Source organism: Papio anubis, chromosome 3, assembly GCF_008728515.1.
Source record: "Papio anubis isolate 15944 chromosome 3, Panubis1.0, whole genome shotgun sequence".
Classification (NCBI taxonomy): Eukaryota; Metazoa; Chordata; class Mammalia; order Primates; family Cercopithecidae; genus Papio; species Papio anubis.
In genome coordinates this window covers 167,502,297-167,646,475 of record NC_044978.1, presented here as the reverse complement: position 1 = coordinate 167,646,475, position 144,179 = coordinate 167,502,297, and positions in this window count along the sequence as shown.

Here is a 144,179-nt window from a genome sequence, read left to right as displayed (position 1 = left end):
GTATATTTAGTATATGCTATGTTATGTGTTTCTGTATATAAACATTTATTTCTTATATGTAATACATATAAATCTTATTTTTATGTATAGATACATTACATTATATAACATTTTATAGTATCTTATTTTTTAGCCCACATTTGATACTTCTGCTAAATGAAATTGGTATGTTTGTAGAAAGGAGAATAACTAATTTAAAATCTGAGTGTCTAGATTGTGGTTATATATACGTTAGCTGCCTGAGAACTGATGTTTTGATATTACCTAGTTTTGAGAGGAATTCTTTAATTGGCTTTTTAGGAGACTATTTCATTTGGGTCAAAATATTATTTTCTGAGAAGTATATTCTGGCTTTCTGATTCAGCGTGAAGGTGGAAACCATCAAAAATCAGAGTTTAACATAAGATAGGTGGGGATGATGTTGAAAGATTTAATTTTATAATTTGCTTGGCTCATATTATCAATGTGAGTTTGCAGTTCGGTTTTTGGTTAGTTGATTTAAATTCAGGTCTTCTCAGAAATAAACTGATGAAAAATCATGTGAGTTATTGATCGTCTTCAGTGATATATACAACAAAGCAGTCCGAGGAATCTTTAGATGTGTCCAGATGCAGTCAGTTCTGATTAGGTACATGCTTTGTCCAAATTATAAATCAAAGTGTCATCTGCATGTAGTAGAAATGGGAGAGGGGTTGGAATCAGAGCTAGATTTGTTCTTGCTAAAGACTGAGTCACCCTCTGGCCCCAATTCATATGGTGAAATCCTAACCCCTAATGTGATGGTATTAGGAGGTGAAGCATTTGGGGGGAGATTGTTCACAAGTGCTCATATATGGGATTAGTGCTCTTATAAAAGAGACCCCAAGAACACTCCCTTGCCCTTTCTACCATGTGAGAACACAGCAGCAAGACATGACCTATGAACTAGGAAGGAAGCCCTCAGCAAATATCAATTCTGCAGCCTTTTTGATCTCGGACTTTCTAGCCTCTAGAACAATAAGAAATAAATTTCTGTTGTTTATAAGCTACCCAGTCTGTGGTATTTTTGTTATAGTGACCAGAATGAGCTAAGGCAATTCTTAACTTCACCATTTGCTGGCTGGTGACTCCAAAGTTTTAGATTTCTGAATTTCCTTGTTTATACTTAGTGACCTTAGTATTATCTCTCTAAACCTCACTTTCTATATGGGGATAATTATACATCCTTGCTGTTGAGTATTCAATGAAATACTGCCTGAGAAATTAGTCAAATAGCCAACTTAAAATTTTGTATAGTGATTTCATATTTTCAGTGATAATAGATTCTATCACTAATACAGTATCAATTAAAATTATCAAAACACAACCCAAGTTTGGATGAGGTAAAAGCAGCATAGGTTTTGGAGGTAAGATTAAGTGAGGCTGAATTTTAGGCTTTATTTATTAGTCCGATAATCCAGAGCAAGTTAATAGATATTAGATTCTTAGTTTCCTTATTGGCAAAATAGAATATACTGAGCCTGAAGATTTACTAAGCTATCTAGATGGTGTTCAATATATATTGCTTTTCTCATTTTTTATTAAATATAAGTTTGTTGTTTTTATTAAAGTGTAAGTTTGCTCTTTTACTTTTTTGCTGAAAACAAAATAAAACGGAGCCCTAAGTAACTGATTTATGTGGCAACACAGTTTAGTGTTTTTTGCCTCTTTTTCTTCTGCCTAGAATATTCTTCTTCTCTTTCTTCTATATCTAGTAAACCTTTAGTTTTTATTGAAAGCCCTTCTCCTTCTGAAATATTACCCCATATCTCTTATGATAATGAAGAACTAAGATTTTTAAGAATATATTTTATCGGACATTATTTTATCTATACGCATGAGTTTTTGTGTTTAATCTTCACACCACGCCGTATTTTGACTATCTCCATGAGATCAAAGAAGTAAATTGATGGATTTAAGATCACACCACTCATACATGATGAAGAAGTAGTGGATCTGGAATTCTAACCTACATTTATATATCCCTAAAGTCCCAAGCAAATTGGACTTTTTTCTCCTGTCTTCCTCTGCTCCCAGAAGACTAGTACTTATCTTTCTTTTAACATTTATGCAGTTTGGTGGGATCATTTTCACATACTGTCTTTTCTATTAAACTATGAATATCTCAGTGTCAGCAGCCATAGTTTGTTCATCATTGCACTCAATCCTGCAGCACTCTCTGGCAGATATTAGATATTCGGTTAGTGCTTGGGTTAACATGTGCACCAAACATTGACATCCTGTTTCCAAACAATCAACTTATCATACAATAGTTATTAATAAAATGATGCTTGCCAGGGTGCAATCCTTCCTCTGCTATTCAGAAGATTCTATAGGGCAAAGAAGTGCTTTAGGAGAAACACATAATTATGAATATTAATTATTAGCAAGCAGTAGGCATAAAAACATGTTTTGTTTCAAGTAATACCTTTACTGTTGTTGTCTGTAAATTTCTAAGTCATCTTGTGATAGTTATATTTCTTGACAGCCGTCAGTATCTACAATCTTAGTCTGGACTATGCAGACTTGTACACATTATATATGTGTTTCCCTGCCACAGTATTTGTAGTGAGATTAACAAAAAGATCGTTTGTAGGATTTACATTAGATAACCTGAAGTTAAAAAGATTCTACATATTCTAGTATCCTGGTATTCACAGAAAATTAATTAAGTCAAATTAAAAAGGGAGCCAGATATTTCTCATTAAAGTCAGCAATTTAAAACTTTAAAAATAACATCGTTTTCAACCATATATAGGAGAAACAAAATTTACTGACCTCATTTGATTGGTTATCTATTTTTGTAAGTCCCTGAAGTAGCAAACAATTACTCTTGTCAGTTTTTGTTACAGTCTTGGAAAGATCTAGGGCAACCCTTTTTCATTTTTTTTTTTCTTTCTTCAACATGTTTAAATGCAGACAACAAGGACACTTCATAGGCTTATGTCAAAGACATCAATCGTTTTTTAATGAGGCCATAACCCTGAGTAGGTCATGGAATATTAAAAATAAATGAACATATTGCTGTCATTGGGGATTGTCATTGGGGCTGAAGGGTATCGATGAGGAAACACAATACCAGGACACAATACACTGAACTGTCTACTTTTCAAAAGGCAGTTAATTAGAAAATGCTATATGAATGACCCTTGCCCATGTCCTTGATGCACTCAAGTTATGTCTGGGTGAGGAAGAGAACCATGCTCTTCTTTTCTCCATAGTGGACTAGTTGGCTGAGACACATGACCAGGCATTATCTACACAGTCAATTGGGAGAATTAAAAGGTCATTCATTCAATAGGAAAGATTTCCCTTTTAGTGACCCTGTCTAGCAGGGAGATTATCATCATGAATGAGCAAGAAGGAGAACAATAGCTTGTGAGGACCTAGATCCAATCAATGAGAATACTGAGGAAAAGAAATTGAAAGATAAGATAGGGTGTTACTATAACGGCATTTAAACTCTTCATCTTCAGCTTCTCATCTGCTCCTCTAGTCCCATCTTTCACTGCTCATTATGACACAATTAGTGCAGAAGCAAGATAGAACTCACTTATTTTCCTGTTTACACCTGCTCTGTTTCAGCTGCAGGCCATTGCGCATATTGTTCACTTAAGCTGGGACATCCTCTTGCTTATCCTCCTGGAAAATGTCTATGTATTATTCAAGCCTGTTCATGTGCTACCACTGCTATAAAGCTGTTCTGACTCTTTCAGCTGGGCAGTGCTGTCCCATTGTGGAGATCTGTGGCAAAAATGATTATGACTGTCTACCAAATTTCCACAGCAAGGTGTTTTCTCTGGGAAGCAGCTTCTTAAGGAGCAACTGCAATTTTCAGATTCCCTGTAATCTAAGTGGAATCCTTTAATTAGCCTTTGCCATAGCCTGTGAGCAGAAATCATATGCATTACTTTTTGCTTAAGATGTTTAGGAAGTGGCTGTAAACTTTTCCCGCATCTTCAATCTGAATATAGAGACGGAAGAGCACAGGAGATGCCTGAGGAAGAAGATGAGTGAATAATACATAGAGGAAAACCACCTTTCTGCTATCTGGGAACACCTGCATCCAAGCTATTAAAATATAGAATTCATTAGTTTTACCATCTAGGATTTCCCCTAATAAGGTAATACACAAGACTTAGGTTAATACACATATGCCATAGAACCAGCATTTTAAAACTAATTAGTTCTTTGCACACCTTCTTTCTTAGTAGACTTAGGAAACTTGCCTTGTTACATTTGTAGCTCAACTGCCTAGCAAACTAGTCACACTGTACAGGGATACAATAACATAGGATGAATTAATGATGAACTCGTAACTACTCTTTAATGAGAACCTTTACTGCACAGTAGCATATGACATTTATCTCCTTTAAATCTGCAACGTCTGTGCAGTGAGCACTAAAATCTATGTTTTCCAGAAGGCCATAATTGTTTATTCATTCGAGTATACATTGATTCCTGAGGCTGCAGCATACAATTTCCAAGGACCAAAGGCACACCTATGAAAAGAGAGGTGGTTTTTGTTGTTTCAAAGTCTATAGTTAATATAGTTCATTCATTTACAAATTTTGTCTTCAATGTTGCTGGGGATGCTTTTTAAATCATAGATCTTCACTGCTCTGTAAGTTCAGAGTCACATAGTCATACAACGTATTCTCCAAAGCCAGTACTGTTTCTGAAGTAAAGAATTATCAGGTTTTCTTATGTTCTGTGAAAAACGTTGAGAGTGAGGTCAGTCGATGGGGCATTTTAGTTATCACAATTTGTTTTCAAAATTATTTTTTGTTGCAAAAGTATACGAAGTCATTGCTATATACTGATACAGTGAGGAGAGTTCCCAGTGTATTAGTCTCGGCGTTGAAAGAACCAATTTATTATGTAAAATACAATTGCATTCTTTTCTTGTAAATAAATGTTTACAGGTGACCTTCATGTCTACAAAATTAACAAATGATATAGTACCTAATTTCTTCTTTGCCCAGGTCTATGCAAGCTCATAATGCTCTTCTTGCACCCATGTAATAAACTTCTTTTTGCTTGGAGTCTGAAATTCAATTGCTTAACAGTTAAAATTCACAGTACAAGGTCAATCATTACAGATGATACTAGTTTGAAGCTAAGCTTTCTCCTTCTCTTTGTTTGGTATCAGCTGAATTTCTCCGTGGCTGTAAATCTTATCAATACCCATCCAAAGAAACTAGCTTGACGAATAATTGAGAGTGCATTTGGGCAATGACCACACAGAGCTTTTTGTACCTTGAATAAATTTCTAAGACTGAATAGAAAATATCTCATTTCAATAGGTAAGTGCAAGCATTTATATGGTAGAGTAGACTGCAGATATAGGCTCTTTCATCAAAAGCCAGGGAAGATGGTTCTGGTAACAGCAATTCCCCAGGAAAATAAATATAACATAGTCGTTATGAGTACAGGTAGCTCAGTGGCTTCTGTCATTATGCAACTGATGAAATTCAAATTATAAAAATCATCATACAAGACTTAAACATGATGATGGATGTGTAGTTCTTACCTACAGTGACTGGTGCATATTGAGTTCTCAGTAAATGTTAACTTTAAATATTATCTTATAATACATTGTAAAAATGTAACTTTCTAACATATTAGAAATATATTAGATAAGATTGAGCAATATTTGAGGACTCCTGCTATTGAATACAAACATTCAAAATTTCCCACCTTCTATAGGTGGAGTGTTCCGGATCTGAAATGCTTGGGACCAGATGTGTTTTCAGATTTCAGATGTTTTCAGATGTTGGAATATTTACATAGACATAATGAGATGTCTTAGGAATGAGCCCCAAGTACAAACACGAAATTCATTTATGTTTCATATATACCTCATCCACATAGCAAAAAGGTAATTTCATACAATATTTTAAATAACATTGTGCATGAAAAAAAGTTTTGACCGCATTTTCACTGTGACCCATTATATGAAGTCAGGTGTGAAATTTTCCATTTATGGGTTCATGTTAGTGTTAAAAAGGTTTCAAATTTCGGATCACCACAGATTTCAAATTTTTGAATTTGAGATGCTCAACTTATATTATCAGGGTTCCTGAGTCTTACTTGATTCATATGCTGCTACCATGAACAGAAGTCTCTCTGAGGAGCATTATGACTGGGTAATGCCTGAGCATCTGCTGCGTAGCAAAGCAGGGGAGATGAGCTTCTCTGCAGATTCTGTAACAATGTCATCGTTAATTATTTTCATCCATTTGGAAGAAAGGTTATTTGACATATTTAATCTTCACTCATTATTATTATTATTATTATTATTATTGCTTTAACAGCCATATATACCTTATTTCTTGAAAAGGAAAAACATTTCTGTTAATCAAATTATTCACAGACCTGCTCAGTACTATCTATAACATCTTAAAAGTGTCTCAGTAAAGGTATTTCTGGTTTTTATTCTAAGAAATAGTTTCCATTAACTCAAATTAATAATACTAAGAAAGAAAAAAAGAAAGAGAAGAAGGAAAACGCGGAGCAAGGCAGAGGAGAAAGAGAAGAAAAGGAAAACGCAAATACAGTAACAACAAAAAGGAGAGGAGAAGTGAGGAAGATAAGTCAATGAAAGTATTTTTTGGAAAGTCTAAGTAAAACCATATTTGAATTACTTTTTCTATTGCCTGAAGTTTTTATTTTGTTAAAGTCAGATCATCATTTTTCTCAGAAAACAAGAGGCTACAACCTAAAAAAAAAAAAAAAAAAAAATGGATATAGGTAGAAAATGTTCAACTAAATTAACTTATATGATAATTAATGAACCTTTATATATTCAATTCCCTGTGAAATATAAACAACGGTGTAAAATTTCTCAAAGAAAATAGAGTGGATTTTGAGTCACATTTAGGTTCAAATCCTAGCACCTACTTACATGACTTTCCCTTGAGAAAGTGACTTTAACTGATTCTTTTTCCATCTAACGGGAGTAAATTTGCCTATTTTATAGATTCATTTTAGAGAAAAACCAAAGAGTGCATAAAAAATACTGAGCAGAAGGCCACACACATAGCAGATTTGTCAGATATTTTAGTTTTTTTTCTGCACACCTTCAAGAAACTTTACTTTTCATTGAGACAATGTGACATGAACATATTTGCTTAACCATCGATCAGGCTGTCTGGGATTACAGAGCAATGTAAGCTACTCAAATAGGAAGTTACTCAGAGAACTCATGAGAAGGACGATGCTGGGGCCTTATGCAAAAGCAGGGATTGGGGTTGGTCGCTAAAAGGAAAAGTGGGAAAGCCTTTGCTAAAAGAGACATTGGTGTTTTAAGGAGTGGCAATGGAATTGGAGGTGACTGAGGAAAGAGGAAGAAGGAGCTAACATTTTTTAATTGCTATTGTTGAAGAGTTTCATATACAGTTTCTCTGTCAGGATGTTTGACTCAGCTGGTGACAAGAAGAATGTCCTCCCACAGAATACAGTAAAATCCCCATATAGGGACCAAGGAGAGGAGAAGGATTCTGAAGACCTTGGTTCCTGGAGAAGTCTGCCTTCTTGAGGCCAGATTATCACACTCTATAATTGGGAGAATCTGGACATAGGACAAAGGGAGCTATATCTATATTCCTTTGAAGACAATGGTCAGGATTTATAACCATTTATGGTTTCTATTTTCAGTCGTGATGCTGAGTACCTCATAGTATTTACCATTAATCCTCACCACACACTACAGGGTAGGTATTTTTAATCAATTGGTAATTAAAGATAGAAAATTGAGGATATAAAATTTAATAACTGAATAACTTGATCAAGTTTCCAAAGTTGTAATTGACAAAGTCAATGACTTGAGATTTCCCCCAACCCAGGATTATTAAAGTTTCATTTTTTTGGGTGGATGGTAAGATGGCCAAATCAGAACAGCTTCAGTCCACAGCTCCCAGCAAGATCAATGCAGAAGGCAGGTGAGTTCTGCATTTCCAACTGAGGTACCCGGCTCATCTCATTGGGACTGGTTAGACAGTAGGTTCATTTTAGTTTGGCAGCCCATGGAGGACAAGCCAAAGCAAGGTGGGGCACTGCCTAACCCGGAAAGCACAAGGAGTCAGGGAACTCCCTCCTGTAGCCAAGGGAAGCTATGAGGGACTGTGCCATGAGGAATAACACATTCCACCCCAAATAGTATGCTTTTCCTACATTCTTCATAACCTGATGACCAGCAGATTCCCTTGGGTGCCTACCACTACTAGGGCCCTGGGTTTCAAGCACAAAACTAGGTAGCCATTTGGGCAGATAGTGAGCTAGCTGCAGGAGTTTAATTTCATACCCCAGTGGTGCCTGGAATGCCAGTAAGAGAGAACTGTTCACTCCCCTGGAAAGGGGGCTGAAGCCAGGGAGCCAGGCCAGAGGCCTGAAGATAATATCTTCAGGATATTATCCAGGAGAACTTCCAACTTCCCCAGCCTAGCAAGACAGGCCGACATTCAAATTCAGAAGCTAGGATCCTCAGCGGATCTCAGCCCCACAGAGCCCCGCAAGCTAAGATCCACTGGCTTGAAATTCTCACTGCCAACACAGCAGTCTGAAGTTGACCTGGGACACTCGAGCTTGGTGGGTGGAGAGGTGTCAGCCATTAGTGAGACTTGAATAGGCAATTTTCCCCTCACAGCGTAAACATAGCCTTCAGGAAGTTTGAACTGGGCGGAGCCCACTGCAGCTCGGCAAAGCCCCTGAAGTCAGACTACCTCTCTAGATGACTCCTCTTGGGGCAGGACATCTCTGAAAGAAAGGCAGCAGCCCCAGTCAGGGGCTGATAGATAAAACTCCAATCTCCCTGGAACAAGGCACCTCGGGGAAGGGGTGGCTGTGGGTGCAGCTTCAACAGACTTAAAAGTTCCTGCCTACCAGCACTGAAGAGAGCAGTGGATCTCCCAGCACAGTGCTCAAGCTCTGCTAAAGGACCGACTGCCTCCTCAAGTGGGTCCCTGACCCCTGGCCTCCTGACTGGGAGGCACCTCCCAGCAGAGGTTGACAGACATCTCATATAGGAGAGCTCTGGCTGGCCTCTGGTAGGTGCCCCTCTAGGATGAAGCTTCCAGAGGAAAGGAACAGGCAGCAATCTTTGCTGTTCTGCAGCCTCTGCTGGTGATACCTAGGCAAACAGGTTCTAGAGTGGACCTCCAGCAAACTCCAGCAGACCTGCAGCAGAGGGGCCTGAATGTTAGAAGGAAAACTAGCAAACAGAAAGGAATAGCATCAATGTCAACAAAAAGGACGTCTACTCAGAAACCGTATCAGAAGGTCACCGACATCAAAGATCAAAGGTAGATAGATCTGTGAGGATGAGGAAAAACCAGCACAAAAAGGCTGAAAATTCCAAAAACCAGAACTCTTCTCCTCCAAAGGATCACAACTCGTTGCCAGCAAGGGAACAAAACTGGATGGAGAATGAGTTTGATGAATTCACAGAAGTAGGCTTCAGAAGTTGGGTAATAACAAACTCTTTCGAGCTAAAGGATCATCTTCTAACCCAATGCAAAGAAGCTAAGAACCTTAAAAAAAGGTTAGAGGAATTGCTAACTGGAATAACCAGTTTAGAGAAGAATGTAAATGACCTAATGGAGCTTAAAAACACAGCACAAGAATTTCGTGAAGCATACACAAGTATCAATAGTTGAATCAATCAAGTAGAAGAAAGATATCAGAGATTGAAGATTAACTTAATGGAATAAAGAGTGAAGACAAGATTAGAGAAAAAAGAATGAAAAGGAATGAACATACTTCCAAGAAATATGGTACTGTGTGAAAAGATCAAACATACATTTGATTGCTATATCTGAAAGTGATGGGGAAAATGGAACCAAGTTGGAAAACACTCTTCAGGATATTATCCAGAACTTCCAACTTCCCCAGCCTAGCAAGACAGGCCGACATTCAACTTCAGAAAATACAGAAAACACCACTAAGATACTCCTTGAGAAGAGCAACCCCAAGACACATAATCATCAGATCTACCAAGGTTGAAATGAAGGAAAAAATGTTAAGGGAAGCCAGAGAATAAGGTCAAGTTACCTACAAAGAGAAGCCCATCAGAATAACAATGGATCTCTCTGCAGAAACTCTATAAGACAGAAGAGAGTGGGGGCCAATATTTAATATTCTTAAGGAAAATAATTTTCAATCTAGAATTTCATATCCAGCCAAACTAAGCTTCATAAGCAAAGGAGAAATAAAATCCTTTAAGAAAAGCAAATGCTGGGAGATTTTGTCACCACCAGGCCTGCTTTACAAGAGCTCCTGAAGGAAGCACAAAATATGGAAAGGAAAAACTGGTACCAGCCACTGGAAAAACATACCGAATTGTAAAGACCGTAGACACTATGTAGAAACTGCATCAACTAACAGGCAAAATAACCAGCTAGCATCATAATGACAGGATCAAATTCACACATAACAATACGAAACTTAAATGTAAATGGGCTAAATGCCCCAATTGAAAGACACAGACTGGCAAATTGGATAAAGAATCAAGACCCATCGGTGTGCTTTATTCAGGAGGCTGAACTCATGTCCAAAGACACACATAGGCTCAAAATAAAGGGATGGAGGAATAGTTACCAAACAAATGGAAAGCAAAAAAAAAACACACAAAAAAAACAAAAAACAAAAAAGCAGGGATTGCAATCCTAGTCTCTGATAAAACAGACTTTAAACCAACAAAGGTCAAAAAACACAAAGAAGGGTGTTACATAATTGTAATGCAATAAAAAAAAACTATTCTCAATATGTATGCACCCAATACAGGAGCACCCAGATTCATAAAGCAAGTTCTTAGAGACCTACAAAGAGACTTAGACTCCTACACAATAATAGTGAGAGACTTTAACACCTCACTGTCAATATTAGATAGATCAACAAGTCAGAAAATTAACAAGGATATACAGGACTTGCACTCAGCTCTGGACCAGGCGAACCCTATAGACACCTACAGAACTTTCCACCCCAAATCAACAGAATATATATATTTTCTCAGTACCACATCACACTTATTCTAAAATTGACCACATAATTAGAAGTAAAACACTCCTCAGCAAATGCAAAAGAAAGGGAATCATAACAAACAGTCTCTCAGACCACAGTGCAATCAAATTAGAACTCAGGATTAAGAAAATCACTCAAAACCACACAACTATATGGATACTGAACAACCTGCCCCTGAATGACTACTGGGTAAATAATGAAATTAAGACAGAAATAAAGAAGTTCTTTGAAACCAATGAGAATAAAGACACAGTGTACCAGAATCTCTGTGACACAGCTAAAGCAGTGTTTAGAGGGAAATTTATAGCACTAAATGCCCAAAGGAGAAAGTGCGAAAGATCTAAAATCAGCACCCTAACATCACAATTTAAAGAACTAAAGAAGCAAGAGCAAACAAATTCAAAAGCTAGCAGAAGACAAGAAATAACTAAGATCAGAGCAGAACTGAAGGAGATAGAGACATGAAAACCCCTTCAAAAAAATCAATGAATCCAGGAGTTGGTTTTTTGAAAAGATTAACAAAATAGATAGACTGCTAGCCAGACTAATAGAGAAGAAAAAAGAAGAATCAAATAGACACAATAAAAAATGATAAAGGAGATATCATCACTGATCCACAAAAATACAAACTACCATAAGATAATACTATAAACACCTCTACACAAATAAATTAGAAAATCTAGAAGAAATGGATTAATTCCTGCACACATACACCCTCCCAAGACTAAGCCTGGAAGAAGTCAAATTCTTGAATAGACCAATAACGTGTTCAGAAATTGAGGTAGTAATTAATAGCCAACCAAAAACAGCCCAGGACCAGACAGATTCATAGCCGAATTCTACCAGAGGTACAAAGAGGAGCTGGCATCATTCCTTCTGAAACTATTCCAAACAATAGAAAAAGAGGGACGCTTCTCTTGCCAGGTCTGTCTCACAGACCCTGGCCAAGCAACAGCTAAAAGGAGTACTCAGACACAGGTATGTTGTCAAAGAGCAGCTAGGGGACTGCCAACTCTAGGGACTGAAGAGAGTTCGCGGTCCCGATAAGCCAGAGCCACTTGTATTTATTCAGTACTGGTATAATGTCAAAGGTCTGTAGCCAACACAATATGTGGGTAATTAACATGGTCGTCCTCCCTTGCAGGGAGCAGTCTTGTACGTGGATGATCAAACGTCAGTCTCCAGATGCCATTAAGTAAATAAACTTATCTAGATATATTTCTTTACACTCCCTTGTTACCTACTCCTCGCCCTTAGCCTCAGGGTAAGAGAATTATCTGCCTTCAGCTTTATTCTCTCCCAAAGATTTTGCAAGACCTTCTGACCTTTCAAGGTTTGTGTATTTCCTTATAGCTTCTCCCACCACCCTGACTGATCTCCTACACTCCCTAACTGATTTTATGAGGCCATCATCATCCTTATTCCAAAATCTGGCAGAGACACAACAAAAGAAGAAAATTTCAGGCCAAGATCCCTGATAAGCATCAATGTGAAAATACTCAACAAACTACTGGCAAGCCAAATCCAGCAGCACATCAAAAAGCTTATCCAACACAATCAAGTTAACTTCATCTCTGGGGTGCAAAGCTGGTTCAACATACACAAATCAATAAAAGTAATCCATCACATAAACAGAACCAATGACAAAACCACATGATTATCTCAATAGATGCATAAAAAGCCTTAGATAAAATTCAACACCCCTTCATGCTAAAAACTCTCAATAAGCTAGTTATTGATGGAACATATCTCAAAATAATAAGAGCTATTCATGACAAACCCACAGCCAATATCATACTGAATGGGCAAAAGTTGGAAGCATTCCCCATGAAAACTGTCACAAGACAAGGATGCCTTCTTTCACCACTCCTATTCAACATAGTGTTGGAAGTTCTGGCCAGGGCAATCAGGCAGGAGAAAGAAATAAAGGGTATTCAATTAGGAAAAGAGGAAGTCAAATTGTCCCTGATTGCAGATGACATGATTGTATATCTTGAAAACCCCATCGTCTCAGCCCCAAATCTCCTTAAGCTGATAAGTAACTTCAGCAAAGTCTCAGGATACAAAATCAATGTGCAAAAATCACAAGCATTCCTATACACCAATAAGAGACAAACAGAGAGCTAAATCATGAGTGAACACCCATTCACAATTTCTATAAAGATAATAAAATACCTAGGAATACAACTTACAAGGGATGTGAAGAACCACTTCAAGGAGAACTACAAACCACTGCTCAAGACAATAAGAGAGAACACAAACAAATGGCAAAACATTCCATGTTCATGGATAGGAAGAATCAATATCATGAAAATGACCATATTGCCCAAGGTAATTTATAGATTCAGTGCCATCCCTATCAAGCTACCAATGACTTTCTTCACAGAATTGGAAAAAACTAGTTTAAAGTTCATATGGAACCAAAAATGGACCCACATTGCCAAGACAATCCTAAGTAAAAATAACATGCTTTTTGCTAGAGGCATCATGCTACCTGACTTTAAACTATACTACAAGTCTACAGTAACCAAAACAACATGGTACTGGTACAAAAACAGATATATAGACTAATTGGACAGAACAGAGGCTTCCGAAATAATGCCACATATCTACAACTAACTGATCTTTGATAAACCTGACAAAAAGAAGCAATGGGGAAAGGATTCTCTATTTAATAAATGGTGCTGGGAAAACTGGCTAGCCATATGCAGAAAACAGAAACTGGACCCCTTCCTTACACCTTATACAAAAATTAACTCAAGATGGACTAAAGACTTAAATGTAAGACCTAAAATCATAAAAACACTAGAAGGAAACGTAGGCAATACCATTCAAGACATAGGCATCAGCAAAGACCTCATGCCAAAACACCAAAAGCAATGGCAACAAAAGCCAAAATTGACAAATGGGACCTAATTAAACTAAAGAGCTTCTGCACAGCAAAATAAACTATCATTAGAATGAACAGGTAACCTACAGAAATGGAGAAAATTTTTGCAATCTATCCATCTGACAAAGGGCTAATATCCAGAATTTGCAAGGAACGTAAACAAATTTGCAAGAAAATCAAGCAACTCCATCAAAAAGTGGGTGAAGGATATGAACAGACACTTCTGAAAAGAAGACATTTATGTGGCCAAGAAATATACAAAAAAAAGCTCATCATCACTGGTCATTAGAGAAATACAAATCAAAACCACAATGAGATAGCATCTCATGCCACTTAGGATGGCAATCATTAAAAAGTCAGAAAACAACAGACCCTAGAGAGGATGTTGAGAAATGGGAACCCTTTAACATTGTTGGTAGGAGTGTAAATTAGTTCAACCATTGTGGAAGACAGTGTGGTGATTCCTCATGGATCCATAGCCAGAAATACCATTTGACCCAGCAATCCCATTACTGGGTATATACTCAAAGATTATAAATCATTCTACTATAAAGATACATGCACACGTATGTTTATTACAACACTGCTCACAATAGCAAGGATTTGGAACCAACCCAAATGCCCATCAATGATAGACTGGATAAAGAAAATGTGGCACATATACATCATGGAATACTATGCAGCCATGAAACAGGATGAGTTCACGTCCTTTGCAGGGACATGGATGAAGCTGGAAACCATCATTATCAGCAAACTAACACAGGAACAGAAAACCAAACACTGCATGTTCTCACTCATAAGTGGGAGTTGAACAATGAGAATACATGGACACAGGGAGGGAGAGGAACATCACATGTAGAGGTCTGTCGGGGGTGGAGCGTTGGGAAGGAATAGCATTAGGAGAAATACTTAATGTAGATGATGGGTTGATGAGTGCAACAAACCACATGTCACGTGTATACCTATGTAACAAACCTGTACATTCTGCACATGTATCCCAGAACTTAAAGTATAATAAAAAATTATTTTTAATTGTCATATAGTAAAATGAGTCTTTTTATTTTTATAAATTAACGATAAATTTTAAAACATGTATAGATTTGTGTAACAGTTCTATAGTTAGTGTTCAGGACAGTTCCATCACCTCCAAGAATTCACTTGTGCTATTCATTATGATCATCTTGTAAGCTCTGGCACAAAATCACACAAATATACAACTGTTTAAGATTGACTAGCTTCTTTCATTAAGCATAATGCCTTTGAAGCTCATCCAAGTTATTGTATATATCAACAGTTTGTCTCGTTTTATTGCTGAATAATATTCTATGGCATCAAAATGCCCCCACATACTATTTATCTATTCACTCACTGAAGGCTGTGAATCTAGATTCATTTAATATTTCCTATCACCAAGCTAAGGAGAGTTTTCCATAGCCTTTAAGAAATTTGTGTATCTCACTAATAATTTAGAATGTTGATTTTTTTTTCTCTGTCCTACATTTTTCTTTTCTAATATGTTATCTCTTCTTTATCTTCTTATGTAAATAAATAAGTAATGTGATATATTGGTTAGGAGTACAGCTTCTGGAGCCAGATTTCATAGGTTTGAATTTCCACTCTACAACTTGCTCATTGTACAACATTTGCATGTTACTTAATTTTTATGGACTTCAGCTTTTCCATCTGTAAAATAAAGATAATAATTTCTACCTGTTAATTTTCTTAAGATTAAAAGAAGTAGTACATGCAAACTTTTTGAAAACTGCTAGACACATAATTTTACTTAAAAATATTTTGCAATCTACTCATCAGACAAAGGGCTAATATCCAGAACCTACAAAGAACTCAAACAAATTTACAAGAAAAAAACAAACAACACCATCAAAAAGTGGGCAAAGGATATGAACAGACACTTCTCAAAAGAAGACATTCATACAGCCAACAGACACATGAAAAAATGCTCATCATCACTGGCCATCAGAGAAATGCAAATCAAAACCACAATAAGATACCATCTCACACCAGTTAGAATGGCAATCATTAAAAAGTCAGGAAACAACAGGTGCTGGAGAAGATGTGGAGAAATAGGAACACTTTTACACTGTTGGTGGGATTGTAAACTAGTTCACCATTATGGAAAACAGTATGGCGATTCCTCAAGGATCTAGAACTAGAAGTACCATATGACCCAGCCATCCCATTACTGGGTATATACCCAAAGGATTATAAATCATGCTGCTATAAAGACACATGCACATGTATGTTTATTGCGGCACTATTCACAATAGCAAAGACTTGGAATCAACCCAAATGTCCATCAGTGACAGACTGGATTAAGAAAATGTGGCACATATACACCATGGAATACTATGCAGCCATAAAAAAGGATGAGTTTGTGTCCTTTGTAGGGACACGGATGCAGCTGGAAACCATCATTCTCAGCAAACTATCACAAGAACAGAAAACCAAACACCGCATGTTCTCACTCATGGGTGGGAACTAAACAATGAGATCAGTTGGACTCGGGAAGGGGAACATCACACACGGGGGCCTATTATGGGGAGGGGGGAGGGGGGAGGGGGAAGGGATTGCATTGAGAGTTATACCTGATGTAAATGACGAGTTAATGGGTGCTGACGAGTTGATGGGTACAGCACACCAACATGGCACAAGTATACATATGTAACAAACCTGCACGTTATGCACATGTACCCTAGAACTTAAAATATAATAAAAAAAAATATTAAGTATCCCCATACTTCTATAATTGGGCATAATTAAAATAATATACCAACAAATTTCAAACCATAATTTTACATATGTATACATATAGGTACTTAGTAGGTTTTAGTTGAGCTTCCAATGATAATACCACCCATAAGGCCCAAATTTAGGTATGTGACAGGTATAATGCTTGCAGGGTAGATAGATCATAGGAAAATTCATCAACGCCACTTGGAAAACTGCTGTGAGAACTAATGATAAGGAGTGAATTGAGTTTTAAATGTTATATATGGAATTATGTTAACTACAGTTGAATTTTCAGCAGCAAAATATATGTGCTGATTTTTGTTGCTGTTTGACAAAAATGACCCAACTCCAATTCCAGTTTATATATTCCCATGACCCTTCCTTTTTCAGAGGAGAAAAGAAAGAATATATGATTATAAAAACCAAAAACCCTCCATTTCTTCTAATTATTGTTAAAAAATACTGTTTTTATTTGTTTTTTGGACACTGATATTTTAGAAATATTTATATTTGCTTTTTCTCCTTATTCAGAAGGGCAAGGGTAGGCTCAGGGTTTTGTGCAGAGATAATATTAAGTGTTTGATATTTAACCAAAGCTTATACAAATCTATTTGGATCACTAATATGTTGTGATTACAGTGAAAATCTGTTAAGATACAGATTTTCCTTGAATGTCCAAGTGCCTCTGGCTTATAAATAAAGCCACAACATTTAATCTGAGCACTTTTGGAATAAGATGGAAAATGACAAATTTACCTTCCTCCTGAAAACAAACAAAAGTAAAACTTCTTCTCTCATCTCCTCAAAGAAAAAAAGCAAATACAGACAGAAATAAAAAAACACTGACACACATATATAACACAAAAGTCATAATCCACGGTGACTCTTCTTCATAAAGACAAAAGGACTTACATTCCTTTATCCCTGTCCTCTTTTTTTCTGGCACAATTTACTTAGGATTTGTTATACACTTTCACAAATTTTTCAGTTCTAATAGAATGCCATTTATCTGACTTGGACTATAGAACCCTTGACATACTCTGTATGCGTATCTGTGTAAGCTATGACCATATTCTCCAATTTATATGACTTTTTGGCATTTCGCATTGTCATTTATCTCCTCTGACATTTTCTTTGACTTATACATTTTCTTTCTTTTTTTTTTTTTGCTATTCCTTCTGCAACCACTCTTAAGAAAACCAGAAAAACATTACAATTGGATTTGAATGTCTTGCACTGATATTTCTGTTTTTAATTTCTCCCTTTTCCCTATCCTATTCATTTGTACCAAATATATTTCTAAGTCACTTCTTTCTCACATCTCTGCTCAAAAGTCTATTCCTTCCGCATATCTGTTTGTATTAGTCTGTTCTCATGCTGCTGTAAAGACAAACTGGAGACCGGGTAATTTATAAAGAAAAAGAGGTTTAATGGAATCACAGTTCCACGTGGCTAAGGAGGCCTCACAATCATGGTGGAAGGTGAAAGCCACGTCTTACATGGCAGCAGACAAGAGAGAGAATGAGAACCAAGCGAAAGGGGTTTCTCCTTATAAAACCATCAGATCTCGTGGAATTTATTCACTACAAGGAGAACAGTATGGAGGAAACCACCTTCATGATTCAATACTCTGTCACCAGGTCCCTCCCACAACACATGGGAATTATGGGAGCTACAATTCAAGATGAGATTTGGGTGAGGACACAGACAAACCATATTACTGTTCCATGTATAGTCTGCCAATAACTTATTTGATAGCAAGTCCTATCTCTATTGTTTCAATAAAACATTTGTAGTCATTCTTAATTCTTACTTTGTCTTTATATCTACTTTCTCACAAATCAATCAGATAATAATTTTTTCTCTTAATTGATAATATTGAGAAGGCAAATTATTCTGACTTCTTAGCTGCTACCTCCTTGTGGATTAACCACAGCAGTTCAAGGATTAACCACAGCAGTTCATTTATGTATAACTGCATAGATTGTTCCAAATTATTCTAAAACTGTGTGACTGAAAGCAATATATTTTATTTTTCTGCATTATTCTTTGGATTGAATGGTTCTCACTAAGACCTTTCAGGCAGTCAGTTGGTGCATGAGTTCAAATGTCCAAGATGGCTTACTCCCTTGGCTAGCAGTTGGTGCTGGCTATTGAAAGAAGCTCAGCTGGGCCTGTCCACTGGACTGTTTACATATGGACTTTCCATGAAGCTTGGTTTTCTAACAGCCTGGGGGCTAGTTTCTAAGCTGGAGCTTCCCAAGAAGGAGTTTCAAGAGTCTTAGTTCAAAGTTGCAGGACTTCTTGTGAAGTCCTTCTTCAACTTCCATTTCATCTTATTGTCAACCCCAGATTTAAAGGTAGAGGAATGAGACTCCACCTCTTAATAGTGAAGACCAGCATGTGCATGACACAGGGTAGGAAGTAATTGATGAAGATCACTTTGAGGACTCTTGGCCGTAACATCTCACTTTTCTCTTTGTTTCTATCTTTGCCCTCTTTCACTCTATTGTTGAGTCCTCAAGAGTAGGCCTTTCTACACACCCCAGATTCTGTTAGTTCTTCGTTCAAAACTCTGCAATGGCTCCTCATTTCATCTAAAGGCCAAAGTCCTCATAATGACCTAGGATACCATTCACACTTTGGTTCCCTGTTACCTCTCTAAACTTCTTTTCTATGATCATTCTGCGTTAGCCACACTGGCTTCCTTATAGTTTTTCTTAAACAATTCAGACATTCTTCTGAACAAGGACATTTTCATTGACTATTTCCATTGTCTGAAATGATCTTCATTCAGCTAACTACATGATTACATTCCTCATCTGTTGCAAGCCTTTGTTTAAATGTCAGGTTCTCAAGGAGGTCTAACTTGAATATCCAATTTAGAATTGCAACTCCATCCTAGGACAGGGGTTCTCAATTTAAGGTAGGACATTTCCTTAATTTCTGTTTTTCTTTTCTTTTTTTTTTTTTTTTTTTCAGAGTCTCACAGTCACCCACTGCTGGAGTGCAGTGGCACAATCTTGGCTCACTGCAACCTCCCCCTCCTGGCTTTAAGCAATTCTCGTGCTTTAATAGAGACCTTGATTTCTTGCATTGTCTGGTACATTCTTGCTCCTCTATAAGCCATTAAAGATGAGTTTTGGAGAACAATAATTTTGAATAACATTGAGAAGCCAAGAATAATTTTGGCTTGGTTTTGAAGGGTATCTCATTATTTGGCAGTGTATGTACCTGAGCTGTATTCCGAGTCATTGGTACCTGTACTAGGCTGCTCTCTCACTGAAGAGCTATGTCAGCATCACCACATCTGAAGAGACTTGGCTCACTTAACCTGTTCTACATTAGTCAAGCACCTTATTTCCTCCATTCCTTGCCCCACTGTAAGAAATGTCCTCTGCTCTTTCCAGCATTTCATTTGTTTTCAAATGTCTTCTCAGCTTCTATCCTTGTTTCTGTCCCTGCTGCACGTATCCATGCTTCAATTTTCCATTGTTACTGTAGTCAGTTTCATGGGAATATCTTTTAATACAATGGTCTGAAGCTCTTGCATGAGGTCCTTTGGATTCAAGCAGTTTTCAAAATAGTACCAAAATCTTATTGGTATTTCACATTCTTGTTCTATAAAAGGGCAACATTAAATTCAGATCTGTTGATAAATTAGATTCTGCAATGCATTCCAGGATATCATATCCTGTGGTTTCCAAATAGGGTTAAAAAAACTCGCACTCATGTTTTCCAAATAATGTGGACAAAATAAGAAAAGTAAATACATTGCAAACTTGGGTTAAAAAGTATAATTGCAAAGCCAGGTTAAAAAGATCTAGTGTGAAACTCTGAGAAACAGACTACTAAAATGTTTTCTTCAGTCAAAGAAATTCCAGCCCTAATTATTAGCACCTAATCATGATACTTCAGTTGATGGGTGTGATTCCTGATTGGACCGTTGTCAATGATATATGAGGTGTTAGACTGAGAACAAGGTTAAGACAAGGTGTCAACTGCCACATTTGGAATAGATTGAACTCTCCTTCCCAGTTCTATTGTTAACAGCCCCTTAACACCTTTTTTATACTGCCTAGGCCTGGGAGGAGTAATTTGGAGGCCAGGTAAGACAGTACAGCTGGAAGTACTTGTCTACTGTATACATAACCGTCTTCATACAAAGAGTTATGCTGTACTCTAAACAGACTTGAATTCTGCTGGATGAACCATTTTATCCACTTAACTACAGCCCCCCTCTCCTTTTGCAAACTACCCACCCACACGATAATTCAAGGAAACAATTGAATCAAATATATTGATTAAATACCTCTTTTACAGACATACTGAGAGATCCTATATCAACAAATTACTGAGATATCAAACACAAACAGGACCTAGGCTTTAAATGGCTTTACCAGAAAAGATAATCAAGTTATACTAAATAAACCAATTTTAATTTAAAGCCCTTCTTGTAAAAGCAACTATTCATATTTGCAAGGTGACTTAAGTGGTACAAGAGAGAGGTTGTAATCTAAAGAGAAGAAAAAAATATCTACTTCTTACACAAAAGGTGTATGTAACACCCCAGCTGCCCTGGTTCAAGGCTATGAAAGATGGAAAACATTAAGGGACTATGGAAAGAGTCTTGTTTCTGGAGGTGCTGAGAGCCAGCAGAAGGGAGTTCAGTACTAGCCCTGACACCAGCCAAAAGTGCTCCTTCACTTCTGTGGGTGCCATTTTCTTTGATTATAAGATTAAGAGGAATCGGATCTCCCATGCAGATCTGAAAATCCTATGGCTTTAAGTAAATATGTACTTTTAAGCCCATAGATGTGGTGGAAATGCCAGCTGCAGGCATGTGTCCTCTGAAGCACATCAGTCTGTGATGAGGGGCTCTCTTTTGAACTAAGTTGTGACTCTGATTTCTGACTCTCTCCCAGGCCCTGTCCCTGCAATCAGTCAAAGAATAGACTCCCTCAACTGTGCAATACAAACAAAAGAGAAGTGACAGGCATTGAGAGGTCTTGGCCACCAACATGTGTTCTTGCAGGACAGTGCCACAAACCTTCAACCCTTAAAGTCACAAGGTCAACAAACCAAGTAAAAAGAGGTGGATGCATCTACCTAATCAAAGATATGACTGGCTAACACTTTTATAAGGGACCATAAAGGGAAAGGAGAAACTTGGTGATCTAAAATTATGGCAGAATTGGTCAGGTGTAATCTCAGCACTTTGGGAGGCTGAGATGGGTGGATCACTTGAGGTCAGGAATTCAAGACCAGCCTGGCCAACATGGTGAAACTCTGTCTCTAGTAAAAAATACAAAAATTAGCCAGGCATGGGGGTGCATGCCTGTAGTCCCGGCTACTCAGGAGGCTAAGGCAGGAGAATTTCTTGAACCTGGGAGGCAGAGGTTTCAGTGAGCCGAGATGGTGCCACTGCACTCCAGCCTGGGGGACAGAGCAATACTCTATCTCGCACACACAAAAAAATAATAAAAAAATAAAGGAATATATGTTCTTGGGATACTTTTGGATTCCACAATAGGACATTATCATTACAAGGTAAATAAAAAATAATTGGTATTTTTTCTTTATAGTTCAATGTATTCATATTAATCACACGAATTCTTCAGAATGCATTTTGACATAACCTGACCCCATAGAAACCTTATTGTATGTTAGTCTTAGTTTAAATGTTTTCATGCAATATGTGGCTGATATTTTTAATCAGAACCACATTCATTTGTGTTCCCTAAATCCCCTAAAGCCCTCATTAAAAATGAAAAGTCTTCTGTCTAATAAGTCCTGAAGTTGTTGAATTTCACAAGCTCACCATTACCTCTTCCTGAATTTTATTTTTCTGCTTGGTCAACAGGAACTGTTTGCTGCATTTGGAGATTTCAGGTCCTCAAATATGTCTAAGGTAAAAGTTGGCACTGAATTCTAAGCTAGATTTGCCACATGAGATCCTGGGTGAGATGAAATAATCTGCTAAGATAATAATGCTCTCATAATCTCCACTTATTATACTGTCAAGTGTGGCAACAGTCTTTGTTAGCATTGGCTCTTTTTACTTCTTTTCTAACAGTCAGCAATGAAAGTTCCCTCCTACCCCCAACACATACATGTAAGTTTATCATTATTTCTACTTCTTATGGGAGGGATTTTAAAATTTTTTTGCTGAAATACATATGACAGTTTTTAAGAAAAATACGTATATCAATATATGAGGCATTTGAAGCATTTTTCTTTCTGTGTGCTGGTGTAAATTAGTTGACTCCTTTTAATCTTCTGTATTTGCCAAACAATTTTATGTTAATATATATTATTTACAAAGTTTTCTCTAGTTTCTCCAGAAGTCTTAAACATGTATTCATATTTATTGCTGAAAAAAATATCCAAGTAGCAATCAGTGATGCAGATAGCTTTGGTAGTTGGCGTAAGTCTTCACATAAAGTTGAAAGTCAGTGACAGAGCTTGCAATTCAGAGGTGAAAGAACTGGCAACTAAAAGCAAAACTGAGGATGTTTTTAGATAGGCATGATCAGAAACATTCTTCCTTCTTCCTTTGCCTTCCAATTCATCTCAGGTTAATGACATTAATTCCACAGGAACGTGTGTGTCTGCCAACTCAATAGTTAAAAGAATTAGCTTGACTTCCAAGGGTAGCCGCACAGGAGTACCAAGCAATAAAAAGCCTGGGAGCTCAGAATGAGAAACAATTAGAGAACACTTCATTAATGCTTAATGATGCAGAGCAGGCACACAGCAAAGCTGATTGTGTGCTCTGTCTTAGCCAATGATGCTCACACAATGCCAGGGGGGTGTTATAAATGCCTCTGCTCTATAGACTATGGATCAAAGAAGGCAGAAGATGAAATTATCTGGGGAAACTCAGTATGACAGTTTGGAGAGAAACCAGAAAATGACCACTGTCGATCCTGCTGCCAATCTCAGTGCAGGGTTAGGACATTTTATATACTTTTCATATTTGGTTCTCTAAGCCTAATTCCTAATAGGCATGGCTAAATCCCACTGAGGATTTCTGTTCCTAATAATGCATTAAGCATCTCAGTTGGAAGGTTCCATAAAGCATTTCCCCCTGCTTTTTTCTCTATCACGCTGCAGTGAAAAAGGATTAAAAAAAACACTGCACAGGTGCAACTTGCAGCTGTTGAGGGTAAACTGTGTTCTAGTATATTAATTTATATCCCACCAGGGGAATTGAAGAATAGTTTAGTTCCCATAAAAAGAAAAAAAAATATGTCTTCATCAAAGAAGAAAGAAATTTCCCATCCAGATTACAAAATTCTTCCTGGTCAAAGGGGCCTTTATAAATGCAATTTCCTAACCCAATCAAAAGGCCACAAAAATAAACAGAGAATTTCTCTGCTTTTGTTTAAAATGGTTTGTTTAAAATTACATGTGTGCGTATACACATATATATACATTTATTATAGACACTAGTGTATGGATACATACAAAACCCCAAGAAGCCTCATTTTAGTAAAAGTTTAAGCCGTTAAGGATAATCAAGCCAGACCTATGCCATCATAGTCTTTCACTGTGCTTAATTCCAGTAGCAACATAAAAATTAATGACAACACATACATTTACGTTACACAGTCATTTCAAAAAGTAAATCACGTATTAGTGTATCCTTACTGTAAAAAAATGAGGCTTTATCTTCCTTACTTCCTATAACTTCATCTAAAACTGTGTATTTGTACCCCTAGTGTTCAAAACTATGACCCCTGAGGTACAAATTTTAAACTATTAAATGAAAACTCACATAAGCTCAGTCTGGTATAGTGGAAATAGCAATAGACAAAAAAGAAAAAGGAAAGAAAAGGAAGAAAGAAGGAAGGAAAAGGAAGAGGAAGGAAGGGAAAGAAGGAAGGAAGGAAAGGAGGGAGGGAGGGAAAAAGAAGGGGAATGGGAAGAGAAAGAGGAAGAGGAGAGAGAGATGGGAAAAGAGCAGGGGAGGCAGAGGCCTGTTACATTGACCCTCCCATGCTTACTGGCTCCAGGATGATTTTTAACTACTGGAAGTCTCATTTCCTTCCAATGGACAACAGTTTCTAACTTGCTTTCCTTCCAGAATCATCATAGAAATTCACTAAAATAATCATCAAAACCCTATTGTAATCTGTAAGGAATTATATGACCCTGTTGTGCTCTTTGTAACCCAGATCATCCTGTCCTTTGATATTTTCATGAAGTTATTTTGGTTCATCTATCATGCCTTGTGAAAATCCATTGCTTCTACAAAATTTGTGTAGCCGCTACATATTTATGGTCACTTCTATCTCTGTGTTATTGTGGCTACACTAAACTCTCTACCCAACTGGTGTCAATGATTCTTGTGGCCATTCTCTTCTCTTTGACCTGACTCAGGGTGTAGATGAAACTCCTTATTATTCACGAAGTACTAGCCATGCAAGGCATGTTTGAAACAGAAGCTGGCATTCAGCACCTATAATGCTTTGGTCTTCCCTGTCAGGGCAAATTCTCATGCCTCCTATTTCTTTATCCAGCTTCCACTAAGTTATCTCCCTGTATTTTCCTTTTCTCTCTTCTTGTCTCTCAGCCACCCCCAATTTAATGTTTATTTTTTATAGAGTCATATATCTGTTACTGCTTTATTGTCTCTTTTAAATAAGGACATGTGAAAAGCTGAAGAGCGTCTCAATTTTTAGCACCCAAAATAGAAAATAGAAAAAAAAAAATGTTTTCTAGAAAAAGATGGTGATCCTCCATTTTGGATAGAAAAACTGATTTAAAATGGTTTATATAATGTTTTAGTTGCTCATTCATAAATCTAGAACTCACAAATATATGTTGCTTATGTCATCATATCCTCTTACACACATGACCCTTTGTCCCGTGGAACTCAGAAACACCACTGAGGTTCTGGTTGATACACTGCTGCTTTCCAACCCTGGAGGATTGGGATTGGTACAGCAGATAATACCTCTTTGCTATCTACGTCTTGTCTTAGAATGTAGGGACTAAGGCAAGAATGAGAAATACTGCATTACTTCTTTCACTAAGTATATACCAGTGCATTGGGCACTTTAATGACTGCTCTGAATACACACATGATGGCTTCTGTAAAGATGACACTAGTGAAAGAGGCATAGGTCAATAAATAAGTGAAGGAAAGTTTAACCTCTTACATGGTTGAAGTATGGTTGAGGCTTTGTGAGGACACATAAGAAGAAGGTCTCAGTGCACAGCTGAGCTTATAAAAGACTTCACGAGGAGGGAGCACTTTAGATCTGCTTTGAGAATAAACAATTTAAAAGGTGGATAACTGTAAGGCCAGAAAAGTCACTCTAGGAAGGAGGAACTATAGATTGATATCTTTTGTCAAACTGTATCCATAGATACAATAATATACAACATATTATTATAATATATAACATTATATTACAATGTATATTATAATTATGTATTATATATAATATGTTATATATATAATAAATAGTAATATAACATTATCTATAATATCACCTATTATATCTTATCTATAGTATTATAAATATAATTGTAATATACAGATATTTATTTATATATCTATATATTATATTTATATAAAGAGATAAATAAATATCTAATATCTAAATATCTACATATGGAATATTACAATTATACTTAATATATAATCATGAGATAATTTTAGAAATAAATACTATTACAACTAAAGCATACATTGTAATTTTCTATTAATATTTTATATTAAATTACATGATGATTTTGTAATTCCATATACTTCTCTAGTATAGCGAGTCTTAAAGTATTGTTTACTAGTGTATCTTTAATGTCAATTGCAGTATTTGTCACGTAGAAGATACTAAATATCTGTTTAATTGAATTGAGAGGTAAGTGAAAAGTCTCCTTCCTCCCTGGGCCCCATTGACCCACTTCTTATACCACTCTAATAGGAAACTATTATTTTGGGTTCTATGTACGTTCTCACAGAGCTGTTTTCAGTAAAAAGCAATGCATAATGCTTGTTTGTTCAATTTTTGACAACTTTGTTAAGGTATAACATGTATATTTCATAATTTCTGACATAAATACGTCCATGAAACCCTCCCACAATCAAGATAGCAAACATATCCATCAATCTCAAAAGCTTCCTTGCACCCCTTTGTCATCTCTCTCTCCTGCCATCCCATGTCACTCCTACCTCCATCCCCAAGCAACCACTGATTTGCTTTATGTCACTATAAATTGGTTTATATTTTCCAGAGTTTTGTATAAATGGAATAATATAACACACTGGCTTATTTTACTCAGCATAATTACTATGAGCTTCATTCTTGGTATTGCATGTCCATTCCTTTTAATTGCTGAGTATATTCTATATTAATGGAGATCCATTTGAGAGTTTTACACAATTGGATGAAATTGTCATTTTCCATGTGTTGAGTCCTAAATGAGCTGAGTCTGATTCTATCTTTAGGCTGATCTCCTATTACTCTTTGACCTTCTTTATAGAACTATTAGAATAATTTTTGTTCCATAAACTATGTCGGTTAAAGGGCTCTTATCTTTCCATATGCCAATCATTATGCTTAGGAAAAAACCTCCCTGTTTAAGTGGTACACGCCTATTTATCATTCTGAGCTCAGCGTTTGAGTATCTTTTAAAATGCCTTCTCTATCTATGATCGAGATATTCTCTTCTCATCTATGTTGACTCAGTATTGTACTATCATCTCCTTTAATTGATTACACTCTATACTCACTATTTGTTGGCCCCATGTGCTTATTCCCTGCTAGAATATGTGTTTTTTGAGATTCTTACTATGACATGGTTATGATTTTCTATAAATATTTAGCACAGTGCAATAATTATAATTGATATAAATATAATTGAGTTGAACTTGCATTAAGATTGTAATTTTGTTGGAATGAATGAAATAGAAATCTTGGAATTGCTTCTCTTCAAGCCCTGGAATTAAATGAAGATGACAACAAAGATGACTTTTAGTGAATCATATCTGTGTGATTACTTAACAGATGGAGGCTCTCTTTGGTTATTTTCAGTTTAGGAGAGTGAAGGCAGAGGCTGGCCATGCACACATGGCAGACCCAAAATCCTCTACAGTCGCGAGCATCAATACTAGTGGATTGATGATACTCAGTTACTTATTTTTAATCATACATGAATAGTTTATTTTCTTTAGACGTTGTTAGCTCAAACAAGATTATCTGAGCAACTCTTATGAAATAAGTATAGTCATGCACCTCAAGACAACATTTTGGTCAATAATGGACCACATATATGAAGGTGGTCCCATAAGATTATTTATTGTATTTTTTCTATGTTTAGATACACAAATACTTATCATTGTATTACAGTTGTGTAGAGTATTCAATACAGTAACATGCTGTGCAAGTTCATAGCCTAGAAGCAATAGGCTGTACCCTATAGCTTTGGTGTATATTAGGTGGAATATACTATCTATGTTTGTGTAAATACACTGTATGATGTTCACACAAAGACAAAATTGCCTAGCGATGCATTTTGCGGAATCTAACTTCTTCATTAAGTGATGCATGACTATTCCACAGTTTTTTAAACAGGTATTTTACCACATACTTAATCAATTAACAGCACACAGATACAACAAAGTAGTAGTTTTTAATTGTGGTGGTTCTGCCCTAATAAGAAGCATTTCATAGGCAGGGGTATTTATTTATTTATTTATTTAGGCCTTGTGATGACAACATTTACTTATTGTGGATAATGAATAGAGACAGTAAACATTCTACATTCTTGGTCCAGTCCTCTGTGAGGAAAAATGTTCCTGCTCCCAACCTTAATAATACCCCAATTGTGAAACACTGATATCAAATAGTAAGCGAATAATTATGAGGAAGGACATGCTTAGAAAAATATCTTGGTGCTGATTCTTTTTCATTGCCAGCTTCTGCTTCTAATGTGTGTCCTCTTCTGGGTTCCGTGTAAATGTCCCGATCCAAAGGCTAATGTCCTGGGCGCTTTTGAAATGCAGAAAGTCTTCAAGGTCTCCATATGCAAATTCTGAAACCTCAGTTTTGATGGCATAATTTGACTTAATAATAATACTTCCCTTCTCAAGCTATTTCTGCCTTTATTTGTAATTTCAGAAACATGTGAAGGTGACAGAATTACCAAAGTCCTCTAATTCTGTGAGGATGTTGCCTGGGAATTTCTGTGCATTTCCTGCTTACAGAGCTGCTGCAATGAATGGGGTTTTACAGTGCTCCAGAGATTTTTTTCTCAGGAAAGAGAACTACTGCATTTCCTCAATTTAAAGATACTTTATACACACACACCACACATACCACACACCATACACACACACTATTTATTTCAGGATTTTGTATTTACCTTTATGCGCTAGTAATTCTTTATCTGTGAATAGTAATAATGATAAAGCTATCATTAAATTTACATTTGTCCTAAAATGAATTGCATTTGAGAATTAGAGAAATGCATTACATCGGGAATGAGTGTTGTCTATAGGAACATTCTATTTAACCTCATGACTTTGGATATAGTAGCTTGAATGTCTGAGAACAGATTCTAGAGCAGTATCTGTGTTCATCTATCTGTCTGTCTGTCTGTCTGTATGTATGTAAGGAGTTAGCTCGGTACCTGATACGTATTAATACTAGACACTTCATACTTGATAACTACTATTATTAATTTCACCCAATTCTGGCCTCCACCTTCCAGCTTGTACATAAGCTGAGCACACTTATGTACATAAGCAGAGAGCTCGGACTGATTGACACTCTGGCAGATTCCCCTAGTGCTCTGTGTCTTTTTGCCCCTCTCCCAGTTTTGTCTCTGCCTGCTCTCTTAGATTGTTAATATCCACATGGAACTCAGATGCCTTTGTCTAGTGCATGCAATAGAGGCAGTCTCTAGAGAACCATTAGGACACAGAGCTGAAAAGGCCTGCCTTCCCCTTGACATCTTTTTCCTTCCCTCTCTCTTCAAGCCAACACACTGGTTGTACAAGGATAGATACATTTACATACTGAGTTTCCGCAGTAGCACTGGAAAAACAAAAGCAAACAAAAAGCAGTGAGAGATTTCTGTGTACAATGCAGAAGGAAGTCAAGGAAGCCTCCAGCATAGACATGGGTCCTCCTACTGTGATTTATTACCCCCAGTGTTGCCTTGGGTAGACCGACTTCTTTACTACTAGTGTCACAAACAATTTATTTGCAGTCCAAATCCAGCCTGAAAAGTTAAGAGCCTGAACAAGAATTAAGTTGTGAATAATGAATTTTTTTCCAATTTAAAGGACTAAATTTCAGTTTGTGTTTAAATATTAGGAGATCTGGCACTCATAAATCTTATTTTGTCTTGGCGATAATCAGCTTAACTTACTAGCAACTGCCCTATCTTAATTATCCACAATTGCCATCAATGTCCCCTTGTTATATATCAGGGTTCCTTCACGTACTTACATTATCATCTGTCTCCTCATGTAGATAGAAGGTAGCAGTAAATAGTCCAGATAAAAAATGTATTTGTAAAGGAAATGTTTCTTAATTAGCAGGGTAATTCAGCATTCTCTAGAGTCAGTTCTTCCATTATTAATTCTAAAGAACAGTGTTTCTTAGGGTGTACCTCCAGCACACACCTAAGTCAAAAGTTCCTGGGGTGCTTATTAAAATGATATTTCCTGGGTCCCAACCAGGACTACTAAATCAAAATATCTGAGAGTAAGGCCTAGGAATCTGAACATTAAATAAACTCCTAAGATAATTGCACACTCAAATTTAAAGCCTGCTATCATCTGAAATCATTTTAAAATTGACTCTCTTCCATTGCTCTATGGGTTACCCTTGGTGGCTGCCTAGAGAGAACCTATTTACCAAGACAAGGGAATTGCAATAGACAAAGACTAATTCACACAGAGCTGGCTGTGCGAGAGACCAGAGTTTTATTATTAATCAAATCAGTCTCCCCGAATCAAGCATTCTGGGATCAGAGTTTTTAAAGATAATTTAGCGGGTAGGGGCTTGGGATGTGGGGAGTGTTCATTGGTCAGGTTGGAGATGGAATCATAAGGGGTCGACGTTAGGTTTTCTTAATGTCTTCTGTTCCTGGGTGCAATGGCAGAACTGGTTGGGTCAGATCACTGCTCTGGGTGGTGTCAGCTGATCTATCAAGTGCAGGGTCTGCAACATATCTCAAGCACTAACCTTAGGTTTTACAACAGTGATGTATTGTAGCATGGAGCAATTTGGGGAAGTTCAGACTCTTGGAGTCAGAGGCTGCATGTCCCTTAAACTGTAATTTCTAATCTTGTAGCTAATTTATTAGTCCTGCAAAGGCAGACTGGTCACCAGGCAAAAAGAGGGTCTTTTTGAGAAAAGACTGCTATCAATTTTGTTTCAGAGTCTAACCATGAACTGAATTCCTTCCCAAAGTTAGTTCCCGCCATATCCGGCACCATGGTATTCCACAAAGCATTGCCTCAGACCAAGGCACTCACATTATGGCTAAAGAAGTTCAGCAGTGGGCCCATGCTTATGATATTCACTGCGGTATTACCATGTTCTCCATCACCCTGAAGCAACTGGAATGACAGACGATGGAACGGTCTTTTGAAGTCACAATTACAATGCCAACTAGGTGACAATACTTTGCAGGGCTGGGGGCAAAGTTCTCCAGAAGGCTGTGTATGTTCTGAATCAGCGTTCAAAATATGGTACTGTTTTTCCCATAGCCAGGATTCATGGGTCCAGGAGTCAACGGGTGGATGTGGAAGTGGCATCACTCACCACATCCCTAGTGACCCCACTAGCAAGATTTTTGCTTCCTGTTCCCATGGCATTATATTCTGCTGGCCTACAGGTCTTAGTTCCAAAGGGAGGAATGCTGCCACCAGAAGAAACAATAATGATTCCATTCAACTGGAAGTTATGATTGCCACCTGGACACTTTGGGCTTCTCCTGTCTCTAAGACTAAGAAGGGAGTTACAGTGTTGGCTGGAGTGATTGACCTGGACTATCAAGGTGAAATCAGACTAGTACTTTACAACAGAGGTAAGGATGAACACGTCTGGAATACAGGAGATCCCTTAGGGCATCTCTTAGTATTACCATGCTCTGTGATTAAGGTCAATGGGCAACTACAACAATCCAATCCAGGCAGGAATACAAATGGCCCAGGGCCTTCAGGAATAAAATTTTGGGTCACTCCACCAGTTCAAAAACCATAACCAGCCCAGGTGCTTGCTGAAGGCAAAGGGATTACAGAATGGGTAGTACAAGAAGGTAGTTATCAATATCAGCTATGACCATGTGACCAGTCGCAAAAATGAGAACTGTAATTGTCATTAGTATTTTCTCCTTATTTTGTTAAGAATATGTTTGTGCATGTATACCATTGTACTAAGAAAATATCATCATTTTATTTCTTTTCTTTTTCCTTTATCGTGAAGTGTAAGATTTATTGACTTCATATCAGCATTTAAGTCTTGTTAACTTTATGTAATATCATTTAGGTTAAGGATTAGTGCAATTCTGGTTGTACAAAGGATAGCTGTATTATATTAGGTGTAATTATGACCTTATTATTGTCTTTTTATGGAGATTAAGTATGATTTCAGGAATTGTGCATAAATGCCAAGTTGACAAGGTTAATGATAGATGTCAACTTAATTGGATTGAGGGATGCCTAGATAGCTTAGATTGTTAATATCCACATGGATATTGTTTCTGGGTGAGTCTGTGAGGGTTTTGGCAGAAGAGATTGACATTTGAGTCAGTGGACCAGGAAAGGAAGACCCAACCTCAATGTAGGTGGGTACCATCCATTCTACTGCCAGCAAGGCTAGAACAAAGAAGGCAGAAGGTCAGATAATCTGGCTTGCTGAGTCTTCTGGCTTTCATCTTTCTCCTGTGCTGGATGCTTCTGTCTGTTCCTCCTGCTCTTGGACATCAGACTCCAGATTCTTCAGCCTTGAGACTCTTGGACTTATACCCGTGGTTTTTCAGGGGCTCTTGGGTCTTGATGGCTGCAGAGTGAGCCAAAGCTTAGTCTGCACTGTTGGCTTCCCTGCTTTTGAGGCTTTTGGACTTGGACTGAACCACTACTGGTTTCTTTCTTTCTCAGTCTGCAGATGGCCTATGGTGGAACTTTGCCTGTGATCATGTGAGCCTAATAAACTTCCTTTCATATATACATATATTCCATTAGTTCTGTCCCTCCAAAGAACTTTGACTAATACAGCATCCAAAAAATGTCTAATATCCAGGATCTATAACTTAAAGAAATTTATAAGCAAAAAGCAAACAACCTCCTTAAAAAGTGGGCTAAAGACACAGACACTTTTCAAAAGAAGACATATATGCGGCCAGCAAGCATATGAAAAAATGTTCAATATCACTAATCATTAGAGAAATGAAAATGAAAACCCCAGTGAGATACCATCTCACACCAGTAAGAATGACTGTTATTTATTTTGGCTATTAAACGTCAAAAAATAACAGATGCTGGTGATAGATGCAGGAGGCAGATAAGAGAGGATCCTGGAGAATCTCTGACCCACCCCATGAGTGTTTTCATCAGACGATTTTGTGCAGATGAGGAAACCTACCCAGGGCCTTGTCTGGGCATCCAAAATGGACTGGGGCCCGCCTACACACTGCGAGAATTGGGTGGAATTACTGGGAATTCATGCCTTATGCAGCGGGGATGAGCCTGGCCTCTTTAGCTTGTGTGCAGTTGTCTGGTATTCAATCTGTGAGGTGGGAGACTGTCAGCAGGACCTTGTTTTTTCACCGAGAGCTTTCTTTTAATAAATTCCACTCTTCTCACCTTTTGATATGTCAGTGTGCCTCATTTTTTTTGGTCATATGATAAGAATCTGGATCTTAGCTGAACTAAGGAGCAAAAAATCCTATATCAATTACAAGGTTGTAGAGAAAATAGAATGCTGATGCACTGCTGGTGGTAGTGTAAATTGATTCAGCCATTGTGGAAAGCAGTGTGGCAATTCCTCAAAGAACTTAAAACAGAATTACCATTCAACCCAGCAATCCATTTTTGGTTGTACATCCAAAGGAATAAAAATTGCTCTGCCATAAAGATACATGCTCATGTATCTTTATTGCAGCACTATTCAAAATAGAAAAGACATGAAATTAACCTAAATGTCCATCAACAGTAGACTGGATAAAATTTGGTGCATATACACCAAGGAATACTATGTAGCCACAAAAAAGAATAAAATCATGTCCTTTGCAGGAACATGGATGGAGCTGGAGACAATAATCCTAAGGCAACTAATACAGGAACAGAAAAACAAATACCACATGTTCTCACTTATAAGTGGAATCTAAACAACAAGAACACATAAATACCAGGAGGGGAAAAACAGACACTGGGGCTTACTTGAGAATGGAGAGTGGGAGGAGGGAGAGCATCAGAAAAAATACTTCTCGGGTACTATGCTTATAACCAGGGTTATGAAATTATCTGTACACCAAACCTCTGAGACACGCAGTTTATCTATAGAACAAACCTACATATGTACCCCTGAACCTAAAATAAAAGTTAACAAAAATCGATTCTCCTCGGCTGACACTGACTTTAATGAATGTTCTTTTTGTTATCTTGTAAAGGTTCAGAAATTAACTTTTTAAATTTCTGGATTATCTCTGGGGGAGGGACACTTCAAGGTCTTTCAATTAAATTATTAAAGTACTTTATTTTCTTTGTGACATAATCATCATTGTGCATTTCATCATCATCCTTGTTCTAGTACATACCCATTTCTTTAGAAGAATTTCCTATCCAGCCTCAACCTTGATATAGTGCTGCTACCACTAAGGATATATATAAGGACAATCCCAGCATTGCAGTGACAGCCAGATTGTACATCTTAGTTTGAAAATACTTTAGTAGAGTTGTTCTCAACTGGGGCAAATTTTGTTCTCTAAAGAATATTTGGCAGTGTCTGGAGATATTTTTGGTGTCTTACGGTGGGGGGCAGGTGCTACTGACATCTGGTGGGTAGAAACACCAGGGGTGCCATTATAACTATCCCACAATGCGCAGAAAAGCCCTTGAAGAATTATCCAGCTCAAAATGTCAAAATTGCTGAGCTAGGGAAACCCTGCTTTAGAATTTTCTTTCAAGATTGAAATGCTCTAGAAGCCAGGAACATCTACTTTTGCCCATAATTCCTCTTGTAAGTGATAGCAGCTGAAAACTATCCTGGATCTTGGGATACAGGGACACGGGAACTTGAGATTTGGGACTGGACAACAATCCCTTCAGTGGTCCTCTGTCACATAGAGTCTATAAGTCAAAGTCCTTACCTTGTGGTTCTGAAGCATTAGCATACATCAGAATCCACTGGAGGGTTTGCTAAAACACAGCTTTCTGGACCTCATCTGTGGGGTTTCTAATTTGGCGGGACTGAGGGGTCGTCAAAAGCTTGCATTTCTTAAAAGTTATTTGGAGATGCTGATGCTTCTGGCCTAGGGACCACAGTTGAAACACCACTGCTTTAGACTGTTCCTCTGAGCCTGGTCTCAGTCTGTCCTTGAAACCTTTTTAACTGTCATCAAGCATCTGCAGCAAAGTCAGATGAAATTCCTCCTTGATTTCTGTTTATATGTGCCGTTGATTTGTTTATTTGTTTGCTTATTTTACAATGGATCCATAATTCTTTTCCTTTTGTTCAGAATGGCCTCTATTGTCAGTTTTCCATAATAACTCATTCAAAGAAAATAGTGCCAGAAGAAACAAAATATGCAAACGAATAAGCAAGAAACAAAAAGTCTCTGGTCTTTTCATTTAACTGTCTTATTATTGTTGATATAGTAACTGGTAGAATCTTTGTCTTCATTTGGTTAGAGGCAAATTGACATCTAACCATACCATGAATTCTGATTTGTTGATTTTATGTATGCCTTTCTTGCTGTATTTATTTATTTGTTTGTTTATTTTTGCTCATTATTATTTTTTAATCCTGGTTTCTGCACCTTGTTATTTTTTAATTTTGTTCCATAAATTTTTTTATAAACAGTTTTAAATACTTTGAAAAACAAGGCAAGATATAAATAATGAATTACACATCCTTCAGGGCCTGTTAAAAATGCTGCCACACATACAAGAAACTTCCTGCTCTCACAATGTTAAAATAATACTGTAATGATGCTCTGTTCTGAATTCCCTTAGAATATTATTCATGCCCCTGGTGTCATGACTTTTTATGTGTTGATGTTTTAAATAATGCAGTATTTGATAGCTTAGTAGAAAATATGTAATGTAAATAGAAGTCAAGACACATAGCAATAGAACAGAAGTCCCTGAGCCCACCTTCTTACTTAAGTAATTTACTGTTACAAACACTGCTGAAGCCATCTTTGACATGTGTCCTTGTCTCATAAGTGGAAATTTCTCTAGGACTGATTTAAACCTGTATAGTTGAATGAAATTGCCACATTGTAAGGTATGTGTATAATCATTTTTACATGATACTCTGAATTGTTTTCCAAAGTGAATACACCGCCCATACTTCTCTTAGCTTCAGGAGAGTTATTCTTTCTTTCAAGTTTTACTAACACTTTGATAGAATCATATTTCTTAAATTTTGCCAATACATCTAAAGGTGTAAAACAGTACTTCATCATGGTCTGTCTTTCTTTGACTGAGTCTTTTTTTTTAACCTATCATGTTTCTGCCTGTGAAATACTTATTCTTGCCTTATAAACTTTTCAGCTGCGTCATATGGTTTTTCCCTCTTTTCAGCTGCGTCATATGGCTTTTCCCTATTGAATTTTGTATGTATGTTTATTTGTTTGTTACAATAAACTCTGGAGAGAAATATGTACAGTTATATATATAGCAAATTTCTTCATGTCATCTTGATGAACAGAGGTTCTTAATTTTAATAGAATTGAATGTACCAATCTTTACTTTTATGCTGAATGGGTTTTGCTGGTTTTAGAAAATACTTGGTTATACAGATTGTCAATATTTTTGTGTAGGTCTATGGACTTAGCAAGTCTTTGCAGGCATTAGAATCCATCATGGAAATTTTTTTTTTTTTTTTTTTTTTTTTGAGACGGAGTCTCGCGCTGTGTCACCCAGGCTGGAGTACAGTGGCGCGATCTCGGCTCACTGCAAGCTCCACCTCCCAGGTTCACGCCATTCTCCTGCCTCAGCCTCCGAGTAGCTGGGACTACAGGCGCCCGCCACCTCGCCCGGCTAGTTTTTTGTATTTTTAGTAGAGACGGGGTTTCACTATGTTAGCCAGGATGGTCTCGATCTCCTGACCTCGTGATCCACCCGTCTCGGCCTCCCAAAGTGCTGGGATTACAGGCTTGAGCCACCGCGCCCGGCCCATCATGGAAATTTTAACATGCATTAGAATAATGAAAGTCTGCGATGAAGCAAATAATGAGATCTCTACAATAAATATGGGTAAAGGAAATGGCTCTTATCAGTAAAGTATGTTGAAGATTTCCCCCCTACAAGAATGAGAGATAACAAATTGGATTTTTTTTTTCTATGTAGTTTATCAGACAATCATCAAACATAAGATATGAGTACATGAGAAATGAGAAGGATTAGTGGTTGGGCTAATAAGAGTGCTGTGTTTGGAATGTTGCTTATAAAAATTAGCCCTGTAGAGAAAAGTTCACTCAAGCAGGCATTGAAAGGAAATATTAGGGGGAATTTAGTTTAAGTGGAAACACTGAACAGAGATTTTGTTTCTTTAGCTCAAAACCTATTCAAATCCCTCTAAATTTCAGAAAATGAGTAAAACCCGCACAACCTTTCCAAAGGATTATGGTATTCAGAAATTCTTAACAATGATAGAGACAAGAAAAGCGACTGAATTCTGTCTTGCTTCCAAGAAAGGAGAAAACTTTGATTCCTACACCAAGGGCATTATCCTCCACCACTTACATGAGTGAGTAGATGTCAGATGCTAAAGGGTAAGCTATTAAAGAAAAGAAAAATACCATACTCGTTTAAGGATGAGAAACTTCTAGTTCAAAATGTGGTACCAGGGACCCAAGCACAGTGTCTTCAATTACTTTTTGAATTTCTTGTCCTCTCTGGGCCTCAGTTACACTGTCTGTAAAACAGGATGATCTGGGAGTGTATAGTTCCTTCTGGCTGTAACATGAAACCACTCTTAATAAAATGCCTCTCCCAGCCTGAATGGTCATTGTTTTGCTTTTAGCTTGACTAGCATCCACTCTCTTTTCTGAAAATAATGATTTAATTTGAGAATTGATTGCCCCATTCTGTGCTCATCATAATAGAAATAACTTAAGTGTAGACACTGATGTGTACACTGTACTCCAACATGTGGTATATGTCTGGCACATGATAGGTGTGTAATACGCATTTGCTAAATATTTGTTGAACAGTATATTTCAGGTGCGGTTCCATTTTCCACCTCTGAGGAGAAGGTTGACCCAAATCTACCTGATAAAAAAAGTTTTATGTTTTTGTTTTGTTTTGTTTCTGTCTTTTAAAGGGATGGGTATGTGAGCTAAGTAGGCCCGATGTGGTTCGAATGTAGGATTCTGTTAGCACAATTAAGACAGAATACTCTATTTCTCCTAAATTTGAAGATAGTTTCAAAGATTCACTATAAGTTTCTCTATAAGAAACCTGAGAACTTTAGCCAAGTCACAGGAAGACAGAACTGAGGAGAGAGAAGGAAGAAAGAAAGGAAGGAGGCAGAGAAGAAAAAGAGAGAAGAAACAGAAGGAAGAGGAAATTGATGATAGAGAGCAATGCATGATGTTACAATTTGAACACCTAGATACCTATTCCCAAAGCAAGAGATAGCTCACAGACTTTTCAGTTACAAGTGGCACTAAATTCTCTAGTCTGTTTAAACCATTTTGATTTTCTATAATTTGGATTTTTTTTTTTAAATCTCAATTTCTTGGAAAACACTTGGGAAGCAAGATGAAAGTAAAATGCATTCATTGGAGAAAGGAAAATATTGCAAAGTTTAACAGATAATAACTGGCATGAAGCAACTTTTTAATCAACGTTTTATTATAAAAACAATTAGACTGGCCGGGCGCGGTGGCTCAAGCCTGTAATCCCGGCACTTTGGGAGGCCGAGACGGGCGGATCACGAGGTCAAAAGATCGAGACCATCTGGCTAACGTGGTGAAACCCCGTCTCTACTGAAAAACACAAAAAACTAGCTGGGCGCGGTGGCGGGCGCCTATAGTCCCAGCTACTCGGGAGACTGAGGCAGGAGAATGGCGTAAACCCGGGAGGCGGAGCTTGCAGTGAGCTGAGATCCGGCCACTGCACTCCAGCCTGGGCGACAGAGCAAGACTCCGTCTCAACACCACCCCCCCCCCCAAAAAAAAACCCCAAAAACACAATTAGACTTTGGATTTGGGGGTTAACTAAAACTGCATGCAAATCCCAATTCCATTACATACAGGCAGTGTGGCCCAGTGCAGTGCCTAGCTGCACACAGAATGTGCTTAATTCATTATGCAGAATGAATAAACCAATCAACAAATAAACTTGGAAAGGATATGCAACTCTCCTGTAGAACGGGTTATAAAAATCATAATAGTGCATTGTAACCTGAATGTTAAGCACCATGCAATTCCTGAGCACGTATACAACAATAGCTTCCCTTCCCTATTTCATAGAGATGAAATTGAGTGAAAATTAACAAATCTAGAGCAAGCTCAAAATAAGAGAGAGAGAGAGAGAAAGAAAGAAAACAAAGGAAGAGAAAGAAGAAAGGAAGGGACGAAGGGAGGGAGGGAGGAAGGAAGGGAGGGAGGGAGGGAGGGAGGAAGGAAGGAAGGAAGGAAGGAAGGAAGGAAGGAAGGAAGGAAGGAAGGAAGGAAGGAAGGAACTAAGAAAGCAAGCAAGCCCATTGCCTCTGAGCATACTCGTAGCAATATAACTAAGCTCAGTGTTTGTGGAAAGGAGTTTGCATATAATCCTAATACCATGTTCAACAATCTTCTAGAAATGCCATCTACCCTTCCCATCAGTTCAGCCTGAGTTAGCATCAGTTTCTTTCAGTGGGCCTCAGAGCAGAAACAACATTATCATATAGAAGTAGGATTCAGATTATCTGCCATGGGGGAAGTTGGTTTGATATTTCATCTACAGACATCATTTGTACACACTTCACCATCCTTTATGGGTGAGCAATGAGGCAGCATTTGTTGTGCTGCATAGAAAATTAAACAGTCTACACACTGATAAGATCAAAAGCAAGGAGCTAAAGTGCAAATAGTTACTAGAGGTGTCAAATAAAGTGTCATGCTAATTAATATATACATATATTTGGGATACATTTATAGAAGAGTATTGCGTGTAGTGTGTTGCTTTGTGTGTGGATTTTGGCAATAAGTTGGTTTTATCATTTTCTGCTTGTAACCCATGTTTATGAATTATTTTTAACAAAGCAGTTGTAAAATTGCAAAGTGTAGATGTGTCAATGTGCTTTAAAAATAGCCTGTCTTGGAACTGAAAATATATGATTAAGAAAATAAAACCAGACTGAGTGAAGTTGATTTAGAAGATTTTAACAAGCAGGTTGGGATAGACAAGCATCCTCCATGTTTCTTTCTGTAAATGATACAGAGAAGGAAGGAGAAAATTCTTTCCTGAAGTGGCAGGCCAAGTCTTCATTCATGCCTGTACCATTGGGAAGTTTATCTAGGTACATAAATGCCTTGTGGGGAGTTAGGAGTAGGCCAGGAGGCAATGCCAGACCCCAGCTTTCGTGCTTCTACCTATATCATTCTTCTTACAGTACCAATAAGTGTCACTAAAATCCATCACAATTACCTTGCATTCTTTAAAATGACAAGTCTATGTTTTAGAGAAGTATTTCTTCAAATATGGTCCAAGGACAGCCTCCCTCACACTCATTTAGAGTGCTACTTTAAATCGCAGTTTCTGAGTTCCACGCCTAGCCTGTATCACCTCTGATACTGCCCCGAGGATAGCTGCAGTGGAAAATTTGTAACTTTAAAACCATTATCAGAGGAAATACGATGCAGTGCTGTGTAGTGATTAAGGAAAAATATTAAAACCAACTTTCCGGGGTTTGAAGTCAGGTTAACGCTGTGAAACATCAAGCAAGTTACTTAACTTCATTATGGCTCAGCTCCTGGTCTTTAAAATAGGCACAGGTACAGATTATATGATAATACCTACATTACACATATATTATGAAAATTAAGTAAGTCAATAGTGTAAGCAGCTTATAGAAGTGCTAAGAACTAAACACATATTAAAATTAGTTTGGAATTTGCCACATAAGAGAATTCTATTAATCCAAACAGTTTTCCCGATCTCTCCCACTGCCTCATAGTATTTTCTTCATTTTGATTACAAGCTTTCTGAGTTAAAGGATGATGTTGATTTGTGCACCCCCTTACACAGCTCCTGAGATATTATACTGTGAGTAATTTTTAAAGTTTAATTCATTTTAATACTGTCTTTTTCCCTTGTCAGAACCAAAGGCAAAGGAACAATGTTTAAAAGCTTTCCATCTCACAAAAAGTTAACCTTAACATCTTAGACCAAAAAAAGGGTTGTGAACTCTTCAAACACAGAAAGGTTTTAGATAGTATTAGAACTATTCTTATGCAATATAGGCTTGTATTCCTTTATCTCATTGTTGCTTTTCTTCTAATTTTTTTAAATAAAAGTAGGAGGTCCCCCATAGTCTCATATCTGCTTGCCTTCCCTCATCGGTTGCTATGGTCCTCCATTTTCGGGCTAAGCTCCAAGCACATTGAAGTACTTCTATTTTCTACCGAGTGCCATGAGCTCTCTCAGCTGAGAGTCACTACACACACTGTACTTTCTACCTGAAAAACCTTCCCCAGAATCTTCCCCATCTCTGTTCTAAATGGTTTCTCAGTGGGTCTGGGTTTCTGTCCACTCCATGGAGCATCCTGCAGACAGAAGCCTTGTCTCATTCATCCCTAAGTCACCAATGCCTGGTAGAGGGAATCTTGCACATTTCTATTGAAGAAAGGAGGGAATCAGGGAAAGTTCAGCCTATGATTCTTCCAATTTGCTTGTGTTCTCCAGTGGAGCATCTGCATGAATATTAATCCAGATTGTTACCCACTAGAAACATGACTCTGGATGTGCTATGGGCCAGAGTGGACAGATAGAAAGATAGTGACCAGGCTGAAGAACATTCAGGCAGGGAGAGCATTCCAAGAAAGTCCTACAGAAGCTTCAAGTCTTCACCTAAGCTAGCCTCTGTAGTCACTCAACCACACTTCTATTGCACTGTCTCTGTTGCAGGCTAAGGTCAGGGCCAGCCCGGATTCAAGGGAAGGGGACTAAGAAGAGCGTGCGTGAATATAGGATTCTTGATTCATCAGTGAGGAGGGGGAAGATCTTTTGGAGGCAACACATCAGACTCTCCCTCATCTTTTTCTGCCCCCTCAGATATATGAAAGAGAAGAGGAAGTGTGTCATGTGAAGACTAAAGAAACTTTTAGATCTGCTACATCTGGGTTCACAGCCTGACTCCATCAGTGACCAGCCACATGATATTATCTTTTTACCTGATACTATCTCTATGAGGGAACTGACAATACCTACTGATATTGTAAGGTTATTGTGAGCATAAAAATAAAATGGGAACAGCTTTTGCTATGAAGTAGACCATGGGCAAATGGTGGTTCCTGTTCACATTATTTTCATAATCTAAGAAATAAAAACTTATTTAACATGAGAAAGAGATGAATCACAAGATTTCACCAATTTTCCCCTCTAAAAAAATCTCTAAATCAGCTCCACTCTGAATGTCATTAAACAGCATAAGAATATATATTTTCACCTCAGTTTCAATTTATTTTATATACAGGTAGCCCTTAAGTCTAAGATAAAATCAATAAAGTTTAAATGTTTTATTGATTTCAATCTACCAACAACAGTGAGTAACCAGAAACTTGCAAATATTCTTTATCCAGATGAATTGTTAATAATACAGATTACCAAAAATACTTGACCTTTAAATCATAAAATTACATGCCTTTTGCTAACTCATGAAAATGTCGTGCCTATCTAGAACTACTGGACCCATCAGTTTTTACAACTTTCTTATGAGAAAATATGAGTAATTCTTCTTCTCCCTTTTTTTTTTTTTTTTTTTCAGGAAATTTAGATCTGAGATTAAGTTACTTGACCAAGTTCATTACACAAGTTAATGGTAGGGAGAGGATTAGACTATGTCACTGATTGAGTTTGTGACAGTGTTGCTAGAGTACAAACTGCTATACTAGCTCCTTCCAGATGTTTCCAAAAGTAAACAAACAGTGCTTTGCAAGGCACCATTCTATTTAGCCATCAGGCATTACATTTTGATTAGATAAGGAAGTAAAAGTCTTGGGAAAACAAAAGGCAAGAGCACATTCTGATAGCATTTCTGAGTTAAAACAGAATCACTGACCCCTGAAGAAGATTTGTTTTGAGGCTTATGACAAGATGATTTTCTGATAATTCAGTGTTCCTCAAAGCTAGCAAAAATGTTCATACATCAACTAATGTAAATCTCCTGTTCTGAAGCAAAATCCACATATACTTCAATACAACAATGGAACTTTCTCTTTTTAAAATAGCTAGAAAGTTTCTCTTGGTTCGGTTTATAACACAGATCATGACACATCTTGTCTTGTATCTAGAAAACACTTTCTTTGCCATCTATCCCAGTTTTCTTCACCATCTATCCCAGTTTTATTCTTCTAAATATGGAGAAACAGAAATTCAAAGTCCTTGTCCAGTACTCTCTCCCAGTGTTAACTTTACCTCCAGTCACTACTTGATATGGTTTTGCTGTGTCCCCACCCAAATCTCATCTTGAATTGTAGCTCCCATAATTCCCACATGTTGTGGGAGGGACCTGGTGGGAGATAATTGAATCATGGGGGTGGGTTCCCCCATACTAAGCTTGTGGTAGTGAATAAGTCTCAAAAGATCTGATGGTTTTATAAGGAGAAACCCTTTTCACTTTGCTCTCATTCTCTCTTATCTGCTGCCATGTAAGATGTGCCTTTTGCCTTCTGCCATGATCGTGAGGTCTCCCTAGTCATGTTGAACTTTAAGTCCATTAAACCCCTTTTTCTTTATAAATTACCTAGTCTCTGGTATGTCTTTATCAGAAGTGAGAAAATGGACTAATGAACTACCACATATTTCCTGGCTGCACCATAGACTCTACAAGGCACTCCCCAAAATGTTTTCAAGTTATATTAATAAGATCAGTCTAAATGTTATAGTATCAATACTAAATATCAATAATGTCTGAGAGTTTTTTAAAGACAGGAACCATCTTTTCATCTTTAATTCCCAGTTTCTCTCACGTTGTTTGCTAGATAGAAGACATTCAGAACATGCATGCTAATTGAAAGAATGGAGAATGCCTGAAGTTGTACCTCAACCTTACTACTAGTAGAAAAGACAAATAATTATATTTGTATAGCTGAAATTTTTACATATGAAGGCATATCCTGAGGAACTGACTTCTCAGGCAAAATAAACCCTCTGACCAAATAGGTCAACATTATTAAGAAATCCCTCCTTTTGGGGGCACAGCTTTTAAAAGCAGCAGGATGGTGGGGTTTCTTCCACATCCTGCTTGTGTGGTCAGAGATCTGTAAGAGGGCTAGAGTCTTCTATGTAGAAGGAAGTGCTGCTTCTGCCAGCCTTTTTCCTGAGTCATGCTCAGGGTTGAGTGGTCTCTCAAGAGCATGCTCTGCCTGGGCAGGCTCCATCTTACTCCATTCTCTCTAGGACCAGTGGGTAAGGTCTTATCACATGACAATGGCAAGTAAGATTGCACCTTGAGGTCAGAGAGGGGAATGAAAATAAAATGTTAAGATCAGAAAGGAAAAAAAAATAAACCATCTTTAGTCATTATGATCTGAACCACTGAAAAACTGAAAAACAGCTCTGTTAACAACCAGAGTGAAGTGTTCCCAGGAGAACATAAATAATGCTCACATAAGGCAAAGCCTATGATCACACTGACCGTGTTTGGATGAGATATAGACAAGGTTCCTCATGACTACAAAATCAACAACAATTATTGTGAAATTCTGCAACTTAATGTCCTCATCTCCTGATGTATGTTGCCTTTTTTGAGTGATGGTTGCCCCTGTATGTATGGCAATTCAAACCCCACTTATTTCTCCTGCCTCTTAGATAAAATTTGTTATGATTTCCAGTCATTAAATTCTCACTTTCTGATTAGCTTTTAACACAAACTGGTTCTACTTTCCTCAACCCTGCTTAGAAACCTCTAACACAAGTTCAAATCTTATAAGAAGCTTCTCCCAATTCTCCCTTTCTACCTAGGTTCCCCTGGGGTGCATTCTTCCTTTCTGCAGCAGGCTAAATAACTTAAACCTTCTTCAACAGCAGTTCCAGTGGCATTTAGAGGTGGGTTTCGACACTGTGTTCTCTACGTCACACCTCATTCTCCAATGGTTAGAGCAGTTCCATGTCATGGGGTTCTGGGTCCTTGCCTAGCTGTGAATCAAAATTATACATGCTTTTCCAAGGGAGTTTTCGTGCTGCACAGTACATCTCCTATCTTACTCGGCTCAGGCTGCTATAAAAAAGAACATGATAACCATCATTTTACTCTTTATCTACATAAATTCAATTGTTTTAATTTTTAACTCCCACAAATAAGTGAGAACATGTGAAGTCTGTTTTTGTGTGCCTGGCTTATTTCACGTATCATAATGTCTTCCAGTTCTGTTCATGTGGCTTGGAAGGGTAGTTAGGGGTGGTGGGAAGCAGAGATGGTTAATACGTACAAAAATATAGTTAGAATGAATAAGACACAGTATTTGATAACACAAAACTGACTACAGTCAACAATAATTTTTTTGTACATTTTAAAACAACTAAGAGAGTATAATTGATTTTTTTTGTGATGCAAAGAAAGGATAAATGCTTGAAGTGATGGATATCCCATTTACCCTGATGTAATTATTATGCTTTGCATGTCTGTATCAAAATATCTGATTCGCCTGATAAATATATATTACCTTATGCATCTACAAAAACTAAAAAAACAGTGCCATGGACTGAGTGGCTTATAAATAACAGAAATGTATTTCTCCCAGTTCTGGAGACTGGAAGTTTGAGAACAGAATGCCAACATGGTTGAGTTCTGGTGAGGACACTCCTCTAAGCATCAAACTGCCAACTTCTCTTTGGATCTTGACATGGTAGAAGGAGAGCTGGCTAGCTTTCTAGTCACTTCTTACAAGGCACTAACCCCATTCATGAGGGCTCCACCCTCATGAAATAATTATCTTGCTAAAGTCCAACCTCTGAATACTATCACTTTGGGATTAACGCTTCACCATATGAATTTTGGGGGACACAAACTTTCAGTCCATTGCAGTCCCATTAGTTGAAAAGTTGATGGGAAAAAAGACAAAATGGGTGATATTCAGAATAAAACAGCATCCTGAACTGTAAGGATCAGTAGGTTCTTTCCATTTGTCCTGCTTTTCATTCCTCTGTCTTTGGTGGGCAAGACCAGATTGAGAGCTTTAGAGGTGGAATACCCTAAACATATTCCTGTTTCCTTTTCTTTGTTGCTGCTCAGCAGTTTCCACAAGCACTTGCTTAGTCTGAGTATCAGTTAATCAGCCCATGCTGCTGTATAAATTGAGAGGAATTTTGCTAATACTGCTGTGGTAAGGTCATATCCTCCAGACTGGGGGATAAAATAGGACAGAGCAAAAGGCTCCACTTGACCTTGGGCCTAAGCTACTGCTCCTTTTTAACCCGTGAAGCCCTGTGTGGACCTGAGGCATGTGTTTTTGTATGTGTGGAGGGAGAAGAAAGAGTATTTGATACTTGATTAGCCACCTACAAAATGATTTGATTGTAAATAGAAGGGGAAGAGAGTGAAAGTGAGATTCTGAATCTGTGATTCTGCAGCTACATGCTGGAAAACACACTTCAGAAGGCATTTTGTGTATCAGCAAAGACAGACATTAACCAAATATTCAGAATAACCTGTGATTAGTGCTTATGGGCACATAACAGAAACTAGAGCACAGGGATTTAATTTAATGCCTCCCAGGGACATGTCAGGTGAGATACAGAAAATAGGTAGAAGAACGGGTAGAAGCTCTACCTATTTAATTTTTTTTAACATTTTGCCTCAGGAAAAGGCTGCGGCTGCATACAGCCTGTGTGATAGTCAAGAAGAAAGGGACGGCTTTGAAGGGAGGAACAGAGAGCAGCTTGCTCTGGTCAGAATGTTATGTCCCCACAAAATTCATATGTTGAAATTCTCACTCCTAAAGTGGTAGTATTAGGAGGTGAGGCCTTTGGGAGATGATTTTGTTGCAAAAGATCAGGCCAGTTCAAATCATAGTGATTCACCAATGAATGGACTTGACCAGCTTGAAGTCAATGAAATTCTAATCTGTGGCTTTTTGCCAAAACTGCTAAGAAAAAGAATTCCCTTTGGGAGGCCGCAGTGGGCAGATCACCTGAGGTCAGGAGTTTGAGACCAGCCTGCCCAAGATGATGAAACCCCATCTCTACTAAAAATACAAAAAATTAACTGGGCGTGATGGCGCACACCAGCGGTCCTAGTTACTCAGGAGACTGAGGCAGAAGAATTGCTTGAACCCAGGAGGCAGAGATTGCAGTGAGCTGAGATCGCACCACTGCACTCCACCCTGAGCAATAAGAGCAAAATTCCATCTCAACAAGAAAAAGAAAAAGAAAAAGAAAAAGAATTCCCTGTTTACTTCGGCATTGCTAGGTAGAGTGGAATATAAATTCACCAAGACAGGATTCCCTTCCTGAGAATGAAACTACACAGCGAAGCAGACCTGAAGGATGGAGACCAACAGATTCTGACTACCTGTGAGCACCTCCAAACACCTAAGCAGACATTTGTTAAGTTAGTGAAATCCCGTGTCTGAGTCTGTTGTCAGTTTCAGTGAGATGTCTTATGTCCAAAAGAGCTCTGGCCTCCTGACTTCAACCAAAAGCTTTTTGATTTGTGAGAAGCTCAAGGAGAGATGGGTGTATGTACAGTGTTCCATAAATTGACCCTGGGGGAACACTGCTGAGCACAGTTATTATTGATACATACATTTTATATTCCTTCACAAAGGAAATATCTTTCTGTCCTCACATCAGCTTTGGACTGTGATCCTAACAACTCACATTTTCAGCTTACCAGAAACCTCTGCTTCTGTTATCCCTCGTGTCCATCCCTTTGTTCTCTTGGGTTATGCTAACCTCTTTAAGTTAATTTTTATGTTTCCATTTCGGGCTAAGAAATCCTCACCATTTGTGTCCATTTCCAGTTATATTTCTTTCTTGTTCCTTGCACTCTGCAGCACTAATTTAATCTTTCTCAGATCAAAGGAGAAAAATGTTTCATTCAAACTTCAACTAAGATAACAGAAGGATAGTCTTGGTCAGCAGAGAAGCTGAAATGGACTGAAAAGGAACATAGGAGCATTAAGCAATACTAAGAATACAACCAGAATCAGTAAGAAGAAACCACTGATATAAGTGAGATGAAGAACAAGATGGCCAAGGGATGTCAGTGTATTATGGAAAATTAAATAAGACATCTGCCTTAGTTTTCTGCTGTAGCAAAAGTATAAGAAAACGTATTCGTCAAAAGGGTAGACATACTTGAAAGTGGGCAAATGAATCCAGAAACTTGTAGCACTGAAATAAGAATCAGTCAAATTAGCAGTTGTGTTTTTGTCCACTTTGTTCAGAGGCTAGTGAAAAGAAAAATCTTGCTTTATTTACATAACTTCTAAAAGGATACACAAGGGCTGAGTTTTCCTTCATTAAGAACTCTGGAGTCATTCTAACCTGGATTTGATTCCCTGCTCTTTCACCTACTAACTGCATGACTTTGGAGAATGGACTAGTCCTCCTTGGCAATCTACATGTATAATAGAAAAATGATTGCCATCATTGCCTGACTTTGAGGGATATTATTAGAGCTAAACATGACACTGAATATGAAGATATTTTCTAAATAATGAAGTGCCACAAAAATAGTAATTATGGATTTTAGTATTGTTATCATTACAGCTATTATTTGGTGGCACAACAATCAAAGCAGAGAATCAAAAGATTTCAATGAATCTCTATCAGGCAGATTGTTTCATATCTCTCTGTATTAGTGGGCACATTCTTTTCAAAATGACAAAAACAATGCATCAGAAATTTGAATCATTTTTTTTTCCCAAGGGGAAGGTACTGAGTTTATGATGATTGATTGTGACCTTGAGAACATAATTATTTCAATGGTGCTGAAAATGCAATTTATTATTTTCTGTATTTAGGACAGGTGGAGGAGTTTCACACTGATCTGCAGAAATAGTGAGAGGGCATCTGCAATTCAAAATAAATGTGAGACCATTGTATATCCATAGAGCTAATTCTCTAACTGTGCCTTGCAAATAGATTCAAATGTGCATCTTTAAAATATCCACATTTTTGGTCATATAGGTTATTTATTATTGAATTTTATCAACCAGTAAAGTAAGAGAAAAATCAAAGGGATCCATATGCCTAAGTATTTCCACTTCAGTTTGATATGACCCCATGAGAGATCTTCCATGTTACAGACTCCAAAAGACTGAGAGAAAAACAAAAATTTTCAATCCTTACTACATTGTATAAGTACATGATTTCAGACATTTCAGGGTAGAAAGTGTAAGTACAATATTTACTGGATTTCCCTTCTCAAAGTTAACAGCAACTGCTTTGGGTCTGAGTTTTGTTTCTATAAATTTGAAACACTAATAAATTCCTTGCAGACTGATATTTGTAATGAGCTCTATACATAATGATGTTCAGTATGTGGTAATTATTATTAGTAGTACTTCCAAAACTGAGAACCAAAAAGACAAATTATCTAACATTGCATACCTCTGACCTTTACCTAAACTAGAATGTGATTTACTTTTGTAATCTTACAATAAAGAGTAGTACTTCTTGTTGTTTTAAGGTGCTATACAATCTGACTCTACCTAACATATCCAACTTCCAGAGTCTCTGTTCATTTTCATCCAGTCCATCACTGTGAAGCATGGGACTTCCTTTGACACAGACTCCTGAGCTCCTATCCATTCCATGCCCTACACATTCCTGAGTGGATGGCCATTTTTTGTAATTTCTCCAAATATTTTCCCTATTCAAATACTATTCTCCATTATTTCCACCCATCCATATTTTACACATCTTTTGAACCACAGATTCCAAGTTTCTGGCTTTAGCAAACCGTTATGTTTTTAGTTAGTTTGTTCGTTTGTTTGTTTTGAGTTGGAGTCTCGCTCTGTCACCCAGGCTGGACTGCAGTGGTGTGATCTCAGCTCACTGCAACCTCTGCCTCCTGGGTTCAAGCGATTGTCCTGCCTCAGTCTCCCATGTAGCTGGGATTACAAGTGCCCACCAGCATGCCTGGCTCATTTTTTGTATTTTTAGCAGAGAGAGGGTTTCATGATGGCCAGGCTGGTCTTGAATTCCTGACCTCAGGTGATCCACCTGTCTTGGTCTCCCAAAGTGCTAGGATTACAGGCATGAGCCACCATCCCCCAAACATCTTTATGTCTCCTTTAGTAACAGAAAGTGGTGAAATGAAAACAATTGATTTTTTAGAATGTAGAATAGAGGATAGTGTGATAGATAGAATAACGATCTTCCAAAGATATTCATATCCTAATTCAAGGAACCTGTGAATCTTTATACTACATGGCAAAGGGGAATTAAGGTTTCAAATAAAGTAAAGTCATTAATAAACTGACTTTGGGATGGGAGTTTATCCAGTCAGGCCCAATATAATATCACAAGAATTCTTAAATAGAAGAGGGCAAGATGCTGGGAACAAGCCCCCAAAATCTGGCCATAAACTGGCCCCAAAACTGGCCATAAACAAAATCTCTGCAGCGCTGTGACATGTTCATGATGGCCATAATGCCCATGCTGGAAGGTTGTGGGTTTACGGGAATGAGGGCAAGGAACACCTGGCCCACCCAGAGCAGAAAACTGCTTACAGGCATTCTTAAGCCACAAACAATAGCATGAGCCATCTGTGCCTTAGGGACATGCTCCTGCTGCAGTTGACTAGCCCAACCTATTCCTTTAATTTGGCCCATCCCTTTGTTTCCCATAAGTGATTCTTTTAGATAATTTAATAGCTATAGAAACAATGCTAATGACTGGCTTGCTGTTAATAAATATGTAGGTAAATCTCTGTTCGGGGCTCTCAGTTCTGAAGTCTGTGAGACCCCTGATTTCCCACTTCACACCTCTATATTTCTGTGTGTGTGTCTTTAATTCCTCTAGTGCCGCTAGGGTTAGGGTCTCCCCGACCGAGCTGGTCTCGGCAAGTGGCGCCCAACGTGGGGCTCGAATCCAGGTTGAAGGTCGCCGGAGCGACGGTTGGAAAATGTGGAACTAGCTGGAGGACACCCGAGTACTCTTAAAGCAATCCCCGTGGTGAGTAAGAAGGGGAGCTTGGAAGCATCAGGGTAACAATGGGACAAGTGTGAGCTGTGGTTCATTCCACCTTGGAACTTTTTCACACTGATGATGAGAAAGGACAGTATAACAAAGTAACAGAAGAGGTTACAGAGTAGGTTTATTTGCCAGCTAAAGCGAAAGTAGCAAACGAGTGAGAAGTTCATCCCTACCCTTCTGCACCCCCTCATTATTATTTTGAAGAAAAAGACCCTCCAGATCTTTCTTTTCTGGAGGACACTGGGCGAAAAGTAGTTGCTCCAGTGACTGTTCAAGCGTGCCTTGAGCGACCGCTTTTAGTTCTATTCAGGCAGGAATTCAGCAAGTTAGACAGGAGGGTAATTAGAGGCTTAGCAGTTCCCTGTTAGAATATACCCCCAGATCAACAGGGAAATATTATAACTACATTTGAGCCTTTTCCTTTTAAATTACTCAAAGAATTTAAACAAGCTATAAATCAGTAGGGACCAGGTTCTCCTGTTGTAATGGGACTGTTAAAGAATGTTGCTGTTTCCAGTCGGATGATTCCTATTGATTGGGACGCTCTTACTCAAGCTTGTCTAACTCCTGCTCAGTTCTTACAATTTAAAACTTGGTGGGCAGATGAAACTTCCATTCAGGCTGCTTGCAATGCCCAGGCCCAACCTCAAATTAATATAACTGCAGACCAACTTTGGTGGGTTGGCAGCTGGGCTGGTTTAGATGCACAACTGGTCATGCAGGATGATGCCATAGAACAGCTTAGAGGAGTGTGTATTAGAACTTGGGAAAAAGTCACTTCAGGTTGAGAACAATACCCTTCCTTTAGTGCTATAAAACAGGAACCCAAAGAACCATATGTTGATTTTATAGCTCAGTTATAGGAGTCTCTTAAAAAGATGATTGCAGATTTGGCTGCTTAGGATATAGGGTTGCATTTATTAACTTTCAACAATGTCAATCCCAATTGCCAGGCTGCTGTGCAACCTATCAGAGGGAAAGCACATTTAGTTGATTATATCAAAGCCTGTGATGGTATCGGAGGTAATCTGCATAAAGCTACTTTGTTGGCACAGGCAATGGCAGAAGTGAGAGCGCATAAAGGAAATATTCCATTTCCTGGAGCTTATTTTAACTGTGGGAATCATGGTCATACTAACAAAGAATGTAGAAAAAATCAGCAAGTCATGCCACCAGATAGGGAAAAAAAGAAAACTGCCAATCCTAAAATATGTCCAAAATGTAAAAAAGGAAAGCACTGGGCTAATCAGTGTCACTCTACATTTGATAAAGAAGGGAACCCGATTTCAGGAAATGCCATGATGGGCCTGTCCTGGGCCCCATTCTAAATTGGGGCATTTCCAGCTCAGGCCATTCCTTCACTCCTGTACAATGTCTGTCCCCTGCCACAGCCAGTAGGGCCACAGTAGATTTATGCTGCATAAAAGCTGTCAGCCTTCTGCCTGGGGAACACCTGCAAAAGTGTCCAACAGGAGTCTGTGAACCCTTGCCAGCAGGGACAATAGGATTACTTTTAGAAAGCTCTAGTTTAAGTTTAAAAGGGGTACAAATATATACAGGAGTCATTGACTCAGATTACAATGGGGAAATTCAAATTGTTATATCTACTTTTGTTCCCTGGAAAGCAGAGCCAGGAGAGCACATAGCACAACTCCTGATTGTGACATATGTGGGAATGGGAAAAAGTGAAATTAAATGACTAGGAGGATTTGGAAGCACAAATAAACAAGGAAAAGCAGCTTATTGGGTAAATCAAATTACTGATAAACTTCCTACCTGTGAAATGACTATTCAGGGAAAGAAATTTAAAGGTTTGGTAGATACAGGAGCTGGCATTTCAATCATTTCTCTACAGCACTGGCCGTCCGCATGGCCAATTCAACCCACTCAATTTAACATAGTTGGAGTTGGCAAAGCTCCTGAAGTATACCAAAGTGGTTATATTTTGCATTGTGAAGGGCCTGATGGACAACCTGGGACTATTCAACCAATTATAACTTTTGTACCTATAAATTTATGGGGAAGAGATTTATTACAACAATGGGGAGCACAAGTTCTAATTAAAGAACAATTACATAGACCTCAAAGTCAATATATGATGCATGAAATGGGATATGTCCCTGGTATGGGACTAAAAACAAAAATTTGCAAGGTTTGAAAAAATCACTTCAAGTGGAAAGACAAAGTTCCCACCAAAGATTAGGATATCATTTTTGATGGGGGTCATTGTTAAGCCCCCAGAATCTATACCTTTAAAATAGTTAACAGATAAACCAATTTGCATAGAACAATGGTTGCTAAGTAAAGAGAAACTGGAGGCTTTAGATAAATTAGTTACTGAACAATTAGAAAATGGGCACATAGCTCCAACATTTTCCCCTTGGAATTCTCCAGTTTTCATAATTATGAAAAAATCAGGTAAATGGAGAATGCTAACTGACTTAAGAGCCATCAATTCAGTTATACAACCTATGGGAGCATTACAGCCAGGATTGCCTTCTCCTGCTATAATTCCAAAAACTTGAACTTTAATAGTCATAGATTTAGAAGACTGTTTCTTTACTATCCCTTTAGCTGAGCAAGACTGTGAATGGTTTGCATTTAGAATTCCTGCAGTAAACAACCTGCAGCCTGCTAAGCATTATTGGAAAGTGTTGCCACAAGGCATGTTAAACAGTCCAACTACTTGCCAGACGTATGTGGGCAAGCAATTGAACCTACTTGTAAAAAATTTTCACCTTGTTACATTATTTATTATATGGATGATATACTTTGTGCTGCCCCCACTTGAGAAATATTACTCCAATGTTATTATCATTTGCAAAATTTGATTTCTTGCACAGGTTTATTATAGCTCCTGACAAAATTCAGACTACTACTCCTTACTTCTACTTGGGGACCTTAGTAAATTATACTACCATTGTGCCACAGAAAGTAACCATATGTAGGGATCAATTAAAAACATTAAATGACTTTCAAAATTACTAGGGGACATTAATTGGATACAATCTGCTCTAGGCATTCCTATCTATGCCATAAGTAATCTGTTTTCTAATCTTAGAGGAAATCCTAGTCTCACTAGCCCTCGACAATTAACAAAGGAGTCTGAGGTGGAGTTACAGCTGATTGAAAAGTCAGTCCATAAGGCTCAAATAAATAGAATAGATCCAGAGAATACTCTAGATTTACTAAATTTTTCAACTCAGCATTCACCTGCTGGTCTTATTGTCCAAGAACACGACTTAGTAGAGTGGCTTTTTCTTCCACATACTAATTCACAGACTCTAACTCCTTATTTAGATCAAATCACTACTACTATAGGGATTGGGAGAACTTGGATTGTTAAATTACATGGATATGATCCTGGAAAAATTATTGTCCCTCTCATGAAGGCACAAATACAGCAAACTTTTATAAATAGTCTTACTTGGCAAACCCATTTAGCTGACTTTGTGGATATTCTCAATAACCATTTTCTTAAAATGAAACTGTTTCAGTTTTTGAAATTAACTAATTGGATTCTCCCCAAAATAACTAAATTTAAACTAATTGAAGGTGCTGAGAATGTTTTTACAGATGAGTCTAGTAATGGTAAAGCTTCTTATTCTGGATCAAAAGGTAAAGCTTTCCAGATGCCCTATACTTCAGCTCAGAAAGTGGAGCTTGTAACTGTAATTGAGGTATTGACTACTTTTGATATGCCTATTAATGTGATTTCTGATTCTTCATACGTGGTTCATTCCACACAGTTAATTGAAAACACTCAGTTACGATTTCATACAGATGAACAACTGATGACTTTATTTACCCAATTGCAAACAACAGTTAGAAGTAGAATGCACCCTTTTTGCATCACTCACATTAGGGCTCATATCTCTTCCAGAGCCTTTGACTGAAGGGAATCAAATGGCTGATCATCTAATTGCTAATGCAATATTTAATGCTAGACACTTTCACAATTTAACCAATATTAATGCCTCTGGTCTCAAACACAGATATAGCACGACCTGAAAAGAAGCTAAACCTATTATCCAGCGATGCCCACCTTGCCAAATCGTACATTCATCATCTTTCACAGGAGGGGTTAATCCTCAAGGATTGGAACCTAACTCTCTTTGGCAAATGGATGTCACACATATTCCCTCATTTGGGAGACTAGCTTATGTACATGTATATGTGGACACCTTTTCTCACTTTGTCTGGGCCACATGCCAATCAGGAGAGTCTTCTGCCTGTGGTAAACATCACCTTTTGCAGTGTTTTGTGGTGACGGAGTTTCCAGGTTCTATTAAAACAGATAATGCCCCAGGCTATACTAGTCAAGCTCTAGCTACATTTTCCTCTATGTGGAATATTAAACACATTACTGGTATCCCATATAATTCTCAAGGACAAGCCATAGTGGAAAGAATAAATCTTTCCCTAAAACAGCAGTTGCAAAAGCAGAAAGGGGGAAATAGGGAATATGGAACACCACAGGTGCAACTGAATCTAGCATTATTAACTTTAAAATTTTTGAGCCTGTCCAAAGGCCAGATGTTATCAGCAGCTGAACAACATCTACAGAAACCAGCTGCAAACACAGAAGCAGAACAACTGATTTGGTGGAGAGATCTAATAACAAAAAGTTGGGAAATAGGTAAAATAATAGCTTGGGGTAGAGGTTATGCTTGTGTTTCTCCAGGCCAAAATCAACAGCTGATTTGGATACCATCAAGACACCTGAAACCTTATCAAGAGCCAAATGTCTAGGAAGAGACTCCGGGAGGATCCCGAGGACCCCCCGGTTGCAGCCATGTTGAGACTGATGCTGAGGAGGACCCCAACTGTCATGAGCAACATGCATTGAACACAGCCATCTACTTGGGGACAGATCAAGAAGCTGTCACAGATGGTGGAAGAAAACCTGAAGAAAGCCAGACAACCAGCCACAACAAGTAATTTAATGGTAGCTATGATAGCAGTTATCACCACTGCCATGTGGTGGTGACACAGAGAATAATTATACTTATTGGGCACATTTATCAATCTTGGCTGATAATAAGGCCCAGATTTAATCACTCTATGACACAGTTACACATGCTTTCTGATCTCAGTATGTACCATAATAAATCTGCTCCTATAATTGAGGCATACCACCCTCAAAAACCTATTTGTAAACAAAATAGAACCTGACCAGAAATAATGAACATACTTGTTTAGGAAGATTGCATTGCAAAACAGGTAGAGGTGCTGCACAACGATTCCTATGGAATCATTATTAATTGGTCCTCTAAGGGGATGTTTAGCTTAAATTGCCCTTTTCAGTCTGCGTGCCATGGCCACACTATGTTCACCTGGTCTGAACAAAATGGTCAGATAGTAGAAATGATAAGAAGAATGGCAAGAGTTCCTATTATCTGGAATCATGGCAGTATAGTGGCACCTCAACCTCAAATGATATGGCCTGCTGTACGAGCTAAACACAAGGATTTGTGGAAACTATTAATAGTTCTTAATACTACCAAAATTTAGGAAAGAATAAAAAAGCATCTAGAAGGACACTCTATAAACTTGTTTTTGGATATTGCAAAATTAAAAGAACAAATATTTAAAGCATCCCAGGCACACCTGACCTTAATGCCAGGAACTAGAATGCTTGAAGGAGCTGGAGCAGACAGATTAGCAGCTAGTAACCCGTTACAATGGATAAAAACTCTTGGAAGCTCTGTGATTTCAATGATTGTGCTTTTAATCTTTGTTGTTTGTCTTTGTAGAGTCTGCAGATGTGGATCCTGACTCCTGCAAGAAGTAGCTCACCGTGACAAAGCTGCCTTTGCTTTTATCAATTTGCAAATCAAAGAAGGGGGACATGTTGGGAACAAGCCCCCCCAAATCTGGCCATAAACTGGCCCCAAAACTGGCCATAAACAAAATCTCTGCAACACTGTGACATGTTCATGATGGCCATAATTCCGACACTGGAAGGTTGTGGGTTTACGGGAATGAGGGCAAGGAACACCTGGCCCAACCAGAGCAGAAAACTGCTTACAGGCATTCTTAAGCCACAAACAATAGCATAAGCCATCTGTGCCTTAGGGACATGCTCCTGCTGCAGTTAACTAGCCCAACCTATTCCTTTAATTTGGCCCATCCCTTCGTTTTCCATAAGTGATACTTTTAGTTAATGTTAATATCTATAGAACCAATGCTAATGACTGGCTTGCTGTTTATAAATATGTGGGTAAATCTCTGTTCAGGGCTCTCAGCTCTGAAGTCTGTGAGACCCCTGATTTCCCACTTCGCACCTCTATATTTCTGTGTGTGTGTCTTTAATTCCTCTAGCGCTGCTGCATTAGGGTCTCCCCGACCTTGCTGGTCTTGCTGGTCTCAAAAATATCATCGTGAGGGTCCTTAAAAATGGAAGAGGAGGCCAGAAGAATCAGTGTCAGGGTGATGGGTCATGAGAAATGATTGACCATTGCTGGTTTCAAAGATGGAAAAGGTGGGTGAACCCAGGAATATTGGTGACTTTTAGAAGCTGGAAAAGGCAAGGAAATGGGTTCTCCTCTGAACTCTCCAGTAAGGGATGCAGCCCTTATATCACTTTGACTTTAGCCCAGTAAGATCTGTTTCTGACTTCGGACCTCAACAGCTGTGAGACCTAAATCTGTGTTGTTTTAAGCCATCAAGATTGTGATAATTTGCTATAGAAGCAACAGCCAACTTACACGGCAACTTTTTTCTCTAAAAGGCAGTTAAAAAAATACTTGACACTTTGCAGGCCACCCTGTCTTTTGTCACATCTACTCAGCACTGCTATTGTAGTGTGAAAACAGTCACAGACAATATACAAATAAATGGATATGGCTGTCTTCCAATAAAAGATTATTTGTGGCAGACTGGATTTTGCTTGTGGGCCATAGTTTTCAGAGTGCCATTGAGGTTTTCCCATGACCTAAATTCCAGAACCTTGAATCTATGAACCAGTTATTTAATGTTGCTGAGCTTTAGTTTCCTTACATGAACAATGGAATCACTTATCTGTGTCAGAAATAGTTAGCTATGTCCAAAAATTCACGCTCCCCTTTCCATGATGAAAGTTGTACCTGAGAAGTGGCTACCCCACCAAAACCATCTGTCCTGCATTTTTCATAGTTTATTACAAGTACAACCTTCTAGCCATGGGGATGTGAGCCCAGGTAATGGCTGGGCTTTCATCTTCTCAAGTCTATTTGATGGTTAGTGCACTCTAAATAATTATGTTTAGAGTTGTAGTAAAAATTAGATAAAACATTATGTAAAATGCCTTACATGACACATTGGATAGTACTAAAAATATTATTTATACAGTTCCTTATTTTTGTCATCCAACACACTATTCTGCGCTTTACAATATTAGTTTACTCTGGGATGCTAATCTTGTATCCATAATTTGACAAGGAACACTGTCCTCAATTTTTGAGTCAGCATGATGTAATATTTAAAAAAGAAAGGCTTTGAAATTTGTTACATTGAGTTTTACTCTTGCATCTCCCCATCACCCCAAATCCTTACACTTTAATTTCTATTAACCTCTATTTTATCAAGTGTAAAATGATATTCAATAAATGACCGATGGCTATTATGTTTAGCTCTTCTATGTGCATTAATGTCTGTCAGGGTTTTAGTAGATGCCAGTAAATACTTATTGAGTCATTCATTTATTTATCAATAATTCAACACCATGAAAGTTTTATACAGTATCTGAAAAACACTATCATACTTGTTAAATTTTTTGTGATATATTGTGGCAGTGCAACAGAAATGTCAGTTTTAAAAACAGCTAAGCATGAAATCAGTGGAGAACAATGATAACTTTGAGGTAGAAAACTTAGGTTAGAGTTTCACACTCTTATACATACTAGCCATAAGACCACATTTTTGATAGTTATTCTTACATAGTCTCCTAACTTCAATTTTCACATTCATAAAGTAGTGAAACATGAACAGTCATAAAGAAAATTAAAGCAAATGTATAAAAATTTTTAACATAGAATCTGGTGCATGGTAGGTGTTCAATAAATAATTTTTACTATTATTGTTATTATTATTAAGATTGAGTTACATATGCTTGAGAATAATCATTTTTAAGATTGGTCCTCATTATCACTATTCACAAAATTATATTGTGTGGCTGATATTTTCTAAATGCTGTATTCAAAGTCCTTATTCTTGGAATTGAAGTAATCCCATTGTAACATGCTGAACTTTGCAAGAGAGTAACAGGCTTGACTTGTTCATGTATTGGCTAAGTCCTGAAGATGATAAATGATTTTCATTAAAATTCACCCCACTGAATGTAAACCCAAATACTGTACACAGTTAAATATTCTGATAAATCAAAAGAGTCTATGTGAAAGCTGAATACAAAACAGAGGTCATTTGAAAAGTGAGACTGGTTAATCAATTCATTTGCATATATATTTAAACATTCTGTTTAGTTATCCATCAAGCAATCAAGGAAATATAAAGCACTGTTTCATGTTAGTTTTATATTATCAGACACTACATAGCCCTGGCACTATGAAAGCCATAGATCATTACCAACAATATTTATTGAACCATCACAGTCTGCATAGGAAAATAAAGAACCCGCTGTGCCAATAATGTCGAGTCTCAAGAAAGTTCTTTCCTTCTTTCTGGATAGATCAAGGCCACATTCTTAATCTCCTCTCCTGCAGAGACAACAGACAAATCCAATCCTAGTTTTTCGTTCTTTCCTCACTACAGGTCTCAGTGTCCATTTGCTTTTATGATAACTGTATCTAGAGTATCTAGCATCATTCTGATCTGTGTTTTATTTCCAGGGCTGTTATTCCTCCATTTTCTAAGCTCCAATTTTATCTTTTTCTTCATAGCAATTGGCCATTACCTTAGCCGTTCCTGTCTTCCAAACATCAGTCACACTGCTTCTTCATTGTCTCTGTCAACTTTCTTGGAAGGTCTTTAATACTTTAACAACAATACTCCCAAAGTGGTCATAGCTAATCTTTACCTTTGACATCCTATTTTCAGGAAATGTGTATGTGAGTAGCAAACTGAAAAGCCTCTAGTACCAGAGTGAAGCCAGTTATGGATTTTTTATTAACTCCCCTAAATCCTCACTTAGCTCTCCTAAAATCAGTTCATATATGAATATATTCTTATTATATCTACATATTTGATTGTTAGTTTCAGTAGTTATACATTCATAGGTTGGAAATTATTTCCTCTCAGAATTTTTGAAGCACTGCATTTTGCATATTATACTTGGGAATACCATTCATTTGCACAAATATATATGGTCTGTTCTACTTTTCTAGAAAAAGTATTTTTCTAATCTTTATCACTTGCCAATTAAATTATCTGTTTTTATTAACTTACATTTACATGTCTCAGGATGTCAATTATTACAAAAAATTGTCATAAATAAAAATAGTGGTTCTCTGTCCCAGATTTTTCACTCCTAATTCTTTTTCCCCCCAAATAAAATGCTTTTAGTAAATTTACCTGTTCCTTTTGAGATTTACATGTGTATTTATTAAGAAGATTCTTATATTACCATCTTATTCTGTTTTTCATTAATATTCTATTCTGAAAGTGGAGTGTTCAGCTTTTCTACTCTTTCCCAAGGTCTACAGTCACATCTTCCATATGTATTTTAAGCAATTGTTTTCAAATAACATGTATCAGAATCAGCTGGAAGGCCTAATGAAACATAGATCATGGGCCTCATTCTTGGAGTTTCTGATTCAGTCCTTCTGCAGTGAGTCCCAATGGTTTGATTTCAAATCAAAGCAATGTTGTGATCATAACTTCTCACGTGGTCCCAACACTAATATTCTGGGTCACATTATGAACCACTGAATTTTGGTAGCATTATTATTTATAAATGACACTATTTGCTGTTGTTATTTTAATGACCCAAATATTATTAAGACTTGTGCCACGTAGCATACTATAATCATATTGCTATTATTCTGCAATATTTTCTTATTCATATAGTTAATTTTTTTCTATATTTTTATTTCCAAACTCTCCAATAGAACTAACATTAATCAGTGTTCAAAGATATTCAATAATATAGCAATTTATTAAATATATTTATATTTGCCTTATTCCAGCTGCTGGCTCTTTAGACCTTCATCACAACTTTTTGTTCAAAACACCCAGAAATTTTCCTTGCCTCTCTCACGGATCAGATCTTCTGTTTCCCGGGTTGTATTATTTGCTGTTTCAGTTTTTGCTTTCACTTTGCCACAGAAAATCCTTTATTATCTCCCCTAAAATTAGTTCATATTTGAATATATTCTTATTATTTCTACATAATTGATTGCTAGTTTCACTACTTATAAATTCATAGGTTGGAAATTATTTTCTCTCAGAATTTTTGAAGCACTACCTCATTTTCTTAAGCAACAGTGTTGCTGTTGAGAAATCCAATACCATTTTTATTATGGAAACTTTGTATATGGTGTGGTGGTGGTGGTGGTGGTATGTGTGTGTGTGTGTATGTGTAAATTGAGAGTGTTATATCACTGAAAAGTTCTAGCATTGTAAACCCAGGAAAAGTATGGCAGAGACTTACAGAGTTGTTAGATAAAAATAACATAAAATAGCAGAACCTCTAAGTTGCATAAAAAGAAAATATATTTCCTTAGAGATGTACCATTCCTCTAGTAGAAGAGTATTGTTGGCTCTGCTTGTGTGTGTGCATGCGTGTGTGTGTGCATGAATGTGAGTGTGTGCTGGATGCCTTCTAATTCTCCAGATTCATGTTCCTTCTAGAAGTATGTCCCCGATCCCTTGTAACCCCAGTGAAGTTGTTCAAGACAAAATCCTGTTACTACTTCTAGAATGGGTGAATGATTCACGCTGGCTGATGAAGCAGTGTTCCTACGTACCAAATTTAGGAACGGGTACATGACCCTAAATGACCAATCTGTTGCTGTGTAGAGATTAGAAGAAAGTCTCCTTTCTACTGGGTTTAAAAGAAAGGGTGATTATGAAGTTCCTGCTGTTGTTGGTCAACACACTTACTAAGGAGTCTTTCTGAGAAGAAAGTAAAACAGAGACAACCAAAGAAACAAGTTCAGTTCTGATAACATATTTGAGTCACGGAATCCATTCTTGCCCCTTCCTGATATATGACAACAAATTTCCTTTTTACTTAAATATGCAGATCATTTTCTGACAAGTTGTAATAGATAAAGCCTGGAAGAACGTGCTTTGCATCCACTCCGTGGGTGAGTCATTTATGACATTAAACAGAATATTTGATGTACTTGAATTCTATACTTGCAAACAGCAAAATTTTAAAAGGATCAAAGTGTCTCTTAGTAGCATGTTCCAAATGTTTATTTATAATTCACAAAAGCTTTTCTAATACAAGTAAAAGTCGAAGTTGAACTGATAAGTGATATGGTGTATGTGTGTGGTAAACTACAAAGGCTTTTAACTATTGTTGTAGTTGTTACTATCGTTTTTATTAACACTACTATAATTGTAATGCCACTGATTTATTAGTCTTCATGCATTCCATTGGTTCGTGCTTATGAGATATTGATCAGTGTATCTACTGTCATGGTGCTTTTATTGTACCATCATTTATTAATATGAATAATACTATCATATAAAACAAATTGTATAACAGACCATTATATTTCTGGAAAGTTTTATAATAACTATTCGCAATGCCACATGCGCCCTATCGTTGCTATTATTCTGTTGAACATTTAATGCCTCTACTTTGTATGCCTTGCCTCTTATCCCCTTCAATCATAATCTCACTTTAATTGCCTCTTCTCTAGCAAATACAAACATTATCTTCCTTACTCCTGGAATTAATAACTTCTCTGATGGCTTATCATCCTTTTTGTTCTCCAGTGCACCTTTTCCAATTAAAATGGAAATTAAATGGAACTGAATACGACAACCAAAATCATATATGTAGCATATGGTGAATTTGGATTTCATTGAATGCTAAATAGAATTATTTATATGTGAACCTTTTTCTTACTTATTGTTTCCCACAAATACAGAATTGTGGGAAACATATATATTATTTATGCTATATTTATAAATATATATATGTGTATGCATGTGTATAATCCCTACAAATATAGTATTGTGGAATCTATCTATATATATATATATATAGTGCAATATATATATATGTGGGAAACAATAACTAATATTGATAGACAGATACTATCTATCTATCTGCCTGCCTATGTGGGCATATAGGTAGGTAGGTAGGTAGAGAAATACTGGAAGGCTTATTATTTACTAGTATTTTCTTTTCTCAGTCCTAAATTTTCTAATCCATTTTAGCTGGCAATTTAATTTTTCTCTTGTTTACTTATATTTGTTTTTATGTGACGCAATCTTTCTTGTTTCAATAGAATTCGTAGTTCTACCACTTTTATGTTTATTTAGCTTCATTTATGACAACTCAAAGCCTGCTGAAGTATGCTTCATTTGATCTGCCAAGGTCCTTCTCACTGCCCCAACCATTCTTCTCCTATATACAAGGATCTTATTGCCTAACTGTTTGATATTCCCATCTGCAGGATCAATGAGGCTTTGACCCCTGAGCCAATTTTGACCAAGGAAAGATGAAGATAAACTAGTTTAATACAGGCTTATATTCTTCCAGACTGAATAGGGTCCTAATAGTAGGTCAAGCTGCTGTATCTGGGAGGTCATTGACATCCCCTGAATGTCCTCCCCATTTCCCTTACTTTCACCTTGGTTACAGGGCACATGACCCCAGAGTTGACTTTGGGACATTGCATTGCCTCCAGTGGCCACTTTTACAGACTAGAACTTTAACATTTTCTTTTTTACATTTCAAAGTAACTTTTGCTCTAATCCATTCACCTCTATATATATATTATGACTTTTTATTTATTTTTATTTGAAAAAAGTAATTTATAGGCATTATTATTAAAATGAAAATATAGATATGGAAAAAGAATACATTAAAATCACCAGTAGTTCCAGTATATAAGAGAAACATTCTTTAACATTTTTGGGTAAATTCTCTTTCTTTTAAAAAACTTTATGCCCCTGAAGAAGTGTGGCATACAATTTAAAAAGAATAATAATTTTAAAATTCAGTTTATATAGCATATAATTTTTAGTTAATAGCTCTTGTCTTTTTAGTAATATATTATGAATATTATCTTGAATCAAAGAATAATCTCTATATTAGTCAGCTTAGGTTGCCATAACAAAATACTGCAGACTGAGTAGCTTAACCAACAGAAAGTTATTTTCTCACAGTTCTAAGTAATATCGGGGTTGGTTTCTGGTGAGACCTTTCTTCCTGGGCTGCTCATGGCATCCTTCTCACTGTCCTCCTATGCCCTTTCTCTGTTGGCATGAGGAGAGAGGGAGAGATCTGGTCATGCTCCCTCTTATTACAGGGATACTACCAATGCTACCGAATTAGGGCCCCAATCTTATGATCTCATTTAACTTAGTTACCTTTCTAAAGATTCTATCTCGGCCGGACGTGATGGCTCACGCCTGTAATCCCAGTACTTTGGGAAGCCAAGGCGGGTGGATCACCTGAGGTCAGGAGTTTGAGACCAGCCTGGCCAACATGGTGAAACCCCTGTCTCTACTAAAATGACAAAAATTAGCTAGGCATGGCGGTGGGTGCCTGTAGTCTCAGCTACTCAGGATGCTGAGACGGGAGAATCACTTGAACCTGGAAGGTGGAGGTTGTGGTGCACTGAGATCACACCTTTGCACTTCAGCTTGGGCGACAGAGTGAGACTCCGTCTCTAAAAACAAAGGATTCTATCTCAACATTTACTTACATTGTAGGCTACGGCTTCAACATAAGAATTGTGCAAAGGACACCATTTAGTTTATAACTACTACTTTAATGTAATTTTTAATTGTTGCAAAATTTTAAATTATATGGATGTAGCGCAATATTCTTGATAGATTACATTTTGTGTACTTGGGTCAAGTCCAAGTCTGTCTTTTCTTAAAAATATATAAATCATGTTGTAATTAACATTCTTTCTCATATATAAAATTTTACATCGTTTCTCATTTATTTCCTTTGGATAAAATATTCCCAGAAATACAATTACTTGATCAAATTAGTTTTAAGATTCTCACTATCAAACAGTTTTCAAACAGATCATACCAATTTATTCTCATAATAGTCATGATCAGCATGTCTTTCTCTTCTACTTATTTATATTTTTAACATTCTCTTTAAATCTTTTTCATTTTGATGCAAGAAAAACATTTTTTATATCAAACTTTTATTTTTAATTATTTTATTTGCTTAATAATGAAGCTCATCATATTTCAACTTTTCTCCGTCTCTGAAGTGACTGAAGTTATCGCCCTAAAATCTGCTCTTACGTGAAAGGATTGGTTACTCATAACTGTACCTCTCTTATAACAATCACTTACCTTGCTGATCCACTAGAAATCCCTAATCCCGTGTTTCATCCCCTGGGTAACCTTCACTACTTTGTTTCTGTCAGCCTCTGTTGGGCCACTTGGCTGGTTCTTCTCTTTATGTCTTTGCTTAAGCCATTCTCTCGGTCAGTTATGGCCACCTAATTAGTAATGTTACCAATCCTGGAAAAACTAAGCTCAAACATCACCTACTATGGAAGCCTTCCCTGACTTTCTTATTCTTATTAAGCAGTCAATTTCCCCAGACCCCAAAGCATATATCTACACAAAGAGGTTGCCCAATACATAGTAAATTATATTATCATTATTGTTATCATACTCATTTGGCATGCATCGTAGAACTTCTCTATCTGTAGTTTAATCATTATTTTTTCTCCTGTGTCTCATCCATTATTAGACTGACTACCTGGTCCTTGAGGACAAGGCTCATATTTTGTTTAGCATTCAAATTAGAGGGCATAACAATAAATTTGTTAAATCAATTAATACAAAAACAGTGTATTAATTGATTTGTTAAGTCAATTAATATATGAGCAGAGGATTATCTTGATTTAAAGTCATACTATTAATATTAACTGTACCCCATCTCTATTTGACCATATTTGATCAAATTTGAGGACAAATTTCACCCTGAATCCATTTGCTTAGAAAATTGATTTATGTTAGTTCTTTCTCCTATAAGCCAGGGACCACTTCATGTTTCTATAATTTTTTAAATAAAATTTAAATAGACTTTTCAAAAAAATTAGAATCGTTTTGGATTTATAGGAAAGTTGCAAAGTACAGACAGGTTTCATATATCATCACCAAATTTCCACTATGTTTAATATTTTATATAATGATAGTACATTTGTCACAATTAAAGAACCAACATTGGTAAATTGCTATTAACTACACATTTTTAGGATTTCACTATTTTTTTCCTAATGGCTTTGTTTTTTTAAGAATCTCTTCCAGGATGCCACATTACATTTAGTTGTCATGTTTCCTTCTCTTATCTGAGATTTCTGAGACTTCATTTAATTTTGATGATGTTGACAGTTTTAAGGAGTACTGTCTGGGTATTCCATAGAATGTCCTCAATTTTTTATTTCTGTGATATTTTTCTTATGCTTAGAATGGGTGTCTTAGTCCATTACTATTGTTTTAGCAAAATATCCTAAACTGGGTAGCTTATAAACAGAGAAACTCATTTTTCACGGTTCTGGAGGCCACAGAGATTAAAGCTTTGGAAGTTTTGGCGTCTGGTTCACAGCAACTATGTTTTTGCTGTGTCCTCACATAGCAGAAGGAACAAGGAGTCTTTCCCCATTCCAGCACTGGAATCAATAACTTCTCCAAGAATTCCTGGTTTCTTTTCTTGAAGAATGACATAAGGAACCAAGATCTGGGTACTAGATTTTCTGTCACTTTAGACTGGTTTCCTAGGTTGGATAGCCAGCCACGTCATTACCACAGCAAAGGTCCTTACACTGCACACATTTCTTACTCCTGCCTATAATCACCTCTGTGCTGTGGCCTTCAGATGGAATTTAATGGTACTAATGCAGCCAAAATCACAATGAGCTACAACATCTGGGCCCTATGTCTTGGTCTATACTACTGCCCATGCTGAGCCATGACTACAGTTAGGCTGACTTCCACTTCCTGTCTGGATTTTGGTGAATTTCATTTAGTTTATTCTCACCGTGTTTCTCTTCCCTATCAGCTCAAATTATGATGCATTTCCAACAGCTTCATCTTAGAGGCCTCTTCTACAATAATGGGTAGTAATGTCATACTTCTGGGGCCTGGCTACAAGGTGGAGATTTTTGGAAGCTATACATAAATGTTCCCTCTCCAATTACCATTGCTAAGAGCATTCCCACTAATTAATTAAATCAATTTTATAGGAATTATATCTACACATTTTCCTGTTTCACTGGGATGAAAATATCTGTAGATAATAGTGTTTTCTAAAAGCAGGTATACAATATTTGAAGCAACAAATTGAAATAATAGGGCAATTGGTAGTGATCTTAAAATTTTGAATATTTTTTGTTATAATTTCACATGTGCTATGGACAATAGATACAACAAAATTAAATAGCATCTAATAAGAGTGATAGTGTCCAATAGAAATTTAAGATTTATGCAAGCTTTCAATTATTCCCACCATGTATTTCAGAATTTCTGTGAAGTATGAGTTAAAGGTCATATCCCAGTATTTTTGTGGATGGCTATCAGAACCAGAAAACCAGAGCCCAGTTTCCCATCTTAGTTCAAATAATGAGAAAGTCAATTATATCCAATCCTTTTCCAATCAACTATTTGCCTGGAATTCTCCATACCTTCAGGAGGGAGCTACATTTATCGTTGCATTGAAATAATTTTAAATCCTCCAAAATTCCTGACTTCCCCCTTCAAAATGTTACCGACTACAATTTTATTTCAAAATTTTATATTTTCTTATCTAAAAGAGGTATATTGATTTTTCCTAAATCAGTCAACTACAGTAAAAAGAAAGGTGACTATACACATGTTACATGTACAGTAGGTGCTCACCAAAGACTATACTCGAGTTAAGTGCTCACTACTGAAATTGAATTAAAAGGTTCAGAACTGCATGATGTACTCTTGTTCCTTATTGAAAAGAATGGATTTATTTCAAATAATTGTTAAAATTAAATTCAAAGAAGATGATTTGTATTTATCAGGTTGGATATCAATACTTTCCTTTTCCTCCTAGGCAATTGCAATGATGAATTTTTGTTGCATTTCAAAAGATATTTTTCACATAGTGAAATGCCCCATAGGAAGAATATGCAGAAGGAACAAAAATATGTCTATGAAATGAAGGTTTCTACTCTTATTATGTAAGGTTTCCACTCTTATTTTATATATATATACACACACACACACACACACACACACACACACACATATATATATATATCCTATTAGTTCTGCTGTCTAGAGAACCCTGACTAATACAAGGGGTTAGTCCCATGAGTTCAGGAGCCAGACTAAAATCCAGGATTCCAATCCAGGTCCCTCCACCTACCAGCTCTATGACCTTGAGCAAGTTACTTAACCCTCCATCTGGCAAAGGCAGCCAATGCAAATGCTAGTAGCTTTCTGGAATTCTGGTGGCCTTTACAGGAGCCTGCAAGTAAACCACTTAGCATAGTGCCTGATATATGGGAAGTGTTCTATAATTATTAGATGCTAGTATTTACTCATAAGTGAGTTTAGATGAGAACTGTAATAACTTTACGTGTCAACTTGACTATGGTCCAGGGTGCCCAGATACTCGCTTGAACATTGCTTTGCATGTTTCTGCAAAGCTATTTTTGTATGAGATTAACATTTGAATTGGTAGACTAAGTAAAGCAGATTGCTGGTCCTGGTGTAAGTGGGCTTTATCTAATCCATTGAAGACCTGCATAGAACAAAATGTTGACACTCCTGCCAGAATGAGATGGTTTTTCCTGCCTCACTGCCTTTGAATTAAGATATTTGCAATTTTTCTGCCTTTGCCTTGAACTGAAACATTGGCTCTCTTGGTTCTCCAGCCTACTGACTCAACCTGCTGAGATCTGGAGACGTGTCAATCTTCATAAGGACCTGAGCTCATTCTCTCTCTCTCTCTGACTCTCTCTCTCTCTCTCTCTGTGTGTGTGTGTGTGAGTGTGTACACATACACAGGCATGTGTGTATGTGTGTATACATATGTATAGACAAATACACACATGCCTGTGTGTGTGTATATATATATACATATGTATACACACACATATATATACACACACATATACACACACACAGATAGATACTAGCTCTGTAATATAAAGGTAAAATTGAGAAAAAACAAGATAAGATCTTAAAAAGCCCAAGTGTGCTAACTTCTAATTTTTACGATGCTCTCTTCAGTCGTCATTCTTACACCCCATGTTGACCTGTCAGTGTCACACCGTCATTAAAGTGCAGCAGTGTTGGTGTAAATTTATAATTGGCGTAATCCTTATTGCTGACATGTCAATATTTAACTTGCATTAACCTTTCCTTTGAGGCTGACAAATTGTGCATCTGTGGCTTGTTCAGTCTAATTTTTCATGTCATTGCCTTGCAAAGCATACAGATTTATAATGTCACCATGTGATGGATGCAGGTCTCTCCTTTGCCTTGGAGAAGGGTTTCAACCCACTTAGATTATGCATTGGTTTATTTATTTATTTCCAGTTCCACTTACCACCTATTTCTAAAGGCCTCTGGTGAATTTATCTCCCAGAGGCTCATGTTTTGAGGATGAATGGAAGGGTAACCCTGTCAGGAGCCATTAACACGCGACTGCTGAGGAGCCTCCACATTGTTCTGGCCTGTCTCACACAGAACAGCCTTTGCCTGTTGTCACTAAGAATTTGTTGACAGAAAATGAAGACTGGTGAAGGAAAATTAGGTCAGAATAGTGTGTGGGAAGCAAAGTGACATTCTTGTCAATGTTGCCTAATCTCTAAGAACAAAGCTTACATTTATAATTTCCTTCGACATGGACAGCTGAGACTTGAACTCCATTATTTTGTTGTTTTTGTTGTTTTAATTTATAACTGCTCCCTTCCCCTCTTCCCCACAAACTTTGGATACCAAAAGTGAGCAAGTGTCCAAAAGTTCTCAGTTGAAACTTAGACCAGAACGCTAGGGATTTGGGGAGAAAGTAGGCTTAGCAGGGCTGAGTGTCCCGTAGGTGTTCACAGTTGGTTTCCAAAATGGGTTTATATAAAGAATCAAGGGTGACCTGCTGGCAATACCTCCAAGTTTCACAACACTGTACAAATGTCAAGCCACTTTCATCACACTTCAAAAACTGCTTTAGTGTAGTGAAGTTATCCAAACTCCCTGCAGCAAATCCTATCAATTTATTTAAAGTTATCTAAGATAAAGAATGAGAACCACTCAGTCCATATATTCAGGGGAGGGATGGGTATTTTAATTGACATTTATAGAAGGTTTAGGGAAAATCCAGAGGCACTGAGACTCAAATTTTCATTTCACTTTGGCAGAATATTATTTCCACATGTGCTGTTAAAATGTAGCAATCATTGGTCTATTTCCTGGATCCTAGATTAAACTTTAGCATATTTAAAAGTCTTAAATGATTTAATGGGATTAAAAATGGTTAATGTGTGTGACTCAAGAACACCATATCTCATTCATCACTTACATTTTGTTGTCCTGGTCATAAGAACACCAAAGCAAAACTGATGTTATATTTCAATTACTGCTTAAAATGTTTCTTTTCCTGCTTCTCAATTTTCAACTAATGTATGTTATATAAACAAAGCTAACAAATTCCAAGACACAAAATAAAAAGTAGTCTCTTATCAGTTCATGTCAATGATAGATTATATTGACAATCATATTTACAGTCAAGTTTTAGCTTATCATAATGAATTTTGATAAATTTTTTGACCAGAGATAAAATTAGGGCCAGATTGTAAGTTTTTCCCCAATCATAAAATCTGTTCTTTAAACACTAACCCTAATTTCTAAAGTAGCTCAATATATACAATAAGTAGAAACACACATTTCAGCTGAAGCAGAGACTGTGTTTTAAAGCCCAGATCACAAATAACCACTGTATCTAGCCAATTTCCTCCAGAGAGCCTCTGTATTGTGCAGTTTGAAAACCTGGGATTCCATTCAACTTTTGATTTACAAGTGAGGAAACTATAGCTGGAGAGTATCAGGAAAATGACCCAATATCATACTTTAACCAGCAGGGCTAGAACTTGCAATCAGATCTCCTAATTCTTAAGTCCAATATTCTTTTCATTAGAAGTGGTCAGGAGATCTCCTCTATGCTGTCACAAGTTCATTTATATTCAGTCCAATATTTAGTGCATAAATATTTAGTGTATAAATATTTAGTGTATAAATATTGGACTGAATATAAATATAAATATACAGTTCTGAAGGATGCGGTCCTTATATCCATTTTAGCAGGGAAGAGACATACTTAAGAGTCATGGGACCATTGACTAAATTTGAAAATGCAGTTTGTCCTGCTAATGCATAACTGATTCTGTATGCACATGGGAAAACTAGAGAACTGAGAAGGTGACATTGCTTTCAGGTTTTCTAACAGTTTTGGAAAAACAAAACCAGAAAAGTGTAAGAAAGGGACTTCCCATTAAATGGAAGAATAGCTAATGTGCTGGATGATGTGCCAGACACTGTTCTATGGGCTGGGGATGCAAACATTTTTCAATAAAAATAATTCCTAGCTTTACAAAGGTAGAGAGAGTCAACAAATGATAAACATATTATTCTACAACAATGTCAGTTCTGTTAAGAAAAAAAAAAAGTAAGGTAAGTATAAAGGGTAACGGGGCATACAATTTTCAGTAAGTTTACCAGGGAAGGACCTACAGAAACAGTAGTATTTGAACATGATATCAGAATAGGATAAGGAATAAGGAAATGAATGGTGGGGAGATTATTTAAGGCATAATGAACAGCAGATACAAGTGTCCTGCATTAAATGTGTGCTTGGCACATTTAAGAGTAGCCAGAAGGCCAGAGGTTCTGGAACACAGTGAGTTGGGGGTAGGGAGGAGACCAGGCTGGAGAGGTAGCTCTGGAGGTCAGGGAGATTATTTCCAACATATTTGAGTCTGTTGGGAAACAGATTCACGGTTTGAAGTGAGTGACTGATACCCCAGGCATTCATTTTGAAAAGTATTCTTCCTACTCTATGCAGGATGAACTAGACAAAGGCAATACCAGAAGCATGCATATGTACTAACAAAGAATAATGCCAATCCTTTAGGTCAGTTTAATGTCTCCTCTCTGAAGTCCTCTGCACTGTCAGTTTCTACAATTGTTCTGAGATACAGGTAAGCCACATGGTATTAATTTCACTTAACAGATTGGGAGCTAAGTTTGTAAAGCAGAAGATCAAGGCCAGTTCTTTACTACACAATATTTCATACTCACATTTCAAGGCCAGTTCTTTACTACACAATAATGATTATTTTTCACCAATGGATTGGTGGAGTGGGAGTAGGCAGGGGAGAGGAATGAGTCTACTTAGAGGGGAAGGGGAAGAGCAGAAGCTTTTCTTTTTTTAGTTAAATACACTCTTATTCAATATGTGTTCTATGCATGGTACCCCATTACGCTCTGGAGATAGAAAGGTGAAAAAATCTGCTTCTATATTGAAAAAGTCTATTCTAGGATGTAACAATAACTATCAGGTTTTTAGTCCTTAACGTATGCTAAGCAATTTGGAAGTGCTATATGCTTTAATTCTCCTACTAATTATATGTTTTGGGTGCAATTACAGTCATTGTAATTGGAGAATTGGTTCCAGGAACCCTTATGGATACCAAAATCTGCAGATGCTCAAGTCCCTTATGTAAAATGATGTAGTATTTGCATATAACCTATGCACAGCTGCCACATACTTTAAATCATGCCTAAAATACTAATAATATCTAACACAATGTAAATGTTACACAATAGTTGTTATACTCTAGTATTTAAAGAACAATGACCAGAAAAAATATTGTACATGTTCAGTACAGACGCAATTTCTAACCTGATATATTTTTTTTAATTTAAAAACCAATTTTAAATTTTAAATTAAGAGGGTACATGGACTTGTTTGTTACATAGGTATTATATATGTAATAGTGGGGATTGGGCATCTAGTGTACACATCATCCAAATATTGAACATTATACACAATAGGTAATTTTTATCCATCACTCCTCTCCCACTCTCCTTCCTTTTGAAGTCCCCCCAAAAATTTGATCTGTGTTTGATTAAACGCACCACCGGGGAACCCACAAACATAACAGTCAACTGTATAATTAACATTTCACAGATGATGAAATTAAAGAACAGAAATATTAAACAATTTATGCAAGGTCACTCAGTGTGTAAATTGTGAGTGTTAGGATTCAAGCTCAAGTTCAATCCAAGTCTGTCCTCTTAACTCAATGCTTTTTTGACTCTTTTAATATTCTACAAGTTTTAATGTCTCTTGCATTTCTACCTCGTTCTTTGTACCGCTTTTCTCGTTTTTTGCTCAACTTGGCTGGTGAATTTCTTGCTTGGGGATGGGAATTTCAATTGTCTTGAGCTGATTTAGGCATATAGGGTACAGGGCACTGCACTATACTGAATCATCATCAAAAACAACATATTGTTTTTCACACACACACACACACACACACACACACACACACACACACACACAGAGCCAATGACACTGACCCTATCCAGCACATTAGCTATTCTTTCATTTAATGGGAAGTCCCTTTCTTACAATTTTCTGGTTTTGTTTTCCCAAAACTGTTAGAAAACCTGAAAGCAATGTCACCTTCTCGGTTCTCTAGTTTTCCCATGTGCATGCAGAATCAGTTATGCATTAGCAGGACAAACTGCATTTTCAAATTTAGTCAATGGCCCCATGACTCTAAGTATGTCCCTTCCCTGATAACATGGATATAAGGACTGCATCCTTCAGAATTTTATATAGCTTATTTTGGAACAAATGTTTAAGAGTATGGACCCTGAACCTGAGTTTAAATACCTGCTGCACTGCTGACTAGTTGTGTCTATTGTGAATAAATTATGTCACTTTTTTTGGGCTTCACTTTTCTCATTGGTAAATAGGGATAATAATAATGCCTACCTCACAAAGTCATTTTGAGAAATTAATGAAGAAATAAAGTAAACTAATGTGTTGTATAAGTGATTCCAGTATTTGAACTCAGACATCAAAGGTCCTTTTAAAAAACCAAGAGGTGTTTTGGTCATGAAAGATATTTTACTACTGAAAGTAATGATTTTTGTGTACTTCATAGGTCATAAAAACCCTTTTTTGTGAAGGGCCAGAGAGTAACTATTTTAGGCCTTTCAGGACCTATTTAATTCTACTGTTGTAGCATGAACACAGCCACAGGCAATAAGCAAATAATATGGCTGTGTTCTAATAAAACTTTATTTACAAAAACAAGTGGGTCATGGTTTGCCAACCGCCGGTAATTAAATCTAGTAGCTGTTCTGCCAGGGGCAAGCATCACGCATTTCACTTCATTTAACTTTTAAAACAATGTGATGAAGAAGGTGTTCTTATCATCTTCATGTTTATATTTCAGAATAAAACTCACCTTCAGAGAAATGAAGTGATTTTAGCTGAAGTTTTAGTAGGTTACTACAAAGCCCAAGCTTAAATTATTCTGTTATCTCCTCAGATGATAAAATATTGTAACTTGATAACTTATCTCGAGGTAACTGATAACTTTAGACTTAAGGAAACAGAGTTAGCCAAAGGAAGGGGGCGATGAAGTGGAGCATTTATGTGGAGAATGGCTCGTAGGCTGGAATTGCATGTGGTTAGTGTTATTATTGCCATTGTTATTTGTGCAATTGTCTATATATTTCACTAAAATGAATCGATTTGGCTTATAATCAGTAAACATAAAATCTTGATTAAAAATGAGCATTTTCCAGATTTTTCTCCATCTATAAAATGGGCCAGTATAAAGTAGATAAGTAGACTTCTTTGTGTCAGACGTAGGTCTAAGAGCTGAGAATAAAGTAGATTCTGAATAAGGTAGAATAGATAGCTCTACTAAAAATGTTTCTGTTCTAATGAAAAGAAAAGGGCAATAAAATTTACACAAAATAATTATACATTGTCTTGTGGTGTCACATCCTATGAAGGAAAATAAGGCAGAGTGAGAGTGATGAGAGGAAAGGGAAATGACTGCTATTTTACATAGAGTGATCAAAGAATTCCTATCTAAAAGGTGATACTATGGGGAAATCTGGAAGAAATGAGGTAGAAAAATCATACAGATATCTTTGTTAAGGGTATTCTAGGCAGAAGGAACAGCAAGCAAAGATATTCTGCATTAGAGGTGTGGTAGCAGAGTTCTCAGAACAGCAAGGCAGCCAATGAATTCAGAAGGGTGAACTGAGAGAGGATCCTAAGAGAGTCAAAGACACAGCAGAATCAGGGCAGAGCATTTGAGTGTGCTGTCAGCAAGAAGTGATATGTTCTGAATTATGTTAAGGAGAAGGAAAGAAAGCATAGTGTCTGTAATATGTTCTTCAAAAGATACTTCCCTGAAAGAAAGAGAAAGAAAGATAAAAGAAAGGAGGGAAGGAAGGAAGGAAGGAAGGAAGGAAGGAAGGAAGGAAGGAAGGAAGGAAGGAAGGGGAGGGAGAGGGAGAGAGAGAGAGAGAGAGAGAGAGAGAGAGAGAGAAAGAAAAAAGAAAAGAAAAGAAAAGAGAAAAAAGAGAGCGAGGAAAGTGGGAAAAAAAGAAGGAAGGAAAGAAGGAAAGAAGGAAGGCAGGAAGGAAGGCCAGCCAAGGAAAAAAAGGGAGAGAACAAATGAAAGAAGCATGATGTTATGTAGAGAATAGCTATGGTAGTGGGGAAAAAGTAGAAGCAGGATAAAGAGAGATAATTAGAAAAATGTATGTTCTGTTTATGGAAGGAACAGTGAAGAAGTGAGCATCAGTACGGGCATTTTATTTTTGAGATACATGTTAAATATCCAAATAGGCATATAGAATATGCAGTTGGCCAAGAATCTGGAACTGAGGATTTGGGGAGATGTGAGTATCTTTGCCATTTGTAGCCATTAGATATGATGACATTACCAAAATATTTAACGCTAATGCAGCAAGAAGACCAAAGATTAAGCCTCGGGTGGAGTGTTGCACATATTTGGTGATCAGTCTCCAGTTCCTTGGAGAAGAAACCAGCTGAGGAGCCCTGAGAAATATAAGTTTCAAATTGTGACAGGGTAATTCCCTAAAAACCAAAGATGGAAAAAATTTCAAAGAGAATAGAGTATTTAAATATTTACAATCTCACTAAGCCAAGTGAAACTGAAACTAAGAAATGACTATTAATTTGAGAAAATGGAGGACAATGATCATTGGCAAAAGCAATTATTGTGGATATGGCAGGAGGAAAGCCTCCCTAGGTTTAAGAAAATATGAGAGGAGAGCAAGCCAAGGCAGGAAATAAAAACTACAGTTTTTCTGTGAGGCATGCAAATATGAACATAAGGTAGTTGCTTTAAGAAGACTGGGGTTCAGGGAAGTATTTTTAAAAAGGAGGTATTACAGATGCTATATGCAGACATGAGGGAGCAGGTAGATAGGGAGATGGTATGATATAGGAAAGGGAGGCGTCGTTTCAGGAGTGGTTCCTTGAGTACAGAAACCGGGAAGAAATGCAATGTAAGGATGAGTGAGTTGTCATTAGAAGCACAGTGAGTGGGTCCATTGTAATAAGAAGGAGGTCAGAGGAATGGGCTGGGCTGGTAGGTGTAATCATGGAAATCTGTGCAAATTCTCTTTACATTTCTTCTGAATTCTCTATACATTTAGGAGGATCAGGAATTGAAACTCAGAAGGAGACAGCATGTTTTGGAAGATTAAGGAGATTGAAGATTTCAAATAATCTTAATACATAGGAAAATGAAAGACAAGGAAATTAATTCATACTAAGGGGGAGGTCTTCCTCATGTAATTGTGGTATAGAATTATAAACACACACACACACACACACACATATACACACAAAATAATCACATTCAGCTGCTCCTATGAAGGTATGGGCTGGGAAGGGAAGTTGAATTTTAACTAGGGTTAGGGACTCACTAGGCAGGTGAAGGAAAGAGGAGAAATGGAGTTAAAGATTTATGCAAGTGATTGCTTTTAATGTTGAATTATGAGGCCAGGTAAGGCAGAAGTAAAGGAGTTAAAGGATATAAAGAATCATGAGAATATAGTTTTGGAATCTCGAATGGGTGTATAAATTTGTGGGAAAAAATGAGGTAGAGGGAGAAAAATGACAATATAAGAGGCGATAGTTAAAGAATGGAATCATTATAAAATCAAGGATGGAGAAGGGAAATTATTGGCAATAAAATAATCTAGATGATGACTGTGATGACGGGTAGCCATTATCTTTATACTTCTGAATTCATTTTAAATTTCACAATATCAATAGAATTTCAGACCTTACGAAATTGGTTGGGCAGCCTATTCTTTTGACAGAGTACTTTCTAAGAATTCTTCAAATTTCAGCATAAAAATGATTACTTTTCCTGTTAATCAAGAGCTTCAGTGTTCAACAGGGCAGCCACTGGCAACATGTGGCTGTCCAAATTTAAATTTTATTTAATTAAAATGAAATCAAATTTAAAATTCACCTTCTCCGTCGTACTAATCACATTTGAAGTGCTTCAAAGCCACATGTGGCTCGTCACTGCTTGTAATGGACAGTGCAAATCTAAAACTTTTCCATCATCACCGAAAGTTCTGTGGAATAATGCCATTCTGGAATTTTGCCTCTAACTATTTGAATATTCAACATTTCTGGCATGGAGTGGAAATTAAATTTTGTTTTGTAACCGCCTGGTCAGTTTTGTGAGAGATAGGAATCATCTGACAACTACCATGGCACCACAACCGCCCAAATACCATATGTTTTATGGCATCTAGGAAATAGACAGATCATTGCCATGGTTACTGTATCACATAATATGAGCTAATGAGAAGCAATTCACGAGTAAAAGGCTACACAAAAGATGTGTTTGATTAAAGCAGCCATTTCCCATATGTTATCCTTTGTCAAATATTCTAGTTATTTTGGGATGTGCAAAGAGTTTATAATGCAAGCCGTTAAGCTTTACGATGGTAGTGTACCTTTAGCCCTCAAATGAAGACCATGATGTGGCTCAAAATGGGGAGTAGTATGCAGATGGGGAAAACCAATGATTCTTTTGAAACCATGAAGCTAGTAATTTACTTCCTGGCTTACTCTTTTTTTTTTTTTTTTTTTTTTTTTGGAAGAAAACAGATGAACAAATAAGTAATCAGTTTTTCATAAGTGAAGGTGAGGTCAGCTAAACATCTGCTTTATTCTAGCCACATGGCATAATTTTCAGAGGAAATTGCTATGCTTGTAACTAGGATGTTTGAAAGGCTTATTTTCCAGCTAAGTGGATGTTGTGTTCATTTGATGGAATTTTGTTTCCTATGGCATATAAGCATACATACAAACATACACTACTCTACAAGGAAAGGGAAGGGCAGATCAAAGGAGAAAAAATAATATTTTGAACCTTAATCTGTGCCATATCTGTGTGAGACGGTTAAATTATATCAGGTCACTTAATAGTCATGCTAATTATTTGATGTGTATTTTATTTTCATCTCAGTTTTGTAGAAGAATGTACTTAGAAATATTAACATCAAGTAACCTGTCTCAGAATTGATAATAGTTGGAGGTTGATGTCTTCCTGACTCCAAGAAACTGTGATTATATATATAACAGATATGCATATTGCTCATTGCATTTCCTGAATAAGTCAGTGAACACTGTGCAGGTTGCTTCATTCAGTCAGTTAGATAGAGAACCAACCATGTTAAATGTAATAGGGATGGACATATAGAGATAATTTACAGTCAGGGAAGAAGCAAAGGATCCTTGAATAGCTACCCTGAGTCATACAAAATGTTTTGAGCTCCCATTGAAATTGGTGAGGTTGATAGTTTCAGCCAATATTTTGATAAATAAGATATTCACCTGTCAGACAAGTTCGGGTAAAATACACACAGTTACCCCAAGTGAATACCTGCTACTTTATATAAAATGACTCTAGAAGATACATCACCTCTATCAATGTCAACTTTTATAACTGCTAAGAAATTATTTATGATAACTGTTACGTATTTTTTGGAAGAGATTTTTTTCCTTTAATCAGCTAAAAGTTTGCTGACTTTGTTTTTCTTTTCAAATAAACAATTTTTAGATTTATTGATTGTGTCTATTTTTCTTTTCTCTATTTTATCCATTTTTAGTCTAAACTTTATTATTTTCTTTCTTCTAGGTACTTTGTATTTAATTTGCACTCACATTCTAGTGTCTTGAGGTAAAATTTAGGTTACTGATTTGAGATATCTCTTCTTCATTTTAATGTAGGCCTTTACAGCTATAAATTTCCCTCTAGGAACTATTTTAGTTGCACTCTATACATTTTGGTATATGGTGTTGTCTTTTTCTTCATTATTTTCTCATTCCCTTTGTGATTTCTTTTTGATCATTGATTACTCGGGAGTATGTCATTTAATTATCATATATTTGTGAATTTACATATTTTCTTTCTGTCATTAATTTCTAATTTTATTCCATTGTGATCAGAACAGATATAAACTATTCCAAAACACAGATGAGGCTTAAATATGCTCTAACTTATTTTAAAAACCAGTCTGACAATACAAAGATAGATATCACAAGAAAATAAATCTACAACCAATATTTTAAAGAATACAAATGCAAATATCCTTCACAAAATACTAGCACACCAAATACAGCAACATATAAAAAGCATAACATACTATGACAAAATAATAATAGTAGCAAGAATTCAAAGTTGAACATACAAAAGCATAATATGCTATGACAAAGTAAGAATTACAGCAAGAATTTAAAGTTGAAAAAGTCAAGTAGTGTAATACACTATGTTAACAGAAAAAAAGACAAAGACAGAACAATTATCTAAATAGATGCAGAAACATCATTTTGCAAAATCTAAAATATTCTCAAAATAGAAACACTAAACAAATTATGGATACAAAGGAGGGTCCTTGACCTGATGAATGCTGTCTGTAAAAATTTCACAGCTAACATTGTACTTACTGATGGAAGTCTAAGTGTTCTATTCTAATATCAAGAACAAGACAAAGATGTCTGCTGAGGCCACTTTAATTCAAAAATGTACTGGAGGTTCTAGCCAGGGCACTTAGCCAAGAAGCGGAAATAAAAGTCATCCAGATTAAAAAGGAAAAAAGTAAAACTGTCTATTTGTGTATGAAATGATCTCTTATGTAGGAAATCATAAGACATCATCCTCTCCATACCCACACCTAAAATACTACTAGAACTAATAAACAAGTCCAGCAAGTTTGTAGGATGCAAGTTCAATATAAAATATCATTGTGTTTGCATACATTAAAAATGAATAATTAGAATATGAAGTAAAGAAATGAGTTTAGTTTACAATAACATAAAACAATAAAATATTTAGGAATATTTACCAACAATGTAAGACTCATACACTAAAACTTGCAAAAATTACAATATATTGGTGAAAGAAATTAAAGAAGACCCACATAAGTGAAAAACCCTTTCATGTTCATGGATTAGAAGACATAATATTAATATGGCAATACTCCACTAATTAATCTCTAAAGTCAAAGCAATTCGAATCAAAATCTCAGCTGCCTCTTTGCAGAAATTGACAGGTTGATCCCCAAATTCATACAGAAATGCCAGGAACACAGAATAGCCAAAACAATGTCAAAAAAAGAACTAAGTTAGAAGAAGAATAATCACCAATTTCAAATCTTACTAAAAACCACGTGGCACTAGCATAGGCTAGATATAAATCTATAAAATAGAATTGAGAGCCACTTATAATTATGGTCAATTTATTTCTGGCAAAGGTGCCAAGGCCATTTAATGGAGAAAGAATAGTGTTGTTTTTTCTTTATTTTGATTTTTTTTCCCATCAAATAGTGCTGGAAGTCCTGGCTGAAAAGAACAAGAGAGAGAGAAAGAAAAGAAAAAATAAAGAAGTGAAATGTCTACCTCATACTAATTACAAAATCAACTTGAAATGGATTATCAAACCAAATATAAAGTTAAAACTAAAAAACTCTTAAAAGAAAACATGGGAGCAAATATTTTGACATTGAATTTGGCAATGCTTTCCTAGATAGGACACCAAAAGCACAAAAATAAAGAAAATAAAGTAAAATGGACTTCATTAAAACTAAAAATTTTAGGGTTCAAAGGACATTCTCAAAAAGTTAAAATACAATCCACAGAATAGTAGAAACTACTTGCAAATCATTTATCTGATAATTGTCTAGTATCCCGAATAAATAAAGAACTGCTACAACTTCCAAATGAAAAATAAACCAATTAAAAACGGGCAAAGCATTTGAATATACACTTATTCAAAAAAAGATGTAAACATGAGCACATTAAAAGTCCTTCAATATCATTATTTCTTAGGAATATTAAAATTAAAATCACAGGGAGACATCACTTCCCACTCACAGCATACCTATTGGAAATCTCATACATTCCTGGTGGTGATATAAAATGATGTTAAGTTGCTTTGATAAAAAGTTTGGCATTTCTTCTAAAAGTTACAATTAGAGTCACCAGGAGATTCAGATATTTCAATACTAGCAATATACTGAAGAAAATTGAAGACATATGTCCACTAAATGACTTGTACATGAATGTTCACAGCAACACTATTCATAATGGCCAAAAAGTGAAACAGAAAAACCTCAAAAGCCTATCAACTCATTAATAGGTAAGCAAAATCTTGCATATCCATGCAATGGAATATTATTTGGCCATAAAAAGCAATGAAGTACTAACACATGCTACAACAGGTATAAACATTGAAATATTATGGTAAGTGAAAGAAGTCAGATAGAGAAGACCACTTTACTGTATGAACCCAATTATATTCAATACCCAGACTAGATAAATTTAAAATACCACTACATAGAACAGTTGTTACCAAAGACTGTGGCAAAGGAGGAATGAGAACTGACTACTAAGAGTTACAGGGTTTCTTTTTGGAGTGATGAAAATATTCCAAAATTAGATTGTGAAGAAGGTTATACAAGTCTCTGATATATTAATTACCACTGAACTAATATAATTTAACTAATAAAAATTTAAACATTGTTCTATGTGAATTATATTTTAATGCATCTGCTTCATTGAGCCCATACTTTTTAGTCAAGGGAGAATTTCTAGGCAGATCTCCTCTAGACCCTTCTGTAAGAATCATTCAGAATACTCACCTTAATTGTGTAACCTCCCTTTAGCACTCAGCAATGATATTCTCATCTTTGTAAATGTGTGATCCATTCATTGTTCATATGTTCTTTGACTTTCCCACATACCAGGGATATCATATCTCATATGTTGTTTCTACTCCAGGATCCAGATTCTGTGTGTTAAATAAATGAATGAAGCTAAGAACTACAGGAAGGCACAGGGGAAACCCAAGAAGAACTACTTAACAGGACAAATAATGAGAAACATCTAATACTCGTAATACATGTAGACATAAAGGGAAACATGATAAATCCTAGTGAGGTTGACTTTTGAATGTTCTGATGAAGAATAATAAAATCCAAATGTAAAAGACCTTGAAGGAAAAAATCTGAGGAAAAGATAAGAAAATCACAGAAAGGGAAATACTTTGGGCTTTTGCATCTGAAAAACTGCAACTTCACTATGGCATAGTAATGCCTCATCAAGACAATTCATTCTGTTACCAGAAGAGCTTGGTATCTTCAGATCAGTGTGACCTATTGAAATTGCAGGATTTCAATAGCTGCTCATTGAGTGCGAGCCATCATTTTCAACCCAGCTGTTCCACCCTTACTAACAAAGTAAGTAACAAACTGTAAAAGAAACAAATGGCTCACTTAAGCAATGAGATACTTTTTCCCAAATATTCTCTGAGACTACAGTTTTTTTGTTGTTTTGTTTTGTTTTGTTTTTGTTTTTTTGGTGAATCAACCTGGCCCTTGTACCACTCATTGGAAGTGAGATGTAAACATGTCAACAAGTATTTTCAGGATTTTTGGAAGTAATCAACATGTTGCAGGAGAAATGGCTTGCTTCTTTAGTTCCAAAATCATGCAAAAGAGCTGATAAGCTTAATTTCATAAAAACAAAGAGAAGAAGGAAAGATAATTGTCCGAAACTCATTTTTTGTTATAATAGTTAAGGGAAGTCAATGCGTATAAACAGTTCCACCACTAAGCTCTGTTCCGTGATATGTTGCAGATTACACAGTCCTAGTGATAACTGGTGAGATGAAATTCAGAAATCATGTACGCCATCAGAACTTTATTTTAAATTCAAATAATATGTCTAAACATTTGAAACTCACAGGATGGTGGAGTACCTGAAGAAAACTTTGCTAAGTCTTAAAGTCATTGTCCAAAATTTCCTTCAAGACACAAGGTGGGGTTTTGGATCCTGAAAGTGGAAAACATTCCAGCGCTCTCATGGTCTCATAGTAACCTGGCTTCGAGCTGGAAAAGGCTAAGATTTCATTGGATGCTTTGCATGAAGAATAACAGGAAACTGCCAGCCTCTCATCTGCCCTTTATCATGCTCAAAGATGACTATATCCCCTCATGCCCTAAGCTGCTTTACCAAAGTCCCTCTTTTACCTTTTCTAGGGGTGCTAAGGAGTCATTTAACCTAGAAACACGCAATAAGATGATGCATTTTCTGTAGATAGATAGAAATAACAATTAAACTAAAAATTAATCGCCTTATATTATTGCTCTGAGCCAGCAATTATAAACAATACCGGTAATAAAATATTATTTCCTGCTAGGACAGATCTCTCCCATTCCCTAACCCCCACCACATACCAGTATTGAAGAGTGCATAGAACTTTCTCAGAAAAAAATACGATTCCATCAAGGGAGCGATTGTATCTAATTTGTTCAAAAAAACCTGTTTGCTTCCCAGGATGTTGCACAATAGATCCCACATAGTAGGTGTCCAAAAATATTTATTAAATGTTTACCTTACATGTGAGTACATTGTAAATACCAGGGACATAATATGTGAAAGAATTAAGGTTAAATGACATAATATGTTCAGAGAACTACACAAATTTATAATTCCTGATGCATAAAATACAAAGAGGAGCCAAGGCATGAGATGATTATGAATGATGAGCAGTATGAATTGGGCTTGCCAAAACAGTAACATAAAAAGGCAGTAAAGAGTGATGAGAAAAAAAGTGTCTCCAATTGAGAGGAGACATATTTATTCAATTATGCAAACATAATTTGAGCACTTTCTTTGCAATAGACATTTTTTCTAGGCCCAGGAGAAGTAAGATTTATAGGATATTCTTTCCATGTAATTCAGAATCCAGAAGGATAAGTGGAAGGCATTAATAGCAAAAATATAAAGAGTGTCTTCTGAGTGCCTTTTATATACTACATGATTTCCTAATGTTAGAAAGTATCCCAATAAGGCAAGTGTTATCATTGTTAGCCTTTTATAAATGAGACCAGAGAGGCTCAAGTTCACACAGTTTTATGAGATCAGAGAGGCTCAAGTTCACACAGTTTTAGGTGGGACAACTGGGTCGTCAGGTCGTTCCTCTCTGTATCCATTGGCAAATAGAAAAAGAACCAAAAGTAGGTCCAACTCGCCCCTGCACTCCAGCTAGGTGACGAAGTAAGACCCCCCATCTCTAAATAAATAGATAAATAAATAAAATATATTCCTAGAGATTCAAGTAGATTCACTCCTTTATCAAACAAACTGCCTTTTAAAAACAAAAACTTATACCTTAAAATTTTAATTTATCCAAGTCTCCAGTACTTAATATACACATATATGTGTATGTACAGCATACACATATAAATGAGTATATATTATATGCATATATGCATGTTTATATAATACATATATAATACACATTCACATACACACGTAGATAGACAGCCTATTTAGTTTCTGCAATTTCCCAATGAAATATAAACTGAACAGAATAACAAGACAAAAGATTATATATATATTAGCTTATGTCAACTATTCAAAAATGCTATATATTTAAGTGAGTTTCTTAGTATTTACGTGCAACTCAAAGTTAGTGTAAATGCTCAGAGAAACTTAAGCACTCATTCATCTTTTCAAGAGGGTTGTATAGAACACATTAGTGAATTATGTTCAAATATTCAAAATTCTGTAGTATTTGAGTCACGGTGAGGAGAATTTGAGAATATTTGAGTATACTCCCAAGGTAGCTTCTTTGTTCTCACTGGTATTTGATGTTTTGTTCTCAGGGGTGTCACAGAAAGAGCTGTCTTAAAAGGCCCAGTAGAAGCAGGCCTGTTTTACGTTAAAGGGCCAAGTCAGCTTTGCACTTGAATTGCTGTCTGTGTTCTATCCTGGGGCCTTGGGGAAGAGAAGTATTTCAGGGCACTCTTATATTCTCTGTGCAGGGGTCACAGGCAACTTTCAAATCAGAAACGCACGGCTTCAGCCATCTCAAAGTAAGTTTGAACAATTGTTACATATTAGTAGATAAAATAGATTACACTTTTAATAGATTATTAAAAGGTTATTATATCATTTAGTAAATTTGAACCCAATAATTTTGGAAACTTAATTCTCTCTCCTTCTACTCTATATTGGAGCTCAGACATCACTAAGAAAAACTGAATACCAAAAATAATTATTTATTTTCTATTGAATTGATGTGTTCTTCTGCACTATAAGCCCAATTTTAAATAGACTATATGCTCCCTGATTGAAATAATGTCCATGAATATGTGTCCATTCATGATAAAGACCATATTGGTAAAACATTAAACTATTACATAACTCATATTTATTATTTTAGAGAATGTTGACAAAACATACTGACACGTTTTTTCATCTTGAACAGTAAGACACTGCAACTCGGACAATGTCTAGTTTCTCAGGGTTATAAGTGAGAAAGGGTTAATATATTTCCTAAGCATGACCAGACTTTGGGATCCTCAGTGCTTATCCATAAAAGCCACTTTTGAGATAACCGTAACAAAACCATCATCTTTGTATAATATGTATCACACTCATACATGCATTCTCACGTATCTTAATTATGCCTCTGTTGTTGCTGCTATTGCTTTGATGAAAATTGAGTCGAAACTGGTTTGGATAACCACATGCACACCCCCCCCCCCCCCCCCAACACACACACATACATGCACCCCGCCACACACATACACAGTCAATTAAAAAATATAAAATTAAAAATAAGAAAAAGAAAGTTGAAATTATTAGCTCAATAAGCCAACTCTGAGGAAGGTGGATGTTTCATTCACGGGTGGAGGTTTACGGTATCTTTCTCATTCTGTTCACTCAGATTTTTATCTTGTAAGATGGGTTTCTCCATGGACATGCATATTCCCGACCAAGGACATTTTCTGGCATCATATATCCTCAGCTGTGTCACACAAAATAAAAGAACTTTCTGTTCAACATTCCTACTTTGAAAAATTGCAGAGTAGGTTTTTGATTGGTTCATCATGAGTCATGTGCCCTTCCCTTGACCAATCACTGAAACTAGGTTGGTAAGAACTTACAATAGGATGCCAAGTTTTAGAAAAGGAGGGCAGGTTGCGTTTTCCAAAAGAAGAGAGGTAAGTGAAGACATGACCAATGGCATAAAAGTTCCTCACAAGTAACTATCTTAGTTTGGGGATTCTAGTCCAGGAAATGAATTTCACAGAATAACTGTTTTGGCCTGTTTGTTTCCTCCAGGAATAATTTAAAAATGAATCCACGGGTCTTGCTATTTCTTCTTTTTTTCTTTACATGTGAGGCAAGTGGCAGGTGCTTTCCAAGAAGGGAAGATTGTACAGCTCTTATTCACAGTTGCATGGGGGATCAGGTTCAAAAGCCTTAAGTGGGGCCTAGAATTGAAACTACTTTCAGGCATAAAACCACATTTCTGCACAGAAGTGCCATTCTTATAACGTGGTAATGACTCATAAAACAAAGCAAAACAAACACAAGTACTGATACCTGTGAAGCCATCAGGTCACGTAAGTCTGATGATTATCCAAAGCAAACCAAACTAAATAGATCTGGTGCAAAGATTTTCAGCATAAGACCCGAGGAAGGAAAATAAGTAGAAATAAGGCTCCTGAGTAATTCCAGAGACAGCAACAAGTCAGTTGCCTCTAATTCATAATTTATATCCAATCCCATTGACAGTGGATGCCCGGGAGTAGAATTTGTGTTCCAAGTGGCTAAAGTAATAGTATAACCTACAGAGAATAGGATGATAACTACTAAGTTATCAGAATACACATATAATCAATATGTGCAGATTTGAAAAATACATTGGTCATTTGAGGGAAAGACAGAGATTTTTTGTGGAAGTTCAGATTCTCCATAACTCAATCCCAGGTTGTAGATGCTCAGTGCGTTTTCTCTAGTTCCTCAATTGTTTTCTCTCGGTGTCCTAAGACGTATATTTGTCACCTTAGGTCATTCTAAAGTGTTCCACTTCCTTCTATAACTTTCCAGTGACATGAGAAGAGAAAAGCTCTTTCCTCTGAGTAACATCAGCTTTAGTTCTGTCTACTTGTTACAGTGTTTCCTAATATTCCCTACTTTGATGATTTGTCCTTGAGTGGTCAATAACTTAGCATCCAGTCCTTACGGGGACTATTTTTCTCATAAAATACCTGAGACCCCCTTTTCTACGTCAGTTACCAGTCCTGACACCTGTAAGCACAGGCTAAAATATTCTGTGACCTGGTGGGGCCTTGCTTGCTTTTATTATTTCCTTAGGTAGCGGAGACTAACTGGTTGTATTACAAACTCTTTACCTTTTGTTCCAGGGCACGCAGTTAGTCTGCTTCTTCCAGTCTCCCTTGCAGTAAAGTTTAGGCACTGGCCAAGTTCTAGCCCATAAAATGTGAGTTGGAATATTGTGACCCACTTCCAGAACTGTTCTTTTAAAACCTCCCATAAACTCATGCAAGAGCCTCTCCTTCCTAAACCAATAACTGAATGGAAAAATCCACTGAGGGTCTGCTCAGAGGGAGGTAAAGCCACACCTGGAATAAATACTGGTCTTAAAGTGACCAAAAAGATGTCTACCTGACTAGAAGCATCCACCTGATACTGTGAAGAGAGAACAAAATCACCTTATTTTATTTTTTAAAGATACCAAGGTTTGCAACTTTATCTGTTACAGAAGCAACTGTTTTATTCACTAGCAAATTTTTCCTCTGTCTTTAGTCAACATCACCTAAAAAGAGTTGTTCCTTCTCTCCAGTGCTTGATAAATTATCGATTACCTCTTCAGCTCTTCAAATTCTCATTATTCCAATGTCAGGACTTACACTGGTCAGCACATGGTACTTTCTGAGGAATAGAGACCTTCGTTCTTTAATACGTGTCATGGACTTATAAAACAAAGCATGCAGCATACAATATAATGTGTTTATTGATCCAGAAATCCATAAGAGAAGTGGAGGGGACTTTCCTTCTTCTCCAGCCAAGAGAGGTTCATGAATGAACTAAATAAAAACAGATGGGACACACCTGCATGTTATCTGAATACCACTCAAGAATCATGTCAGTATTTGTAGGTGTGTTTTTAGATACCATAATTAATCAGAGCAAGAAGGAAACCCATTTTAAAATGTCATTTCATCTTATTTCATTTAATTTCACTATATTTTATTTTATTGCGTGTATGCATCAATAGTTCATTGATAAGTAAATTTTTATAATATGGATGTGCTAGTTCATTTGATTATTCACCTGGTGTAGGACATTTGGATAGTTGCAAAACGTTTACTGTTACAAGTTAAGCTTCCTCGAACAGACATATAAACATTTTACATGGAGATATGTTTTTATTTATCTTGGATAACTGTGAATGAGTACAATCACTGGGTCATATGACAATTTCCTGTTATTTATTTTCCAGCTTAACTGAGATTAATATGAAAAAACTGCAACCAATTAATGTATATACGTGGCAAATTTGGACACATGAATAGACTTGTGTTACCATCACTAAAATCAAGGTAACGAATATATCCATAACCTCCAAAAGTTTCCCTGTGTCCCTTTGTTTGTGTGTGTGTGTGTGTGTGTGTGTGTGTTTACAGTAAGAACACTTAAGATGAAATCTACCCACTTAACACATTATTAGATGTACAATACTTTATTGTTAACAATACCCACTATGTGGTATTGTAGACCCCTGAAACTTACTCGTTTTGTGTAGCTGTAACTTTTTACCCATAGAACGACAACGTTCCATATCCCTCTCCCTTTAGCCCCTGGTAGCCACCATTCTATTTTCTACTTTTATACATTTTACTATTTTAGATACCTTATATGAGAGAACTCAGGTAGTATTTATCCTTCTGTGACAGAAGTATTTAATTTAGCATAATGTATTACAAGACCACCCGTGTTGTTTTTAAGGCTGAGTGATATCTCATTGTGTGTATATATCACCTTGTCTTTATCCTTTCATCTGTTCACTGACATTTATGCTGTTTTTGTAAATTAGTTATTGTGAGTAATGCTGCAATGACATGAAAATATAGAGGACTTCAAGGTTCTGATTTTAATTATTTTGGAAATATACCCCAAAGTGGAATGTCTGGATCTGACAGTAGTTCTATTTTTAATATTTTGAGGAACATCTATAATGTTTTCCATGGCAGCTGCACCAGTTTATATTTCCACTAACGGTGTGCAAGGGTTCCAGTTTCTGTGCAACCTGTCAACACTTGTTACCATTGTTTTTGTTTTGATAGCAGCCATTCTAACAGGTATAAATTGGTATCACATTGTGGTTTTGAGTTGCGTTTCTTTAATGATTAGCAGTTTTGAACATATTTTATGACATAGCTCTTAGCCATTTTTGTCTTTTTTTAAGAAACATCCATTCAAGTTCTTTATCTTTTTAAAAATCAGGGTTTTTTTTTTTTTTTTTTTTTTTTTTTTTGATACTGAGTTGTCGAATAAGGAATTCTAACTAAAGAAATTAGGCAGAAAAAAATAAACACAAGACATCCAAATTAGAGAGAAAGAAAACTTACCTGTTTGCAGATGATGTGATCTTACATACAGAAAATCTTTAAAATTCTACCAAAATGTGTAAGAGCTAATAAACACTTTCAGTTAAGTTGCAGAATACAAAAACAACATACAAAAAATCAGTTGCATTTATATGCACCAACAATAATCTATATGAAAAGGAAATTAAGAAACAATCCATTCACAATAGCATCAGAAAGAATAAAATACTTAGAAATAAATCTAACCAAGGAGATGAAAGATATACACTGAAAATCATAAAAGACTGATTTAAAAAAGGCAGCACAAATTAATGGAAAGACATCATGTGTTTGTTTACAGGAATAATTAATATTGTTAAAATGTTCATACTACCCAAAGTCATCTACAGAATCAATGCAATCGCTATCAAAATCTCAAAGGTATGTTATATAGGAATAGAAAAAATATTATAAAATTTATATGGAACCACAAACGACCTCAAATAGCCTAAGCAACTTTGAGCAGGAAGAAGAAAACTGGAAACATCATACTTCCTGATTTTAAAATATATTATGAGTCTATAATCATTAAAAACAATATGGTATTGGCATAAAAAAAGCTTATGAACACATGGTCCAGAATAGAAAGCCCATGAATAAACCCATACATATATGGTCAACTGATTTTAAACAAGACTGCCAAAAATACACAATAGAGAAAATATAGTCCCTTCAACAAATGGTGTTGGAGAAGCTGGATAGCCACATCCAAAAGAATGAAATTTAACCCTATTCTTACAGTACACCATGCACAAAAATCAACTGAACATTGGTTACACTTAAATATAAGATACGAAGCTATAAGTCTCTGAGAAGGTGTAGTGGGGAGTTTTTAGCATTTATTTTTAGCAATGGCCCCTTGAATATGACATCAAAAGTACATGCAACAAAAGGAAAAATAGAGAACCTGAACTACATAAAACCAGAAAGCTTCTACGCCATGAAATAAACAATCAACAGAGTGAAAAGGCAACCTACAGAACGGGAAAAATATTTATACGTCATTGTATGAGTTCTCTTCCACATTATTATAAAGAAAATCCTGAGACTGGGTAATTTGTAAAGAAAAGAGGCTTAATTGGCTCACGGTTGTGAAGATTGTACAGGAAGCATGATGCAGGCATCTGTTCAGCTTCTGGGGAGGCCTTAGAAACCTTGTAATCATGGTGGAAGGCAAAGGGGAAGCAGGCCCCCCATCTGGCAAAAAGAGGAGCAAGAGTGTGAAGTGGGAGGCACTACACACTTTAAAATGACTACATCTCAGGAGAAGTCACTCACTGTTGTGAGGACAGTATCAAGAGGGATGGTGCCAAATCATTCATGAGAAACTACCTCATGATCCAATCACCTCCCACCAGGCCCCGCCTCCAACACTGGAGATTACATTTCAAAATAAGATTTGGGTGGGGACACAGATCCAAATTACATTAATCATATATATTATGAGGAGTTGTTTCCAAAATAAATAAGGGTGTTAGTTTTACTGATTAGGTGAACAACACTCTTAGATCTGCCTCCTCATTTTCTTTAATAGACTATGTTTTAGAGCAGTTTTGGGTTCACAGCAAAATTGAGCAGAAGAAATAAATCTAACCAAGGTTTATTTATTTCTCCTATTTCTGGTTCCCACATATGCATAACATCCTCCAATATTCCTCACCAGTATGTAACATGTAATATAGTGGATGAACCTATTTTTACAAATTATTTAAAAATAATACTTTTAAAGCCCAAAGTTTACATTAAGCTTCACTCTTGGTATTGTATTTCCTATGGACTTTTACAAATGTGTAATTTGGACACATCTACCATTACTGTGTAATACAGAATAGTTTCACTGCTTTAAAAATCCTCTGTGCCACACCAGTTCATCCCTCCTTCCCTCCTAACCTCTGTCAACTACTGATTAATCTCTTCTTCTCGCCTAACCTCTGCATAGTTTTACCTTTCCCAGAATATCATATCATTGGAATCATACAGTATACAGCCTTTCTGTTTGGCTTTTTTTCACTTAGTAAAGATATTTAAGTTTCCTCTATTTATTTTTATAGCATAATAGCTCATTTCTTTTTAGTCCTGAATAATATTTCACTGTCTGTATGTACCACAGTTTATTCATTCAGCAGCTGAAGGACATCTTGGTAGCTTCCAAGTTTTGGCAATTTTGAATAAGGCTGATATATACCTTCATTTTCAGGGTTTTATGTATTCAACTCACTTGGATAAATACCAAGGAGCACAGCCTCTTCATTTTCATTACTGAACAATCTCAAAAACATCTCTGTTTTTAGTGGTGATTGTAGCTGGGCAGGTGTTTTTGTTTTTGTTTTCTTTTAACCAGCTGACAATGACAAAGTGAGGCTTCAAAGAATTTCCAGTTAGCACTTTCCTTCCACTTCAAGAGCGGCATCTCCCAAAGGAGGGTCATGAGGGTATTAAAGAAGGGAGATATGCTGCCTCAAGTTTGGCACACTTGTTCCTAAGCATAGGACCATAAAAGCAAAACTTTTTGGCCAGGATTCTATATAACTTCGTAAAGATATTCCTTCAGCAGAGTCTGGCTTCTAACCACCTCTGAAATTCTCCACTTTCCTTGATCCCTTCTTTTCCTTGGTCCCTGAGCTGGGGCTCTGGATTTTTGTTGTTATTGTTTGATTAGTTGATTTGGTTTGGTTTGGTTCTAAAATCTTCATCCTCTAGTATAAATCAGATATTGAATCACTTAAGAGTTCTGTTGCTGAGGAATGTATGTAGTAGGAGATTTGGTTCAGGATTATCGAGGATTAAAAGAGGCCAAGAGCTGGTCTGAGTCATGGGTTACATCTTATTCTTTCTTTCTTGTTAATACAGATATCTTAACAACAGCAACATGAACAGATAACTTGAAGAGGAGGGTTACTATTTTCCCAATGATTGCTAATGCTTTACCATAATATTGAGAGTAAAGCGGTCTCCTTTCCAAGCATGAATTGCATTATGAAGGTGGTTTCAAACTTCTTATTTATTCTTGGAATGATTTTTTCCTTTTCTTCACTGCAGCATGTGACAGGAAAGTCTATGCCATCTCAATTTATACAAAAATGCTTAGAATGCATTGTTATTTTACATTTGACATCACAATTGGTATTGAAATTTGTGATGGTTAATATTGAGTGTCAACTTGATTGGAATGAAGGATGCAAAGTATTGATCCTGGTGTGTCTGTGAGGGTGTTGCCAAAGGAGATTAACATTTGAGTCAAGGGCTGGGAAAGGCAGACCCACCCTAAGTCTGGGTGGGCACCATCTAATCAGCTGCCAGCATGGCTAGAATATAAAGCAGGAAGAAAATCATGAAAAGACTGGACTGGCCTAGCCCTCCAGCATACATCTTTCTCCCTTGCTGGATGCTTCCTGCCCTCGAACAGCAGACTCCCAGTTCTTCAGTTTTGAGATTCAGACTGGCTCTCCTTGCTCCTCAGCTTGGAGATGGCCTATTGTGGGACCTTGTAATTGTGTGAGTTAATACTTAATAAACTCCTCTCTCTCTATATATATATATATACACACACACACACGCGCATATTATTTATATATTTTTATATATACATACATACATATATGTGTGTATATATAAAATATGTAAAATATATATAAAATATATAATTTATAAATATATAAATATGTATTATATAAAATATATATATATATAAAATTAGTTCTATCCCGCTAAAGAACCCTGACTAATACCAATTTCATTTAGTCTAAAAGTGTTGCTCTCATATAACATAAGGCAATTCAGCTACTCAGGTATTAAAACAGTCAGTTCTTATTTATGAAAAACAGCATCCTGAAAAGAAATTATGCAGAAAGAAGGATGACAAGTTCCATGTTCCCATCCTTTCCTTTACTGGGACCCTCACCAAATATGTCTCCTTTGACAATGAGCGGCTTCAGTGCTCTGTTATTTTGTATTTATCTGCCTTTGCTGGAGTTGCTTTCTCTACCTGGAAAACCATCTCCAGCCCTCCTATCCTCTGCCTGTTAATACCTTGTCATTGTTTATGGATCAGCATTTGAACAATGCCCTGTGAGTAGGGTTTCCTGGTAATCTCCATATTACCCTTACCTTCCTGGAATTCACTTCTGTTCCCCAGGCCACAACTCCAGGGATCAACGGTCACATAAAATCCTACAACTGAATTCTCTGGGAAGTGGTCTGGTCTCTACTTTGTATCTCTTAAGAGCCTTTGTATCTCTCTTCGCACCAATATCACTGTGAAGGTCTGAAGGCCATGGTCTACAACAAGAAATGAAGTGTTCAGCAGTTTGTGGTAAAACAACAAACAAACAAAAAGTGTGAAAAACTGTGATTTAAAAAATAAACTCATTGTTCAGTTCCCACCTATGAGTGAGAACATGCAGTGTTTGGTTTTCTGTTCTTGCGATAGTTTGCTGAGAATCATGGTTTCCAGCTGCATCCATGTCCCTACAAATGACACAAACTCATCCTTTTTTATGGCTGCATAGTATTCCAATGGCACAAGTATACATATGTAACAAACCTGCACGTTATGCACATGTACCCTAGAACTTAAAGTATAATAATAAAAAATAAATAAAAATAAATAAACTCCTACATAGGAAAAAGAAAAGATTTAATGACAAAGATGCCAAAAATGATTGCAACAAAAGCAAAAATTAACAAATGGGATTTAATTAATCTTAAGGGCTTTCGCACAGCAAAAGAAACTATCAACAGCATAAACAGACAACCTATAAGATGAGAGAAAATTTTTACAAACTATGCATCTAGCAAAGGTCTAACATCCACATCTGTAAGGAACTTAAACAGATTTACAAGGAAAAAACAAACAACCCCATTAAAAAGTGGGAAAAGAACCTGAACAGACAGTTTTCAAATGAAGACATATGTGTGGCCAACAAACATATTGGAAAAAGCTGAATAATGGCTGGGTGCAGTGGCTCACACCTGTATTCCCAGCACTTTGGGAGGCAGAGGCGAGCGGATCATGAAGTCAAGAGATTGAGACCGTCCTGGCCAACATGGCGAAACCCCGTCTCTACAAAAACACAAAAATTAGCTGGGCATGGTCCCAGCTACTCCGGAGGCTGAGACAAGAGAATTGCTTGAACCTGGGAGGCAGGGGTTGCAGTGAGTCAAGATCGTTCCACTGCACTCCAGCCTGGTGACAGAGAGAGACTCCGTCCCCACCCGCAATCCCCCAAAAAAGCTCAATATCACTGATCATTAGAGAAATGCAAATCAAAACCACAGTAAAATATTATCTCACACCAGTCAGAACGGCTGTTACTAAAAAGTCAAAAAATAACATGCCAGCGAGATTGCAGAGAAAAGAGAAGGCTTATACACTATTGGTGAGAGTGTACATTTGTTCAATCATTGTGGAAGGCAGTGTGGCAATCCCTTGAAAACCTAAAAACAGAAATACCATTTGACCCAACAATCCCATTACTTGACATATACCCAAAGGAATATAAATCATTCTACCATAAAGATACATGCACATGAGCATTCATTGCAGCTCAATTCACAATAGTGAAGACATGGAATCAACCTAAATGTCCACCAATGACATATTGGATAAACAGAATATGGTACATATACACTGTGGATATTATTCAGTCATAAAAAAGAATGAGACTATGCCTTTTTGGGAACACAGATGGAGCTAAAGGCCATTATATTTAGTGAAGTAATACAGGTACAGAAAACCGAATACCATATGTTCTCACTTATAAGTGGGAGCTAAATGATGAGAACACATGGACACAAACATGGGAACAATAGGCAATGGGGCCTACTTGAGGATGGGAGTTAAGAGGAGGGAGAGGATCAGAAAAACTACCTATTGAATACTAGGCTTAGTACCTGGATGATGAAATAATATGCACAACAAATCCCCGTGACATTAGTTTACCTATGTAACAAAACTGCACATATACCCCTGCTAAAAACAAGAACAAAAGGTAACATTAATGACAAAATAAATACCAAAATACGAAGTTAGGATTTAAAAAGAGCAGACTACAAAGCTATAGCTATGGGCTGATACAAATTATGTACCTGTGTATGTATCTACATATGAGTATAGGTACTAACATATGTACTAACACATACACACACACTCAATTCACATTTTCCCACATTGTGACTAAAAGCACATATTTGAGAACACCCTTTGTCAATAATCATAATACAGCTATTTTTCATCTTTGTCAACTAGATAGGCAAAATACGTTATTTTAATGTAGATTTAAGCTATTAGTAAATATTATTTTGCAAAAATAAAATAAGACAGATACATCAATTTAAGAATCTGACTTTATTCTGAAAGTATATTTTATATATTCAGTGTTAATTATTTTCCATAGTTTATAAAAATGCATTTGTAATTAGTTATGTTAATGTCTGGCAAAATCAAAAGCTGACAACCAAATTTGAGTTTTCAAGTAAAATAAATATACTGTTCTGTAAAATCCACAAATCTGCTATAGCACCTGTCCACATTTATTACAAATGCTTCTTTATATCCATGGGTACTTCTGTAGATGCTAGATTTGGGAACAGTAGAGATGGTGCCTTATTCATCTGGAAACCAGGACCTGATACAGCAGATGCTTAATGAATATTCTCTGCAGAATGGTTGGAGTTTGGAAAGATAACAAAAAGGTAAGTGATAGAAATGTTTACTTTAGTCTTCTCTTCTTCTGGGCACAAGTTAAAGAAATATAAAAAGGTCCTCTCTTCAAACAATATGGTACTTCAACAACTCAGTATTTGTAAGAAGTAGTTTCAGTCTCTCTGATATGCCTATTTCTATCTATCCATATAAGTATATGTATATGAAAAAGAGAGAGTTTATTCTATAAACTAAGCCTGATTATGATTATACATATGATCATGAAAGACTAACCTGTGTGCCTAGAAATATATAAATAATGTTCAAGTAATAATAATCCTAGCATTCATTCACATGATATTTATGAAATTCCCTAAGTGTTTCACAGCCTCATTTGATTTTCAGAAAATTCAGTGAATTGTGAAATTTACTTCCAGGTGGAAGAATCAGAGAGCTTCATTTCCTAAGTAAGGGAGTGAAAACCTAGAGCTATACTTCCTATCCTTAAACGTGGTGAAATGTTGTTTGTTGAGGTTGTTTTTGTTTGTTTGTTCGTTTTGGCTTTTCATCCCTGGTAGCAGTTGTGTAGCAAGCAGAGATGGAATGAGAGAAAATCAGTCTTCCTGCCTCCTAGCCTCCTATCCTCAACTACTCACGGCTTCATTCCACTGTATGCAGAGGAAGATTTTATCACTGATATTATTTACATTTGTCAATGTAGGTGGTAATAAAAAGAAAATCAACATTAGTGAGTTTTGTTACATTGTTGTTGCTTTAATATTCTCTGTGTATAAAGCATCATCCCTCCTTTTCCTGTGCTCTGAGGGGCTCTCCCTGCCTCATCATTGGTGCACCCATTTGTGTTAGGCAAAGCCAACAGGTAAGGCAAGCAATTCCCAAATTGCAAATTATTTCTTGCACAATAACTGTTTTTCGGTGACATTCATAGTGTCATATAGGTCATCAAGGCCTCGGTTTCATGTAGTATTTCAGGAACCCAAGTTATTTTATTCTGTGGCTTTTGCACCTTTAGCTCCTATTCTCTCTATTCAGCCTATGGAAAATGAAAGAGAGGGCATGAAGGATTGTTCAGAAGACCTTGAGGGTCAGGATTGTGATTGGCTTCTATCATTTCTGTGCAGGAAAATGGGCATACATCACTGCAAAGGAGGCTTGGAAATAAGGAAATTATCTGTATACTGGGGGTGTGGGGAGCATTTTAGTGAGCACATTGCAATGTTGTATTCCATCCTATTTCCATACTTTGTTCACTCTTGGATAAGACTGATGAATAGACAGTTAACTGGTCATGGTGGATGCCTGTTAATCATGCATTCGGTGTAAACATTTGAAAGTCATTATTGAAATAGAAGCACTACATTTTTGGCAATCAAACTTTTCCAATGCTAACTCACTTGAATTCTCATGATCATAAAAATTTATTTTTCAGGGCCAGCCTTGATGGCTTCAAAGCCTGTAATCCCAGCACTGGGAGGCTGAGACAGGCCGGATCATGAAAGTCAGGAGATGGACCATCCTGGCTAACATGGTGAAACCCGTCTCTGCAAAATACAAAAAAAACCCCAAAAAACTAGCCGGGCGGGTGCTTGAGCCTGTAGTCCCAGCTACTCGGGAGGCTGAGGCAGGAGAATGGCGTAAACCCGGGAGGCAGAGCTTGCAGTGAGCTGTGATCTGGCCACTGCACTCCAGCCTGGGCGACAGAGTGAGACTCCGTCTCAAAAAAAAAAAAAAAAAAAAAAAAAAATTATTTTTCAGCATTTTAAGTGTGCAAATAATTTTTACACCAATTTTCTTATTCTAGCTTAGTCGTTATTCTGTGGATGGTCAAGATATATTTCTCTCCTCCATTTTATACATAAGCATTAACACTGAGGGAGGTTAATGGTGTATACCCCTCATCTAGAAAGTAAAAAGTGCCCTGTAAACAGTGTTGTCTAAGAAAAAGTGTGTTAGGTACTCTTAGTTGCACAACGAATAATCATTCACCAGGTTTCTTTATTGAAATTGTTCTCATTTCATGCAAGTTTACAGCAGATGGTAGTTATATGACACAACTCAGGGCAGGGATGACTAAAGTAGGAGTCTATTCTAAAAAAGGACAGGTGGAGCTGATTCTGCTTTCTTTTCTTCCTCTGTTGAAGAAAAACTGCCCAGATCTGCAGATCTGTTTTATTGAAGTGATCATGCATGCATACACACACACACACACACCCCCCCATATATGCGTCTGTGTGTATGAATAAGCATATATATGTGTGTGTGTGTGCAAACACTGCAATATATGTGTGTGTATGTATACACAAACACACTGCTATAACAAATTGTGACAGAGGCTTAAAACAAAACACCTTTACTACTTTATAGTTCTGGAGGTCAGGTGTCTTCAGTGTGTGTCCTTTCTGAAAGTTTCAGGAAATAATCCGTTTCCTTGCCTTTTTCAGCTTCCAGAGGGTGCTGCATTCCTTGGCCTAACGCTCCTTTCTTTCATTACTCCAAACTGTTTCCATCATATCTCCCACTACTAACCACATTCTTCTTATAAGCTCCCTTTGATTATATTGGGACAATCCATAGAATCCAGTGTGATTACCTGATCTCAGGATATCTAACTTAATCATATCTGCAAAGTCACCGTAAGGTAACATATTCACAGATTTTGGGGATTAGGATATGGACATATTTGAGGGGCCAGTATTTAATCTACTACAGCTACTCCCTCCTCCAAAAAAAACAAGGGCACATTTTAAGGTAAATTAGATTAAGCATTGGAGTTAACCCAGAGACAGCTTATTGGAATATGAGGACAATGATCCACACTCTATGGGCCAGGGCTGATACCGATAGACACCGGAAGAAAGACTACCCGTACTGCTCTTAAAGAAGCCAGAACTGTGGACCACCTGTTTATTGTCCTCTGGTATCTTGCCCCTCCTGCTCTCAAAGCGATGGATTTTAATTTGTTATTTTCTTCCTTAAGAGGAGATTAAAGCACTCCCCACACGTTTGGCTTATTAATCTTCATAACATCTCTGAATACCCCTGTGAAGTTATCAAAGGGCAAAGGAAAGGGTAGTAATAATTACCCTCATTTAACAGACAGGGGAGATTCTGACAGAGAAGTGGTTCAGTTACAGTCTCTAATGAATTGTAGGGAAAAGCAGGAAAAGGAGCGAGATTGCTGCCAAACCCATCTCTTCAACCACTATTTTGCTTTTACAACTTCCTTATTAAAAGTTTCTGGAAAACATGGTCTGGGCTTTCTGAAGGGTGGGCTGGCAGCAACAGAGGTGTAGGTTACATTTATGTATGCATGTCTACTTGTATCACTGCCTATGATGGACAGCTTGCAAACTATCATCCTTAGGTGAGGCCAAAATAAGCCAATCTCAGAGAAAGCTAAAACTGAAATGTAAGGAGAGTTCTTAGGACTTAATTTCTTCACGTGGAAATTATTTGCTAATAACATATTTTTTCAATGGGTAGGATGCATATCTTTACAATCTGAAATTTAATAAGGGCTGAGTCCAAGGAAGTCTTCTGTATTCACCCAAATCTTTTGTACTTTCTAGAAAATATACCTTGAGCTATTTTGGCTCCTAAATTAGTCATAAAACTGTATACTAAAGTAAATTCTTGGAGATTATTTTCTCTGTGTTGGGAAAAGCAAGAGGACTTAGGTTAAAGGTGTTTGCCCACCCATATTCCTAAAACAGACAATGAATGATATTGGTCAAAGACACTATATCACTGTCTTTCTTCCTTTCCAACCCTTCTATTGTTCTATAAGATAATACAATTTTTAAATTTGAGTCAGACAGAGAAGTTCACTACACTGACAGCAAACCCCTGAGAGATTATGTAATGTGATGCAGTAGAGAGCTGGAGCCAGGTAGGCATCTGTCTTTGTTGAATTCTGTCTTGATTCCCCTTGGTGACTACAGGTGAACCTTTTGAAATTTGGCCTCTGCCATCCCTCCCAGTCTCATGTCTCTAGCAAAACTATAACACATGTGATTTTCCAAGCGTAACATGCGTTTTCTCATTTTATCTCTTCTCTTTGAGACTCACTTTTCCCTGTATACATTTGCTTTTTATACTTAATTATTCTCCCGACTCCTATTGATTCTTCAGGTCCCAGTGAGGTAAGAGATCAACAGGACTTGTTTTCTGAGCACCAGTTACAACTCTGCTGATCAAAACAGAATGTAGTAAAGAAACCAGCTAAAACCAGCCAGGACACGAAATTAGAGTGTTTGCATAAGACACTCCTACCAGCACCATGACATTTTACAAATGCCATGGCAATGTCCCAGAACCTTATAGTGTACTGGGAACTCCCCCATTTTTTTCCAGAAAGTTCATGAATAACCTTCCCTGCTATCCCATAGACATACGGTGCAACCATTTTGCTGTACGCTACTGCTTTAATAAAGTTCCTTTCTTTCACTATTGGCTCACTCTCGATCTGTTTCCTGAGCAAAGCCAAGAGCCTTCTTGGGCTGAACCCCAGTTTGAGATTTGCCTATGTCATCTGTTTACATATTATTCCTTTCTAGAAGTCTCCTCTTTCTCTCTAAGGCTAGATTAGATATCCCCACAGTATGCTCCATGATACCCAATAGGTGTTCCCAAAATATTTATCAAATGAATACCAAGTTCAATGTTCCAATATTTTCTAAAGTTAACATCTGAGAAATACTTTTTAAGAGAATCATAAAATCAAAGAAACAAGATCAAAAGCAAAGGCAATCCTTACACAATTACTAGACATTCATAATCCTTTATCCTGAAATATCATTTATAGAAAATCTTCTTACAGAAATAATAGAAATCTAGAAAACAAAGCATTGGCAAGGAGATATTTATGGCAGCATTTTTTGGTACCATAAAACATTGGAAACAATACCGATTTCCATTTTTTTTTTTGAGATGGAGTCTCGCTCTATCATCCAGGCTGGAGTGCAGTGGCATGATCTTGGCCCACAGCAACCTCTGCCTCCCAGGTTCAAGCAATTCTCCTGCCTCAGCCTCCCAAGTAGCTGGGATTACAGATGCCCACCACCATGCCCAGTTATTTTTTTTGTATTTTTAGTAGAGACGGGGTTTCACCATGTTGGCCTGGCTGGTCTCAAACTCTTGGCCTCAAATGACCCACCCGCATCCACCTTCCAAAGTTCTGGGATTACAGGCATGAGCCGCTGCACTTGTCCCAAATTTTCAAATATAGAATTTAGGATATGTTGTGGTTAGATTTTATTAATCCATTAATTTTTTTCCAGGAAGAGTCTATAATAACAAGCAGAACAATGTTAAACATAGGATGCAGGTTAAAAGTAACATATAACACCTAACAAAAATTTAAATTTATATTAATAAAAAGTAACCACACACTTGAAATAAAAAGAAATGGGGAGGAAAAAACAGAGACATCAAAGTGTTTTGGGCAGCAGAGCTATGAATTACTGTATTTCATTCTATATTCCTTATTATATACTTCAATATTATGATAAGCATACCTTAAAAATTAACTTTATTAAAATCTTACTACTTTATAAAGAAAACACCTATATTCTCAAGTTCCACAAAATACGTTAAAAAAATAAAAATATACATACTCACAAGAAATGAACAGTAACACCAAACTGTATTTTGAAAGGCATAAATGAATTCATATCTAATGAAAATTAATGACTTCTTTTTCTGGCAGGCCTTATCTATATCTCATGCAGTTCAACTGGCAGTAGATACAGAAGTAACATGCTTGAGGAAAATTTCTTCATTTGATTATAGCGGACATCTGTTGTTTTCTTCCTGCCCAGCATTGCTTCCGTGTTTTTTGGAGATTACATCCTGATTTTTCTTTGGAGACCACCCGTGCTGTATTTACAGTCTCTGGGCTTTTAAGTGTGGTGGGCACAGGATTCAGGTGGGCCAGTCATTTCATTCCATTCTGATCAATAGGAATTGATCCAGAGATGGCATAGGAGCCAAGCTAGGTCAAGGTCAATAATTCTTATGGTTTTGCTGAAAAATATAGAAAGGGATTCAAATTCAGATTCAGATTTTCCTAGGGACCACCAGTAAGATCTGTGAGTTCCTGAATTCATTTATATCTGAAATAACTTGAGACATTACATTTTCTGGTTTTGTTTAAGCTATTTTGAGTTAAAATCCAAAAGAAAACCTTCTCTGTTTCTACTCTGTAACTGCTTTGAATATTTCAATTCTGACATCAGATTGCAGGTGTTTTCCCCAAACCAATCAATTCTCAGCAGACACCCATTAGGTATCCTACAACTTAACTCAGTACTGACCCTAACTACTTGGAGTTAATGCAGACCCCACAGGTTAAGGGCTCAGTCCCACAAGACTGTCTGTCCCCTTCTGATGTCATTCACAAGTAGTGGGTCCTCAGGTTACCTACAACTCCTATCTGACGTGGCCAGAAATGGCAGGTTTCCACAAACCTCTGCTCCATTTCTGTAATGTGCTAAAACAACACACAGAACTCAGGGAAAAATGTGGTTCTTATTATTACCAGTGTATTGCAAAGGCTATATTAAATAATACAAATGAACAGTCAGATGAAGAGGCCAGATGGAGAGATATATAGGGCGAGGTCTGGAAGGATCCCAAGTACAGGAGCTTCTGTTCTCATGGAGTTTTGCTGTGTATCACCTTTCTGGCATGTGGATACATTCTTGTTCATGAACACCAAAACTTCTGGAACCTCATTTCTTTTGGGTTTTATGAAACTTTCTCACCCTCTAATCACATAGATTTTTTCTGGCAACCATCCCCTATAATGTGTTTATCTAGGGGCTTTCCAAAAGTCACCTCATGAACATAAACTCAGGTATGGTTAAAAGGGCTTTTTTTTTTTTAACTTTTATTTTAAGTTCAGGGGCACAGGCATAGGTTTGTTACACAGGTAAACTTGTGTCATGAGAGTTGGTTGTACAGATTATTTCAACACCTAGGTATTAAGCCTAGGACCCATTAGTTATTTTTCCTGATCCTCTCCCTCCTCTCACCTTTCACCCTCTGATAGGCCCCAGTGTGTGTTGTTCCCCTCTATGTGTCCAAGTGTTCTCATTATTTAGCTCTCATTTATAAGTGGGAATATGCAGTATTCGGTTTTCTGCTCCTGTGTTAGTTTGCTAAGGATACTGGCCTCCAGCTGGAATATAACCTCATTCCTTTTTATGGCTGCATAGTATTCTATAGTGTATATGAACCATATTTGCTTTATTCAGCCCGTCATTGATGGGCATTTGTGTTGATTCTATGACTTTACTATTGTGAATAGTGCTGCAATGAACATTTGCATTCATATGTCTTTATAATAGAACAATTTATATTCCTTTCAGTATATACCCAGTAATGGGATTGCTAGGTCAAATTGTATTTCTGTCTTTAGGTCTTTGAGGAATTGCCACATTGTCTTCCACAATGGTTGAACTAATTTACACCCCCATCAACAATGTATAAGCATTCATTTTTCTCCACAACCTCACCAACATCTGTTATTTTTTGACTTCTTAATAATAGCCATTTTTGACTGGTGTGAGATGGTATCTCCTTGTGGTTTTGATTTGCATTTCTCTAATGACTAGAGATGTTGAACATTTTTCCGTATGCTTCTTGGCTACATGTATGTCTTCTTTTGTATGTCTGTCAGGTTGATATCTGGATAATGCTGGCTTCACAGAATGAGTTAGGGAAGAGTTCCTCTTTCTCAATGTTAAAAAATTTTATCAGGAGGAATAGGACCAGCTTTTCTTTGTACATCTAGTAGAATTCAGCTATGAGTGGATCTGGTCCTGGGCTTTTTTGGTTTCTAGATTATTTATTAATATTACTGACTCAATTTCAGAGCTCTTCATTGGTTTTCTTCAGGTCTTCAGTTTCTTTCTGGTTCAGTCTTGGGAGGGAGTATGTGTCCAGGAATTTATCCATTCCTTCTAGATTTTCCAGTTTATGTGTGAAGATATATATATTCATAATATTCAATATATACCTATTCATAATATTCATAATATTCTCTGAGCATTTGTTGTATTTCTGTGTGATTCAGTGATAATAATTCCCTTGTCATTTTTGATTATGCTTATCTGAATCTTTTCCCTTTTCTTCTGTATTAGTCTAGCTACTGGTCTATGTGTTTTATTATTTTTTTCAATAACCCAGCTCTTGGATGCATTGAATTTTTTTTTTTTTTTTTTTTTTTTTTTTTTTGAGATGGAGTCTCGCTGTGTCACCCGGGCTGGAATGCAATGGCATGATCTCCACTCACTTACACTTCCACCTCCTGGTTTCAAGCAATTCTCCTGCCTCAGCCTCCTGAGTAGCTGGGATTTCAGGCACCCACCACCACGCCCAGCTAATTTTTGTATTTTTGGTAGACACGGGGTTTCACCATGTTTGTCAGGCTGGTCTCGAAATCCTGACCTCGTGATCCACCTGCCTCAGTCTCCTAAAGTGCTGGGATTACAGGCGCGAGTCACCACGCCCAGCCCACATTGATCTTTTGAGTAGTTTTTATTGTGTCTCGATATCTTTCAGTTCAGCTATGATTTTGGTTATTTCTTGTCTCCTGCCTGCCATCTTTAGGATCTGTTTGCTCTTGGGTCTCTAGTTCTTTTAGTTGTAATATTAGGTTGCTAACTTGATATCTTTTTGACGTGGGCATTTAGTGCTATAAATTTCTCTCTTAACACTGCCTTATGCTGTGTCCCAGAGATGCTAGTATCTGTGGTTGCATCTTTATTCTCATTAGTTTCAAAGAAGTTCTTGATTTCTGCCCTAATTTCATTATTTACCAAAAGTCATTCAAGAGCAGGCTATTAATTCTCCATGTAGGTTGGTGTAAAAGTAATTGTGGTTTTTGTCATTAAAATAAATGGTAAATGGCTGGTCATGGTGGCTTATGCCTGTAATCCCAGCACTTTGGGAGACCGAGGCAGATGGATCACCTGAGGTCATGAGTTCAAGACCAGTTTGGCCAACATGGTGAAACCCCATCTCTACTAAAAATACAAAAAATTTGTCAGGTGTGGGGGTGGGTGTCTGTAATCTCAACTACACAGTAGGCTGAGGCAGGAAAATTACTTAAACTGGGAAGGCAGACATTGCAGTGAGCTGAGATCATGTTATTGCACTCCAGCCTGGACAACAAGAGCAAAACTCAGTCCCAAAAAAAAAAAAAAAAAAAAGTAATGTTAAAATCCTCAATTACTTTTGCACCAGTATGTTTTTTAGTGAATTTTTCAGTCTTGATTTCTAATTTCTAATTTCTATTTCTAGTCTGATTGAGCTGTGGTCCAAGAGATTGTTTATTATGATTTCAGCTCTTTTGCATTTGCTGAGGAGTGTATTTTCTTCTGATTATGTAATTGATTTTAGAATATGTGCCATGTGGGGATGAGAAGAATGTATATACTGTTGTTTTTGGGTGGACAGTTCTGTAGATATCTATCAGGTCCATTTGATCTAATGCTGATTTCAGGTTCTGAATATCTTTATTAATTTTCTATCTTAATAATCTGTCTAATATTGTTAGAGTGGTTAAAGTTTCCCACTATTATGTTTGGGAGTATAAGTCTCTTTGAACTTTTTTTCTTTTTTTTTTTTTTTTTTTTTTTTTTTTGAGACGGAGTCTTGCTCTGTCGCCCAGGCTGGAGTGCTGTGGCCGGATCTCAGCTCACTGCAAGCTCCGCCTCCCAGGTTCACGCCATTCTCCCGCCTCAGCCTCCCGAGTAGCTGGGACTACAGGCGCCAGCCACTTCGCCCGGCTAGTTTTTTGTATTTTTTAGTGGAGACGGGGTTTCACCGTGTTAGCCAGGATGGTCTCGATCTCCTGACCTTGTGATCCATCCGTCTCGGCCTCCCAAAGTGCTGGGATTACAGGCTTGAGCCACCGCGCCCGGCCTCTTTGAACTTTTTTTATGCATCTGGGTGATTCTGTGTTGGGTGCATATATATGTGTGATAGTTAGATCTTGTTAAATTGAACTCTTTAGCATTATGTAATGCTCTTCTTTGTCTTTTTTTTTTTTTAATCTTTGTTGGTTTAAAGTCTGTTCTCTCAGAAAATAGGTTTGCAATTCCTGATTTTTTATTTTTTATTTTTTATTTTTGTTTGTTTGTTTGTTTTTCATTGGCTTGATAGATTTTTCTCCATCCCTTTATTTTGAGCCTGTAGGTGTCATTACATTTGAGATGGATCTCTTGAAGACAGCATACAAATAGGTCTTGGTTCCTCATCCAGCTTGCCACTCTGTGTTTTTTAATTGTGACATTTAGCCCATTTATAATTAAGGTTAGTATTGATTGTATGAATTTAATCCTGTAATCATGGTGTTAGCTGTTTTTTTTTTTTTTTTTTTTTTTTTGCGGTTTGTTTATGTGGTTGCTTTATAGCATCATTGGTCTGTGTACTTCAGTGTGTTTTTGTTGTGGCTAGTAACAGTCTTTTCTTTCCATATTAGTGCTTCCTTCAAGAGCTCTTGTAAAGCAGGTCTGGTTGTGACAAATCCCCTCAGCATTTGCTTGTCTGAAAATAATCTTATTTCTCCTTCACTTATGAAGCTTAGTTTGGCCAGACATAAAATTTTGAGTTGAAATTTATTTTCTTTAAGAATGTTAAATATTGGTCTGCCCTCAATTTCTTTTGATTAGTAGGGTTTCAGTTGAGATATCAGCTGTTAGTCTCATGGGCTTCCCTTTGTAGGTGACCGGACCTTTCTGTCTAGCTGCCTTTAATATCTTTTCTTTGATTTTGACCTTGGAGAATCTGATCATTATGTGTCTTGGGGATGATCTTCTTGCAAAATACCTTACTGGGGTTCTCTGCATTTCTTGAATTTGAATGTTGGCCAGTCTAGCTAGGTTTGGGAAGTTCTCACGAATAATATCCTGAAATATGTTTTCCAAGTTGGCTCTATTCTCCCCATCCCTTTCAGAGACACTAATGAGTCATAGATTTGGTCGCCTTACATAATTCCATATTTCTTTGAGGTTTTGTTCTTCCTTTTCATTCTTTTTTCTCTACTTTTATCTGGCTTTCGTATGCAGAAACCCAATCTTCAAGCTCTGAGATTACTTTTTTTACTTGGTCTATTCTGTTATTAATACTTGTGATTGCATTATGAAATTCTCGTAGCATGTCTTTCAGCTCTATCAGGTAGTTTACATTCTTTTGTATACTTGCTATTTTTTCTGTCAGCTCCTGCATTTTTTAAATCATGATTTTACTTCCTTGCATTGAGTTTTAATGTACTACTGTAGCTCAGTTATCTTTGCTCCTATCCATATTCTGAATTCTATTCCTGTCATTTCAGCCATGTCAGCCCAGTTCAGAACCCTTGCTGGAAAGGTGATGCAGACATTTGATGAAAAGAAGGCACTCTGGCTTTTTAAGTTTTCAGCATTCTTTTGCTGAGGCTTTCTCATCTGTGGGCTTATCTACCTTCAATCCAGGCTTATCTGCCTTCAATCTTTAAGGTTGCTGACCTTTGGGTGTTTTTATTTTGTTTTGTTTTGTTTTTAGTTTTATCCTATTTGATGACATTGAGGGTTGGATTGTGATATAAGGTGCATTCGGCCAACAGGCTTTGTTTCTGGGAGATTTTAGGAGGCCAACGCTCAGCTCCCAACTCCCAGACTCTGTTCTGTAACTCTGGAGGATTTGTATTGGGCCTTGACTTTGTTCTCTGGCTCCTCGAGATTGGGAATCCACTGCACTGGGGGTGCCAAAGTGTGGCAGCTATGCCAGAGTGCTAACGGGTGCTGGTAGGCACCTTGCTGCAGGCATTCACCACAGTGGCAGTGGCCATGCAGCTGGAGAGGGGCAGGGCACTCCTGCTGGAGACTGTGTGTGTGGTCCTGTTGGCATGGGGTTGGGGTGATGATACACGCACATCTTGATGCCTTCTCTCTGTCCCTAGAGCCTTGTTATAAATAACAAAAGGTGCTCCTATTGCCTCTCTCTCTTTGAAGCTATTTTAGGAGCCACAAACAAAAACCAAGAGTTATAACAAGAGATTTTCCTACTGCATTTATCACTTAGTAAGTTACAATGGTTTTAGGAGCTGTGTGTCATGAACAGTAGAAAAAGATCAAAATATATAATTCTCATTCAAGTTTGTATCATGTGCAAGATTAAAAATCTTAATTCTTTACTATCATTCAAGTGCTTCACAGATTTGTTCCTTTTTTCTACACATAAACATAACCATCTATAGAAAGTGTCCAAGAAAAATTAAAGTATAAATGTTTCAATTGAACAAGCATCTAAAGATCTAGCCCACTCTGTTAAAGTCATCTGTCCTGTGTTGCCGTATCAATAAGGTCCTTAATTGTATTCAGCTTTTCCACCGTCACTTGCAGCTCACAGGTTTAAATTTATAAAAACACCTTAGATTTTGACTTTGTTTAAATATGATATTTAATTACCTCTATGTAAAATATTTTTCTTTTTTCATCATTTATATTTTATTCTATTAGTAGTTTTCTAAGCATTCTCTTAAAAGAGTGTTGGTTTCTTACACTTAATCATCACATTATATGCATGTATTTTATTAAATTTGTATTGAAATATTTATTTTAAATGGATTCTTTCTTTGGCATATCTTAGGGCCCTCCCAATGAGTCATTGCTCTATTCTGTATTGTCTTAAAATATTTTAATTGACCAATAATTTTTATTGCCTTAAATGAAGACTACATGAACAAAATTCTTTATGAAGTAAATATTTTCTGCATTTACTTATAGAATTATACAGACACTATCAGAGCTGAAGATCTGAAAATCTTTATGCATAAGTTAAAGTACTTGATTCTAGGCTTATAGATGATGAAAAGAGAATAAACACACACATTCTTTGAGCCAGTAAGAAGCTGCTAACAATTTAATCTGGGTCTTTCCTCTAGGTTCTTTCCTTGAGACTACTCAATTAGTTCATTCAGTAATAAATTACCACTCAGTGAAACACCAAGTGTCAGCAATTTTTTTCCTAAAGAATTATAAAAACAAAGCAAAACACAAAAACCTCTTTTCCCCTGGGATGCTGCTTGGAAGGTACTATGGATGCAGCATCTGGGGTGAACAAGGGTAATGGAGTTTATAATAATTAATTTGCAGCAGCTATTCTCTAGTGATCAAAGATTGAATCATATGCAAGTGTGGTTTTAATTTCCTCTTTTAAATGAAGAACAAGAAAAACTATAAATCACATATCCAATTCTGCCATAAATCTCATTTGTTTCATTGCTTGCTGACAGTCTAAAAGGCATATTTTATTCCTCTCATTCCTTGTCCATATCAGGTTCATTACATTTTATTTTTTCCAGTAATAAGTGAGTGCGGGACATGCAAACTCTGAAGTCATTAGCAGTGATTTCTCTGCTGCCACCTTCCCCCACAAGATTGACAGCAACAGGCAATCAGACACGCTACTAATATTGGCTTGTCTACACATTGCTTTTCGGTTTACATTTTGGAGGATACAAGATACATGCACCACGAAATGTGAGAGGAACCTCAAAGTGATTTGTGAGTGTAGTAGAAAAAAATAGTCTCCAACAACCTCTCCTCTTAGCAGATAGATTTTCTTCAATTTTAAAACCCCACAACTATCCATGTAAGTTCTTTTCACAATGCTTTGGAATGCCTTATATTCATCTATATAATTTTCTGACAAACAGCTAAAAATACATGGAGATATCCTGAACTTTTAGTTTTTTTTTTCCTAGAAGGTAAGATTTCCTATTAGGTTTCAGATGCTTCAGATACCAAGGGAAAGTATTTTGAGCCAAATTTGTGAGATATTTTCTTTGCTCTCTCAATCCTGCACTTCCTTTTTAAATTTTGCAGACTTACATATAAATCTTGCAGACTTACATACAATTTTCTTCTTGCTTGATTTATACTTTCAAACATTTGATATATTTTTGTGGATACATAGCTTTTGCTATGGAAATGGCTTTATTTGATATAATAATATAATAGTAGATAAGGCAGTTGATATTTTTCTTCCTTTCCAAAATAATGATTTTGCCCCACTTACATATTGATATGCTGAATTAGAAGTATAATCTTCCAAAAATAATGAAAATATTATGTAAGATGTCTTTAGTCTTTTTTAGACTATTTTATCAGAGAAACGTAGGAGAATTGTGATAGTAATGTGATACAAATTTTTATTCGTTGACTACAAATCTGCAGCTAAGGTTATGAGTCATCTTGAACTTGTGAGGATATATATTTTTGTATTATATCCCCAAAAGTCATAGCTCATCAATTCGTAGGCAGGAAAACAACTTTTGAAGAAGAGTCATGGATTACAATTCTAATCTCAGTATCTTCACTACGTTTTATTGTGTAAATAATCTGGTTTATTAGCTTCTTTGGCTTTCCCCCAGAGAAAATCGTCCTTTCTCCCCACTTACTCTCAAGGAAAGTGTTGAAGATCGCTGGCATTTGGTAAGAAAACAGTTTATTTGGAAGGACACCAAACCAAGAGTAGAATTGCCTCGGCTAAATATTTAAATGTATTCCCTTATTAGGAATGAGTACCTTAATAATAGTCATATTTCTGGGTCTCTATTTTCTACATTATACAATGAAGCATATAAAGTAGAACTCTAAGCTTCTTCGAAAATATAATAAACTATGATAGGAGCTTTTTTTCCTCTCTAATTCTATGAGAAGCTAGTTGAGGAAATTTTGAATGTATGTATAAGGTACAACATAAAGTTTATAATATTCTGTAAAAAAATATATGCCAGACAATGTTCTTGGAAACACACACATACCTAAATAGCTCATGTAACTATATAATTCCCTTCCTTGTTAGGTAACATTATGTTCTGCATTTTACAGATGAGGAAACTTGAATTACAGAGAATCAAACAAAAGAACTTGGCCAAAGTCTCACAGCCAATTAGTGTCAGTGTAAAGCTTAAAACAAACAGGCAGGTTGGCTCCATAGCTTTTGCTCTTAAACTCCGGGCCATATTGTTAGTTTTTCCCATTGGAATGAATAGTCCAAGATCTTTATAAATGTGGTAGGTTATTGCATTGCTAGGAGATATCTAATTGACTACCTCTGGCTATGAACACAACTTCTATAATGATATTTTGCCTTCAAAGAATACTTCCAGAAGTCCCTTCTGATCATCGTATCTTTTTCATAGATAAATGACTTGCTTCTAATGACAGCTCCACAGGCTAGTAGGCAGTTATATGTGAGTTTTGGTTTGTTGTAGATAATTCATTTTAGTCATGAGAAGGGGTCTGTAATATTTGCTGTAGTCTAATTTCCTGAACAATACATGCTTTCTTTTCATGTGTCTCCTTTAGAAGGACTTCCTGAGGCCCCCTTTGATATTTTAATTCTTGTGAATTTTGCAATGATTTTGTGATGTCAGAGACTGGACAGAGAAGAGTATCGGAGTTAGTGACCTATTTCCTCAAAGGAGGAAACAATGACTTGAACAATAATGATAATGAGAATGAAAAAGAATAAGAAGGATTTTTTTCTCTCCATAGAACAATATGGAGTTAAAGTATTTATTTTAATCTTGGAAAGTCTGTTCTAACAACAGTATAGTGCATTGTAGAGCAAGAATACTGGAGTTAAGAGGAACAAGTCAGAGAATGGGGCAGTAACCCAGGCGACATAAAATAGTGGGTTGTATTAATGCAACCGCTATGGGAATGGGAAAATTCTGTGAACTTGAGACATATTAAAGATGAACTTGTGGCCGGGCATGGTAGCTCATGCCTGTAATCCCAGTATTTTGGGAGGCCGAGGCAGGTGGATCATGAGGTCAGGAGTTCAAGACCAGCCTGGCCAACATGGTGAAACTCCATCTCTAGTAAAAATACCAAAATTAGCTGGCTGTGGTGGTGCACGCCTGTAATCCCAGCTACTCGGCAATCCCAGCTACTAGGGAGGCTGAGGCAGAAGAATCGCTTGAACCCGGGAGGCTGAGGTTTCAGTAAGCCAAGATCGCATCACTGTACTCCAGCCTGGGTAACAGAGCAGCACTCTATCTAAAAAAAAGAAAAAAGATGAACTTGCTAGAACTTTGAAACTGGCTGTGTTTCGGGGAATGAAGGGGAAGAACACTGTCTACATTTCTAACTTCAGGATTAGGTGGATGGTGGGCAAATTACTTAACTTTTGTGAGCCTCAGTGTCTTCAGATATGAAGTGGAGATGCACACTTTGTGAGCATACTGGATATTGCAGTGAAATAATATAGAGTACCCAGCATAGAGGCAGAAGTATGTGAACACTATTTGAAGAGAAATATTTATTATTTAGGAGCCACTGAGAATTAATTATTAGTTTATCCTAGATTTGTAAGAACTCTGAGAAGACTTCACAAAGTAGGTGACAAATGGCCCCGTATGAACAAAAGCACAAGGGCATGAACGTGCTTGACAAAATCCTATTTTCTGGAATCTAAAAAGCCAGAATATTAATAGTCAGCAGTAATTTTAATTTATGGCTCTTTCTTGAGAGAAATAGACAAATGATAATTCAACATATTTCTCATAATAAATATACATTTGGAAAACTTTACAAAATACCCCCAATGGCACAGCTGCTTAGTAGAATAATTTATTCTGTATCTTCCCTTCCTATTACATGACATGAAAAGATGTCACGATCCCAGAATCTTACCTCAAAAGTACAGTCAAAACAGGGAATCAGCATTTGGTGACTTCATGGAGAAGTGACATATACATTTTGACCCATTTGATTCTAACTGAATTTAACAACATAGTACTCAGTGAGCACAGCAAATTCAAGTTTAGCATCTTGTAATTTTGCAGAGTATTTATATATATATGTATATATCTGGTACCTCCATATATACATATATATAAATATGGAGGGGGAGAGAGAGAGGGAATATGTATATACTTTTATATACTTTACATATATATATATATATATATAGAGAGAGAGAGAGAGAGAGAGATCCCGCTATATATATAAAAACTACCTCTCTGATAACCAATTACCAGGGATGTATTAATAATATAATTATATGACATACATTAATTTTATTGTATAATTTGTATTATAATCCTGAAAATTTCTAAACTATACACTACCCATTTCATTAATCACTGTATACCTAGCACATATTTAGGACCTGACACATAGCAGGGATGAAATAAGTAATTTTTTTTAAAAAATTAACTTTTATTTTAAGTTCAGGGGTACAACTGCAGGTTTGTTACATAAGTAAACTTGTGTCATGGGGGTTTGTTGTACAGATTATTTCATTACTCAGGTATTAAGCCTAGTATCCATTAGTTGTTTTTCCTGATCCTCTTCCTCCTCCCACTGTTCCCCCTCTGATAGGCCCCAGTGTCTGTTATTCCCCTCCGTGTATCCATGTATTACCATCACTTAGCTCCCATTTATAAGAGAACATGCGGTATTTGGTTTTCCACAACAGAAAAATTAAAAAAAAAAAAAAAAAGGGGGTGTTTAAACTTGATGATAAGTCCTGGGTTATTGGGTCTATCTCTATAGAGAAATTTAGACATTTCATAAATTTCTTTATACAATTTATATTTTTCATAGATATTATTGTATTATTTGTGAATTGTATTAATCAATATGATTTTTAAATTTTTGTGGGCACATAGTAAACGTATATATGTATGGGGTACATGAGATGTGTTGATACAGGCATGCAATGTGAAACAAGGACGTATCAGAGAATGGGGTATCCATCGCCTCAAGCATTTATCCTTGAGTTACAAACAATCCAATTATACTCTTTACGTTATTTTAAGATACGCAATTAAGTTATTATTGATTATAGTCACCTTGTTGTGCTATCAAATAGTAGGTCCTATTCATTCTTTGTAACTGTTTTTTTTGTGTACCCATTAGTCACCTCACCTCTTCCCACCCTCCCATTACCCTTCCCAGTCTCTGGTAACCAACCTTATATTCTCTATGTTTTAAGTTCAATTGTTTTAATTTTTAGATCCCACAAATAAGTGAGAACATGCGATGTTTGTATTTTTGTGCCTGGCTTATTTCACTTAACAGAATGATTTCCAGTGCCATCCATGTTGTTGCAATTGACAGGATTTCATTCTTTTTTTATGGCTGAATAGTACTCCATTGTATGTGTGTACCACATTTTCTTTATCCATTCATCTGTTGATGAACACTTAGCATAGTTTATAAAGGATTCTCCCAAATACATATATAGACTTTTCATTCTGTGGCTTCCAAATTTGACTAAAAGCGTGAAGTGACCATAAGTTTGTGAGACTTCCAGAAAATCTAGCATACATTCAAGTCAGTGGAAATGCTTGCATGGTTCACATCATCAGGGTCTTAGACAAAACCTACATGTCAGCATAGTTTCCAGACCACTATTTATGGAATTATTTCTTCATTCAATTACTTAAGAAATATTTATTCAGCACCAACTAAGTGTCATGCATTATTCTGAGAACTGGGGATTTAAAAATTAATCAATATGGGCCGGGTGCGGTGGCTCAAGCCTGTAATCCCAGCACTTTGGGAGGCCGAGACGGGTGGATCACGAGGTCAGGAGATCGAGACCATCCTGGCTAACACGGTGAAACCCCGTCTCTACTAAAAAATACAAAAAACTAGCCGGGTGCGGTGGCGGGCGCCTGTAGTCCCGGCTACTCGGGAGGCTGAGGCAGGAGAATGGCGGGAACCCAGGAGGCGGAGCTTGCAGTGAGCTGAGATCCGGCCACTGCACTCCAGCCTGGGCGACAGAGCGAGACTCCGTCTCAAAAAAAAAAAAAAAAAAAAAATTAATCAATATTATGAAATAAAATAAACTGTAAGTCTCAAATCTCATGGACTTACGTTTTAGTGGGGATGAGGAGAACTGACAATAAATGAATTAACTACTTATCTTGTTGATACAGTTAGGCTGTGTCCCCACCTGAAATCTCATCTTGAATAGTAATCCCTAAAATCCCCACCATCCCCATGTGTGAAGGGTGGAATCAGGTGGAGGTAACTGGATCACGGGAGCAGTTTTCCCTATGCTGTTCTCATGATAGTGGGTGAGTTCTCAAGAAATCTCATGGCTTTGTAAGCTGCTGGCGTTTCCCCTATTTGCACTTCCTCTTACTGCTGCCTTGTGAAGAAGGTGCTTTGCTTCCACTTCCCCTTCTACTACAATTGTAAGTTTCCTGAGGCCTCCCCAGCCATGCTAAACTATTAATCTATTAATCCTCTTTCCTTTGTAAATTACCTTGTCTCAGGCAGTTCTTTATAGCAGTATGAAAACAGAATAATACACTTGTAATATAATGTTGGGTAATATTAAGGGCTAAGAAGGAAACTAGGCAGAGCAAGAGAACAAGAGTGATGTTTCCTGATTGAAGAACTTTTCCTGTTTGGGGTAGAAACCTGAGAATAGTGTTGTATCATGTAAGAGTATCATCACTAATATTTCTGTCATTTGAAAACCATGAGATTTGCATTTCCTCATCATTGGCATGTTTGCCCTAACAACACAATTAAATCTTCATGATCTTTTTATTGTCCTGTTGGCCTTGACCCTTCAAATTTCACCACTCTATAACTTCTCACAATTTAATGTTATTGATAAAAATATCCCTTTCTATTGTATCTTATTATTTGATTATTTTATTTTTCTTTCATAGTATATTGTGTTTTCAGTCTCGGGTGAGTTCTGCTAACTATGGCCAAACTGCCTTAAAAAAAAAAAAAGAGTCTTAGTGGGACACAACTGTAGCCATTTCTTTATGTGTAGTCATCAGTGGCTATTTTACACTCCAACAGCAGAGTTGGGTTGCTCCAATAGAAACCACATAGTCCTCAAAGCCTGAAATAGTTATCATCTAGCCCTTTGCGTGTGCTCTCACACACACACACACACACACACGCACACACATACAATGCTGACTTATGGTTGAAGGTACTATCTATTGGAATTAAACATAAAAATGGAAGATAAATTACCCAAATTTTCATAGAGTCTTTTCTACTACTCTCTCCGTGCTTTTCTTAAGCCATAATCTTTGGTGCAACTTTTATCCTCTCTACTTCTTCAACCTTCTAAAACAAGAAATGCTATTAGATTTGCAACAGATTTTTTTAGCTGCTTATTGATATACCACCTATTCCCTTTTAACCAGTATCCCAGTTGTATTTGGGGGTATCCAGATACCTGCTAAACAATTGCTGTCTTCTAGTTAAAAGTGGCCCTGTAACTCAATTTTGGTTATCGTATGAAGGGGCATCTCACTGAGGTTTTTGAGACAGGATTTTGCTTCCCTGACATAAAGGAAGATGCAGTAGTTGTCACATCTTTCCAATTTCTTCCTGTTTTGGGTGAGAACATGATGCGTGGAGCTGAGCGCCATCTGAAGCCTGAAGACAAAGGCAAGCCAACAAAACCATAGGAAAGACAAAAGCATAGGAAAGCAGACAAATTAGAAAGAGTCTGGGACCTTAATGATTTCACTGAATACCTGAAGCAATGCCAGAAATCATCTATCTCCAGACGCCTTGCTACTTGAGAAGAATATAACCCCATATGCTTAAGCTACTATTACTGGGATTTTCTATTACGAAAAACTAATGAAATTCCCAGAAGATACAGCAAAAGGAAAGATAGCTGAAAAAAATCAGTCTCAAATGTGGAATTCTGTATGACAAATTTTGGTCACATCAAGCACAATGTAGTTCATTTTGTGTGACCTAAGCTAACACCAAGTCTGTTAAAACAGGAAGAACAATTACAAGAGCATTGTTATTTTCCAAGAAAGGTAGCTGTTTAATCAAATTGCCTATGAAATATACAAACACACGTATGAGAATCTTAAAATACTTAAAATTATAAATTAAAAAAACCTAAAAACTAGGATTCTATGTGAGTTTGTTCATTACAAGATGTTTCATCATTGCTTTGGTTATATTAGAAATTTTGATTACATAGGCTTTCTCTTTGATAATAACAGATGTTGGCCAAATAAAATAAAGTGTGCTTAGCCTATCTAATGTAAACATTATATGTTACTTTGTTCTTTAGACAGAAATCAGATAGTTTAAAACGGTGACAGCAATTCAAATGTCCATAAGTGTACATTCAGAAAATTTCTTGTAAAAACAAGCTGCCAGTATCAACTTATTGATGACATCAGCCTCTTTATCTTGGGGAAAACCAATAAAAAAAAACAAATATAACTAAATCTAACAACAAAAACATAGTTAGTTGATATTTTTTCATTTAGATTCAGCTAAGTGAAAAAAGGATTATATTTTTTATTGTCAGGCAAGTGGAAGTGGAAAGATCATGTAGCATAATCTATAAATGTTTCAACATATCTTGGAAAAATGTTATATGTCTTCTCTATGGTAGAAGTGATGACCTGGCCAGGCATGGTGGCTCATGCCTGTAATCCCAGCACTTTGGGAGTGAGAGGTGGGCGGATCACCTGAGGTTAGGAGTTTGAGACCAGCCTGGCCAACATGGCAAAACCCCATCTCCACTAAAAATACAAAAGTTAGCCAGGCGTGGTGTTGGGCGCCTATAATCCAGCTTCTTGGGAGGCTAAGGCTGGAGAATGGCTTGAACCCAGGAGGCAGAGGTTACAGTGAGCTGAGATCATGCCATTGCACCCCTGCCTGGGCAACAAGCATGAAACTCCATCTCAAAAAAAAAAAAAAAAAGAAAGAAAGAAAGAAATGATGACCTACAGCTAACAAGAAACATTCATCAGCAGGATCGCATGTGTGAATCAATGTATGGTTTTTGGTAATACTTTTATTGAGGACATAAAATTAATATGTCATAGAAATGCTTTATTAATTATTTCACCTACTTGTTACCATTTTGTTATTGAATTAATCAACACAATGAAACATGCGATATATGAAAAATCTATCTAAACAACAACCTTACTCTGAGAAGACAGTTTAAGATTGTGGGAAGTGTGTTGATTTGAAGGCAGACATTCCTAAGTCTGAAGCCCAGCTTGGCTCTTCATTTTATGTGTGACCTCAGGAAACAACCTATATACTTTGTCACTTCACTTCTCATCTTGTTCCTTGGCCCCATGTTGTAAATTTGTTGTAAGGATAAGGTGAGATAGTGTATGCATAATGCCTAGCATTGTTCCTAGGCCAGAGAGGCCTCCATGGAGCTGTGTTGTATTCTTCTTAAAGAGTTAATAGCCCATTACCTGGGTCAAAAGAGAAGCCACCATTCACAAAGTACAGATTGAATATTCTGAGTGGCTGGAGAACAGAGCTTGTGGGACAAAGAAAGGAGGAATGAAAAACGTTATACGTAAGCTTAGTGTTGAAGAAATAATTTTATCTGAACATGGAGAGAGGGTTGGCTGTGTCTTCTATATTCTCTTTAGGAAGCAATCTCTTTCTGCTTCTCATACAGCAGAGATGTATGTCTTTTCCAGTATCAAGTGCACATAAGCTTTGTTAATGTACTGCATGATTTGAGGTTTTCACTATTATCCCTCATTATTTGCTGTCTTGCTCAATTTAACCTCATCCATCTGAAAGCTAGGAAACTGTGTTTAGATTTTCTTTTTCATTGTTGTTTGGGTTAAGTAGGCTTGAAAGCAGGGAATCTTTAATGACCCACCTTCATTATGTGAGGAAATTATATAATGCAGTATACCAGCTTTGCATTTAACCTTAAATTTTTACTCCTTTACTTAGTCATTAACCTTATGTTTCATATGATTCCAATTCTTAGGGTGATCAGTAAAGGCTCACTTCTGTATGGGTTAAATTGAATTAAATTCAACAAAATTTCCCAAGTCCCAAGCCTTTATATCTTCATCTTTCTATTCCCAACTCCTACCATGGTATCTGGCCCAAATTAGGTGCTCAATAAATATTTTTAAATGAATAAATGTTAGGTGATACGAATGATGTCAACATGAGTAAGATTCTCTCTTGACACTCAACAATTTTGAAAAATGATTGTGAGGGCTAATTAAAACATATCAGAATAATTCTAATGTCTGATTACATATTAAAAGTTATAAAATAGTATGAGAGTTATGTGATTAGAAGGGTACATGACAACTGGTTAGGAAAGAAGAACTGGGAAACTTAAAGCAGAAGGCAACATTAGAAAAGAGTATCAACATGTGATTGAGAAAGGGATACTCTGATGTCCACATGTATAATTCAGATACCTTGCAATGTTTTCCTTCAAGGAGGGGACCATGTCTATTATATCTGCATCCTTGCCACATTATACAGACATTGAATAATACCAGAGGCATGCAGTAAATAGTAAATAGATTGTATAGTTTTGTACATAACATAGACTGGCTTGACTGATAAAATTGATCAACTACCATGAAAAATTTGGGACTACCTGATTAAGCTAATTTGTTGTTGTTTGTTGTATTTTTGATAGTTAGAAGAAATCTGAACAGAGGAGAATTTTGCCAAGTATTACTTAATATACATCATCAAACAATTTTATACAAGTTCAAAGAATCCTCACAACCAGCATAAAGTAGGGTGCTTGAGTTAGACAATATGGCTTCAAATTCAGATCCATTAGTTTATAGCCACGTAAGTTGATGTAGGTTATTTGACCTCTTTTAGCATCCATTTCAGCATTACTAAAGTAGTAATAATAATCTCTACCTCAATACTTACATGAAAATTAAATGAGATTAAAATTCATAAAGTACTTAGCAAATTTCAGAGCCTTAGTGTTTTTTTAAAAATAAGCTTCTTTAATATCAGCTAAAATGACTTGGTTTCCAACAACAGACATTTTAACCCAAATTAACTCAAATAATAATGAAAAAAAAATCTCTATCACATGTAACAAAAAGCCAAAGGAACATATTTTACCTTGGGTCGCTCGGGGGCTTAATAATGCCATTAGGGAACCAGATTCCTTCTTTCTTTCTGCAGTGACAATTCTTAGTGAATTGGTCCTGTGTGCTGGCGTGTTAGCGCTGCTTACCCTCATGGCCCAATTTGGCTGTATTCATTCCAGACATCACATCTAACACAGTAACCTCCAAAAACAGAAGGTGACTGTTTTTCCTTGTTTCTCGTACTTTTAATAAATAAACATTTAAAAATAAGCATAATAGCTGTGTTTTCTGTTTCTTTAGCCAAAATAAGACATACGCATGTCTTTAAGTCACTAGCAAGAGCATGGGAGTATTTTTATTAGTATGGACAAGTCATTTGGGGTGCAGTGCATTTTGAAGAGTCAAAAAACATAATTACTGTAAAGTATAAATTTCTGGTTTGGATTTTTTGTTTTATTTTAAATACCTCTTGGTATTCTCTCATGAATACATAAAAAATAAGTAAATAAAAAGAGAAAATTTTGCTAATGAAATTATTCTTTTTGGAGCGGGGAGGGGTGGACAGAGTCTCTCTCTGTGGCCAGGCTGGAGTGCAGTGGCGCAATCTCAGCTCATTGCAACCTCTGCCTCTGAGGTTCAAGCGATTCTCCTGCCTGAGCCTCCCGAGTAGCTGGGATTACAGGTGCCCATCGCCACGCCTGGCTAATTTTTGTACTTTTAGTAGAGAGGGGCTTTCATCATACTGGCCAGGCTGGTCTCAAACTCCTGACCTTGTGATAGACCCACCTCATCCTCCTTAAGTGCTGGGATTACAGGAATCAGCCAAATTATTCTTAAACACATATGAAGCCTAATTAAATATCTGTTTGTTTCTGTCCAATGAAAGTACAATCAGTCAAGTCGACTTATTCAATGGAGAAAATGAATAGTTCCCTTACCTTTGTAATCTTTAGGTAAGGAGTAAAAGATAAAAATATCAAATTGAATCTTACAAGCAAGTATCAACAAATGATAGTTGATGAACTATCTCTTTTTATTTTCAAATCTATTTTCCAAAAACCCGTGGACTTCTTTATGGCATATGAATTTTCTATAGGTTCTCCAACATATATGTATTGATGTTTATGAAGTGGTATTCAGTTCCATGAAATTGCATTTAACTGCAGATGAAGTATGCATTTTAAATTGACCCCCAAAGAGACATGATATAACTAGTCATTTCTAGCAGTGACTTAGAAGTGGAGACTCATGTGCCAAACATTTTTTCACATTGTGTGTGCCCTTTCAGTCTTTTATTAATCTGTAACCTTATAAGAAAACTTTATCACAAGAAAATACAAAGAAAATCATAATTTTGTAGAGGTATTATTATCTTAAACTACAATTTACAATAAATATATGAAGAATTTGACATGTTATGAGGAAAAATCAGTATACAATAAGCAGGAATGCTTCTACTTAAATCTTAACACATTGGCCTATTTTTGCCAGATGTTTTTATTTTAGCATTTTTTGTTCCATATAAATGACAATATTTTTTCCAACTATAAAATGAATGAATAATTTATGAAAAATAGCTTGTGAAACATTACATTTGGCATTTCTGTTTAGTGCCAAGAGTTAGTAGTGCAGTGGGAAACTTACAAATTATTAATATGTCCATTTCATTAAATGACCATAGAGTTTTCCTTTCCTTTTATAGATAAAATTTCCCCATTCCCAATTTTATCTTTACTTGTTTTCCATGCATTGTGTCTCTATAAACTACAAAATCCACCTGAAATAACTTTAATATCGCCCAAATGTTTAAAATATTGTAGGAAAAAGTTAAGTAGCAAAACTAAACAAAGCAAAGACAAATGGTGGGTTTGGCCAAGATGAGAAGGCACCACTCTAAGGCAACTGAAAGATGTGTTTTTTCTCTGGACACTTTGCATGCACTCGTTCACTGTGTGGCTCCATACTTTTTCATTTGCAGTCTTTCTCCAACATAAATCATCAGTTTGCCACTTCCAAATTTAAGTCAGTTTGGTATACCACTCTTTTTTTAATTATACTTTAAGTTCTAAGGTACATGTGCACAACGTGCAGGTTTGTTACATATGTATACATGTGCCATGTTGGTGTGCTGCACCCATTAACGCATCATTTACATTAGGTATATCTCCTAATGCTATCCCTCTCCCTTCCCCTCACCTCACAACAGGCCACAGTGTGTGATGTTCCCCACCCTGTGTCAAAGTGTTCTCACTGTTCAATTCCCACCTATGAGTGAGAAGATGCAGTGTTTGGTTTTTTGTCCTTGCGATAGTTTGCTGAGAATGATGGTTTCCAGCTTCATCCATATCCCTACAAAGGACATGAACTTATCCTTTTTATGGCTGCATAGTATTCCATGGTGTATATCTGACACATTTTCTTAATCTAGTCTATCACTGATGGACATTCGGGTTGGTTCCAAGTCTTTGCTATTGTGAATAATGCCACAATAAACATATGTGTGTGTGTGTCTTTATAGCAGCATGATTTATAATCCTTTGGGTATACACTCAGTAATGAGATGGCTGGGTCAAATGGTATTTCTAGTTTTAGATCCTTGAGGAATCGCCACACTGTCTTCCACAATGGTTGAACTAGTTTACAGTCCCACCAACAGTGTAAAAGTGTTCCTATTTCTCCACATCCTCTCCGGCACCTGTTGTTTCCTGACTTTTTAATGATTGCCATTCTAACTGGTGTGAGATGGTATCCCATTGTGGTTTTGATTTGCATTTATCTGATGGCCAGTGATGATGGGCATTTCTTCATGTGTCTGTTGGCTGCACAAATGTCTTCTTTTGAGAAGTGTCTGTTCATATCCTTTGCCAACTTTTTGATGGGGCTGTTTTTTTTTTTTTTTTTTTTGTAAATTTGCTTGAGTTCTTTGTAGGTTCTGGATAGTAGCCCTTTGTCAGATGAGTAGATTGCAAAAATTTTTTCCCATTCTGTATGTTGCCTATTCACTCTGATGGTAGTTTCTTTTGCTGTGCAGAAGCTCTTTAGTTTAATTAGATCCCATTTGTCAATTTTGGCTTTCATTGCCATTGCTTTTGTTGTTTCAGTCATGAAGTTGTTGCCCATGCCTATGTCCTGAATGGTATTGCCTGGGTTTTCTTCTAGGGTTTTTATGGTTTCAGGTCTAATGTTTAAGTCTTTAATCCATCTTGAATTAATTTTTATATAAGGTGTAAGGAAGGGCTCCAGTTTCAGCTTTCTACATATGGCTAGCCACTTTTCCCAGCACCATTTATTAAATGGGAATACTTTCCCCATTTCTTGTTTTTGCCAGGTTTGCCAAAGATCAGATGGTTGTAGATGTGTGGTATTATTTCTGAGGGCTCCGTTCTGTTTCATTGGTCTATATCTCTGTTTTGGTACCAGTACCATGCTGTTTTAGTTACTGTAGCCTTGTAGAATAGTTTGAAGTCAGATAGTGTGATGCCTCCAGCTTTGCTCTTTTTGACTTAGGATTGACTTGGCAATGCAGGCTCTGTTTTGGTTACATATGAACTTTAAAGTAGTTTTTTACAATTCTGTGAAGAAAGTCATTAGTAGCTTAATGGGGATGGCATTAAATCTATAAATTACCTTAGGCAGTATGGCCATTTTCACGATATTGATTCTTCCTATCCATGAGCATGGAATGTTCTTCCATTTGTTTGTGTCCTCTTTTGTTTCATTGAGCAGTGGTTTGTAGTTCTCCTTGAAGAGGTCCTTCACATCCCTTGTAAGTTGGATTCCTAGGTATTTTATTCTCTTTGAAGCAATTGTGAATGGGATTTCACTCATGATTTGGGTGTTTGTCTGTTATTGGTGTATAAAAATGTTTGTGATTTTTGCACATTGATTTTGTATCCTGAGACTTTGCTGAAGTTGCTTATCAGCTTAAGGAGATTTTGGGCTGAGACAATGGGGTTTTCAAGATACACAATCATGTTACCTGCAATCAGGGACAATTTGACTTCCTCTTTTCCTAATTGAATGCTCTTTATTTCTTTCTCCTGCCTGATTGCCCTGGCAAGAACTTCCAACACTATGTTGAATAGGAGTGGTGAGAGAGGGCATCCCTGTCTTGTGGCAGTTTTCAAAGGGAATGCTTCCAGTTTTTGCCCTTTCAGTATGATATTGGCTGTGGGTTTGTCATAAATAGCTCTTATTATTTTGAGATATGTCGCATTAATACCTACTTTATTGAGAGTTTTTAGCATGAAGGGCTGTCAGATGATCAAACTTCTCCGAACTGAAGGAGGAAGTTTGAACCCACTGCAAAGAAGCTAAAATCCTTGAAAAAAGATTAGACGAATGGCTAACTAGAATAATCAGTGTAGAGAAGTCCTTAAATGACCTCTTGGAGCTGAAAACCATGGCACAAGAACTACAGGATGAATGCACAAGCTTCAGTAGCTGATTCAATCAAGTGGAAGAAAGAGTATCAGTGATTGAAGATCAAATGAACGAAATGAAGCGAGAAGAGAAGTTTAGAGAAAAAAGAGTAAGAAGAAATGAACGAAGCCTCCAAGAAATATGGGATTATGTGAGAAGACCAAATCTATGTCTGATTGGTGTACCTGAAAGTGACAGGGAGAGTAGAACCAAGTTGGAAAACACTCTTCAGGATATCATCCAGGAGAACTTCCACAACCTAGCAAGGCAGGCCAACATTCAAATTCAGGAAATTCAGAGAATGCCACAAAGATACTCCTCGAGAAGAGCAACTCCAAGACACATAATTGTCAGATTCACCAAAGTTGAAATGAAGGGAAAAATGTTAAGGGCAGCCAGAGAGAAAGGTCAAGTTACCCACAAAGGGAAGCCCATCATACTAACAGTGGATCTCTCACCAGAAACTCTACAAGCCAGAAGAGAGTGGGGGCCAATATTCAACATTCTTAAAGAAAAGAATTTTCAGCCCAGAATTTCATATCCAGTGAAACTAAGCTTCATAATTGAAAGATAAATAAAATCCTTTACAGAAAAGCAAATGATGAGGGATTTTGTCACCACCAGGCCTGCCCTATAAGAGCTCCTGAAGGAAGCACTAAACATGGAAAGGAACAACCAGTATCAGCCACTGCAAAAACATGCCAAATTGTAAAGACCATCGATGCTAGGAAGAATGTGCATCAACTAATGAGAAAAATAACCAGCTAACATCATAATGACAGGATCAAATTCACACATAACAATATTAATCTTAAATGTAAATGGACTAAATGCTCCAATTAGAAGACACAGACTTGCAAATTGGATAAAGAGTCAAGACTCATCAGTGTGCTGTATTCAGGAGACCCATCTTACATGCCGAGACACACATAGGCTCAGAATAAAGGGATGGAGGAAGATCTACCAAGCAAATGGAAAACAAACAAAAAAAAAAGGCAGGAGTTGCTATTCTAGTCTCTGATAAAACAGACTTTAAACCAACAAAGATCAAAAGAGACAAGGAAGGCCATTACATAATGGTAAATGGATCAATTCAAAAAGAAGTGCTAACTATCCTAAATATATATGCACCAATACAGGAGAATCCAGATTCATAAAGCAAGTCCTTAGAGACCTACAAAGAGACTTGGACTCCCACACAATAATAATGGGAGAATTTAACACCCCACTGTCAACATTAGACAGATCAACAAGACAGAAAGTTAACAAGGATATCCAGGAATTGAACTCAGCTCTGCACCAAGCGGACCTAATAGACACCTACAGAACTCTCTACCCTAAATCAACAGAATGTACATTCTTCTCAGCACCACATTGCACTTATTCCAAAACTGACTACATAGTTGGAAGTAAAGCACTCCTCGGCAAATGAAAAAAACAGAAATTATAACAAACTGTCTCTCAGACCACAGTACAATCAAACTAGAACTCAGGATTAAGAAACTCACTCAAAACTGCTCAACTACATGGAAACTGAAAAACCTGCTCCTGAATGACGACTAGGTACATAAGGAAATGAAGGCAGAAATAAAGATGTTCTTTGGTATACCGCTCTTAAATTAACTTTCATTTTGACTTCAGCGGTGTGTTTGGATGTTCCCAACAGTTTTCAGTCCCAAATTTACAGTCTCAGGTTGTTATTGGATTAGTCTGATCATATTTAAAATCCCCCAAAATCACAATTATTTATTTATACATTATTCTTGCCAGTAAGATCATCTTTTTTTCTTGGAAACCACCAACTTACTCCTTTTCATTCCTGTGTGTCTCAGTTTTCTATATCTAGTTTCTAATAATCATGCTATTGATGACATATAAGATCTACTGTCTAATTACTAGTAACTTAAATATCAGAACAACTTTGGTACTGATAGACCTAGGATCTGAAATTATGTTTATATGATCCAAAGGTTATGACTTATTAAAAAGGAGGTAAAAATATTTTTAAAATTACAATTATATTAAAAATATGGAATAGTACATATACCAAGGGTCAAATGAATCTTTCTTTCATAAAATAAAAAAACCAAATAATGGTTGTTTTATTTTATGAAAGAAAGATTCATTAACATTGCTGGTGGAGGCTTGGGGGGAAGAAGAGCATCAGGAAAAACATCTAACAGATGAGGGGCTTAATACCTAGGTGATGGGATGATCTGTGCAGCAAACCACCATCTCACTCTTTACCTATGTAACAAAACTGCACATCCCGCACATGTACCCCAAAACTTAAATGTTGAGGAGGAACAAAGAAATATCAAAAAATAAAATAAAATAAAATAAAATAACCGAATAATCAATTCACAATGAAAGGGTCACTGGTTGATTCATTCAGCTTTCAGCTGAAATCCACAAATGCAAAGTAACTTTAAAGAACCGTGTACCCTACTGAGAATTCACAGAAAGTAACAATGCTATCAACACAACAACAAGTATAAATTGGAACTTCATTCTCTCTCAATGATCTTTTCATCTATCTCTTACTAAATCCATTTTTATTTTATATGAATTCTATTTAAAACCTCCCACTTCTCTCTGAGCTCCTGGTTCTTTACTCTCCTCCTCTCATGGTTAACAGATGATTTTGCTTTTATTTATTGTTCATGAAAGAACAAATGAACAGTAAAGAAATACCTAACTACTCATATTACACTTGGAATTTCTACAACAAATAAATTCCATCTCAGAGTTCTGAAATAATTTAGAATTAATCTCACTGAACCAATGAAAGTACACTATTTATAAAATATGAAAAAGAGAAACAGTACAAAAAGCTAAAGGGAAAAGAATAAAATAATAATTTTTTTCAAAAAGAAGTTGAAGATAGTTTGCACAATATAAGGTGGGAATTCCATTCCCAAATCTTGGCAAAAATGATAATAGATATTTTAAATGTTGTCTTATATTTGAATTTAAAACATTTATGTATAAAAGTAAAATACTCGTGATTGCATTGGTTGGCACCGGATGCCATTATCCTTAGCAAACTAACGCAGGAACAGAAAAACAAATACTGCATGTTCTCACTTATAAGTGGGAGCTAAATCAAGAGACCATATGGAAATATAAAAGGGAACAACACACACTGGGGCCTCTCAGGAGGTGGAGGGTGGGAGGAGTGAGAGTTTCAGGAAAACTAACTAATGGGTATTAGGCTTAATACATAGGTGATGAAATAATCTGTACAACAAACTCCCATGACACAGGATACTTAGATAACAAACCTGCATTTGTAGCCCTGAACTTAAAAGTTTAAAAAATCAAAAAATTAAAATTAAAAAATATAAAACACAGCAAATTTGAAAAGTGTACTAAAATAGGAAGCAATAAACAAATAAATAAATAAAACAAGGAAACCTCCACCTCGCAATGATAGATTTATTCAGATTTGTTATGAATTGTTTGTCCTCTTCTCTCATTTGCTATCATTACTTATGTGGAGTAGATTACTTTTCAAACCACTGACTTTAGGCTTCATATGGACTTCTCTATGATTGGTTTGAGTGTGATGCTCAAGCCTACGCTTTTAGAAGCAGTGCAAGTTTTTGTTTTGTCAATCTTCTTGCATGTTGGAATGCATCATTGGAAACACGTTGCCCTCTTGTGTTCTTGTCCTCCACCAGAGGAAACTCAAGAAGAAAGTGTTCTTTCAAAGGACATCTAAACCCAATCTGCACACTCAAGCCAACCTCACAAAAGACCACCCAAGACCAGTGAAATCATGGAGCCTTTGGAATGCTTTGAGGTACAAAACTCAAGCTTTACTTAATGTGAGTGAGTATTTGTTGTAAGCTAATGAGATTTTGCATTTTCATGCACATAGTCTAGTAAATGCTGACAAACACACGCAACATCCCAATGTCTCTGCCCCTTCAATGAGTGAGATGGGTAGAAAAGAATTGTCAAATATTAATATGTTTTATAAAGCAATGTTATTATGTATACCTTTATTCATAGTTGAAGTGATACTTTAAAATGTAATTTTCTAGCTTAACATTTTTATTTAATATTGCCTATGATAATATTATTTTATAAAGTACATTTGTAGTGGGTGCATACTATTCCATATATGAAGTTTCAAGTTTATTTAATGGAAGTAAGCTTAAAAGCCTACATTGTTAGACCATTACATTGTTTTCAATTATATGTTACAGTGGAATGAACCTCTTTGATCTTATACTTGTTTATGTTACAGACAATAGAGACATGAGAGTTTCCAGAAATGAGCTTAATTGATCAAAATAAATATTTTAAGACTACTGATGCACATAGGTTTTGTCATCTAGAAAATTTGGAGTAACTTACCCTTCCATACCCAACCTATGAAACTTCATATTTTCTTGTATTCTCATTACCATCAAATATTAAAATTTCTAAACATTTCCTAATTGCATAGGCAGAAAAGACATTTTGTTTTAATTAGGATTTAAATGCAATTTAACTATTGAACTATAAGCATAAGAAGACAAACAATTGCTAATCAAGAGTCAGGCAATGATTACAGTGGATAAGGTATACATTAATTTACTTCATGCTAACATTGTTTCCTTTTGAGAGGAGCATCACAGAGATGGTATGTAAGAGATGTCTGGAGACATAATATAGTATATTAGTATTTGAGTTGTTATAATGATTTAAGGGTCCTATAGGCATTTGGTAGGTAGAGGCCAGAAATGCCACATTGTTTTGCAGTGCATTGGATGGTCCTTCATAAAAGTGGCTTGTCCCAAATGCTAAACACAATTTCCTGAGAATCATTAGACTATAGGATGTAATATTGGTCAATGGAAACCTACATGATTTCTGCAAGATCGATGATGATGCTTTTCTCTTGGCCTTCTCTCTTTTTCTCTTTCTTCCTCTCATTCTCCAGACACAGACACAAATACAAACACACACACATAAACACTAAATATTACTTATAAATACTAAATACTAAATATTTACTTATAAATTCATCTAATGAATGGGTATAACAATACCATGTAGTTCAAATTCATCAGCAGCAAATAGAAACGTATGATCAATGTCCTGGCTGAAAAAACAGATTCCAAGAATGTAACATATCAGAATGAAGGATCAAATCCTATTTTATTTTGGACATTTACAGCACTCTTTCTTCTCTTATAGAACTGAATTCATTTTAACTTGTATTGACATCGTCTGAATTAATTTATTTCACTTGGACTCTATGTGCCTTGAGAGCAGACGATGACTAGTCAACTCTGGAACGTGGTGGTATATTTTAATTATTCTGTACCTATTTAATTGCATAAAGAATAAGTGAATGAATATCATGAATTTCATCAATTTGCATCTATTCTCTATATAATCCCATTCACCAAGAAAGTTGATGTTGGTAAAATGTACCAGTAAAAGTTTGGACAGGAAAAAAAAGAAACCATCCAACTATTTTTAACAGGAAGGAATCTAAAGCAGGAATGGTCACTTGAAAACCCATGGAAAGTGCTATGGGAGCAATAGTCAGTGAGCAATTATTAACTTCCGGAAAATTAGGACACAAGGACATTAAGTGCAGATGTTGCCAATAATCTCAGTTGCTGTCAACAATTAAGCAGACAATTTGAAGAGGTTTACTCAGAACCTGTTGAAAACCGTATCGCTGCCCTTTGCCCACATTTCTCCTAGCTTCTACTATAGGAGAATGGCAATGACTACTCCTTTCTAGCCATGTTCTAAATCTCACATGAGCACCTCTTACAGGCTTTTCCTGAGCTTTGCCCAGTGAGCCAGAAAAATCGGGAAACTACAGTTTCCAAGGTTCAAGCCACTGTGATGTAATGAGAATATAGGAGGGATGAGGATGGGATTGAGATGCCAGCAGTTAACCTACCACACTAGACAGCATTTTCAAATTCTGGATATTTTCATTTTTCATTTTGCTCCTTGAAACATAGTAGAACTATACTATCTGTTCCATTTTTTCTCCTTTCTGAATTACATTTATGTTTCAAAAGCAGGACTATAAAATATGTATTCATGGTAACATGGAGTTTTAGGGATATAGCTATGTGGAAGTACGACTCAGATGTGGAAGACATGGCAGAGCCTAGCTCCAAAGACCTCTAATTTCAGTAGCATCAAGCATATGAGAGCCTATGTAAAACAATGGAATGATAGGTGGCTAGAAAAGGGACAAAGTCCAACAAACAAACATGAATTTGGGAGTGGAGTTCAAGGGCAAGTATGAATCAGCTGGAGTTGGGCGGAAGTAAAAAAGATTCTTGAAGATGATGTTAAGGTGATAATTGCAGAAACAAGAAGCGGAGGGGCTTAAATTTGTGTGCTATTGGCAGGAGGAAAGGAATTTCAAGGTAAAGAGACATCATCAGGAAAATGAAGGAAATCTACTGTGAAACTCAGGGATAATTTTGTTGGATACAAAAATACAACTACAGTTGTCCTTGATGATGAGTCATTGCTCTTGGGACATTGACATTCTGTGATTATAAGGGTTTGGTGTAAGACTTACAATAATCTCCCTTTTGTTTTTCAGTAATTTTGTGTTTTTTAATTGAAATTATCTTTAACCCACTTCTCGTTGACATGCCTCACTCCTTTCCCTACAATGATTCCTCATTTAAGTCTTTAACATTAGCATTCAGTGTGTGTTAAATAGAATTTGTCATAAATTTTAAAAATCTTCATATTACATCCTTAAAGACTAAATGAGTCATGATGTAGTTGATTATTGTAAGGATTGGTGGGATGTCAATTTGTTCATAAAAATGACTTTTTTTTAGACCAACGTTTGGTGAACATTTTCTGTAAAGAGTCAAAAAGTAAATATTTTAGGTGTATTGGGTAAATAAAAAGGTAAATATTTTAGAGTATTTGCAAATTATCTTGCAAATATTCTACTATGTGGAAGTAGTGCAGGCAATATGTAAATGTGGTTGTGGATATTTTTCAATAAAATACTTTTAATCGACAGTGAAATTTGAAATTGATTTTCACATGATGTTCTTGTGTCACAAAATATTATTCTTATTTTGATTTATTTTAGATATTTAGATATTCAGAGAAGTAAAATTTATTCTTAGCCCTCACACCATACAAAAATCAGACTGTAGGCTGGATTTGTCCAGTAAGCTATAATTTGCAAACTATGCTTTAAATATATAGTACCCACATGTGGTTACTGATCACATAGAATGTAGCTGGTATGACTGAATAACTTATTTATTTATTTATTTAACTTTAAAAGTCAAGAAAGATGGTTTAGTTATTGTAAAATTTTAAGTATGTTTGGAAGAAGTTGAACATGTAGATCTACATTCTAACTACAAATCTTATGAAATATAAGTAGCAATTAAGTATTTCTAATTAGAGTTTAGCATTAAAATTGAAATATACTTAAAGTATATAAAATATATACCAAGTTTTGAAGACTTGGTATAAAAGATGGAAAATACATTATCAATAATCTTTTATAATGAATACATGTTGAAATGATTAAAAACCAAATATATTGGTCTAAAGAAGATATATTATTAAAAGTAATTATATCTGTTTATTTTTGTATTATAATGTGGCTACTAGAAAATGTACAATTGCATGTGTGGTTCACCTTTATTTTTCTGTTGACAGCGCTACCCTAGACACATAGCTTGGCTACATTTCCAGGCCTCTCACAATTTAGCAGGCCTGAATTCAGGTCAAAGGAATGTTGGCAGTAGTGAAACAGGGCACTTCTAAGTAAGGCCTATCAGTGTTACCAGGTTTTTTCTTTTCAACCACATGCCAACTAAATGCAGATCCCTCAGAAGAAAACTAGGAGACCTTAGAGCATGCTGGCACAGAAAGATGGAAGGACCCCACATCCTGAGAAACTGCCCAGGGCCCAAATGGCCTGGAGAACCACCCAAACCCATAAACCTATTTTCAACTATAAGGTAAACAGGAAATAAACTTTTATGATGCAAGCCACTGAAATTCGTGTATTGTTTTTATATTAGATATTCCATCCTAATTCATTAAGTTTAAAGATATAATCCATGTAACCAGTATAGAGTACAGGGAGTGAATTTATGCTTTCAACAACTGGATATTTGGACAAGATATCTAAAACAACCATTTTAAGATTTGGAAAATTGGAAGCATAGGACTATGATCTCAGAGAAGGGAAACGGCAAATTAAGCCCTGTGTTTCTATATTTGCATGAGCTTCTTCCCTGGATGAAGTTTTCAGACTTCAAAGTACAGAGAGAGAGAGAGAGACAAACAGAACCAGGTGGTGTTTCTGAGCAAAGGAAACAGAAATCAGAATTTGGGAAGCCAAGGAAACCGGAATTTGTAGGACAGAGTACTGAAGAAGAGAGTGATATGAAAAGATGGAGAGAGAGAGATAGAGAGAGAGAGGGAGATCTCCAAAGAGTTATGAAAGGTCCTCCTCAACAATTTGACCAATATTGACCAGTGCATGTGTGAAAGGAAACTATCTGAGATGAGGGAGAGTACCACTTAAAAAGAGCGAACAGAATGAATTCTGGTATTCACAATGAGAGTCAGGAAGAGCTGTCTCCATCAGCTGACATAGAAAGATGTAGTAATAAATAAGATGTTAGGTAGGGTATTGCCTTAGTCAGGCAAAACTAACTTAACTCTACAATAAATGCTGTCCAGGACCCAGTCTGAAAGCTTTGAAAAAAATTAAACTACTTACAAGAAACTGAACTACACACTAAAACAAAATGAAACACTGCTTAAAGGGAATGCAGAAATATCTCACAACCAACAACTTAAAAGTTGGTATTACAGTATCAAATAAAAATTATCAGATATGTAAAGAAGCAGAAAAAGATTACCTAGAAGCAGAAAAGAAATAATCAATAGAAGTTTAGAACAAAGAAAGTTTCCAATGATAAAGAGGAAGACTCATAGTGATAAATGGTTCACTTCATTAAGAGGAGCTAGCAATTCTAAATGTGCTTGCTTCAAACAACAAGATAGACCTTGAAGAAAAAAAAAGGGGAAACATACAGAATCTACAGGTATAATAATTGACAGAACAATTAGACAGAAAATCCACAAAGACATCAAAGACTTGAACAAAACTATTAAATAATTTGATCTAATTAACATTTAAAATACCCTCTGCTCAGTGACAACAGAATATGTATTCATCCGAAGTGAACATAAAACATTCAATGAGATAGATCAAATTAAGGCCATAAAACAAGTTTGAATATATTTAAAGGAATTAATCACGTAAGCTATGTTCCTGACGAAAATGGAATCATTAGAAATCTGCACAAGAAAGATACCAGGAAAATTATCCAATATTTGTACTTTAAAAAAACAACATATTGCTAGCATATGAGTTAAAGAAAAAGTCCCAAAGTTAATTAGAAAAAAAGTAAAATGTGAACTAAATGGAATTTAAAACATTCATATGTGTGAGTTTGTCTAATAACATTAAAATAGTATGTAAAGGGACATTTCCTTCATTAAAAGTTAATATTAAAAAAATTTAAAAATCTCAAATTTGTAATCTAAGTTTTTATATTATGAAAGTAAAGAAATAAGAGTAAATTAAAACAAGTAAGGAAGGAAGAAAACAAGTAATTAAGGAAGGAAACAAGTAAGGAAGGAAAAAATAAAGATAAGAATACAAATAAAAAATATATGAAATAGAAAAGCAATACAGAAAATCAGTGATTACAAAGAATGGTCCTTTGTTAGGGCTAATACTATAAACCTTCTAAGGTTTTGTAAGAAATTTTCTAAGAAAATATTTGTGAACTTGAGTTGGTTAAAATTTCTTAAATAAGTCACAAGAGCACTGAAAACTTTTAAAAATATTTGTTACATTGGACTTCATCAAAATTAACGACATGTTGCTCCAAGAAAGACATTGCTAAAAAAGTAAAATGGGAAGCTGAGACTAAGAGAAAGTATTTTTAAAGTATATGTCTGATTAAACACGTATTTCTATAATAAATGAAGAACTCTTACGACTTAATAAAAATGACAACCTAACAAAAAATGATGAAAGATTTTGAATATATGCTGCAACAAATAAGATATAGTATCTGCTATATCTTAACTATAGAGGATAGTTAATCTTTAGTATTAGCCATTATAAAATTTTAATACTAAAGATTAACTATATCAACTAAAGTTGAAGCTGTGAAGCAACTTGAATATTCAGCCACTTTAAAAGTCAAGCAAAAATTGTTTCTATTTTTGTAAGTTTCTAATAATGTCAAAATAATAGGGGCAGAAAGTATATTGTAAATTAGTGTTAGCCATGGAACAGAATTAAGGGGAGACTATAGGCTTTGGAGTGACATAGGATAACTTTCTTCATTGATAAAATTGTTTTCTACCATGAGCACAGTGGTGGTTACTCTATGGAATGTCTCTGTCAAAATTCAAACTATGGTGAATTTTACTGCATGCAAATTATAACATAAAACTGGTTTACTATCCAAGTAGTAACCAGGTTCAACCCTGCTTAGCTTCCGAGACCAGACAAGATCGGACAAGTTCAGGCATGGGCAAAGACTTCATAACTAAAACACCAAAAGCCATAGCAACAAAAACCAGAATAGACAAATGGGATCTAATTAAACTAAAGAGCTTCTGCACAGCAAAAGAAACTATCATTAGAATGAGCAGGCAACCTATAGAATGGGAGAAAATTTTTACAATCTATCCATCTGGAAAAGGGCTGATATCCAGAATCTGCAAGGAACTTAAACAAATTTACAGGAAAAATCCCAACAACTCCATCAAAAAGTCGGCGAAGGATATGAACAGACACTTCTCAAAAGAAGACACTTATGTGGCCAACAAATATATGAAAAAAAGCTGATCATCACTGGTCATCAGAGAAATGCAAATCAAAACCACAATGAGATGCCATCTCATGCTAGTTAGAATGGCGATCATTAAAAAGTTGGGAAACAACAGATGCTGGAGAGGATGTTGAGAAATAGAAATGCTTTTACACTGTTGGTGGGAGTGTAAATGAGTTCAATCATTGTGGAAGACAGTGTGGCAATTCCTGAAGGATCTAGAACCAGAAATACCATTTGACCCAGCCATCCCATTACTGGGTATATACCCAAAGGATTATAAATCATTCTACTATAAAGGCACATGCATATGTATGTTTATCGCAGCACTGTTCACAATAGCAAAGACTTGGAAGTAACCTAAATGCCCATCAGTGATAGACCGGATAAAGAAAATGTGGCACATATACACCATGGAATAGTAGGCAGCCATAAAAAAGGATGAGTTCATGTCCTTTGTAGGGATATGGATAGAGCTGGAAGCCATTATCCTCAGCAAACTAACACAGGAGCAGAAAACCAAACACTGCATGTTCTCACTTGAAAGTGGGAATTAAACAATAAGAACACATTAACAGAGAGGAAGGGGAACATCACATAGCAGGGCCTGTCATGAGGTAGGGGGCTAGGGGATGGATAGCTTTGGGAGAAATACCTAATGCAGATGATGGGTTGATGAGTGCAGCAAACCACCATGGCACCTGCATACTTGTGTAACAAGCCTGCATGTCCTGCACATGTATTCCTGAACTTACAGTACAATAATAAATAAATAAATATTTGTTGAATGAAAAAAATGAAAATTTTTAGTTTGAAGTAATTAGGTAGATATATAACTAAATATATAGAAAGTTGAATTTAAAGGTGTGTTTTAGGGGGAACCCAATTGCAATATCATGCCACCAAGGCAAGATTTCTTGAGTGCAGTGCCTTCATAAAGAGATTAAGACTGATTCATTACAAGATGTCAAGTCTATGTAAATGAATGCTGGTATAACATTTGAAAAGCATATTTGAATGAAAAGCTCCAATTTGTTCCTGGTATTTTTTATAGATTGTTCTTTTTTTTCAAAAAATTTTTGAAGGATAGGGCACAGATAAAACCTCTTGTTAGAATTTGAGGAAAAGCATGGTAAATGTTCAGTATCACTGAGACATTTCTTGCTGTTGTTTTACTAAAACAAGAAATAAAGATACATAAGAAGGTAAAATGTGATAATAGAATCATAAATAGAACATTTCTTAAAAGTCAAAAAAACTAATTTCAAAAATATTTCATTGATTTGATTTCATTATCGTATAAAATATACCTTTTCACTGCTCTCTATTTTTATAATATTTAGTATTTAATACTTTCTGCACAAAGTATCTTTTTTTTTTTTTGCATGGTATCTATGTTTTGTAACAGACAAAAAGAATCTTTCATTGGTGCTCATTCTCATGTTACCTGAGAGAAAACAATGGAATTTAAGATTACTTAAATGGTAAAACGCTGCCAAAATCGATCAATTGGACTGCACTGTTGAAGATCAAGTGGCTGGTGGAGAGGACCTCTAATCATGTCCTCACTGTTTTTTGGCTAAAGATTGTACTAACAAGACCCAGTCAGCTGTCTTAAAAGCATGCACTCAATAAAAAGTCTGGTATTTAAAAAGTTGTTGCCTCATTATATATCTCTCTTGATGGATGATAAAACAACTCTTCTTATTAAGGGAAATCATCTAAAAAACAGTTTGTGCAGAGTCAGCCATTTTTTAAAAGTTTGACATAGGCTGTATGACAAAGTTTTCTCTACACTCATATAGTAAGAGAGTACTTCTTAATCTTTAACTTGGAGACTAGAAAAACTACCGGCTTTGACCAAAATCTAAGAATTATGTCACAGAAGAGGGATTTTACATCCTCTGGCTGTTAATTTTGTTGCTTTTTCCCTTGTGCCATGCTGTATCTTTCTATAATTGATGGATAATATAATTATTTTATAATAACTCAAATTCCATAGTGAAAAGGCAATAGGCACAAAAAATATGGAGAAAGTAGTCAACTTTGATTTTTTTTCAGATTCGATTCCTTGCAGTAATTCTAGCAGTAATAAATGAGTAGCCATTATTCATGTCAATATTGTACGTATCTATTTATTTATTCCCATGAGACCTTTGTGGCGTCTCTCTTTTCCTCTTTCACTTATATTGCCCAAATATCCTGTCTTCTGATCTCAATCACAATTTAGAAAGATCTTTATCTAAAAACAAAGAAAGTATGAGTCTTAAAACTGATATGGTTTACCATCTTTCCTATAGACAAACATCCCAATTTTTCTCCATAACGCAAAGCTCCTTTTCCCTTCATACCAATTACTCACTAGATAGCAGGGACAATGGTTTCATTTGGGACTTTCACCTTTCTCTTGAAGCAGAACTCCTTCCCTTGGATACCCTCTATCTTCTAGCAAATGGGCTTGGGGAAGTGGTAACTCTTTGTCTAGTTTCAGAAATGGGTGTGTGAGTTGACTTTAAGCTAATCAGGTTACTCTCTTCTCCTAGTCTCAGTTATTGATCCAAAGACCACATGGCAAAAGTTAATCTAGTCTAAGACAATTATGGCTCTTTTTCTGGCTTAAGTAGAAAAATGCTTCCCCTCTTTTGGAGTTCAGAAAATAGGATGTAGGCTCCACATTGCTGTCACTCTCATGTTATCTTGAGAAGAAAGCTGCCTGAAAATAGAGACTCTCAGGAAATGAGGACCAAGTGATAGAAAAGTGAGTGAGCACTGATGATGTTGTCTGAGTTACTAAATTCAGCTGTCTCACAAGCCAGAACCAATTTATGTCTTTGCAATTATAGATTCCAACACACCCCCCTATTGTTTAAACCAAAATGAATTGGGTTTTTACCTTTTACGTCAGAAAAAGTCTGCAATAATACATTCATCAAACCTCTTCCTTTTTGTGTTTTTTCCTACTCACAAAACATAAATAGCCTTATTCCCTGGCACTGACTCCGAAAAACATGTATGATAATAACATTGAGATTCAAAACGCAAATGGAATCTGCATTTAACTTATTTTCTCTATCCTGCAAGTAGGGTCACTAGTTAGATACATGGAGAGATCGGTAGCCAGAAGAGATGGGCAAAAGGCTAATTTCTTCATCCTAGGCCAGACTTCTTTGGTTCAAATCTAAATATCTCCAGAAACTGAGAACTGAGCCTTATTACAAAGGCTGTTATCATTTGTTTTGTATTAGTTATGTTTTCCCACGGATTATCTATCTGGTGGAACAACAGTCAAGTATCCTCAATGGGTGGCCACTGGGTTTACTTTCTAATGCTTTTATGGGTTTACACATAATTCTTTTGCTAACTACAGGATATTTTCTTTAATCTATTTGATTAAGCAAGCCAGGAATTAGAACGAAAGATAATGTTTTCTAACTTCCTTTCTGATGAATAATAAATGTCACTAAGGAATTAGATAGTAGGAGGTAGTTGCCTGGGCCATCTGCTGCATATGGGAACAGAGAAAGATATTAAACTTTAAATTAGGTATTGCTTCACAGAAACTAGAAGATGAAAGGAAATACACACTAAACTGGAAGATAATCATCAATTCTTATCAGTCAACTTATTTCTATGAAAGGGTAAAAAAAAAAAATAACTAGTGCTTTTTATTCCTGGTCAACATATTTTGTATAGAGTTGAATATGGAAAATCTATAATGAGCATATCTCTTCTTCAGTTTGATGTATTTTCAGATTTCTACAAGTAAAATGTACAGTTTTTTAAAAAAATATACAACTGATGAACATCTAAAAAAAAAAAAAAAAGACTTTTTTTTTCCAACATATGTAATATACCAAAGAAACAGAGTCTCATTTCCATGGCAACTATATCATAGGTCAAAGGAGAAAAATAGAACATTTATAAGTAAGTGCATTTACTTTAAAAATTATTCACTGAGTTTTGATTGTTAACATTATGATTAATTTTAATGAAAAGAGGAACACTCTCTTAGTTCACTTTTTCTATATAATAATTCATAAGGAAAATATCTATTTATATTCTACAAATTTCTGCTGTTTTGATATGATTTCTGTTTAAACAGGCTTTACAGGAAACAGATTTTTATGAGAGTCTTGTAAATACTAGATAGGATACTATGAAAATAATTTATTGTGGTAGTTAGTAGTATGGCTTCAAAGTCAAGCAAAGAGATTAGATAAAAATTGTGTATATGACATTTGGACAAGTTACTTAATTTCCTTAAATCTCAATTTATTCTTCTTTAAAATGGATAAATGTTATTACTTTCACCAAGTACAGAATATAAAATAACACGTATCAATAAAAATCAGGCAAATTATCTGAAAAAGTAATTCAAAATGAAGACGATGGATACATAATAAACATGTTAAGAACACTCAACTTCATTACTCATTAGATAAAAACACATCTGCCACCTTTCATGTGCTAAATTTAAAAATTTTAAAACATGAAAAGTGTAGAGGGGAAGAATAATTCTCATGTACTGTTGCTGGTTGTATAATTGAAACAAGATTTTAGAATAACATTTAGGAAGTGCCTGAGAAATTTTAAGATGCATCTACTTTTTTATCTATTTATGTCATGGTTAGAAATCAATCCTACTGAGACACTAAGGGAAATTTACAGCCATGTATGTAAAAGGATCTCTATTGCTGTACTATTTGTACAAGTAAAATATTGAACTAATTTAAATATCCATAAGCAGATGAAGTGACAACTACACTGGGGAATACTACGCAGTCTTAAGATAAATGAAGTGAATGTGTATGCAGTGACATTGAAAGATGTCCATAAAATACTGTTTTCATTTTAAAAGATGGAAAAAATCTTAAGTAATATAATCTTTTTGATCATGGATGCATGCTTGTAGAAATGTATTAGGTTTAATATGAAAATGTAAAACTGCATTCATGTGAATAATATTTTATAAATGATTCAGCAACATTTCTGGCACAAAAAATGGTTAAATATTATTATATTATTATTTCTCTAAGTATTTGATATTTTGAGTCAACATGCATAAATAGCTAATAGAACTGTGGTCTTCTAGAAATGAAAACTTGGAATGAAAACAATCGCATCGAGATAAGGTTGCCATGGGGATCCTTCCAGAGTGTAAACTGCATTATTTTACAAATAATTTAAAGTATTAAGACATGAATTTCTGTCTCTTCTTTCTGCTGCTGCAGATTAAATACCAAAAGTGTTACAATGCCTCTTTCTTCCTCCCTCCTCTTTTAGAAAAAGGCTTTCATCTGTGTTCATATTCTGAATTCCTTGCTTTTTTGTTATTTATTTTAAATGAGGATGGTTTATGTGTATATGATAGAAACCTTAAAATTTAGAAGACAGGACCTGCAAATGCATCAGGTCAGATATGATGAAGATGGATGAGGATGGAATCTGGCAAAACTAGGGGAGAAGAGAAAGTCTTAATCTTGGCAGGAAAGATTCACATTCCCTCAAACTAGAAAGAAAAGTGGTACAATTTTTATGGGGCAGTCACATGTTTCCCACTGGTATCAACTTCCCAAGGAGACAAAACATCATCTGGAGATGGCTGCATGGCTGCTTTGAGACTGCACCATAGGCTCTGTGTGCACTGGGTCTAGCTTTAACTACAGTGGGTTGATGCATTGGAGAAATCTTCCAACAGAATAGGGTACAAGGGTTTGGTAAATACATTGTAGTGAAAACCAGAGACTTTTTCTTAATCTTTGGACTGTGTAAGTGCCATATATCTTATAAAATGCTATGGGAAAATGGAGGAAGTTGCATTGACTGTCAATAATTAAATTAGATGACTTGCCAACCAGAAAATGGCATTTAAGACAAATATAATTTATAAAAATACTGAAATATGATCTATCTAGCTATACGTACCAGATACACCCATTTCCTGTTTCTAGCCTTAATAAGATCATGTAATTTAACACTTAGTAGATGGTTAATAGATGTAAGTTTGATTTTAATTACAGAACTTTAGCATTTTAGAATTAGAAGTGATCATTCTGAAATTTCTTCTCTTTGATTAAAAGAACGACCAACTAAGGTCCAGAGGTATTACATGCCTTTCATAAGGACACATAATGGCTTTCAGGACTTTTCTTGAGACATAAAATGAAATATAGGATAAGTTTTCTAAATTGGATTTGATGATAACTGGTCAGATTTGCCTGATCAGATGGGGATTTGTATTATTTCACCCTATTTATGATTTATACCAACTGCATGGCAAATATTGAGCATGAACTATCTGCACTGACTGTTAAAATGTGAAGTTAAGTGGATTACCATAGTTCATGAGTTCTGCACATTTTTTTGACCATTAAATTTATCATTTGCATCCCTAATTAACACACAAAATAAGTATTTTTTTCTAACACCAACAGAAAAAAAAAAGTGTTTACTGGTTAATTTTCTGTTTATCATTACTTCCAGGAAAAGTTTATAAACTTTACAGGCTTTTCAATTACTTGAGTCCCATTTAAAAATGCATCAACAACTTATTAGCATATACAGTTACAGAATGAACAAACTTGTCAATAATACAGCTAGGATGAAGACCTAAAGTTAAAGTTCCTGGGAAACATAAGCAAAATATGGAACTATCTCACCAAGTTGAAGCAATAGACACTTGTTAACTAGAGAGAGAGAGAGAAAATGATAACAATACATTTAAAAATATTCAGATTTTTCTTTTCTAGCTATTTTGAAATATCCAGTAGATTATTGGAAACTCTAGCCACCCTACTGATCTATCAACACTAGGCCTTATTTATTCTATCAAACTCTTTCTAGCATTAAGACAAGACAAATATTTGAAGTGATGGATTTCCCTATTACACTGATTTGATCATTACAAATTACATGAAAGTATTAAATTATCACACGCACCTTGAAAATATGTACATCTGTTATCTATCAATTATAATTAGAAAAATACAGTTGGGTTAAATGAATTAATTTTTCGTATTTAAAATATGGGAAAAATAGCTCATTGGCAATTCAAATAAAAATAATCTAGGTTTGATTTGGTAGAAACTCCATATATACTCAGTATAACATGGACAAGCTAATGAGCACTGGGACAACATCATTTGCATTAACACTAGTGATATAGTATAGTGATACTATATCATTTCACATATATAATAAAATATATTAACATTTTATCATATTTTAAAATGAGACCCCCCAAAAAGAAAACTAACTTGGTCTTAGCTGTAATTCAGAAAGTCGAATTTCAGTAAAAGTATAAACAATATTTAAATTCAGATGAGAGACCCATTGCTCCATCTTAAATCACAAAGAAAAATTTTGTTTTGTTTTGTTTTGTTTTTTAATTATGCTTTAAGTTCTAGGGTACATGTGCATAACATGCAGGTTTGTTACATATGTATACTTGTGCCATGTTGGTGTGCTGCACCCATCAACTTGTCAGCACCCATCAACTCGTCATTTACATCAGGTATAACTCCCAATGCAATCCCTCCCCCCTCCCCCCTCCCTGTGATAGGCCCCGGTGTGTGATGTTCCCCTTCCCGAGTCCAAGTGATCTCATTGTTCAGTTCCCACCTATGAGTGAGAACATGCAGTGTTTGGTTTTCTGTTTTTGCGATAGTTTGCTGAGAATGATGGTTTCCAGCTGCATCCATGTCCCTACAAAGGACACAAACTCATCCTTTTTTATGGCTGCATAGTATTCCATGATGTATATGTGCCACATTTTCTTAATCCAGTCTGTCACTGATGGGCATTTGGGTTGATTCCAAGTCTTAGCTATTGTGAATAGTGCCGCAATAAACATACGTGTGCATGTGTCTTTAGAGCAGCATGATTTATAATCCTTTGGGTATATACCCAGTAATGGGATGGCTGGG